The sequence below is a fragment of the Lontra canadensis genome, unplaced genomic scaffold, assembly GCF_010015895.1.
Source record: "Lontra canadensis isolate GAN:19392208 unplaced genomic scaffold, GSC_riverotter_1.0 scaffold38, whole genome shotgun sequence".
Lineage (NCBI taxonomy): Eukaryota > Metazoa > Chordata > Mammalia > Carnivora > Mustelidae > Lontra > Lontra canadensis.
Window position 1 is genome coordinate 13843630 of NW_022631032.1, and position 142195 is coordinate 13985824.

Genomic DNA, 142195 nt, shown 5'->3' on the forward strand with positions numbered 1-142195 from the left:
TGTTTTTACTACAATTTTGAAGAATAAGAAAATCTTCATTTTAAAAACACTCAGACCAAATGTTGGCAGATCCTAAGCCCTCTGGGAGGTAGGTTCAGAGATGCTGGTTTCACACTAGGAAGCAGATGTGGAAAGGCCAGAATCTGGTGACAGGGCAGGGTGGGCCAGAGAACAGGGTCACGGTGCCTCTCTGCTGCCCCAGAGACCCCGAGATGTCATTGGACAACACCTGAAGGTGGCACGGAGGGCATACGGAGGACTGGTGGCCTCTCAGAAGAGAATCCAGAACGGAAGAGAAGAAAAATAGACTGATTGAGGGGGTGAGGCCTCTCACAGTTCTAAGAAAGAGCCCTGCAATCTTGGTGACGCAGGGCCAGGAGGTTAAACCCGGAATAATCATAATGAAAACAATCTGTTTGCACCATTTGAAGCTTCCAGAAATTTTCAGGAGCAAGTCCATGGTGGAGAACCCAAGTGGAAGTGCTGCTGATTGGAACTGAGCAGGCAGTAGTGAGATGAAAGGCTGGGGGACCGGGTCTCTCAGCTCCCAAGGAGGAGGGCACCGGCCACCCTAGGGATGACAGGGTGGGGGCCCGCAGGCTTCAGGAACCACAGCTGGCTTTAATTTCCGGCAAAAATAGTCCTTCTCTGGAATTGGGTTTTTTCTCCCTGCTCCAACACTGGGAGGCAATTTCAGGGCTCGCTCCCAGGAAATCTGTCTCAAATGCGGTGGGACAGTTGACCACAGGCTAGGGCTTACCACCCCTGTGGGAACTGATAATAGAGCAAAATGTGGCAAAGGCCCGAGCAGAGGACCGACGATCCCCACAGACTCTATCCTCAGCTTCTCCTGCAGTTCTCCGAGGGAGACTGACTTGGCCACCAGGACGAACGCATGGTACCCCGGAGCACGGAGGCACCCGTCAGGGTGCTCTGAGCCCCTTTCTCCCCTTTTGCTTCACCACAGTCACTCTGGGGAGTTTAGTTCCTGTGCTATGATTGACCGCTTTCACCATGTGCAGATTTAGGAGCTGATGGAGGCCTGAGAGATCATGTGCTCCAACTCCTGATTTCACAGACGGGGAGTATGAGGCTCAACAGGGTGACTTTTCCAAGGTGAGCCACCCAGGCATCCTGACCATCCGCTCAGGGCTTTCTGACGGCAGAAGGGGACTTGTCTAGAGCCTCTCAGTCTTATCAACCAACCTGGGGAGCAGCTGGGGCATGCGTGAGCACGGTCTGTGCACACCTGCAAGTGTGTCCACCCTAGCACCGCCGAGAGGTCGCGTGTGCTTGTCTGTGTGTGTTTGTAGGATGCGGACTACTGTCTGGGCACTGCATCAAGGGTTGCCATCAGGGTAAGGGCTGGGGGTAGGGGTGTGTCCGTAAACCCTGAGAGTCAGTCCGGTGGGGACTGAGGGAAGACCTGGGAGGTTTTTGGCTGCGGCGCTGCTGTGTTGAGCTTAGGCCAGTTGGAGAAGGCATCCCAGGACAGGAGGCCCGCGCAGGACACTCAGAATGTCAGCTAGGGAAGAGACCCCACAGAAAGACCAGGGCTGGGGGACTGGGAACACAGGAGGTGTGTTTGGGAAAGGCCACATGGTGCGTGTTGACTCGGGGGGCAGGTTTATTTGGGGAATTAATAGTCAGTTGCCAGACATTTACTGAGCACCGGCTGGGTACGGGAGTTGGGCGGGGAGCTAGAGACAGAGTAGAGCTCGCTTGAGTTGGGAGGTGACCAAGAGCTTCTTCCGTTCCTCTCCCAGTGAGCTTACAGAGGCCTGCTTGGTGCCTCACACTGCGGCTTCGAGGAGGATCCAGTCCATGCACTCGAGAATGCCACACTGGGAAGACTTCTGTAGGGGGTGGGGGAACACAAAACGCAGTACAGAGGGCTTTGGGGGTGCTGCCTGGGAGGGGCTCCTGTCTCGTTCGCAGTTCCCTGCCTAATCCTGATTCCTACACACCCACCCCTAGGAGTCCTGCGGCCGAGATTCTGGTGCGCCCCCCACCCCGGGGATTCTCTGAGCTCCCAGAGTATGCATGTGTGTAACCCCTCCGCCCTGGGGCGGATTCTCAGAGACCTCCAGGGAGAACCACTGGCCACCATACAAGCCCAAGTCCTGGTGTGACAGGGGAATGCAGAGCTCAGTCTATCTGGGGGAGAGATTCCCAGGACACTATACTTCGCAATCAGGGACCCAAAGAAAGTCTTCAGGCTTGGCCTGACTCCTCATCCTGGGGGTCCTGCTTTGCCCTTGGGAGCTTGGCAGCTTCTGTGCTCTCCATTGAGAGCTTGCCTCAGTGTCTCTCCCCCCGGGTGACTGGACACCCCCACATTCGGGAAGCACCTTACGGCCTCCTGCGACCTCAGGCCTCTTCTGGCAGAGCCAACTGTGGCTTCCAAGTGCAGAGGAGGTCACCGAGGCTTGGAGAGGGTGAGTGTGGCACCGGAGAGTGGGCTCCCTCCCTCCCTCCCTACAGAGCCCTGCCCTGTACCTCTCCTCCCAGCCCCCAAGCCCTTCCAGCCACTAGGCCACTTCCCTCGGGACATAGGCCACAGTGCCCTGCTCCTACGCAACCAGAGTGGTTTCCAAAACCAACTGTGAAGTCTCCTGAAAGGTGCCGCAGGGCCACCAGCTTCAAGGGTGACTGTGGAGCCCTGCCCAGGAAGCCCTGAGCCGGCACTGCCCTGGCTGGGCCCTGTGCTAACCCTGGCCTCAGGGCCCTTCCTCTCCTCATTAAGGAAGGATGCTGGGGAGGAGGACGGAGCCTCCGGGGAAGCCAAAGTCCTTCTGGGAACCATCCTAAGGGAAGTGGACGCTCCCGTGTGGTCCTGCCCAGCACGGGACCACACCCGCCCCTGGCTTCAGCAGAGCTTTCGTGCTGGAAAGAATGGGTCTCAGTGCCTGGTCCTTGCAGGAGGCAGGCAGAGGTCAGCACATTCCAGGGCTCCACCTTTCCGCCTCCGAAAGCTCCCTGCAGACAGAAGGCCTGGGCCTCCTCCCAGGCAGTGCTGGAAACCTGAAGTGCACAGGGTGTGTGGGGACCAGGAACCTCTACTCTTCCAGCAGGGCTGAGGGGGGACTGACCTCGAAACCTTACTTCCTAAGAGTGCTTCTGGCCCCCAGACCGCTGCCCACTCCCAGTGCCTGCATCCCAGCCATTGATCCAACTAAGGGCTGTTTCTTTGCTGGTGGACCAGACCTACCAGTTAGAGTTGTCCTTTCTCTCCAGACTTCCTAAGTCCCCTACCTGGTGTCCCCCGGAGGCACACAGGCCTTCTCTGTCCCTCGAGCTCTGCCCTACTCTCTCCTCTGCCAGGAATGCTCTCCCCTCATGTCTTCCCCTTACTGACTCCTGCTCACCCCTTATCCCCATCTTTCCCCTCACATCCCTGGGATGCCTCCATGGACCCCAGGATGGCTAGTCCCTTTATCCCATGTCCTGGACTTTTCCTCCAGAATGCTCCTCACAGTCACAACTAATGACCTGAAATTGAACTCTTGACCTCCCCTCTCCAGCCACAGGAGGACTAACATGGGGCCTGTCACTTGTCCTGCCAGACTAGACACAGCTGGAGCTGCCCAGCTGTGTTGATTGGGCAGACTGAATGTCCTTGCAGTATTGGGGTTGTCAGAAGGTACTGTCATGTGAGCCTGTGCACACCTGGGGTGGGGGGAGGCATGCATGGCCCAGAGAAGGTTCTTGAGGCCAGGGCTGGGCAGGAAGCATTTGGGGATCATACTGAGAGGGCAGGCCAGGATGGGATGGCAAGGGTGGCCCTGGGCATGAAGATGAAAGGGGCGACTCATCTTATCACAGGCTTACAGAGGAAGAAGGGACATGTGGGGGACAGCCAAAGGCAGATTCCCTCAAACCTTCATGCAATGTCACCAGCCCCCCCCCCACTAGAACTTTTTCCTCATGGGGAGGCAGCAGTAGATTTGGGGGCCATGGGCTCAAATCTGCTCCCCGCCCTCTCTGTCCCTCCCCACTGTCCACATCTGTGAAGTGGGAATGGTCAGACCTAACTGACAGGCTTCTTGGGAAGGCGGCTGAGGGAAAGGTGAATCAAATGTCATTTTGCTTTTTCCTTCTTTGCAGAATCACAGGCCAAAGGTGAGGGTTAGAGGAAGGGAGTCCTCCCGGCTTGTGGGAAGCAGTCCCGCTCCTGTGACTCACAGCTCTGGGAAAAAAGCAGAAGCGGATTCCTGAGCCTTTGCAGAGGCGGGGAGAGTTTTTCTTGCCCTTTCTAGCCCCATTGTTCAACAAACATGTACTAAGCTTTTACCAGGGACCGGGCACTGTGCAGGTACCTTGTAAATGCAGATGGAATGACACAGCTCCGCCTTCAGAGGACTCCCTCTCTAGGGCTCAGGGAGGCCTGACCCTTGAATGGGGGCAGACTTGGGAACCAGAGTGCATTTTCTAGAACACCTAATGAACTGTTAGTGTAGGAGAGCCAGAGCCTGGTTGTCAACTATACTCAGTCCTTGGGGACCCATCGAATCCCTGGCTTTCAGTCCTTCTCTGTGTGTCTCAGCCCAGATGCTCTGGCACTCCAGACCCAGAAGGCCAGCTACAATCAATCCTTTCCACTTGGGGCCTACTTGACAGCTCAGACACTTGTCCAAACCTGAGCTCTGGAAGCTCTTTCCAACTTCGTTCCACACTGATCTCAGAGGATGGCAACTCGAACCTTCTAGTCCCCAGGCTAAAATCTTGATCACCCTCTCTTTTCCCCACCTCCCACCCCCCAATCTGTCAGCCAGCCCTGTGGGCTCTACCTTAAAGTAGAGCAAAAACTCATTGATAGTGACAGAAAGCAGGCTGGGACACAATGAACTTTGTGGAGGTGATGGTTCAATGGGTACGTATGTTTGTAGAAACACACCAAATTGTATACTTTATATACAGGTTAATGTATGCCAGGTATAGTTTAGAAAAGCTGTTTTTTTGTTTATTTTTTTTAAAAACAGATGTTTCCAGTGACCTCGGCAAGTAGTCCTAGACAAGTCCCTTCTCTCGTAGCCTTGGCTTCCCCACCTGCAAAAGGAGGGTCTCTAAGGGACCTTCCAGCTGGACCATCTAACCACCCATGGTGTAATCAGCCCCCTCATCTCCCTCTAAGGGAAATGCCTTCACACATCTTGAAGGGAAAGAGTAAGGCTGTGTAGCTCAGGTTTGTCCCAAGACTCTCTGATCCCAGCTCAGATCACTGGTGCTCCCTGTAGAGCTGGCTCAGACCAAATGAGCATCGCTGGGGAATGATGGATGCCAGGAAATAGGGCCAAGTCATGAGGAGAATAAGGAAATGAGTAAATCCATGACTCCACAACTGCCTGGGCTCTCTTCAGGCCCAGAAAACCTCCAGAAGAAGCACAGACATTTTGCCAATATCTGCACTTGATGGATGGGGGAGACTGAGGCCCAGAGAAAAGTCATTTTTCAAGTATACTGAGCTGGAAACTGGCAGAGTCATTACAGAAACGCAGATTGCTGTTAACTGGACTTATTGTGGTGATTGTTTTACAGTATCTGCAAAGATCAAATCATTAGGTTGCACTTCTGAAACGAACATAATGATATATGTCAACTATGTCTCAAAAAAGAAATGCAGGTTGTTGGACTCCCAATCCAGGGCTCAGTCCAGCCCCTCTCCTGGAGATCAGAAGACATGAAGTCCATCCATGGGTCCCTGGGCCTCTATAAGCTGGCTCCACCTGTGGCCTGGGGCTCTGCATCCGGGGCCTCATGGAAGGCTGTGTCCGTTTGTGAGCACCACCCCCCAACAGGGGGAAGGATTGCACAGTGTCGTGTGCCCCAAAGTGCTTCCATTCAGAGATCCATCTGTACCTGCTTCCTTTGGGGGGCAGGAGAGCAAGGCCTGAGAGCCCTAATCTGAAGTAGGTCTCAGGACGTGGGGGTCTGGAAGGTGTGGAGATAGCCATCTGGAACTGAGCACCTGTTACTCGCTCGCACCTCACATCCATCGTCAGAGGTGGGTCTCAAACAGCCCTGTGAGGCTGGGATTGTTAACCCTGTTTTGTTCTGTTTTCTAAATGAGAAGACTGATTCAGACAGCGAAGCAGCTTTCTTTGGCCTCAGAGCTGCTTCTCGGGAACACCAGGGCTGGACTGCAGGTGGCCCCATTCCACAGACTTTCCAGAAAGGAGGAGAAACAGCAGCAATGGCTGCAGAGTCTGGCACTTGCCGCACCAGGCCCACCTTGTCCAAGCCACTGTCTGGACTATTTCAGAAGACTCATCACTGGTGTCTCTGCTTCCTCTTTGTTCTCTTGCAGTCAGTTCTCAGCACAGCAGCTAGAGTGATCCTATTGGAAGGTAGGGCAGGTGACACTCTGCCCCACCTCTGCTCAGAGCCCTCTGGTGGTCCCATCTCTGAGAAAAAAGGCCAAGTCAAGGCAGTGGTCTGTGAACCCAACATCAGCTGGTCACTATTCTTATCCGATTTCATCTCCTGTGCTCTCCTTGCCTCCCCAGCCACACAGCCTCTTTGCTGTTCTTGCAGTGCATCAGACACACTCCTGCCCCAGGACCTTTGCACTTGTTCTCTGCCTGGAATACTCTTCTCCAGATATCCACATTGCTTAATTCCTTCATTCCCTTGAGTCTTTGTTTAAACATCACTCTCTCCGTACAGCTCTCCCTGACCACCCAATTTAATACTGCCACTTGTCCCAGCCCCAGTGTTCCCGATAATCCCACCCTACATCTTTTCTTTTTCCACGGTATTTCGCACTTTCCAATGTATAACACAATTTATTTATTGTTCTTACTGTTTGTCTCCTTTGGAAGACTATAAGCTCCCTAAGGCCAGGGATCAGTGTCTGTTTTGTAAACTGATGAATACCATGCATCAGAGCAGCACGTGGAATGGTGCCTGGGGTAAAGTGGGCCCTTCAAAAACACATGAATTTTTTTGGCGGTCACTACCCTGGAAAGAGTATGGGATTCTGAATTACCTTTATCTGGGTTCAGAGCACTCCTCTAACACTGAGTAGCTGCTTACTTTTATTTCCCGAAGCTCCATTTTCTCATCTACAAAATATGATTTATTTTGAGATGTCATGCACATGCGTTGCCCAGCAGAGTGTCTGGGCCACAGTGGCCATATGAGAGCCGCTGGCAGGGAGAAGTGACTTTATTTAACAAATAAATGTTATGAGATGAAGCTCAGGCAAATTAAATAGGACAAGATTGAGCTCCCACAAACTTGACTGGGGCGTGAGGCTCTTCTCAGAGGAAGTATTTTCTTTCTCCTTGGAGGGAAGTGTTCCAGTCCCAATCGGTGAGTTCGAGAGCACACTGCAGAGGAGTGAGGGGACCAGGTCTCAGCGCTGCTCACTCTCTTCCTGGCAGGGGCACTCAGAGCCACTGGCTTTGCCTCTCAGGTGCCTCAATTATAAAATAAGACAAGAATGCTTTCTGTGCTGACTCTGGGGTGAATTAAAGGTATTAAAGGGGAAAGAACATGGGAACATGCTTTGTGGTCAATGCCTTTATGAGTGGGATGCACAGCTGCTCACACGGGATATGATGCTGGCTGCTTCCAGAAGGTGTTAGGGCCTGAATTGTGCCCTCCCAAATTCTACGTTGCTGTCCTGACCCTCAGTATACCATAGAATGTAACCATACTTGGAGATCGGGGCCTTTAAAGAGGTAATTAAACTAAAATGAAGTCATTAGGGTGGGCTGTAATCCTATGTGGCTGGTGCCTTATAAGAAGGGGCATTTTGGACATGGACGCACACAGACAGAGAATGGCGTGGAGACACAGGGAGAAGACCATCATCTATAAGCCATGGAGAGAGGCCTCCAAAGAAACCAACCCTGCTGACACCTTGATCTTGGACTTCCAGCCTCCAGAGCTCTGAGACAATACATGTGTGTTGTTTAAGCTTCCTACCCTGTTTACTTTGTTACATCAGCCGTGGGACACCGAAAGAGTAGGTCTGGGTGGGATTCATTGAATGTTAACAAGCCCAGAGAACCATGTTGCTCTGCTCCCCTCCCACTCCCACACATGCTGGCCCCAAACATCAGTCTCGGGAGTGCCCCGTGGTCCACCCCTTGCCTCCCTCAGTCCCAGAGATGCCCAGTTGGGTCTTTCTGCCTGAAGAACCTGGGAGCTCAAGAGGGGTCCTGATGGTATCATGGGGACCATCTCTGGGCAAAGACCCTCAGGAAAATACTCTGTCAAGGCTCCATGATGAGGGGGTTTCTGCAAGGGCGTTGGCCCCATTGATTGAGATGGAAAATGCAGCTTCTTCTCTCCTTTTTTCTGTTGGCAGAGGAGAGAAATGTCTGTATTCTCTGGAAAGGGCTGGGCATACATCCAGGGCCTTGTGCCCAAACCCCCTCCACATGCACTGAAAGTCCTGTCTGGGCATGCCAGGCTGTCGGGCTTGGGAGATCTGTTTGTGTCAAGTGGTTGCCTCAAGCTGTGGTGTCTCAGATCCTCCCAGGGAGAGCGCAGGGCTCGGCGAAGCTGCCATCAGATAGCCTTCCCTGCTCTCCTCCCCTCTCCTGAACGAGGCTTATTAAGTCATGAGGTGCCATGGGGTCCACTTGCCTTCCCCAGAACCACCTATTCCTGTCCCCTTTTCAGGCCACGTGTCCCCTTTATATATTTTTTAAATTATTTTTAAATTTTATTTAAATGCAAGTTAGTTAATATATAGTGTAGTATTGGTTTCAGGAGTAGAATTGAGTGATTCATCACTTAACCTACAACCCTCAGTGCTCAGGTGTCCCCTTGAAACTGCTTTGATCAACAGTACAGGCTACAGGTCAAGGAAGTGAGACCCACATAATCAGTGTAGTGAATACTGACCCTCTTGGAAGAGTTTCCAAGTCAGATGCTGGGTACAAATCCTGTTAAACCTTGGTAGAAAGTAGAGTAACAGGAAACAAACAAACAAAACACGTGTTTTCTCGGCCAAACAAGGCTACCCACATCCAGCTCCCCTTAAATCTAGGCCTGCCTGGTGTAACTCTGAGTGTCGGTCTGTTGTCCTGTGAATGTCACACTGCAGCACGCGGTGGGAGGCCATTTCTTCATTTGCCTGGCTCCTGACTTAGGAAAATGGCAGCTCCCAGGCCCCACCCTGGCAGACGCACCCTGTGGCCCGAGGGGAGAAAGCTTGGAATTCCAACCCCGCAGCCTTGCTCCCAGGTGCCCCTGAATTGAAGACTAAAGTTCAGCTGCCCTGGTCCATTGGTGGGGGGAGTGTCAAGCCCCAAAGGAACACATTGTCCTGTAGCGGCACCCGCCCCAGCCGTTGGTGTTTCCGATCCACAGGGAATCCTGTTTGACATAGGACAGCGTTTGGAATCAGACTGCAGCTCTGGGTGTGACTCTTCAGTCTTGACCAAGTATTTTCAGCGAAGGGTTTTGGACTTTTGCTCCATCCGCCATGCTTCTCCATAAGGATGGGTCTTTTCTTTCTTTCTTTCTTTCTTTCTTTCTTTCTTTCTTTCTTTCTTTCAAGATTGTATTTATTTATTTAACAGACAGAGATGACAAGTAGGCAGAGAGGCAGGCAGAGAGAGAGAGGAAGGGAAACAAGCTCCCTGCTGAGCAGAGAGCCTGATGCGGGGCTCAATCCCAGAACCCTGGGACCATGACCTGAGCCCAAAGGCAGAGGCTTTAACCCACTGAGCCACCCAGGCGCCCCAAAGATGGATGTTCTCTAACAGAAGCTGGACAACATGCAGATGTCAAGTTCTATGTCCTCTAATCTCTTTATGCAAAGGATCAAACCCAAATGGGCTTTTTTTGGACAGTTCCAAGAGTGGATTAGCAGCCTGTGACCTCTCAGAGTGACCTGAGACCCCGCTCCCCCACCTTCTATCCTGCTGTCAGCAGAGGAGCCTCCTGGGAAGGGAGATGCCGGAGGAGCTGGCCCAGGTCCCAGCTGTCTGAGGAGTCTCTGCAGCCCCTCAGCAGCCTGAGCTGGGAGGTCCGAGGAGGAGGAAACCACATCTCATGGGGCCTGCTTACATTTGCAGTTCAGAACATGATGCCTGATTTCAGGGGAACCCACTGCCAGGGAATTTCCTTCTCATTGTTGCCTCCACATTGAGGTGAAGGCAAAGAACCAATCAGGAACGTATTTTTGAAAGATGTTTAGGGAGTTTCCTGGATGTCGCCACACATTAGCGCGCTCTATACCTCCTACTTTTGCAGCCTGATCCAGTTGGAGTTCAGAATGGTGCCTCAGGAATCATAAAATCCCGACTAATTTTTTTTTTAAGTTCAATTATGCCTACTAGATGATTTCTTTTTTTTTTTTTTAGGTTATAATTATTTATTTGACAGGGAGAGACAGCAAGAGAGGGAACGCAAGCAGGGGGAGTGGGAGAGCTCGGAGAAGAAGGCTCCCTGCCAACCAGGGAGCCTGATGGGGGACTCCATCCCAGGACCCTGGGATCATGACCTGAGCCGAAGGCAAACGCTTAAGGATGGAGCCACCCAGGTGCCCCACCTACTAGATGATTCATATAAAGTCAGAAAATGAGACCTATATTTAGTAAAGATTTCAGAAAAAAAAAAAAAACAACACCCCACGCTGGACAACCTATGCCTGGTAGGGGTGCCTACTCCACCCTCAGGGGTGCCTGTGTTGACTGACCATGGCCAGCTGCCCCGACTACAGCTGACTGTCCCCCACCCACAGGCAGCTGCTCACCATTGACAAAGAAAGGTCCAGTTTGGCAAATGCTTTACTTTCAGAGCAGTTCACACTGGCTGGATTCCGATGGCCCCTGAAGGTCCTCTCCCAGGGAGCTGTGAGTTGGACACACAGAGCAAGAAGCAGGAGGAGATTCTGAGGAGAGAGAGAGATGGAGAAAGACAGAGAGAAAGCTAGACCCACAGAGATGTGGGCAAGTCAAATTGAGACAATGGCAGATCCACCAGGGCAGGGGAACATCCAGGTGGGGGGGGTTCACCTTGGTGGAATGATTCTCCTGTGCTATATCGCGGGGCTCCTGACAGCTTGGGTTTGCATCCCGGTCCTGCACGTACCAGCTGTAGGACTCCAGACAAGTCACAGCTCTCTCTATGTCCCACACCTTCCTCCTCAAATGGCAGTGATGAGACCCTATTCTACAGGGTTGTTGTGAGTGGCACATGATGATGGCTGCTGGGCCTCTAGGTCATGCTGTGACCCAGCTGGGACGAGTGCTCGATAGAGGCTCACGATCAGCATTATTGCGGCTGCCTTAGTACTCATCCCAAACCACGAATCCAGATGTCAGGGTACTGCAGGAGTCCTGCCTGAGTAGCTCTCCGTCTGTCCTTTGTCTTCCTTTCCAACACCCAGCCAGCACTCCAGCTAACTTGAGCGTGTCTGCGTTTCTTGCAGCTTGAAAGAGTTTCTCTAACTCGGACATAAGAAGAACTGTATTGATTTGCCAGAGCGCTGGTGGCCGGGATGCCCAGTCCCTCCAGCCCTCCATGGTATACACGAGGGAAAACCTGCCGAGTGGTGGCTTGGCCTTTCAAGGACGAGGTCTTGAGTGTCCTTTGGATCAGGGCAAGCACAGTAAAATGCAGTTACAGGGAACAGCCTGGCTCATGGAGGGAGAGGAGGTAGAGGCCATTTCAAGCCTGGCGCGGAGGGAGGGAGCAGTTGTCCCGGCCCCTGCAGGGGAAGAAGGGCACCACTCCAGGGGCTTGCTGTCCCTCAACTTCGAGGCCAGGCCCCTGGCTCTATGTGTGTGTGTGTGTGTGTGTGTGTGTGTGTGTGTGAGAGAGAGAGAGAGAGAGAGATAGAGATTCTATACGTGGTGGGTGTGTAAGGAAACAGTCCTCCGCCCTCAGCAGCCTGGCTGGGCCTAGTGCAAGATGGGGCGGGGCAGGTGGCCTGGCCACCTGGCTGACAGGGCTGTAGTGACAGCCTTTACGAGGCCTGCTGAGTCCCAGGAACCCGAGCCATTCCAGAGCTGCTGACAGAAGACAAGGAATGAGGAAGTCCCAAAGGCTTCTCTGAGTTTTCATTTCAAGAGGCACAGAGTGACCTTTGTCCCCACCATTTGGGCTTGTGTCTCCCTCAGAGAAGGGAAAGATCAAGCTTCACTTTCTTCCAGTTGTTTCAGTTTCAGACCCCCTTGATTAAACACGGAGAAAAGTGGGGGTAGTTATGGCATGACCTGTGCCCAGCCTAAGCGCCTTCATGAGGATCCCGGCCAAGGCTACCGTCATGCAGGGAGACTCCGGCCCAGGAGCCACAATACGCCTGCCCAGCAGACCTGAAGAGAGAGGCTGTGACTCCCAGAGCACTTCCACAGTGGCTGTCTGGGACTCCTCATTCGGACGGCTGAGAACACAGCTCCCGAGAAGAGGGGTGGTTGTGTGTAGTAGCACAGGGATTGGTGCCGGACCTGGGGTCAGAACTAGCTGCCAGGCCTGGGATTGGTGACACACAGCTGGCTGACTGTCCAACATCGGGTAAAGCTGGGAGCAACTCTCCTAACCCACGTCCTAGGAGCCTATGCCAGACAGCATGGCTCCCAACACCTCTGTCCAAGCCACAAAGCCACAAGGGGTACCTGCCTGGTCTTCACTATCCCTTCCTGTTCCATTCAGGTACCAGGCAGGTCCTGACTACTCCCACTCAGGCCACACTCACGCCAGACCCTGGGGTCCCCCCAAGACTTCTCCGCAGCCTGAGTCTCCCACTCTGGCAGAAGGTCCTTCCCATGGGTCTGGCCATGAACAGGCCCAGGTTTCTTTCCGGGTTACCAACCCTCAGCTCCTCATGTCCCCTCCAGTTGGGTTGTGTCTGCCCTCCCAAGTCCTGGGGCTCTGCTGGATAGTCACTGTGGGCTCTCTATTCTCCAGAGCGCCCCCCAAAGCAACAACTCACATGCACACACATGGCCAGACACTGGGCATCTTAGGAACACCTTACCCCATCAGCACACTGCTTGCTTCCCAGTAGCCGGCCCCCCTCCCCCTCTCATGACCCCTGTAACCTGGGGTCATGGCTGAGGCTTACTCCCCCGGTCCCCTTGTTCTGCATTTTTGCATTGCTCTCCTTGAATCCTTGTTCTGCATTTCAAATAAAATAATGATAATCTTTTCCCCATTCACAGAACAACCCACCAGTGAGAGCTATCTCCCTTTTAAGTCTTCCTCGCCTTAAGATTTTGACATCTGTGACCTCAAAGAAACAATAATACATTCGATATAAAGCATCTGGTTTTGGTTTGTCATCCTGGATCTTCACCTTGAATTTGGCTATTGCTTATTTTTATCTCCCTGAAATGCTTCATGTCTCTGAGATGAAATGCTAGTATAAGGACACTTGCTTATAGAATGGTTTAAGTGGACTTGTTCTCTGGGAGGCCACTCAAGGCCCACCCGACCCATGGGCACCCCCAAACTGCATTAGCCTATGTGGTCTGGAGAGACCTGATCAGGCTGGATGCTTGAAACCACTTGGACTTGGCCCCTCATGGCCCTTAACCACCTCGTGCAGGGGGGCTAGATTTATCAAGTAAAAATATCGAGCGCCCATTAAATATGAATTTTCAATAAACAACAAATAATTTTTTTAGTAAAAGTATATTATTCCACACAATATTTGTTTTTCATCAGAAATTCACACGGAATTTTCTCTGGAGCTCCTAACCTGGGGCTTCTATCCACTGGCGTGTGCTGTCCACATCAGAGGCTCTGCAAGGAACCTATAACTAGTCATAAAGAACGAGGTTTGTCAAAGATCTGTTCATGAGGGCAGACTTGGTCATCTCCTGGCATAATGCCCCTCTCTCAGGTCCTACAAAGGGCACGAAGCCTTGGGCCCCTCTTACTGATGCCCAGCTCCCCAGCTCTCCCAGAGGTCAGGTCAGTGCTGTAGCTCAGGTAAGTTACTAGCTGCATAGAGCTCTGAGCTTGTACTGCCATGGGCTCTAGATTTTCTTTCTTTTCTTTTCCCATTCTAAAGACTGAATGTTTGTGTCCCCCCAATTCATATGTGGTAACCTAATCCTCCAGCATGATGGTGTTTGGAGGTGAGTCCTTTGGGAGGAGATTAAGTCCTGAGGGGGCAGCCTTCAAGAATGGGATCAGTGTCCTTATGAAAGGGATCCCAGAGAGTCCCTTTGTCTCTTCCTCTTTGTGAGGACACAGTGAGAAGACAGCAGTCTGAACCAGGAAGTGGGTTCTCACCAGGCAGAATCTGCCAGTGTCTTGACCTGGGGCGTCCAGCCTTCAGAACTGTGAGAGATAAATTTCTACTGTTTCTAAGCCAGGCTATTCTGTTACAGCAGCCTGAATGAACCAAGATACTCAGGAATACACATTTTTTTTTTTTTTTAAGTTGAGGTGTAGTTGACATAGAATATTAGATTAGTTTCAGGTGTATGATGTAGTGTTTTGACATCTATAAATACATTATTTAAGTCTAGTTAACCATCTGTCACCAAAGTTACTGTAATATTATTGACCATATTCCCTATGCTATACGTTACATGGGGATGACTTATTTATTTCATAACTGGAAGTTTGTACCTCTTAATCCCCTTCACCTATGGCAACCACCAGTTGGTTCTCTGTTACCTATGAGTCGGTTTTTGTTGTTTTGTTTGTTTTGGTTTTTAGATTACACATATGTGTGAAATCATATGGTATTTGTCTTTCTCTGTCTGACTTATTTCACTTGCCATAATGCCCTGTAGGTCCACTTATGAACATGCTGTCAGAAAGGAAGAAGAAAAACTGGAGGAGGATGTGTATTTCCACATCGCACTTGGGTGAGGATGACGCAGCGAACTTCTTCACGAGTGATTCCCACGAGAGAGCAGAGCTGGACTCCTGCTATGACATTATCCACGTTAATGACACCATCATATGCATTTGTAAACTAAATAATAAGATTTCTTTATTCCTAGACTTCGATAACCTTCCTAGGCCCTATTAATAATACTTGTGGATTGGAGATATGCCAACAAAAATCAGTGTTTGTTGCAAAATGGTCGATACTTGAAAACAGATTAATCTTGTTCATTTATCCTGTGAAGTGTCACATGTTAGACTGATTTATCCCGTCACATGCCTGTGAAGTACTTTGGGGTGAACTTTTCTCTCAACTACGATGTCCAGAACGTGTTCTGCTTCACTTCCCTACATGGCGTTTTGGGGATGTGTTGACACCTCTGTTGGCCCAGTGAGTGCGGGGAGGAGTCACGGATTGGGCTCCTGCCCACTCCCCTGCTTAAGCGCATCAGCAGCCGCATCTCCCGCCGCAGCAGCCTTGGCTGAAGGAACTGGCAGGTAAACCTGCTTGAACCTCATATTTCTTCTTGTCGTGGTTGCCCTACAGATGCCAGGTCACGAGCTGGATCTGATGTTGAAAGAACAAGCAGGAAAGAGGGGAGGTGCACTGCTTTCGATTTGTGCAGGCAAAGGGCCAAGATGCGGGGAGGGTGGCAGGCAGACCCCAGCCTCGGTGGACTTGGGGAGCAGACTTCCGGCTCTTTCTGCTCTCAGGAGTTCTGCTGCAAGAAGTCATTTTGGCCTCAGAGCCCAGAGAGGAAACCTGGGGCTGTGACTTTGGGTCACGTGGCCCAGCCAGGTAGCACTGTCCAAGCCCAAGTCAGCATGAGCTGGAGCAACATGTAAGGTTTCCCCTCTGGCCAGGGGCCCGAGTGACACTGCCCAAAGAAAGGAGCTTAGTTCATGGGGGTGCTTGAAATGACCTTGGGTGCACAAATTTTAGCATTTTTGTGAATGGTTAGGAATTATTACCATCTAAGCCAGAAAAATGTGAAATTCGATAATGATTTATATACCATAATATGCCATAGACTCCCTCCCTTAACTTAGGCCACATTATCACATTATTTGGCCACTTTAGGTAAGATCGCTTTGTCTGCCCAGCGAAACTGACTTCCCTAAGGGAGAGGGCCTATGCCTGAATTTGTGTGGGTCTGGCACTGAGAGCCCTACCAACAAGGTGAGCCATGCATGAAAAAGAAGCCCAGCTGCAAGCAGATCTTCCTAACTCTTGGCTAGGGACAAGACAGGTTTGCTTGTATTTGGTGACCAAATCAGTTCTTTAAAAAAAATCTTTCATGTGCCTTTTATTGAACCCCTGGCCCCATCCCTGGCTCTTCTTTATTCTTTAGTCCTCCTTCAAGGCCCCAAATCTGAGGCCTGGGGATTAGGGGGTTTACCTGATGAGGAATCTACAAGGGGCGGGATGCCCTGGAAATAATCGAGGACGCCCTATCCTTGTGAATTCTTGGATCTTTAGTCTCCTGGATCTTTAGTCTCTGATGGGGGACGATCAGAAGGTCTTTGGGGTCTCCTTCTGGGGTGGGGCCAGTGGTGGGGAGGGCCAGGTTGGCCAAGTGGTCAGGGAGCCTGTGGCCAGGGACTTTTCATTTGTGAGCTGCTGAGGGACCAATCCATTGTTCCCCAGGCAGCCAGCTGCAGGATGGAAAAGGATTTGTTCTATGCCCCATCTGAGAACTTTAAAGAGGGAAGGATTAAAAGAAATAGGACAAATTCCGTTTAGATTGGAGTAGCCAGGATCATGTCAGAGCTTTAGGAATGGACAGATTATCCTGGAAGGAAGGCATTCATTCATCCAACAAATATTTATGGAGCACATTTTGAGTGCCAGGCAATGACCCAGGCACGGCTCCACTGGCTTTATTAAAATATGGCTGTTTTAAATCAAATCTGGTTCTTGGTAAGGAAGTGAGTACTACTCTATTGCAGTATTTGCCAAAGAAAATATCAAATACTTCTAGGCTTTGTCCAGGGTAACTCAACCCCCGCCCCAGCAGCTTCGTACGTTCTTGAGTCTGTACACCTCAGCCCTCTGAGCATGAGCACCCTTCTTCCTGGACAGATACGATCGGCCCTTACGGCCGAAGCAAGCAGGGCAGACATTTGGCAGGGGCTCAAGGTAAAGCCTGTTTATTTAGTCCCTCCTGCAGACAGAGGGCAGAGAGGAAGGAGCCGGGCCGGCTCTGAGGCTTGGCCCTTGGGGAGCCACACTGGCCTGTGTTGAGGCTCTGCCCGTACTCCGACATCAGCAAGTGCGCTGTGCTCATTCCATTTCCTTTCCAGGGCTGGCATCTGCCCCAGGCGGAAAGCCCTTCTGTAGTTGCCGGTCGGGGCTCTTGGGGTGCTAGAGGAACCACAGTATTCTGAATGTGATTGATAATATTTTTCAACCTTTGCAGAGGGATGTGTCTCTTTAAAACTCACTTGGATGGGGCCTAGAGAAAATGCAACAGTCCGGAAGGAGTATCTGCATCTAACCTGGAAGCAGGCAGAGCACCCCCCTGATGGCCATCTTTACCACGGACCCAGGGCTTGCACACCGTTAACGGCCATGGATTCCTACTTTATGCTCTCCAGCCACCGCGGAGGGAACCAAAGGTGAGTCCAGGCACAGAAATAAACTGATGTCAAGGGACTCCCCATTGTCAGCTGAGCCAAAGCAGAAGGACGAAGCCATTCCTTCAGCTTGGATGGGGGTGACCCATGTATGTAGGTATTGAGGGCTTCCAGAGCAGGCAATTTCCTCTGAAACAGTGATCCTCAAGCATGGTTGCTGGACCCACAGCAGAACACCTGGGAACTTGTTAGAAATGCCAGTTCTCAGGCCTCACCCCAGACCCACTACATCAAAGCTCCAAGAGCAGGTCCCAGTGATCTGTGTTTCTGAAACACAGTCGAGAATCACTGCTCCTCACGAACCGCTTCCATTCATCTTCTCCGCGTCTGCACAGGCCAGGCAAGTCTTGTCATACGTAATGTACAGGTGAGAACACCAGATCCCACTGTTTGTTGAGCTGCCCAAGGGTCTGGAGTCCCCAGTGCCCTGGTGCTGTCCACTGGCCTTGCTCTTCAACTTCCACTAAAGCCCCTCGGTGGTGGGGAAGACAGAGCAGCAGAGGTGAATGGAACCCAAAACGTGCTGTTGTAGACACCAGATGCGCCAGGCTTCCATATGACCTCTGACACTGTCTCTCAGGGACAGGTGGAAGAAGAGGGGTTTTGCAAGGTAACCTGAGGTCAGGGAAGGGACGGGTGGTCTGTCTGCACAGTAAGAGCACTTGGGCTAGCTAAGGGTGTGACTCTCATGTGACTAGCAGAGGATGAACTTCGGCGCATGAGCTACATTGAATGTTTTAGGTCTTCAGACACACCGAAGAGGAGAGAAGCAAGTTGCAGCTGACGTGGAGGGTCCTCTGACAGTCTCCCACCCCCTCCTATCACTGTGAGTCTAAATGCCTCCTCCCCTCCACTACAGTGAAGCTTTTGTATGAGGAGAGAATGGCCAAGACACACATCCTACAGCAGAGTCTTTGGAAGTTTACAAGGGCAGGAGAATATGAAGCCTTGCTAATTTCTGAAGGGAAGAGGGAGCTTTAGGGAGATAGAAGCAGTTCTGAAAGATAGAATGGAGAGGGGAGTGATTGAGGGTGGCATGAGGTGGTCACCTAATGCCTATGGTGGGGACATCTTCACGGTCTGGGCTCTGAGACTCCCTACTCTGGAAACTTTAGCCTGGCTGCGGAGAGTGAATTATCTTAGTCTCGATGAACAGCACCGTGACCTTCATCCTTCCTACTTTGCTGCTACTGCAACTGTTGGGAGTGAACAAGACACCTAGCCAGACTCAGAGATCTCTGCCTCGGAGCTGTTGGTGGGAAACAGATGAGCAGGAGGGTGAGGAGCTTTGGACAAAAGATGGATGCCGGGACGCCTGGGTGGCTCAGTTGGTTAAGCGGCTGCCTTCGGCTCAGGTCATGATCCCAGTGTCCTGGGATCGAGTCCCACATCAGGCTCTTTGCTCGGCAGGGAACCTGCTTCTCCCTCTGCCTCTGCCTGCCTCTCTGTCTGCCTGTGCTCACTCGCTCTCTCTCCCTCTGTCCCTGACAAATAAATAAATAAAATCTTTAAAAAAAAAGAAGAAGAAGAAGAAGAAGAGGGATGCCCTCAGCTGAGTTCCAGGCATCCGTGGGCTGTCCAATTGAGAGGTCAGGGGCCACTGAATGTGTGGTTTGGAGGTCAGAGAGGATCTAGGTTGGAGAACATTGGTGTGAGCAACTCACAGCAGCAGATGGCAGCTGAGGTCATAGGGGGAGAGGATCAGAGCCCCAGAGCGCTGGCATTGGAGAGCCAGAAGTGGAGTGTGTTGGCTCAGCAGGGAGAAAGCCCCCTCGAGAGAGTGGGCAAGGCTGCTGAGAACCTGCCAAGAGCAGAACACAGCCCCTGGTGAACTTGTCAAGGGTGATCCCACTGTGGTGGTGAAATCTCCAAGCCAGCTCATCGTGGTTGAGCTGTGAATGGTAAGCGAGAAAAATAGAGAAGATCTCAGGAAGCCTGACCGTAAAGGAGAACAAAAAAACAGGGCAGTGGCAAGAGGAAGCCAAGGGGTTGGTCATTCTCAGTTAAGAAGAGGGACAACCCTTCCAAGGAAGTCTCTAGACTGTGGGCTGGAAGGAAGTGGAAATAGATGAGGACAGAGAGATGGGAGGATTGAAGGCATTAAAGCGCTGGGCATCTCTGTGAAAGGCAAGGCCAGCTATAGTTGGTTTGGCCAGAGTACAACACGGGTGTCCAGAGGTGGAGAAGCTCCTGGTGGAGACAACCCCCAGGTGTGAGCACAGGTGACTGAAGTGGCTGAGAGGGAGAGTCCTCCAAAAGAGAGGAGGTCAGGCACTGAGGACGTGGGGATGGAAGGGCGGTCACGTGGTGTGAGAAGAAGCCAAGGAAAAGCTCTTGCACAGTGAAGAGAAGGGCCTGCAGGGGCAGGGGGAGAGGGGACAGAAATGAGAAAGGGGTTCAGGGGGGCTGGGCTGGGTATGTAAGCCTTATGGTGGGCAGGGTCCAAGAAACAGAAGTGGCCTTAGGGACCCAGAGGAAGTCTCCTGCTACCCTCACGGCCCTGGGTGTTGGAGAATGAGCACCTCCACTCAGAAGCACACAAGTCGGCCCTTGTGGGAAACCAGTTCCACCAAAAGGCAGGAGAAGGGAACAGGGGGGCGGAGGCTGAGAAAGTAAGGGATAGTGACCGTGGACCCAAGGCTCAAGGCAGGCTGAGAGGAGCTGGAAGGGCAGGGCAGCGGGAGCAGTTAGGTCTGGGAGCGATCACAGAGGGGCACCTTCTCAAATCTAGCTGTGGTTGGTGATGTTCTCTTGTTGCCTTAATGCTTTCCTCTCTTTCTGCCTGGATAGAGCCTACTCCCCCTAATGCAGCTCCTACCTTCTCTGCAAGACTTTCCTGATCCTCCTTGGCCTCTGAGTTCTTACCACATTCATTGTTTTCTCATCTCATCTCAATTCAAATAAACTTGAATTTTTATTTTATAGTTACCCATCTATAGACTCATAATTAGTGAGTTTTTTCTGACGCCACAGCCATCAAACATTTATCACCGATAACTCTTTTTTTTTTTTTTTAAAGATTTATTTATTTATTTTTCTTAGAGAGGGAGAACTCGCATGGGGTAGTGTGCGGCCATAGAGAGACAATCTCAAGCAGACTCCCTGCTTGAGTCTCCCAGCAGGGCTCCAACTAACGACCCTGAGATCATGACCTGAGCTGAAATCAACAGTCAGATGCCCAACCAACTGAGCCACCCAGGTGCCCCAATAATTTTGTTTATGTGGATGTTACTATGTCAAGATATCATGCATCTTATAAAAGCATAAATATAGAAATTGAAAATCATGAGATAGAAATAGCTATGAATAATTGTGATGTATTCTGTCCACTGCCCTTGGGATGGGCCGAGGCCCCCACCAGTGTGCACACACTCCTTTTGAGATCACAGATCTGTATTAGGAGCTGGAGGGATATGCCGGTATCTTCTATTTCCTCCGTGTGTCCTTTGCAAATAAGAATCATGTCATCAAAACCACAATGAGATACCACCTCACACCAGTCAGAATGGCTAAAATTAACAAGTCAGGAAATGACAGATGCTGGCGAGGATGCGGAGAAAGGGGAACCCTCCTACACTGTTGGTGGGAATGCAAGTTGGTGCAACCACTCTGGAAGACAGCATGGAGGTTCCTCAAAATGTTGAAAATAGAACTACCCTATGACCCAGCAATTGCACTGCTGGGTATTTACCCTAAAGATACAAACGTAGTGATCCGAAGGGGCACGTGCACCCGAATGTTTATAGCAGCAATGTCTACAATAGCCAAACTATGGAAAGAACCTAGATGTCCATCAACAGACGAATGGATAAGGAAGATGTGGTATATATACACAATGGAATACTATGCAGCCATCAAAAGAAATGAAATCTTGCCATTTGCGACGACGTGGATGGAACTAGAGGGTATCATGCTTAGCGAAATAAGTCAATCGGAGAAAGACAATTATCATATGATCTCCCTGATATGAGGGAGAGGAGATGCAGCATGGGGGGTTAAGGGGGTAGGAGAAGAGTAAATGAAGCAAGATGGGATTGGGAGGGAGATAAACCATAAGTGACTCTTAATCTCACAAAACAAACTGAGGGTTGCTGGGGGGAGGGGTGTTGGGAGAGGGGGGGTGGGGTTATGGACATTGGGGAGGGTATGTGCTATGGTGAGTGCTGTGAAGTGTGTAAACCTGGCGATTCACAGACCTATACCCCTGGGGGGGGGAAATTATATGTTTATAAAAAATAAAATTTAAAAAAAGAATGAAAAAAAAAGAAAAAAAAAAGAATCATGTCACGTGCATAGCAGGTGCTTAGTAAATATTTGTGAAAGGGACAGAGAAACAAGTCATCCGGGAATGTTTTGGAATAGAGGTGGGTTACATCACGGCCAGTGGCTTAGACTATGGAATGAGATGGATTGCAGTTCACGTTCCAGCTCCGCTTCTCACTAGCCCCATTGCCAAAGGTAGGTTCTTGGGCTCCCTGAATCTCAGTTTTCTTCCCAGGGAAAGGGGCACAAGGACCAGAGCTCCCGTACAGGCTGATGTGAGGATAGAGCGCACAGCCCATGGTCTCGGTTCATGATGAGGGAGCCACCACTGAGCAGCAGTGTTTTCTGGCTGTCTGATGCTAGTGCTCAAAGCAGCTGAGCTCTCCTTTGAGTCTGTACGGATGTGGATTTTGACAAAAGTCAGTGTCCGGGACATTAACACTGGGAGCACTTTGAAGCCACCCACATACCCTCTCATTGTGCAGGCACGGTGAGGAGCAGTGGCCTCTCCCTCCCCTAAGACCATGAGGTCAGAGCTGGGCTGGACCAGGAGCATCTCCCCTGACACCCATCTAGGCAAGGGAATGATGGAGATTTGGTTCCAGTTCTGAAAATGGTGCTTGTGGAAAACTGTTATTGGGCCAAATGATTCTTCTTTTGTTTTTTATAAAGCTTATTTACTTCATTATAAAGTGATATTTATCATCAAAATCAGAAAGATGTAGAAAAAACAAGATTAAAAAAAAAGTCTCACATTCCCACCATGGAAGGATTATCGTTATTAACATTTTGTTATAAATTTTTTTAGTCTTGCCTGGTGTTGTCCGAACCTTGGTTTCCTGGATTTATCTAATATGCTGGCGACAGGAAATCCCAGCTCCGCAGAACTTAAACTGTAAAGAGAATCTATTGGCTCCCAGGACTGCAAAGTCCGGCTTTAGAGGCCTGGTGGCAGAGCATGAAGGGTTTGGTTACAGGCTTTGGTGACCTCCGTCCCACATTCCCACTGCTTCTCCCTAGAATGCCCCAGACCCCGACACTGGAAGTCAGGCCTCCTCCCTGGTCATGGGTCTCTCTTGGGAGAGAGCACGCTGTCCTGACTGAGGGACTGTCCAGCAGAGGGCCTGGGGGTGAGGCCTGGCCCCCCATGCTCCCACCCTAGTGGAAGTCAGCCCACCAGGCCTCACAACTTGAGAGTGGGAATGGGTAGTGCCCCAAAGGAACGTCAGGTGCTTCCACCTGAAGTGGGACCAGTTCTAAAAGGGGCCAATAGCAGATGTCTGCTCCTTGGCCATCATCCTGCTACTGTAACCAGAGGGAGGCTCTTGGGCCCAGAGTCCTTGTAAGGATTAGTCCCTGTTAGACACCCTCCTCAGCTTCCTCTCCCGCTGGCTTCCCAGGGGAGCACTGAACATTCTCTTCCTGAATCCCCAGCAATGTGCTCCCTCCCTGTGACCCATGACCAGGGAGGAGGCCTGACTTCCAGTGACCTCATCAGGTGACTCAGTGCACAGCGAACATGGCCCAGGGTGTGTTAGGAACCCCAGGCCCAGGTGAAGGGCCCCACAGAGCTTTACAGGTCCTGAAGTGCTGGGAAAACACTCGATGCTGTGGGAGAGAGCCAGGCAAGGGGCAGGACACAGGGCAAGGATAGACAGCAGAGGAGGTCATTATCAGAGCCATCACTGCCGGCCAGCACCCTCACCCCCAGCAGTGTTCAGCTGGGCAATAAAGTACATGATAAGCACGGACATCCCCACCAGTCCCTCCCAACTGAGAGGCGGGGAGGCACAGGTTTTTGGTTTTGTTTTGTTTTGTTTTTTTCCAGTATTAAGGAGGTAGGCTCTTATGACAGTTGTCCCTGCTCTGTCTCCTGCGGGTGGCATCCTGCTATCTGTGCTTGTGTTTGTACTTGGTCTCTGCCCCGAAGACTCACAATCCACTGATATAGGGTCAGTCCAAACAGTGCAGGGAGGGTGTGTGCCTGGCAAGGCGGGACGCCCATTGCCTTTCCTCCAGTGACAGAAACAGGCCTTGGGAGACAGGGAGAGCATGCTAAGGTACTTAAGGGAAGGAATAGGGAGCTGAAGCCTTTCCTGTAAGCAGGCAGGCTGCAGACACATAAAGGGAAAGGTGAAAAGGGGGTGGCCAAGAAGCAAGATATAGGGAAGAGGAAAAGATCCCTTTAGGAAGCAAGGGTGGGTCAGGTGGGAGCAGGAGCCCAGACCTGGATTCAGAACCAGGGAGCGGGCTCATGGGGGACACAGGTGGCGTGGAGGGGTGATTCAAGTACTACCATCCAGGTGGGACATGAAGAACATGGAAAGGCTCAGCACCCTTCCTTCAGGAGTGCTTCCATAGGTGAACCCTGTGTGGACAAGGTGAGGGAGAGGTGAGGAAGGGAGGGGCACCTCCAACCTGGAAATACCAAGAAGACTTTAAGGAGGTCTCCATGTTGGTACGTGTGCGCACGCTAAGGCCATGACAGGGCTCAGGACTTGGGCTCCTGGGGTGGAGGAGTAGAAGCCAGGATTGGGACTGGGACTCCCAGACTCTCCCATGTGAATGTGGAGGGGAAGACAGGGAGGGCAGAGGACAGCAGGGCCTGCAAGGACTTCTACTCCTGTAGTGGCCTCCTGGATCCAGCATTAGGGGAGGGATGGGGCTCCAGACAATTTACTTAAGGGGCTGGATTAAGTGTCTCCCAGGCTCTACTGAACAGCAGTCTTTGGGGAAATGTCATTATGGAGAGAGCAGGACCTCCTAAGGAGAAAAGCAGGAAACAGCTGAGCAGGGACCCACGAGGGAAGCTCTGCTGAGTTTGGAGAAAACAACAGTAATCACGGTGATCGTTAGTGAGGGTGTGGGAGTCCAGTTCACTCTTCATGCAGCATTAAGTAGCAAGTGCCACCCGGAGAGGTTAAGTGACTTGCCATAGGTCACACAGCTAATAAGTTGACAGAACATGGAGAGAACAAGAGGATAACCCCCCTTTGGATCATGAAGTCCAATACCTTGATTCACAGGTGAGGGATCCAGTACTCCCCAGGAAGGTGCCCATGCAAGGCCTCTGACCTACAGTCCTGGGGCCTGAGTTCTTTCTCCAGAACTTGGGGTAGGGAACAGGATTTTGGATCAAGGTAGCCACACTCCATGGCATCCTTGATCAGCCATGAGTCAACACTCTGAGCTCCAGGGCTTGGCCTGGGCTGTTGGGGATAAGGAAGACCTGGGGGTCCCTAGTGCTGAGGTGGACTCTCCAGCTGGAAGAGCCACGCCATTCCCTCTGGGGCTCTGGTCTTCCTCTACCAAGGCTAAGAAGGGTATTACTAGGGAGGAAGGAGGGACCTAAGGGGTGGGAATGCAGCATGGGGACTGATTTTGAATATCACAGAGAAAAATATCTAAATGTGTTTAAATTATACTGCTTGCAATCAGCCCTAAGACAACCTTTTTTTTTTTTTTTGCAAAAAATTATTGAAGTCATTATTTGTAAAAGACAAAACTTAGAGACACCCCGAACATTCAGTGCTAGAGCAGGGTTTAAATAACTCCTCATTGCATTCAGGGAGATGGTGATGAGCCCTTGTCAACAAGGAACAATGCTTGCGATCAAAGAGTAGGAGCCAAATGGTATACTGTGGGTTTGATAAGTGAAAACACAATCACTGGGAAGAAGTAGGGAAAAAACCAGAAATTCATCAAAGCTTCAATACTGGTATGGAATGATGGGTGGATGAAACAAATATTCTCCCTCTCCCAGTAGAGTTAAGGCACTGTTAAATTGTTTTTGAAAGAGTATAATATAAAGATCAACAGAGTTTAAAAACGCGCAGCACAGCAGACACAAGGCCCTGGTTTTCCTTTTACTCAGGAACATTCAGATAACAGGAATCCACTGGGTCCTGGGTTGCACAGGGCCAAGGATGATGTAGGTGCCCACGGACTGAGTTTTGTGTGAGCCCAGCAGGAGCTGGAGGCAGAGGTGAAGGCTGAGCTCCCCACCCACCCCCCAACCCCGTGGCTGGTTATCACCAGCCCGCATGGGATAACAGCCTGTGATAAGCATCCCTCCCAACGACCTGAAGTGCAGTGGGCAGGGTGCAGAGGCCGGGGCCAGGCTGGGGCTCCTGACCCACAGGGAACGGACATGGGAGGGATGCAGGGTGAGGCCTATTTAGGTTTCTCCTTTTCCTGCCCCCGCTGTGCTTCCTGCCAAAGCAGAGAGTAACTTCCACAGAGTGAGACTCAGAAAGAAGAGCACAGCCGGGCCTTGAAAAGTCTTCCCTTGAAGCACATGGAAATCTCATTACAGCCCGTCCCAGCCTGTGCCAAGCGCTGCCGTACCCCAGGTGATATGCAGAGAAGCTGGGGTCCCAGGAGGCGGGACCCCCCTGGTGCTGTAGCACCCTTCCCTCTTGTTGCAGCATTTTCTCCGGGAAAGGGAGGACAGAGTTGGCCTCAGGTCCTGTGAAGGAGGTGTGGGGCTGTCGGAGTGCAGGGTGGGCCCTATGTCACCATGGAAGAGAGAAGGGCATGCAGCACGTGCTTCAGGAGTGAGATGAGCATGGCAGAGAGGAACAGAGCAGAGTGGGGTCTTGGAGCTGGATCTAGGAGGGCCACAGAGACCCCAGGCTGTGCTCAGACCTTATTTAAGGTAAGCACTCCAGGCCAGAGGTGCTGGCACCCAAGGTTCAGAGGGGGGCAAGGATGGGCGAGGCACCAACATGGGCTTCAGACCCCTAATGGGAGGGAGGTTCTGACTTGGCCCACCTGCACGCTCTGACTCAGTCTCTGTAAGCAAGAACCTCCAGCCGCTCGGACTTTGCACTGGCCTGTCAGTGTCTAGATCTTGGCTCTGCCACTTACTAGCTACATGTCCTCAAGCAAGTTATTTTACCTCTCTGTGCCTCAGATTCTCTTTATTAGTGTCACAAAGTGACACTAATAAAAGTAACCCCCTCATTGGGTTGTTTTGAGGATCAAATGAATCAACATTGTGTTGGTGCCTGGTACGGACATTCAACACTGTGTGTGTTAAATAAAAATATAACTAGTGACCAAGGTGGCCCACAGGGGAGCAGACTGCCCCACGAGGGGCAGTGACAAAGTGGCAGAGCACTTGGCTGCAGGTGTGCCCTCCACCTGTCACAGGTGACGTGCAGGCACTGAGGGACCTCCCTCTCCAGGAGCGGGCCGCCCAGAGTTAATTCATGATCACTCCTGAGGATTCAGACTGCCTGGACACCCTCATCAGCAGCTGCAGGAGGAGAGGGCATGGCCTGTGGACTGGTAAACACACCTTGGGAACTATGCCAGTCACTAGGGAGGACAAGGTGGACAGCAAGAAGCCTGGGGGTGAGGGCTGGGCAGAAGGGATGGCTCCAGGCAGTAGGCATTTGACGGAGATGGCTTGGAAGCCTCAGGACAATGAGGCTTTCCCCAGTCACTGGGGCATTTTGGAATTCAGTGAAGCTCAATTCCATTTAATAAACATTTTTTAAGCAACAGGGTGTGCTAGGCCCGATGAGAGATGGAAGGCAAAATAGCACAGAAGCTCCCAAGGAGCTCACAGCCGAATTAGAGAAAGAGACATTGGGCACACTTATTGCCAACAGCACTGCCAAACACCACAGCAACAGCGCCAGCAGAAACCTCACTCACACTTTAAGACATCCCCGGGAGATTAAGATCTCCATCTTAAAGAGAAGGCGCTGGGCAGCCAGGAGGTTAAGCAGGCCATTGAAGGTGGTCAACACCGACCCCTGACTGTAAGGTCTGTGCCCTTAGCCACCACATGTTGTCTCTATTGTCACCTCTGATAATAAAGGTAGAGACACGTTGTAGGTGTTAGGGAAGCACCCTGAGCCTTAGTTTATTCACCTGCAAAATGGGTTAGTGACATCTGGTTTCCTGAGAGACAAGGGATTGTGTATGTAACAGGTCTGCACCACTGCAAGGCAGGTTTCTACTCCTGCCACGGAGGCCCAGAGCAGGTAGCAATAAGAGCTGCTCTTGGAGGGTAGAAGCCAAGCACTATGAGGCAGTAGTGCAGGCAGGGGGAACAGAATGAGCAAAAGCCCAGAGGTGAGAACGTGCAACTGGTCCAGCATGAGAACTGAGAAAGCAGGAGATTCAGACAGAGCAGAGAGCCCAAAGCTCTTCCCTGTCTTTCTTCCCTCTGCAATCCCGGAAAAGCTGCTGCTAGCTCCTTTCTAGTTCCTCTGCAACACACATAACTGACCTCTGTGCACACTACCCAACGGAAACACTCTTGTCATGGTCTTCAGTGCCGGCCTGTTGCCAGCCCAGTGGTCATTCTTGGATCTTATCTTCCTTCCTCCACAACCTGGATGGGTTCCTACCTTCTCTTTGAAACACCACTTCTCAGCTGGCTTACTTCCCTGAAGGCTGGGGTCTCCCCTCTGTCTCCATTGCTGGCTCCATCTCTTGTGCCACCCCTGAATGTTGCTGTGGTCAGTTGTGGACCTACTTCTCATCAACATGTTCTCATCTGTTCCCGAGGCTTACCCACTGCCTCCATGTGGAATGTCCAAGACCCGATCTCTAGCCCAGCACCCATCCTGAGCACTGGACCCATATACCTTCCTGCTGGGCATCTAGACCTGCATGTACTCCAGGCAGTTTGAACTCAAAATGAGCCCAGACTGGCTCCCTGCATCCCCAATATCTGTTGGTCTCCTGGGTTCTCTCTATCAGGGGTTTGCATCACTAATGCAAGTCAGATCCTGGGAGTCATCCCTAACATTCCCTCCCTAACACAGGGGTGCCATCTCCTGTCAATGTCTCTTGCTTCTTTCTCTCCCCCACATGGTCCCCTTGCTGCAGAACACACCTTCATCGCAGTTCCTGGGGTTCTACAGACCGTCCTATTGCACTCCTATCCAGCTACCAGAAAAGTCTCTGTGAAATGCAAATCTGCTCAGGGCACCCCCTGTCCAGAAGTCTTCAGTGGCTCCCATTGTGTTGGGGATAAGGCCCACACTTCATAGCATGCCACTCAGTGTTCCAGCCTCTGCACCACACAGTCCCACTGTCCTTGGGTCTCCAACCAGACTGAAACCATGGAGCAGATAGATTTATCTTCCTTCACCCCCATCATCCCAATCCACTTAGTCCCTAGGCCTCAACTTGAGGCTCCCTTCCTCCGGGGAGCCTTCCTGCTGCCCCAAAATGAGTTAGGACCCCTCTTCTATGCCTCCATAGCAGCTGTGCATGACAGAGAGCTATGTTCTTTCTACAACACACTAATGCTTTCTCTTCTTGCTCCCCACCTGACACCATGGAGTCTCTGAAGTCAGAGACTATCCTTGTGCTTTATTTTTCTAGGGTGCTAAGAAATATTTGCTGAAATCAAAGGCTTTGGGGAGGATCTTGGAAACAGACCCTGGGGGTGCTTTTAGGAAACGGGTTACTCTTTAAGGTACAGGCACTGAAAGTTGAATACACACTACCCTTTCTCCCCTTTTCCCTAACAGAACTCCAGTTTTGTTCAGGAGACTGCAATAACGTAAACTATATTTCCTAGTCTCCTTTGCAGAGGGTAGCCATATGGCCTAGTCTTGGCCAACAAGATTTAAGGAAAAGTAGCTTAGCATGCAGGGGAGAGATTTGTTTCCCTGATGTGAGCACAACCCCTTCTTGTTTCCTGTTTTCCACTTCCTTCTTGGAATTAAGAGAAGAGGCTGGAGGCGGAGCAACTATCTTGTGACAATGACCTAGCCACTCTAAGGAATCCTTCCCAGCCTAGTTCATGACTCCTGGACTACCTACTAGCAGGCTTCTTCCTATGAGACAGATAAATCTCATTGGAGCCCCTTTGGTTAGGTCTCCATTACATTTAGCTAACGCCACCTTGTAAGAGCAGATAAAAGCAGATAACCATTGGTGAGCATTTCTGAATAAGCCTTTTCTTTAGAAATGATGCTGGTCCTGACAGCAGGCAGATAGCAAGGTTAACGGAGTAGGATAAAATGAGGGTTGGAGAAGCAGGCTCTCCCCAGGTTTCTATCAGAGGACCATGACAAGGCTACACTCAGGGTTTAAGAAATAAGCTCCAGCCTTCGCAGCCCCAGTGTGCCTGTGACCAGGGCCTTCTCCACTCTGAATGAAATGAAATGCTCTCTTCAAGCTCTTCTCATTAAGAAATGAGGCTGCTGGAATAGATAACTTTTCAAAGGGCATAGTGCTCCAAGTCTGGGCTTGGGAGTCAGGCAGAGCTGGGTTGGGGTTCTAGCTCCATCACTTACAAGCTGTGTGTCTTCCAGTCTTTTTTTTTTTTTTTTTTTTTTTTTTTTTTAGCTGACCTCTCTGGTATCATCATCCATAAAATCCAAATTGTAACTGTACCTGTAACTGTTGGACTAATGCTGGCATTCTGTGGAATCATGCCTTAGGTACCCAACAGAATGCCTGGCACAGTACACCATCAGTTCTGTAGCGTGCATGGGATGCTCCCTCCGCCAGCCGTCCTTGTGTTCCAAGTTCTCTAAAAGGGTAGACTGGTGACTTGGAGTTTCCTGGCCTGTTCGGGGTCTGAGGATGCTGCAGGGCTCTGGAAAGCCTCTCTAGATGCCCTTTACTCTGTGGGTGAGTGAAGTGGCCAGAGGCTGCCCACTGTCCAATGGCTTTTCTTCCAGCACTACATGCTGTTGTGTCCAGGGTTCTTGGACCGCAGGTGGAGAGGGGAAGCCCACAGACAGAGGACAGCCCAGACCAGGCCCAGAAAGGCATTGTCCTGTGGGTCTTTGTCTTATCCAAAGTTTCCTGAGTATTGAAGCTGGGCTTGTGCTTTTCCTGGCAGTAGAGTGGGCTTGTGGAGGACTACAGGAATTAGGGAGCTGGAAAATACCTCCAGAATTGGATTCCTTACTGCAGCTGCTTTTGGCATAACTTTTCTTCTCCTTCTCTTAAAAAGCCTCATCTTCTTTCTCTTTTCTGCAGTAGAAATCCTAGTGGAAAAAATCTGGGGGGGGGGGGGGGGGAATAAAGCCGCTGTTCTATTCCAGCCCCAGGGAAGGAGGTCAGTAGGGTGCGTCTCTTATGTCCACGGGGGACCCTCTCTCCTGGCCTCATATTTCAGGCCAGACCCAGCCATGCTGACACTTGACAGCGCCTGCAGTTTACCTTGGCTCAGGTCCAGAGAGTTCGGGCCCTGCCCGGGGCGGCCCCCTCTCCAGCGCAAAGAGCAGTTTAAATATAAATCAGTCCCCGACACAAACAGCTTCAGCGAGTCTCGGAGCCATCACCGGAACTGTGAGCCCAGGTTTTCAGCGAGTGCAAACAAGCAGAGACCCGCTCGGTAAATCTCCCTGAGCGCGTCGGGAGGGGCGCCGCGGCACCCCTCTCCTTGAAAATCCGGCTCCCCGTCAAGCCCCGTAGCTCCCGTTGGCCCCTCCGGCGCCTCTCGGTTCTCCTCCTGCCTCTCCTGCCCCCGAAGCCCTGCCAACCTCTCCTCGGGTCAGCTCTAGTCGCCAGCCGGTCGGTCCCCGCTGAGCCCCCCCGCCCCGCCCCTCCAGTCCTCCGGGCGCCCCCACCCTCGTGCAGGCTCCTGCCCCCCCCCCCCCCCCCCCCCGCTACCTCCCCTCCTCGGGGCCCAACGCCCCCAGCCGCCCAGCAGGCGGGACCTTCTCAGTGGCGGTCAAGCCTCGCAGGTCCCAGCCAGGCTCCGGGAGCACAGACGACCCCGGGCGTGGAGTGAGGTTACGCGCGGTGGGCCGCCGCGTCACACCTGTCTGAGGGGGCGGCCCCGGCGGGGGCGGGGCGGGGGCTCGCAGCGCCTTCGACAGCTACTGAGGAGAGGGAGGAGGGAGAGCGCGTTTCATCATCGGCGACGGCGGCGGCCACTTATAAAACTTCTGGGCGCGCACTCGCTCGCGCAGTCTCCGCGCTGCGAGCCTCCTCCGGCGGCCGCGGCCACTCTCACCAGCCACCCGCGCTGCAGCCCCAACCCGAAGCGCCCGGACCCTGCCCGCCCCGCCGCCCGCCCGGGCCCTGCAGCCGCCGTCCCGCCCCGCCGGGGCCGCCACCATGGGGTTCTGGCCCGAGCCCGGCGCGCGCCAGGGCAGCGACGCCTCTTCGGGCAGAACCGGCCGCTGTTCCCGCTCGGTCTTCAGCAACATTAAGGTGAGCGCAGAACTCGCGGCCGTCGGCGCCCGAGCCGCGGCGGGCTCACCTCCGGCGGGCGCCGACATCGGTGCTGCGGAGCTGGAGGGGGACGCCGAAGCGCCGGGGCTTCCTCTCAGCCCTCCGTGCCGGGGCCAGGGACGCATCCCCGGGGCCCGCGGCGGGTGAAGGGGGCCCGCACCGAAGAGCTCGCGCAGGGCGGCTGTGTGCGTGTGTGCGTGTCTCCGTGTGTGTGCGCGCGCTCCCACACCCTCATCGGGGCAAGAAGCGGGACAATGACAGTACCTGCCTGTTGGTTGGACTCTTAGTTGGCAACTGTCCTGCTCTTCGACTGAAACAGAACTCGCGGGGTACTTTTTCGGTCTCCGGCGGGCAATGAACTTCGGGAAGGGGTGGCTTGGAGGTGCCGGGAAAATGACAGGCTGTGTGGTTCCTCGGAGCTGGAGCTCAGAGCCTAACTCATCCTGGGGTGGGTGGAGGAAGGGATGTTCTCCTTCCCTAAAAGCAGCAGTGTCCCCGGCACTGCTACCTCTCTGCGCCGCTGCCTGCAAAGTTCAGAATTCCCCCCGGGGGCTTGGCAACCAACGCTGCGTGCTTCCTGGTCTGGAAATGGCCCCAGGGAGGCAGCAGGCCCTCGCAGTACGTTTAGTAACACGGAGCAGGTGCCTCTATCTTGGCAAGGTATTGGGAATGGGTGAAGATGGGGTGTAGGTGGCCGAATGGCGAGGACTCTTTCTCCCGCAGGGGGTTGGGGAATGCTTGCACTTCCTCCCACGCTCCAGGGGGACCTGGAATAATTGAATCCACACTCAGGCTCTTTGGCTGGTTCTGCCTGGGCAGAAACAACCGCGAAACGCACCTCCTGGGAGGGTAGAGGGGCTGTGGTGAGGACTGCAGAGCCCACATGAAGACTTCCCCACCCCCTACCCCCGCCCCGGGGGTGGGGAGGGAGAGGAATGGTCCTGAGAGGTTCTTTCCAGCAATCATACAGTCAGGTGGGGCTAGGTAAAGCCTCCAGTGGTGCAATTAAAGGCAGAATGGGGAGAGGTGTCCCTGTGGACTGATTATTTGAGTGTTCAACAGAAAGGGATCTGGAGGTCACAGTGAATCCCACCTATATACTTACTCATATTGTTAGCAGTGGAGCTGGGATCCCCACTCCTGCTTCTGCCCTGTCTCCACACCACAATAAATAAAGGCTGAGTTGATTCCATGGTTGGGTGTCAATAAGACACAGAAATTTTGAAATCATTTCAGATAACCCTCAAATTGCCTCACCTTTGGCCAGACCTGGATGAGAACACTGTGTGCCGTTTGGTCCCACCATTCAAAAGAGACTTGGAGAAGTTTCAGCAGAGAACTGTAGAAAATTTGGTGTTTATAAATTAGGGATTGGGAGGAAAGGGTGGGAGCAACAGCTGGGTGGTCCGAAAAGAAAGAGGCCCAGGAGAGAGTCAGGGTGGGAGCACCTCTCCCTATTTCACCAACAAGGGGAAGTGGGGTAGCTTGCCCCAGAACAGTTTTCTGACAGTGAAGGTCACCCGCAATGAGACTGATCCATTTAGACCTGCCCTGAGCCCCCAAAATAAGCTTATGGCAGCAGTGCCTTTGAAGATCTGTAAAAATGAGATAATTTTTCATATGTTGATGATTTAACCACATGTGCCTGAGGCCTGGACCCAGGCCAATGGGCCTCTGAAAGGTTCATACCAGTTAAGAGTTTTTCTTAATTCCAAAAATCAGATCCTCTTAATTTTTATCTCCATGGATCCATAGTAACTCTGAAACCAAAGTTTAGAGAGACTTCAATTAGCTACTCTTAGTCAACCTGAAATCAGGTACAGTTTGGATATCTCAAGGCAAATCTGGGGCCTGGAATTCCATTAGTTAAACTCATATAAGCCTATTCTTCCAGAGGGCAGTAATAATTGTCTAGGGAATTGCAATTTCCTGGGAGATTCCCTCCTCCCAATGAGAGGTTGGGCGACTGCCCTGCATGCTCTCTCACTGGTGGATGGACTGTGTGTGTCTTGTGAACATGTGTGACATGGGGGCTAACAGGGGACACCCAACCTAAGGACCCATCATTTCCTGGGTTCCTCAATGCTGAGGCAGACTAAATGATTGGCTTTGTGACATTCCTGCAAAACCCTACAGACCATATGGTTTAGGGGGAAGGGGATGAGGCCAGGAGACATAGGTCCAAGATGTAGATCCAACCTCTTACTAACACATGGTGGGGGGGGGGCATTTCTCACCTTTCCTGGGCAGCAGAGTCCTTATGTTAAAACAACAACCACAAACAAAAAACAGGTGCTGAGAATGATCCCTACCTCATGGGGGCTCCTTAAGGATTATGTGGGATGAGGCATAGGAAATGGGTCCTGTAAACCATGCAGGACTCTCTAGGATTGGCATCAATAAGATGTCAGTTCTTGCCTCAGCAAACAGGATGCACGTTTAAACACCATTTAGGATCTGTTGTTCCACCAATTATGCCTCACATGGGGCATAGTTAATAGTTAAGAGAAACCACAGTTAATGTCCAAAATAGATGTAATTGTAGCTAACCCTAATGGAGCTATCTGGATGTACCAAGAACTTTGGATGTTTTCCACCCATGATTAATCCCCATTACAACTCTACCTAGTGGATACTATTACTGTCCCCATTAATGATGAGGAAACCAAGGCTTAGTGAGGTGTGGACACACAGCCAGAAAGGAGTGGAGTGTTGAGGAACTAGATATGTGAGACCCCAGGGTTAGAGTCTAACCGCCATACACCCTGCCCTCAGCACCACACAACGCTGCTCAGTTTTGGTTGAGCACGTGGGGAAGCTGGAGGTACGCTTGTTCTAAGGGGTCAGTGCTTTCTTCAGGCCCTGCTGACACACACGAATCCCAGCTGTGAGCAGGGGTCGCGGTTCATAGCTACAGGATGGATGTCTCCAGTCAGAAATGGGCTCGTCATACCTTTTCACTCTTCACAACTCTCCCCTAAAGGGCCTGGTGGCTCTCACTTAGGGGGTGAGGTTTTTGTACTCTCTCCTGTAGGAGTAAATACAATTGTATTTATTCTGGAGACAGTCCTTATTGCCTCTGGCTACAGGATTCTTAAGAAGTAGAACTCCTCCCTAGTCATTGTCAGAGCAGTTCAACCTCCAGAACTCTAAATTAAAAACAGGTTCATTCAGCGATGATGGGGGTAGGGGTGAGGAGGAAGGAGAGAGCTTTTGTGGCTACCGGGTCCTGGCAGCCTCAAAGAGATCTGTTTCTTCTTAAAATGAACTTTGAGGGGCCCAGCGGAGGTTATCTTACAAAAGGAGTAGACCATTGGTAATTGCTGCCCAAATTTCAGGAACTCCCACACCTCAGGCCCTGGCATAGGGAAATAGTGTATATCCAGTCAGGGAGGGAGAATCCAGTGGGGATGGAGGGCGGGGGATGCACAGTGGGACGAAAGGGATAGACAGATCTCACAGCATGGCCTGAGTGGCCCAGTGACCACTGACTTGGGAGGGAGGCACCCAAATGAGGGAGAGGTACTTTATCCTGGCCTGTGTCTGTAACTTCCTAAGGCCTCTGACCCCCAAATGTGGGGAGACAGCTTAGTCTTAACTTCCTGGGCTTAACCTCTTGGTTTCCAGAGGAAAGTGCTATATGCCACCAACCTGACTGTTTATGCCTGGGGAAAACACTCTCAAGAGAATCCCTGGGCCAAAGAATTCCTTAACTGACCTCATGGATTAAGAGGTGCCCACTCCTCCTGCCCTGGGGCTGGTGGGTATTTCTCTGATGTTGAGGACACCATTTATTTATCTCCTGGGAGGGCCTAGCTTGCCCTGCTTATATGTGGGGGTATGGGGAGGGGAGAACAATGGGAACTGGTTGGGTGGGGGTCACAGGTCACTCCGACCATTTTCTCCTGGGATGATACTCAGGACCCCACTCCTGGTAATGAATTGGGACCTATACTGCCACAGAACAAAGGGGAGAGTGATTTATGTTTCACAATATGGATCGCTTATCTTATCTCTTTCTGATCATTCTCTTTTGTCTGTGACTTTTTTTCCCCATTCTAGGAGACGAAGATATGATGTTGGGATGTTGGGTTGGGAGCATGGCTTTCCCTCACCTTCTTTTGTTCTGTTTGTGGAATGCAGAGGAACGTAGGTGGTCCCCAATGCAGACATCATCCCTCCTTGTTCTCCCTCTTCCCACCCCTGCTTGGTTTTATCCCGTCAGTGGGTTTAGCCTCCTCCAGCCCTTGTTTCACCCCACTTTCTGCCTGTGGAGGCACTGGCCTGCAGAGAGCTCCAGTTATGTGCCAAAGCCGGAGAGCTGGGCATGGTGAAGCTAAGAAGAAGCTTGGGACACTCCTGGGCATTGGCCCCCATTTTATATCATAAGTTCATGACCGTGTACTTGGGCATTGCACTCTCAGTATCTGTTAACAAGGACATAAAAAAATAGGTATGTGAATTTACACTTGTCTATACCACAGGACCAGCACAGATGGGTCGTCACCGTGGTACTTGGGGGCTCCTTTTGAGGGACCATGGGAAAAAGTTGAGTCCTTAGTACAGACAAAGCTTGATTTATTTGAGTTTTTTTTAAAAAAAAAAACCTTTTTATTTTGAAACAATCATCTATTCCTAGGAAAAATAGTGCAGAGAGGTGCTGTGTACCCTTCACCCAGTTTCTCCCAGTGGCTCTGTCTTAATTCTGCATTATAATACCAAAAGCAGGGAATGGACATTGATACAACGTGTGTGTGTAGTTCCATGCCATTTTGTCACACGTAGAGATTCGTGGAACCATCACCCTACTGCCTCAAGACACAGAACTAGTTCTGTCACCACCAAGATCTCTGTTGTGCTGCTCCCCTGTCATCTTGCCTACACCCTTCTGCCTGACTACCATCACAACCCCAAATCTGTTCTCCATCACGACCATTTGTCATTCTGAGAATGTTACATAAATGAGCCATGCAATATGTAACCATTTGAGACTGGCTATTCTCTTTCAACATAATACCCTTGAGATCCATCCAGGATGTTGCTTATATCAATAGCTTGTTCCATTTTATTGCTGAGTCATACTGCATGGTATGGATGTCCTGTGATTTGTCTAACCATTCACCTATGGAGGGACATTTCGGTTGTTTCCAGTTTGGGGCTATTACAAGTAAAGCTGCTACAGATAATCATGTACAGGTTTTTGGATAGATAAAAACTTTCATTTCTCTGGAATAAATGCCCAAGAGTGCATTTGCTGGGTTGGATGGTAGTTGCATGGTTTTTTTTTTTGTTTTTGTTTTTTTTAAGAAACTGCCAAACTTTTTCCGAAGTGGCCATACAGTTTTACATTTGCACTGGCAGTTTAGGAGAGGTCCAGTTTCTCTACATCTCTGACAGCATTTGGTGTTGTCACTACTTTTTACTTTAGCTCATTCAAATGGGTTTGTAGAACATCTCAGCCTGGTCTTCATTTGCATTTCCCTAATAGTTAGTGATGTTGAACATCTTTTCATGTGCTTATTTGCCATGTGTATGTGCTCTTCACTGAAATGTCTGTTTGTAGAGTTTGTCCTTTGTCTAATCAGAATTTTTACTGTTGCTTTGAGAGTTCCTTATATATATTAGATACAAGTCCTTTGTTGGGAATGTGGTCTGCAAATATTTTCTCCCAGTCTGTAGCTTATTTTTTTATTCTCTTAACAGGGTCTTTCACAGAAAAAAAAAAAAAGTGTTTGGATTCTGATGAAATCTCATTTATCGATTTTTAATTTTCTGGGTCCTGCTTTTGGTATATGTCTAAGAACTCTTCACCAAATCTAGTTTCTGATAGTTTTCTCCTATGTCTTCTCCTAAAAGTTTTATAATCTTGTATTTAAATCTATGATCCATTTTAAGTTCATTTTTGTATAGGTGTGAGTTTCACTCTTTTTTTTTTTTTTTTTTTTTTTTTGTATCTGTAGTTAACCAATTTCCCCCCTCACCGTTTGTGGAGAAGACTGTCCTTTCTCTACTGAATTGCCTTGGCTCCTTTGTCAAAAGCCTGTTGGCCATGCTTGTTTTTCTGTTCTGCTTCACTGATGTATATGTATATCTCTCTGCCAGGACCACACTGTCTTGATTACTGTAACCACTCAGCAATTCTCGCTGTCAGGTAGAAGGTTGACTTTAGTCTGCGGTGGTATGTATGTGTTTATCTTATCGTTACCACATTACATACATAACCCATTCAGCTTCCCTTCGACGTTGCCTTTTAAGAAGATACAAAGGCAAATTTGAACCTCACTTTTAGTAACTGGATGGGATCTTATGTATTTCTGTGCTCCAGCTTTTCTTCTGGGCTTAGCTGAATAGTTGTCTTTTCCTTTGAGCTTGATTTGTTAATCTTCGATCCTAAACCTTTTTTATTCTCAACAACAGCCCTACAAGGGCAATTTCAGCATCTCTATTTCACACTTGAGGAAATGGAGGCTCATTCAAGGCCACCTGTCCAGTGAATAGCAAGCAGGAAATCCCTCTCAGGGTCAGCTCACTGCCCAGCCCTCTCTTTCCTGTGGCCACAGAATGCCTCTCGGTTCTGGATTCTCTCATCTGTGAACGTTTGGGCCTGAGTTCAGTGATCTCTGAGCTCCTTGTAAGTTCTCAGATTCTCATCTCATGCTAAGTTGCTGATGGAGATGAGACTGGGAGCCGGGCCCAATGGGTCTGAGCTTTGCTGGGAGACCTGCTGTGAAACCTGGCAGAAGTGGAGGGTGCAGACTGGCAGGTTGTCTTTGATCAATGCTCAGCTCTCTCAGTTTGGAGGACCTTGATTCCCTGGGTGTGTCCTCCTATTTGGGATGGATTACATTGGATCAGGGTGCAGAATGAAACCAAGGTAGGGAGTGTCAGGCTGCACCGTGGGGTTGAAGGATGGGTAGATACTCCAGGGAGTAGCCCTCTCCCAGAGCCAGTCCTCCCAGCCTCTTTGCCCTGTTGAATGAGATGCTCAGGAGGCTCAGGGGAAATGCTGGAGGCTCTGGCATGGCTGGGGGCGAGGAGAACCAGCCTGGGACACTAACCCTAAATGAATTGGGGACAGTCAGTCTGGTCACCATTGGTGCTAGCTCCCCACAGGGCTGCCCCCCTGCCCCCCAGAAAGTAGGCACACTAACCCTTTGGTAGAAATTTAGTGTGCACCTAAGTCCTGTAGAAATCTGGGAGTTCTGGTAACGAGTTTCATTTTGTTTCATCAAACATCAGTAATACCTCTTTATGTTCCGAAGAATGTTTCACTCTAACACCCCTGGGAGATGCTGGCCTAGAGCACAGAAGGCCTCAGTTGAAATGCAGATGTCATTAGGGAGGGCGGCAGTAAGCCAGGGTTTGTCCAGCTGTCCCACCGAGATGCCCTGAATTCTAGGAGAGAGTGAACAGGTTTCCACATGGGGTAGACAAGAGGAGGAGTGGATGAACCAAGAGTATTCCATTTCTGGGATATTTTATGTTTTATCTTAAAATCAAGTGAATTTTATGTTTTCTTCCATAGTATAGCTATATGTTTCCAAATATGTTGTATTTCCCCCAAAATCCTGCATTGATGCTCTAGGAAGCTATGCTATGTCTAGCTCGTGTCTCCCAAATGTGTCTCCCAGGTAGAACATACCAAGTTTGGGAAACACGATGCAGGGAGACCTCAAGTCAGAACTAGTTTATCCAGTTAGTTCACTCAGCCAGCTTGTTAAGTGAAGAGGGAACCATACCTAGATAGTTTAAGTGGGACAGCTGTGGGGTGTGGATGTCAGCCGTTTCCTGGGCTGATCCCTGTGGGAACCCCAGGAGATGAGCCAGCTAGAGATTGTACTGAGGTCTCTATGGGCTTGGAGGAAAAGGATAGTAGTAGAAGGGAAGGGCAGGGAGAGGACAGTAGGCTTTCTGAGTCACCCTTACCCTGCATATGGGCTGCCAATAAATTTGCAGGATGGGATTTTTTGGGAAAGATTTTATTTATTTATTTGAGAGAGCGTACATGCAAGAGAGAAAGAGAGAACATGAGCAAGGGGAAGAGACAGAGGGAGAGGGAGAAGCAGGTTGCCCACTGAGCAGGGAGCCTGATGTGGAATTCGATCCCAGGACCTGAGCCAAAGGCAACCCACTGAGCCACCCAGGTGCCCAGGATAGGATTAGACTGCCCGCTTTCTCAGTCCCTTTCACATCCTTCCTGCCTTGTGCCTCAGGGATCCTTTGAAATCTTCCTGCTTTGTCTTTGATTCTCAGTGCATTTGAGGGAAGTGTCAGGAGCTGAGCATTGGCGCAGGCGCTTGGGGCTCACTCCCTCAGGAGCCTCTCCTGAGCGGCCCCCTTGTGAGGCTCCATACCAGCTATTACTGTTTGCGCTTGGCTGCCTAAGTGGCTCCCAAGCTTCCAAGAAGCAAGAGTCGTAAATTCCCTTCCTCTCAACATGACCACCAGCCTCGTTTTGCCCAGGACTGAGGCAGTTTCTGGGACACAGGACTTTCAGTTTTAAAATTGGAAGAGTTCTGGACAGGTTGGGACAAGTTGGTCCCCCTACTGCCTCCCTCGCTGTGACATTGTACAAGAATGGACTTCCACCTTGACTGTGGGGCAGAGGGGCTACTGATGGAGGGTCAGGGATGGTGCTCGGTGATGGAAATAAACCTCCAGGATCTATGGTAGGAAGAGATTGTAGTCTTCCAGAGAGAAGACGAGCAGGAACCAGGACACTGTTGGTGGGACTCATGGAGCAGCAGCCCCGTTATTCCTTCTTATTTGTATGCAGATATCCCCTGCCCAGTCCTGTCTTCCTTGCTCATCATGATATATAGCATTTTTAACATCTCATACAAGTGATGATAAAACTGACCTGTGGAAAGGTAGTGCTTCTTGGCTTATTGAATTTCAAAATTGAACATGATAAGAAAGACCATCTGCTTAAAGGCACAGGAATCCTCCTGACAATGTCCTTACCTCTGCTGGCATACCCCTAGTAATGGGGAACTCATCCCCTCACAAGGCAAGTCCAGGAACCAGTAACACCACAGACTTTGAGTTTTTCCTATAATGAGCTGAAATCGTCCCCTTCCGTGCATGTCCCCAGAGGAAAGTGAGCAGAACCCTCTCTGCCTGGTTGCTCTCCTACATATTTCCAGTAAAAAGCAGTCTCCCTTCTCCCCTGTTTCTCTAACTGAGGAGTTGCTTGGCAGGGTTGAAATGGAAAGCCAGGTGGTCTGGGCTACCTTCCTCTGAAAGCTGAACCAGCTCTGAATTTGGGCATTGTTAAAGGCTATGTGTGGTCCCCAAATCTTTTTGTCCCTGACCACAAAGGTTTTCTTGTGGGTCCTAGTCACTGCGAGGAGTTTGGTTTACCATTCATGAAGGAGCCTCCAGCTTTGTGGAGGCTGGTGGGCCCTGAGTTTTCTGGAACCAGCAGAGACCTTCCCATGATGGGGACCTCTGCCCCCACAGACTCTGCAAATTTGTTATGCCTTCATGAGTTGCGAGACCCGCCCCAACCCATTCGTCACACTCTTCCTCCTTACCCCCATCTTCCTCTGTTCTTACCTCTCGCTCTCACTCCCCCCGACTCTGTAGACCTTCATGGAGTGTCTGTGCCAAGCCTGGAAGAGCCCTGGCTAAATCATTGTCTATCCTCTGGCCTCCAACGAGATGACATCTCTCAGGAGGAAGTAGAAAAGAGGCTCACAGGGGACTCCGTCCTGACTTTATCACCAGAGTGCCCAGCAGGGACGCTCACAGAGGGATCTGGCCTAATGCCAGCAGGAACATACCTGTGGGATGTACTCCAGGAATACACCCCACACAACCCTCCCATCCCAAAATGGCAGGGCCAAATAATTATAGAACCAGCCTTGTCTTTTGGGTCATCTCCACCCCGGATCTTGTTACTGATTTGGAAAGTGAGCCTACAGGGCCTTGTGGTTGTCCATTTCATTTCACATTGCCGCTGATGTCAGGAGGCTGCCCTCCTAGGCTCACTGCAGCCTGGGGCTCCTTCTTCTTCATACTCAGTATCCCAGGAAAGCACAGTCCTACTGAATCAACATGTAAATTTAACATGTAGGCACGTAAAACTCACAAGGAGTGGGGACAAGCCTGTTTTGGTTGCCTGAAAATTACAAATATTCAGAATTCACTCCTTCGGCAACACATTTTTATTAGTAACAATTATGATAATGATCTTCTGAGCTATCATCACAAAGATGGATACATTTCATTAGGGCACATATGTATGGGAAAATATATGGGGGCATATGGATATTTAACTGTGAATGCAAATGCATTTGGGGGAACCTATTATGTGCCAATTAGTGAAATAATAAGCAGACCTTTCAGAAATGCTATCTGACTAAATCCTACCTCCCATGCTCCAAGATGCATACTATCACATTTTATAGTGGATGAAACTGTTAGGCAGCTCATGGGAATTGCCACATTCCACAGTGACAAAACTGGTATTTGGGGACTCTGTCTTATGACTTTCCTTTACGACTGCTTCCTGCATCCCACCACAAATCCCAACCAGCTGGGGCACCTGGCTGTGTCGGTCAGTTAAGCGCCTGTCTTCAGCTCAGGTCATGATCCTGGGGTCCTGGGATGGAGCCCCATGGGGCTCCCTGCTCAGCAGGGAGCCTGCTTCTCCCTCTGCCCCTCCCTCGCCGCACTCCCTTGCTCATGGGTGCTCTTGCTCTCTCTCAAATAAATAAATAAATAAATCCCAGCCAGCTGAGTCAGAGCTTTACTACCTCAGTCCTTCATACCACCATACACAAGCAGGGCTACTTATTTATATGTATTATTTTATTTTCCTAAGCCAACTTTGACAATAGTGGCCCTGAAAGTCTTCGTCCCTCAGCTTTCCTCTCTTTCCCCTCCCCTGTGCTCATCAGGCTAGACAGATACTGCAGCTGCACAGCACACAGGTGTTTGGACCAGGGACCCAGCCAGAAGAAGGTGGCTGAGAAGCCCTTCCTAAAGAATAAATGGAAACCCAGTCAGCGGAACAACGTTTTGTTGTTCACAGCAGAACAATGTGTGACGTGAGTCACACGTGTTCAGAGGCTTATAATGAGGGAATGACTTGTATATCTAGCAACTGGAGAGTCAGATGCACCAAGGGACATCCATCTATGGAGTATTTACAATTTTTTTAAAGTTTTCTTGAGAATAGTTTAAACTTGGGGGGAAGGGTTCATTCTATGATCTGAAGCAGAGGCTGCAGGATAGGCAACCTAGGCCGAGATGATCCAAATTTTTAAGTCGCAGGAAGAGTTGAAGAGGGTACACCTAAACAGATAGTTCTCTGTGTGAGAAGCCCACAGTGATTTTGTTTTCCTTCTTTGTGACTGTCTGTGTTTTCCATTTTTCTATGGTAAACGTCCTGTACTTATAATTAGAAAAAAGCCCTAAAGCTTGTGGTGACACCCACACCCCCCTTTGGTGGATACAGCGAGACATTTGTTGTGGGATATGAAATGCCATATAAGACGAGAGGTGTCTGGTCTCCCGGTACCTAAGGATGGAGCAAAGGTGAAGCCAGGATGGCCGGCAGGGGTGTGGGCTCCTCTAGAAGGACTGTTCCTGCAGTTCCCACCACTGTTCCCACTGCATTATTACATTTGTTTTTGTGTTTGGGTCTTATGGCTCCTCAGAGTTGGAGATAAAGTCAGAAAGCAATACTTTAGTTCTCTTTTTTAAGACTTTTTTTTTTTTATTTGAGAGAGAGAGAGCAAGAGTGAGGTGAAGGGCAAAGGGAGAGGGAAAAGCAGACTCCCTGTTGAGCAAGGGAGCCTGGGCTGGATCCCAGGACCCTGGGATCATGACCTTAGCAGAAGGCAGCTTAACTGAATGAGCCAGCCAGGTGCCACAACAATACTTTAATTCTGAAAGAAAGGCAAAACTATGGAACATTTTCTTCTTGGGGAAGATTTGAGAGGCATTTCTCTACTTCCGTCTGTGCTCTCCTGGTGCCCACTCCAAGGGGCTGGCTCAGAGTTTGGGAATCCAGCCCTAAAGTTGGCCAAACATTTTAGGGAAGTGAGTGTATCTGATGGGCTCCATGCCATGAAGGAAGAGTGGGCCTGAGGGAGAGGCAGAGAGGATAGAGGCTGGGACAAGAACTGCCAAGTACTGCCTGGGATCTTGTCCTGAGCCTGGACTTTTACACCTGGGATGATGCGGGGACATCCTGGGTGGGTTTTCTCCCCATCGGTTGGTAAGCCGTGATTAACGCCCCCTGTTGTATGATAGCACTTTACAAGTGTTGTATTCAGCAGGGCTTTCAAAACTCTGAGGCCAGGAATGGTGTCAGGAAGGCTGCCTGAGAGGCATTCATTTTGTTCATTCATTCATGCAACATGTTATCATTGATCAACTACCATCAACCATCGAGGATACAACGATGAACAAACTAAGCCCTCTCAAGAGATATATAAGCAGTGGGCAGATGCACAAATAAACCTAGTTACAAAGTCTATCAAATAAGAGAGAAAAGAACTGGGTTCTATGAAGGAGAAGAGGCTAGTGACAGAACTGGATTCTGCTTAATCCATTTGGGGCCATGGGCTCTGAATTCTAAAGTCACCTTCATGCTTCTGATGTATAACCTCTGCTTGGGGAGCACAGCTGTATATCAGATAAGGTAACTATCTTTCAAGGCTCTGGTTAGTTAGGGTAAGGTGGATCATAAAGAACTATAGTGAATTATAACTATGCCTCCCATCAACATGACAGGTTCACATTACATGGGACTTTACTATAAATGCTTCATAAAATAGAACACCACCAAATATTAAAAAATGGAGCCAAGTTTGCAAGAAAGTGAAATTTTCAAGGTTCAAGAAATGAAGAATGAGTTGAACACCAAAACAGTGAGTGTATCAACTGACCCTGCAGCGGGGATAGAGGGAAAAGTGTGTGTGGTATGACTAGACCAGTAAAGAAACCTTAAAAAAACTCCTTTTTTAAAAAAGATTTTATTTATTTATTTGACAGAGAGAGATACTACAAGCAGGTGGAGAGACAGGCAGAGAGAGAAGAGGAAGCAGGCTCCCCGCTGAGCAGAGAGCCCTGGGACCATGACCCGAGCCAAAGGCAGAGGCTTTAACCCAGTGAGCCACCCAGACACCCCCGTAAAGAAACTCCTAATGGAGAGTAGGTGTTAGTAATCACACAGGCGGCAAAGATGACATGGGGAGTTGGTCCTCAGACTGATGCATAAAGCTGGGCCCCTGGTAAGAAGGGAACTAATAAAACTCTGCCCATTTCCCTAGGGACTGCAAAGAGGCTTATCTCTAACAGGACCTCTGGGTGAAATAATTTCTCTAAGAAATCATAACCCCAAGTCTATGCCACATAGAATTGAAAACAGAATTTATACTATGCACATGGTATGGGAATCTCTAAGCAAATAAAGTAGCATAAAAATTGTTTTGGGGCTGATGATAACTCTTTGCCATCTGGCAGGCACAAGAGTGAAACCATTCTGGAAGTATGTTTCTGTAATCCAGACCAACCAGAATCTCTAAGAGAAGACAATGCCCTTCGAAGAAGGGCTTACAACAAAAATTTACACAAGGAAATGGTCCACCATAAGCAACAGGCAGCAGACATATCAATGAGAAAAATTAGCACCTCAAGATTTTGAGATATTGGAACATTCTGAAAGAGACCATAAAACCATATTAAAATGTTGAAAGGGGTATAAGAAGAAATAGAAAATATCAGGAAAGAATAAACACTATGAAAAAGGAATGGGCAGTGTTGAGAAACACATGGGAATTCTAGAAATGAAAAACGCAGATATAAAAAGTAAAAATTCAGTGAATGGTTAAATAACAGATTAGATAATTTCCCAATTTCAAACCCTCAACTTAATCACATCTGCACTTAATGATATTTCCTAAGTGGAAGAGAGGATTGAAGAAGTCACCCTGAATAAGCCACAGAGGAATAAAGAAGTGGAAACTGTGAAAGACAGGTTAAGAGATATGAAAACATTAAGGATGACGTCCAATAAAAGTCTGAAACAAGTACCAAAGAAGAGAGTAAAATGAGTAGGTGATAGACAATATTGAAGAGATGACGGAGAATTTTCAGAATTGAGAAAATATATCGTACTGCAATATAAAAAAGCACAGTAAATTCTAGCAGGAATTTACAGTAAGAGCACACTTCTACGTAGTATACTGAAATTGGAGAACAATAAAGACAGTAAAATTTTATGAGCTTTAGGGTGAAATTGCAGTTTACTTATGAGAACCAGTAATTAGACTGACACCAGTCTTCTCAAAGTAAATAATAGACACTAGAAAATAATGGAATAATTTTGAGAATGCTAAGAGAAAATTACCACCAAATTCAAATTTTATAACTAAAAAATAATTCAAGAAGACAAATTAGAGATTTTTCAAACAAAAACAATTTACTAATCATCAGTCCTCACTAAAATAAGGAAGGGTGAAATTCATAAAGCAAAAAATAAAACAGAAGAAAGGACAGGAAGCAAAAAGTGGTAGTAATTAATTATAGGTAGACAAAATAATAAAGATTTATGGAAGGCAGAAAAGATGAAAGAAGGATAATACACACCATTCATATGAAAAATTAGAAGGGAAATTTGCAGTTAAATCTTGAGTCCTTGGCTTATTTGGGAGGAGAGTGGAAAATTTATTTAACTTTAGTCTTTGTTAAGTCAGTTATGTCTGTTAAAATGTATGGGTAATCATGAACAGAAAAGACACGGAATGTATACCTTCCAAAGCAGAAAAGAGTAAAAAGTTGAAACCTAATCAAACCAATAGAAGGCTGGAAAAGAGAATGAAAGGCCAAAAATAAAAATAAATAAAAATAAAACAAAAAAAGAATCATGGAAATAGGAGCACAATTAAACAAAGTAGTATAAATCTAGATATGTCAGAAATTACAACACATGAAAACAGACCACTCTTACCATTTCAGAGCTAGAGAATCTCAGGCCAGACTGATACAGAAACAGAGGAAGAGACAGAGAGGGAGTGGAAGGTGGGAGGGAGGGAGAGAGAGAGAATCTAGTTATGTGCTTTGACAGAGAGAGGGAGAGGAAGGAAGAGGGAGAAAGGGAGGGAGGGAGGGAGAGAGAATCTAGTTACATGGTCTTTCAAAGAAAAAGTTGCAAATCAAAGGACAAAAGAAAATACATCAGTAGAATGTCAACTAAAGAAGAGGTTTTTTTTTTCAGGCAAGAAGAATGGTAGAATGTGACATGCTTGCAATGTCTAAAACTGATTAGAGACGAATATCTAGACCACACAGGATCTCCTAACAAGAGAAAGAGAAGAACCACAATAGAAAAATGTGCAAGGATTTGGGCAGATGGCCTGGAGTGCCAGCTGGGCTCTGTCTGCCCTCTGTACTTTTCTCTGAATGTCACTGCCAATATCACGGCTGAGTCATGCTCAGCATCAGCATACCTACTGCCCTTCATTTCGTTCCACCTTGAAAGAATCCCAGGGCAGGACTCTGATTGGCTCTGCTGGGTCGTGCTCCCCTACCTGAGGCAAGGCAGGGTCCTCTGACAGGGGCCTCCTCTTGGAACCCTGTGGCTGAATATTGGCGCTTTTCTAGAACAAGGAGGAGGGCAGTGCTGGTCTCAGAAGGAGGGCTGAACAGACCAGAAAGTTGAGACTTCCTATAGAGAGGAAGAGAACACACCTCTAGGAGACACTGCTGAGGGAAAAGGGGTAGCCTGAATGAAGGAAGGCATCGCTACTGGGGAAGAAGGGAAGGGTCCCAGACAAATCAGCGTTTGTATTATTTTTTTGCTCCTGTTGGAACAAATCACCATCAAACTTAGTGACTTAAAGCAACACAAATTTACTATCTCACAGTTCTGGAGGACAAAGACCTACAATCAAGGTGTTGGTAGGTCTCTGGTCTTTCTGGAGGTTTCGATGGAGAATCCGTTTCCTTGCCTTTCCTAGCTTCTGGAGACCACCTACTTCTTTGACTTGTGGTTCCTTCCCCCTAAGAGTCAGTAGATGAGCCTCTTGAAGTCTCTTTCCCTCTCATCTTTGTTTCTGACTCTGACTTTCCTGCTTCCCTCTTATAAGATCCTGTGATTACCTTGGGTCCACCCAGATAATCCAGAATATTCTCCTATTCTGAAAAACGTAATCACTTCTGCTAAGTCCTTTTTGCCATGTAAAGCAACGTATTTGCTGGGGTCTGAGACACTGGGGAGGTCATTGTTTTGTCTGTCTCAGGGTCTGATCAAACCAGAGTCAATAGAAGATACGCATGCATGTATGTATATGTATATGTATTTCAAGGAATTGATTTATACAATTGTGGGGGCTGGATAATCGAGTCAAAAATTCATAGGGCCGACAGTCATGAAAAGATGAGCACAGGCATTGAGCCAAAGCTCCTATTCAGGGGAATCTATCTTTTTCATTCCCTCCTTCCCTCCCTGTGTCCCTCTCTCCCTCCCTCCTTCCCTCCCTCCCTCCCTCTCTCCCTCCCTTCCTCCTTCCTTCCCTCCCTCCCTCTTTCCCTCTCTCTTTCCTTCCTTTCTTCCCTCCCTCTCTTTCTCCCTCCCTCCCTCCCTTCCTCCCTCCCTTCTTCATTCCTTCCCTCCCTCCCTCATTCCTTCCCTCCCTTTCTCCTTTCCTCCCTCCCTCCCTCCCTCCCTCCCTCCCTTTCTCTCCCTCCCACACGTGCTTGTAAGGCCTTCTGATTACTTGATCAGGTCTGCCCCGATTATTTAGGATAATCTCCTTTACTTAATGTCAACTCGTTACATATTGTAGTGACGTCTGCAGATTTCCTCACAGCAACACCCACATTTCTTTGACTGAATACTGGGGACTGTAGCCTAGCCAAACTGACACATCAAAAACATTGTCACAGGGTCAAAGGGCAGTGACATTCAGAACCTGCATGTGACAGAATGTGGCAGCAGCAGGCAGAAGGCTCCAGAAGAGGTGAGCACCACTGGGCAGTAAACAAACCCCCAGAAAAGGTTTGCAGGGGCCAGAGGGGCTTTGCTGAAGTCACTGAGGGGAGGAAGGCGCGTTTTGGGGTGAGCTGCTGCAAGGAAGCCTAGAATGGGGCATTCCATCCACTTCTTCCCATGACTGGCATTCTCCTTCCGTCCTCTGCACAGATCAGATGCCCAGCATATCGCCCATGCCTAGATGCCCCTTCCTTATGTTGCTTATCAGTATTTGTCCCGTGATGTGCTGTGGTGGTCACAGGCCCCTGGGCTGCAGACATGAGTGGATAGCGGTGCTGGAAAGGTGGGTGAGCTCATGTCTGCTGCTCCTAGGGCTGCAGCTGGTAGGCGTCAAGTATTTGCTTAGCTAATCTTTTTCCGTCTAAGGATGCTTATTGATGATTTCATTCATGAGTCTTAAACCTGCAGGTAGAAATCCCAGCCAAAACAAACCAGGTGTGGATGATGAGACCACATTGCCTTGCACTTGCCTTCAACACCTCTAGGTAAGGCAGCGTGGGATAGTCAAAGGAATTGGGAGGTGGACGGAAGTACACAGCCAGGGCCAGTGTGCTGGCCTCCACCAGCAGTGCAGCCGGACCCACGTGAAGGGACCGCATGTCCACATGGCCAGGTGGCCAAGGGAATGCTGAGAAATCATGAGATTGCCTCAGTTTCACCACCCCCCTCCCTAGATTTGCACACAGATATTGGGCCTCGTCTCCAGGAAAGAAATGTCTGGAAAGAAAGATTTGGGTTAAAGCTCAGGTGGACCTACTCAGGTCTGAGGCGGTGGTTCCCTAAGTGTGGTCCCTGCACCAGCAACATCAGCATCCCATGGGACCTTGTTCTAAATGCAGATTCCTGGGCCCTATCCTAGAGCTTCTGAATCTAAAACTGGAGGTGGAGCCCAGCAGGCTGTTTCAACAAGGCTTCTGTGTAATTCTGATGCATCCTGAAATTCTAGAACCTCTACTCTGAGGCAAGGCACATATCAGGACACTGATTCCCATGCAGAGGTCACTGGGTTGTCTGTGATATCCTTGTCCCCAAAATTTCCGCTAAAGCAGATGATGGGAAGTAGTCAATTAAACTGAAATGGTTTCCAAGGAGTGTCTCTAATGTGGAGCCATAGTGGATGGGAGGAACTTGGGGAGCTTCCTGCTGCGTGTACCCAGGGTCAAAGTCAAGGGCTATGCACGTCAGACCCTGAGACCTGCCCCTGGGCCAGGCGAGAGGCGGTTGGGAGGGTGCAGAGCACAGAGGCTTCTCAGCCTGCAGGAGCATGGCCGGCCGCATGCTGGAATTCAGAGACTCTCCAGAGGTGCTCTGGGCCCACAGACTTGCCGTGTGCTAGGCTGAGTTCTGTTTCAATCTTTTTTACCCCAGGTCGTTTGGAGATGGCGAATGTTCTTAGGTCAGGGGTGTTCGAATTAATGATATTTATAGGTTAAAATCAAATACTATAGGTAAACAGAGAATTTGAGAAATTGGCTTGCTTTCCCCCCTGCTCCCACTCCTTCCCACATTTCCTGTGTTTAGATGGGGTATGTCACAGTGCACAGGAGACCTTGACATGAGTGAGCCCTCCAAGCAGCGGGGGAGATCACTGCGGCCTTGTCTCCTTGTCAGTTCCTGGGGTCCTGGGCAGGGGATGTGGGAGGGAGTGCCAGAGGGTGTGGGTAGAGGGAAGGATGTTCTGGTTGCTTTTATCTAAACACAGCTTTCCGATGGGAAAGAGGCTAGCATGCCTTCTTGACTTCCTGCCTTGACCTCTCATGTTAACAGTTTCCTTCCCTCTCAAACACCAGCCTAAGACCTGAGGAAGGTTTCCAAGGGAGGCTTTGGGCATTTTCTGCAGTGCGGACTAAAGCCCTCTCTACTCTCTGCCCGAAGACTTGTTCCCACCCAGTTCCTTCTGCCTTTCCTTCTGCAGGCCCACCAGTGTTTCTCCCTCTTCGCCCTCCTTGCCAAGCTGAGGAGTGGAACTGGGAGGAAGGCAGACAGAGGGGAGGAGAGAAGAGCACCTTAGGAGATACATAGGAAAGTCAAAGAGGCAAGATCACAGAAGGAGTAGCCCTCTGTCTGCAAAAGTCCAGAAATACGTTGAAGGAATGGAGAAAGTAGACCCAGACTAGATGGCCCGGGCCTTGTGCTGTTGGGGATGGCTGCAGAGAACCACCTGCATCCTGGTGCCAACTTTGGTGATCGAGCTGCCCGCCCCTGGAGACTAGACAAAATACTCAACTTGGACCGAATCACATACGTTGTTAGCAACCATCCTGCTCCAGATCCTTCATCTTTCAAGTTAGACTTCTTGTCCCAGACAGCCATGCAGCCTCCTGGCTCTCCTGCAAATCTAGCAAGTGAAGTTCTGTTTGGGGGTATTCCTCGGGGCTCCATTTCAGGCAAACTCTCCATCTCAAAGATGGTAACTTACAGCTCTGTGGATTCTAACAAGGCATAGAGCTCTTCTGGCCTTGGGGAAAAGGAGCAAAAGGTAAAAGAGATAATTGGACAAGACATCTTCCCATGCTGTAGTCTTACTCAAGGAGTATAGTGTCAACATTGCATAAAGCCCAAGGGGGGATTTATTTCAAAACCCTACATGTAGCTACTAAGTTTCCATTTTATTTTGGAGGTTAGTCCTTGAATTCCATATGGTCCAAAGGATCTTTTCCTTTCTCCTTGGGTGTGAGGTTGAATAGTTGTCACCACTCACCCTGATTCCATTTTCTTTTGAGTTCCTTCCTTCCCTTTCCTTGGCTGCTCACCAGCCCCCACCTCCACTTCATCATCTAGTCACAGCCTCCCCTGGAGCTCATCTCTCATGCTGACATACACCGGTCCACGGCCACCCCCAGACGGGAGGCTTCTTCTAACTCTTCCAAGACCTTGCATGGGCCTACCTGCCTCTCATCTTCCTTCTCTCTCCTCTCTTCCTCCTGTTGTTACTGGTTAACCTTTCTAGAACTGGTTGACAAGTGTTATCACTGCCCACAAGTATTCAGTGATGGCCCAAGAGAGAGAAAATTCTGTGGCTCTCCTTGGGCACCGATCCTCTTTCCTGACTTGGTCTTCTCCTCTCACCTAACCAGAACTTTCTCAGGCTAACCAGATTATTTCCTGACCCCTAATCCTGTCATACTTGCATTTTTCCACTCCTCATCTTGTCTTCTGGGCAAGGATGACCTCTTTGTTCCTCTCTACATTCTGACATTCTCCCCATCCTCAAAACCCAGCTCTGACCTCATTTTCTCCAGGGACCTCTCCCTCGTGGTCTCACATTCAGAGTGCCTCTGGCACCATTACATGTATGGCCACTCCAGCACCTTCCATATCCCCTTACAAGCAGATACTACTATTGTGTACATATCCCTCATCTTCTTAACAAATGGGAGCCCCAGGAAGGGTCTGGCCCTGCTTGGCCCTTGGTTTCCTATGGAATATGTTTGGCCCATGATGGTATTCAATATATATCTGCTTATCACATTATTTTTTATGTTCCGTCTGGGCAAAACGAGCAAATAATGCACCCCCCCAAATAGACACACACACACACACATACACACGCACATACTCACAGCCCCCAATCAGATCTATCAGAGCTGGCAGTCCAAAGGAATCATAAACTGTGTCTGCACCTTTGCCAGAGGGAGGCGCTGTTTCAGTCATCATAGGGAGAGCCCACATGCAGTGAAGGTAAGTCTTGACTTGTGTGTGTTTTGAACTAAGTGAGGTCTTTAGGAGTTGACCACCCCCAATATATCCATGACTGCCCTGAAATCACAAGGGTGATGGCATTAAAGTGATGTGCAAACAGAGCTTAACAGGGCAATCAGAGCTAGGCCGACAAGGGGTCAAGGGAGGGCAGGGTGCATGAGAGAGTTCTAGGCAGAGAACAGCGTGAACAGGAGGCAGAACCCACACGCAGAGAGGTGTGTTTAAGGAATAGACACAAGTGCCTCCCAGAGCCAGCTGTGCAAAGGAAGGAGGCCTCCTACAGGTGTGCATGCTGGCAGGCACAGGTTTGCAGTGAGTCTAGAAAAGGAAAAGTCTGGAAGAGCAAGTCAATCTGGAGCTGTATGCTCTATAGATCTAGAAAAAAATGGTGAGTAGAATCTGTTCTCTGGCCTGTGGCAGAATGCTTGCAGATGGACTGATCCTGGTGAGGATTTGTCATCAGCCAGGAAGACAGGGCATTCTGTGCAACAGCTCTGAAAGGTAGAAGGGAAAAGAGTTTCAGCTGGAGGAGAGAAGGAGCACACCACACCCCCATTTTGCATGGGCTTCCTATAACTATTGGCTCACATGCAACAGATTTCTCTGTATTTGGGGAACATTCTCAGGGACCTCCAGCTGTGGATAGAAGGAAGAGGAACCTGAGAATGAGTAAAGAGACACCCAGTGTTGGGGAGAGGAGCCTAAAGGCAAGACAGATCAAGGATGGGAACAAGGGTGAGGCAGGAAATGGGTGCCCAGCACAGGAGACCTTGGCTATTACTGTGTTTGCCCACAGTGGACAATAAGTGACTAATAGAGGAATTAAGGAAATAGGTGGGTGAATTTGGAGGGACTTAACAATTGAAAAATAAAGCAACCTGCTTCCTCAGTCACCTGGAAAGTCAGTGAGAACACCCTCCCGGAGCTGGAGGAGAGGTGGTGGCCCAGCGGAGGTGAAACAGGTTTCTGCGAGGGTCAGCTGAGGACAGCTGGACCAGAGGGACATGGTTATGTCACTGAATGAGGAGATGAAGACCAACGGGGTCACAGATTCTAGTGACTGGCAGAAGTCCTTAGTATTCCTTGGCTTGCAGACACATCAGTCATTCTCTGCCTCCATTGTCTTGTGTATCTCGGTATCCAAATTTCTTCTCATAAGGACATCAGTCATTGGCTGGGGGCCTGCCCTATTCCAGTATGACCTCACCTTAACTTGCTTACATCTGCAGTGAGCCCACTTCAAAATAATGTTACTTTCACGGGTACCAGGAGTCAGGGCTTTGACCCTAACCTAATCCAAGGATAGAGTTAAACCTGTCATCCCCGGCAAAGAGGCTGGGCCCAGCATACATGGTAGAGAGTGTCCCTAGTACTTTGCTGTGAGTTTCAGAGGCAGAGGGAGTTGGGTGTAGAGACACATGAGATCAGTCATGAGGATCATAAGAAAGAGTGTTGGGGGACAGCACAGTACGTGGTATAACCCTTTGGGTCTATATCTTTGATATTTTGACTCTAATGGGTCAGTGGGGGGAACAGAGACTACCAGGAAGAACACCCCTCTTGTGATCTACAGGAGGTCGGGTGGCAGATTCTGGAATCATGATCATAGCTTAGCACTGAGGGAAGACATTTTATTCCCTTGAAGTATCAGAGGGGGTAGAGAAATTCGAGTGTGGGACAAAGCCCTTTCCTCCTGCCATCCTTCCATCTGCCACCAGGAGAACAGAGGGAGGGAATAACTACAGAAATGTGGTTTTCCTACGTGGGAGCAATCACTTCACTCTGTTGCAGGTTGGGTTTTCCTTTGAATGTCTTGGCTGCCAAGGGCCTGCTTCACCTGGGGCCAAGGTTTTAGGGGGCTGCCTCTCTTCCAGAGTGATGGGATCTTGGAAGGGTGTGGGCCTCTGGGAGAACAGCCCGGGGCTGTGAATCCTGGGTCCCTCAGCATGCAGGGGAATGCCAGGATGATCGGATCAGGGTGTGACACGTTCCCATGTGGGAAAGCATTGTCTCTGCCACTGACAGGCCTGTTGCAGGAGAGTCCCCACCTTTGTGCGTGCACGTGATGGGCGTAGCGGGCTGAGCGCGCCCATCTGGTGCATGTGTGTGCCTGCGTGCCCCACTGTGTCTGTGCCAGAGCCTCTGGGGGCACCCTGTCTCCAGAGCGGCAGGACAGAGGGTGCTGAACCACCAGAGCGGCGCCCAGTGCAGTGTCTGGGTCTGCACCCATGGGCAGCCACACACACAAGTCTGTGCCTTGGCCTCTCAGGCTGGGCAGCCGCTCAGCCTCCTCTCAAGCTATGTTTGACTCTCTTACAGGCTCTAGATGCTTTGTTTTCAGTCCTCCCTGTGGCTTTGATGGGCTGAGCGCGCTATGGTTTACCGGGAGAGGCTAGGGATGGTTTACTCAGTGGAGAGTAGGTGGGCATGGGCCATCCCTGGCGGGGGCTTCCCTGGGCAAGGGCTCCTTCCTTATCCTGCCAGGGTACCCACCTGTTTCTACTGAACCTTCTCAGGCTCCTCACCCAGTGGGCCAGGCCACACCCAGATGCTCACTCACTTGCTCCCTTCCTCACCCTGCAGGGGTGAGGCTCCAGTCTCTCCTCTGCTGCTGCACCTGGCGGGGCCAAGAGTCAAAAAGGAGTCTGAGCTTTCATTTCTACAAATGGAGATGCTTGGGAGCTCTGATAGGGAGCTGGTCTAGGGTGAAACTCTGAGGAGAGTGAAAAAAGTTACAAGGGCTTGCTAAGCAACTTACCAGGCTCCAGAACTTTTTGGAATACAGTAGGAAGGAAAAAACAACCCACTGTACAAGGAATTTACAGTACCTTTTAATCACTTCACATCCACTTGCTTATGGCTTACAGGGACCTCAGGAACCAGTGGTGCCACTTGCCAAAATGTAATCCTTCCCATTGATTTATTGGTTATGAAGCATGGGCCAAGCCATAGCCTCCTCTCATCAAGTAGCAGCCCTGCTTCTGCAACTGTTTCCTTCCTCTGCCCTCCTGCCCGGTGACAGGTACACTTGAGGCACCAGAATTGCCTCAGGGCCCCAAATAGGGCAGGTGGTTGTAATTGCAGCCAGGGTCACTGCCCCAATGAACAATGGGGAGAGTGTAACAGGAGGGACATTCTCCTCCACCAGAAAGATCAGGGAGGGGACGGGAGTAAAGAGCCCCCGGGGAGGGTGAATGACCTCCACCCTCAAAGGCTCTGAGGCAACACCTCATCTCACAGGGGTTATAAATTTTCCGCTCAGTTTCTACTTTCTACCCAGGCTGAACAGAGGTAGCTCGGTACCTGAGAAGAGGCCCAGGTGGTGGGTAACGTGGCAAGAGCAGAAGGTGCCTGGGGGCTGGGACAGGGAGGGCCCTGGAGGCTGGGGCACTTTGCTTGTTTTTAATCTGAGCTGGTCGGACTCTGTCGGAGGGTTTTTGACAGGGTCAGGACAGGCTCTGATCTCCATGTTGAGAAGATCATGCTGACATAGTATGTGATCCATAGTATTTCCATGAAGTACAGAACAGGCAGCCTGACCTGTGCTGCTGGAAGTCAGGAGAGCTGTTCTCCGGGAGGTGGGGCGTGGCAGAGAAGGGCACGAGGGGCTTCTGGGAAGCAAGGCCCTTTCTGCTTTTTGATCTGGGTACTGGTCCCTTACGTGGCCTGTTTGTAAAATTTTGTTAGGCTGCCCTCTGTGACTTATGCCTTTTTTGTGTGAATGTTAAACTTCAGGTTTCTGAAAAGATGACTACTGGCCCAAGAGCAGATTGCAAGAAGGAGGGAGTAGGCTGAGGAAAAGGGTAGGAACCTGTCACAGTGGCCGGGTGGGATCTGATAGTGACTGGAGTAGAGGGCGGCAGTGGGGCTGGAGAGCTTGGTGTGGATTTGAGTCTTGGTTTGGAGGGTGACATCCCAGGGCAAGAACTGAAATGAGAAGTGGAGACGATCCAGGGGAAGATAATGGTTCGGGTCACGAATCTCAGATACTGGCCTAGCGTCAAAGCTGCAATGTGTGGAATGCGGTTCACTGCATGGTCCGGGCTAGAGGAGGGGGTCTGCCCTCCAGCTGCGCCAGGGGGCATCAGTGGGCCTCCAGGGTGGCCCTGCAGGGGGTGAGTGGGGTGCCCAGTGCCAGCCTATATAGGGAGACGGGCAAAGGGGCTGAGGACAGAGCCCAGACACCACCCTCATTATCTGGGAAGCCAGAAAAGGGCTTTCTAAGAAGAGACAGTCAGACAGAGCAAGAGCACTGAGATGGCAGGTGACATCACAAAGGTGAGGGGAACAAATGTGTCGAACACTGCAGAACTTAGGTAAGCCACCTCTGGAGGCCATTGGATTGGCAATTACATAGCCAGCAATCTTTTTCTTTTTTTTTTAAGATTTATTTATTTATTAGAGAGAGAGCACGCACACACGTGTTGGGGAGGGGCAGAGGAAGACAATCCCAGTCAGACTCCCTACTGAACAGAGAGCCTGATGCCACTCGGGGCTTCGTCTCACAACCCTGAGGCCATGACCTGAGCTGAAACCAGTAGTTCAACGCCTAACCGACTGAGACACCCAGGTGCCCCGATAACCAATCGTGATAAAAACAATTTTAGGGATGCCTTCTTCCCCCAAATTCTCTCATAAGATTGGGCAGCTCGGTGGAGCAGGATGACAGCCTGATTTGGCGTCAGCTGGCTGCTACCATTTACCAGGTGTGTGACATGAGACAATTGTGTAAGCTTCACTGAAGCTCCGTTTCCTCATCCATAAATGAAAGGAATCCTGCTTGCCTCTCAGGGTAGTATGGGGATGAACAGAACGCAGCAAATATTGACTGGACATTTATTATGTGTTAGATAGCCAGATGCAGAAGATACGGGGTGACCAAGACTGACACATGGGGAAAGACAAAATAAGTAAACAGACAAGGTGATGTGAAGAAAATATCCCTTGGTGCTTCCCCAGAGCCGCAAGCCAGCCTTCCTCCCGACCAGCTTCCTGGGGATCAGCTTCAATGTCCTAAACTCTTTGGATACCATGTCTCCAGTCCCCCCTTTCTCTCTTTCTGAAAAACTAGCTCCCCCTCCTTCAGGGAAGTGAGGGGAAAATAGTAACAACCTGTCTTTTTACTACAAAGTATAGGAAGAATATAAAATAGGTTGAAGTCTCCATATTAATACAGTTTGAATGTTCTTTTCCTGTCATACGTGAATTCAAAGTAATTTCCCTAACGGTGCCTTGTTTCACTCTAACAAATTACTCTTGTTCCAGATTCCGGAAAACACAAATGACACTTGTACTCCACGAAGGAAAGCTTTTCTGACTTAAAAAATAAGTAAATAATTTTGGGAATTTCTGCAGAAGAATTTGGACACGTATTCACATAAATGTCAATGATAGGTTTGTTTCAAAGTTTTGTTTTTTCTGAGAACCCTTGAGCACCATGTTCCTAGCTAATCTGATAAGTTCATTTAGTCTCATGTGCTCATGTTTCATCTCTACCAGAATTTTCTTTTTAATCCATGATTTCTAAAGCCCAGACTTCAGGTTCCCATCATCCTAGGCCATCTCTCACTCTCTGTTCTTCATTTTATCTTCTCTCACAAATGATACCAAATCAGCCCAGCCATCTGCCTTTTCCCTCCCTGGAGCCAAGTGTCAGACAGGAGAAAACCTAAGCAAAACAACCACGGCCCAAAGTATTTGAGAATCACCGGGGTTAGGAGCTAGAGAGCTCTTGTACCTCCCTTTTCTGTGCCCGGCGTCCCCTCAGACAAGGACACCCCAATGGAAGCTGTATGTTTTTACAGATGGTTCTGGTCTATATACCTGCAAGGACCCCCAGGACTCTGGCTTATCAAAGGCCTTTTCTAGCTCATAATAATATTAAATACAAAAAAAACCACAAAATAATAACAAAAACTAAAGGAATTATGCAGGTTGGGACTTTCAGTGTCCATCCTAATTTCATTCTTACATAGAGGACTTCAGGTGAGATTTTTATCTAAGCTGAGTAGACTAAACTAAAAAAATGACCGAAAGATCTCACCTAATTCAATTCGGTGGGGACCCAGCTCCAAGAGGTGCCTTGGCCAGGACCCCCTGGGCAAAATGAAAGTGGGAGAGAGCCCACTTGGGTGTGATGCTCCTCCGTGCCAGCTGTGAGTTCCTGTGGCATCCTGGCCTCCACTGAGCCTCCATCCTCCCTGAAGCAGCTCTCACAGGCCTCGGAGAGGGGACTTTCTCAGTAATAGGAGGAGAACCCTGCTATACAGTAAGGCCACCTTGTGGACAGTAGAAGCTGCCAAGGGGGCGATGGAGAGACCCATCAGGGGCCTGGCTTGACCGGCCTCCCCTTGGTTCCCAGTTGCAACTCTCCAGCCTGGCTACTTCCCTCTTAAGGAACAAGGAAGCAGTAGTGGAAATCATGTTTTTCTTTTTAGATTATCCTGATTTTTAGACTTCCAAGGGCTCCCAGGACCCTGTCATATCAAAGGCATTTTTCTAGTTCATAATAACACTAAAGATACCTTTTATTATCGCCGCTATGAATACCATCAACTTTGACCCAAGACTGGCTATTTTGAATCTCTGAACTTTATCTTGTTCAGACAGTCTTCCTGCATGGGAAAATATTTGATTTCCTGAATCACTTCTTGAAAGAGACATTTCCCTTTGGGGCCATGGGGCCATGGTTTGGATCCAAAGTCACACCCTGCAAAAGGTACAGGAGGGGTAAAGAGGCCAACTGGTGAAGGATTTTCACATCTGAGTCCTTGCTTGGCTCCCTTCTTTTTCTTTTGGCGGACAAGGAAAAGGATACCTGTTTCCCATCCAGCTCTGAGGAGCCTCTCAGGTGGGCCTCAAAGGAGCCCTCCCAGAGACCTGCCTCCCCTTTGATAGTCCTACTTGTCTCTGAGGTCACTGGGCAACAGCTAGGAGTTACCCTTTCTGAGTTGCCTTCTTCATCCCCATTTGTACTATGGCCTCTTTTGCCCAGAGTCTCACCTCCTAGGTCTTACCCATGTGGTGAACTGCCAGCCGGGACTGACAATGGGCCATGAGGGTAGAGACACTGAAAGACACAAATACCAGTGGAGCTGGGCAGACACCCAGAGCCAGCACCACTCTCTGGCCATGTGCCTTCTGTTGGAGGCACTCCAACCACTCTGGAAGACTGTGGTCAAGTAAATGAGGTAGCAGAATGCATGAATGTAACAGGGAGGTGTGGGGGAGAGTTGTAGAGAAAGACATGGGTACACATTTTGCTTTGACTTTTTAGTCCACTGACAAGTATATACTGCTTTTTTTCCCCATTGGAAAAGTGGGTACAGAATTATCAATTTGTTTGCTAGATTAGCATCAAGAAAGACATTGAGTTTATGATTCAAGATGGCAGATTGGGCACATGTTTGTCTTCCCTCAATTCCATCATTCTCGTTATAATGAGAATAAAGAATGAAAGAATGGTGAAAGCCAGTAACAGAAAAAAGAGGGAAAAGGGAAAGAGATTATGAGTAGATGAACAGTTGCAATCATTTCAGCAATATGGAGATGGTTGGGAATGTCAATGGACCAAGGAAGGACCATTTCCAGGTGCATGCATAGGGCCTACAGTGTGGGGAGCCCTTGGACTGGGCACAGCCCTAGAGAGCAACAGACTTAGAACGAGAAGGTGTTGCAGATACAGAAAATGAGAAGTGGGGCTGAACCCCAAGGGGGCAATATAGAGCATCCTTTGACCCCTGGAAAGCACAAACAATGTTCTCCATGAGCTGAGGAACCATCAGCTAGGATGGGTGTGTGCTGAGCAGGGAAGCCCGGCTCCTTCAGACTCCCAGCTGGCTTGGCACAGAGTGAAATGATCCAATATTAACACACAAATGCAGAGAATGATTACAAGTTGGGAGGAGGAGGGGGAAGGATGGGAGACGCAAGAGCGAGGGAGTTGAATCCTCTCCTCTAATGGCAGGCAGTCTACAGTGGCAAATCAGGAAACTGCAGAACAAGCGTGTTATTTTGATATGCATGGGTGTAATGCATAGAAAAGCTGACCCCAGAGGTGGCTGTCCCCAACCTGCAGCATGGGTGGTGGGCTAGAGCTGAGTGCAGGCCAGGGCCTCGGTGTTCTAAGCCCTTCAGTGTTACTTGATTTTTTTTTTTTTTAAACATATGTGTGTGATACATTGATTCAGAATAAAGGGGAAAGATGAAAAAGAGAAAAGAGATGGAAGTGGAGTTGTGATTACATAGGAGGGATTCCAGTTGACTGTGAAAAAGGGTTTCCGAAGGCCAGGTGTCGCTCAGACCCCCTCGGGTTGTCAGCATGGCTGTGCAGATCTGGGGCTTCCCACCAGATGTGTGAGCCTGTCTGGGGTACATTCAGCTCCAGCCTAGGGACAAGGACAACAGAAGGGACACTGCAGCCAGATTTTGACTCCCGGAGGCTGGAGGGATGAAAGCAAGCAGTGCTGTGGGGTCTGCTTCCTCCCTCCCTCAGAGAGCTGGAGAGGAGCCTTCAGCGCACCCCTGACCTCTCCCCAAATTGCTGGGGAAAGTGAGAATAAGGTCTTATTGTGTTCTTCTTTTCTCTTTCTTCTCTCTCTCTCCCTCCTTCCCCTCTTTCCCTCTCTCCCTCCCTCCTTCCCTCCTTCCTTCTGTCTGAAGAATAGCTCTGTTGGGATTGCTGGCAGCAACCACTGGTAGAATGAAGCAGTTGTTCCAACTGGGCAGTCACAGCCCATGTCTTGGTCAGTCCCCCATCCCCCCCGAAGGGTTTTCTTCCCACTCCTAGGCTCCCTCATATACCAAATTACCTCAGAGACATCACATCCTAGTGGACCTCAGGCTCGGTGAATTTTTTGGAGTTTTGCCTTCCCCAGGATATGTGTGAACAAAATCAGAAGTGGTTCACAGCAGAGTCAGTGATCAAACAGGTAGCAACCTCATGGGGTTTGCATTTCAGAACTTCTGCCCAGGGTCTCTGTAATCATGAGTGGATGCCTCAGATTGTCGTCCTAACGCTTAGGTTGAAAAAGAGGGTGATGAACAGGTAGAGTCAAGGACACCCCATCTTGGCTGCACTTTGACCGTTTCTCATGCATCCTGAGCTGCGAAGCTTTCCCTTCTTGTCCTTATAGTGTACTTATGGTTCACTCTTTATGGCTTTATTCCTTACATCCAGAAGCTTGACCAAGACCCCAGTCTGAACCTCCACTTGCCATCACAGCTGCTCATCAGCCTTTTGTAGCTCTTGGACACAGGTAGCAAAAAGATTTCTCTTCATTAGAAGAAAGATCTGCATGACCACCCCAGTCTCCTCTCCGGGCATCCTCTTCACGTTTGTTAGTGCTGTGGGAGGAATGGAGCTGTGGGTGTGAAGATTTGGGAACATTCCCTCATGTTAGCCTTCTCCTTGAGCTTCCTTCTACAAGATGTGTCTAAAGACGTGCACAGTTTTACACACATGGAAACCTAGCTGTTTATACTGGCACCCACACAGAGTTTGCCCTGTACATGGGTTCTCCCCCTTCAAAGTGGGCTCCTTGAATAAATACATGTATTCCAATGACACTGCCAATGCTCATAATATTAAAAAATGAAATGGGATGCCTGGATGACTCAGCTGGTTAAGCGTCCAACTCTTGATTTCAGCTCAGGTCATGACCTCAGTGTCCTCACATTGAGGCTCACATCGGGCTCTTGACTGGGTGTGGAACCTGCTTAAGATTCTCTCTCTCTCTCTCTCTCTCTCTCTGTGCCCCTCCCTGCCCCTCTAAAAAAAAAGAAAAAACAAAATTGTGAAATTCCCTTCAAAGCCTCAGAACATTATTTTGAATGCTTTCATGGTTGCAAGTCTATTTAAAAATTAATTTTTCCTTAAATCAACTCTATTGAAATATACTGTACATCTAATAAGAGCTCAGATTTTAAATGATTGATGAGATTTGACGATGTAAATACCTGCATAAATACAGCTACAATCAAAACATAAACTATTTCTACCACCCTAGAAAGCTCCTTCATTGTTGAACTTTTTAGTTTGAGTTTAGAAACACCCAACAATGATTTAGCGTTGAGCCCAGTAAACGAATGGGGCAGCAGAGAGGACACATGCTTCTTTGTGCCTGGTGACCTTTATAGCCTGAGGACTGACCTAAGGCAGCACTGAAGGAGGGGTTCATACATGACTGAGGACAGACCATTGCAACGAACCTGCATGGCTTCCTTCAAGCTTCCTGAATGGCTACTCTGACGGACGAGTTTCTGGAGCAAGGACTCCATGAGTTAGCACATTTAAAGACACATTCAGGGCGCCTGGGTGGCTCAGTGGGTTAAGCCACTGCCTTCGGCTCAGGTCATGATCTCAGGGTCCTGGGATCGAGTCCCGCATCGGGCTCTCTGCTTAGCAGGGAGCCTGCTTCCCCCTCTCTCTCTCTCTGCCTGCCTCTCCATCTACTTGTGATCTCTGTCTGTCAAATAAATAAATAAAATCTTAAAAAAAAAAAAAGACACATTCATTCACTTGACAACTGAGCCCCAGCTGCGGACCAGGCACTGTTCCAGGCAATGGGGAAGTAGCACGCTAAAAACCATTCATCATCTTTCTTCCCTGCAGTCTCTGTCTGGTGGGGGGACATGCCAGTAAGTGAGAATGATATAATTTTAGGAAGCCGGAAGTGCCACGAGAAAGAAAAAAAGTAGAGTGAGGGTATAGGAAATCATGGTGCGCTATTTTATGAAAGATGATAGGGCCGTGTAACACATCTTTATTTTATTTTCGTTTTGTGAAGAATTCACAGGGCTGATTCTACCAGTAAGCTGCTTTCTAAAAGTGACATGGGATCTCCCTCAAAGTATATTTTGCAAGGTGCTAATATCTGTTAAGTATACTTTTTAGAAGTGTATGTTGGGTGAGGGGGTCTCCATGGTTGGAGAAGTATGGAGAAATTTGGATAAAGCAGTTAAGCAGTTCTTGACTTTCTCAAAGTCTTTAATATGCTAATATGAATTGTAAATATTCATGAGGCAGGATGATCGTAAGCAAAATTCTCCAAACTTTTTTCTCCTGGGAATACTCTCAACTTCAAGCATCTCGAGTGAGGGGTGTTCTGCGTGGCACCTTGTGGGAAATTCGGCTCTAGACTTCTCTGGCAGCAACAGAGAGGCTCAGTTACTTGGCAAGTGAGGGGAGTGGAAGAAGTCTCCAGTTACTGAGTATCCCTCCTCTGTGCAACACGCCTCCCACCAGTGCGTCCCCAGAGACTTAAAACCCATGTTCTATTTCTCCTGTAAGTGTTGACAGTTTGTTGCTCCATCTCATGTTGGCCATGGAATGAGTTCTTGGTAAGGTCAAGCAACCTGGATGATGGCCCCAGGGTCCAGTCCGTGTCAGCTCAGTAAGTGGGGCCAGATGGCTTTGACCTTGAGTGGCCCTGGCCAGAATGCTCTGCAAGGACCATCAATCCACTTCTTCTCCTTGCTGGCATCTTCTCCCTTGTGGCCATATATCTTCTCATTCCTCTCCATCTGCTGAAGCCACTGGAATGAAGGGCCCACGTGTACACCAGCCTTTCTGCCAAGACACCCAGAACGCACCCAGACCCGACAGGGCTGCAGTGGCCAGAAGCTGGTGATGGACCTGTGAGGGGCATAGGACGTGGAAAGGTGCTGACTGACTCTAAGTGGGTCTCCCACCTCATATCAGGGGGTATAAAATGGGGGATTTCTGCATTTTTCTGGAAAGATCCAAGGCACACCTTTCAGAAAAGACCTGAGACAGATTTTTTTCTCCCATTGTCCTCACCTTCTTCTCATGACACTGCTGGGGAATTTGGTAGAGGTTAGTCCCTCCTGTTAATTCATTACTAATTTGGTTAGAGGGAGACTGGTCTTTTCTGAGCTTCATGCTCAGAAACTCAGGTGTTCAAAAACTGAACTCGCTGCCCTCCCTCTCCGCATACACCCCTCCACCTGGGGCCCCTGTCTCAGGAATGGCCTTGCCCCATTCCTGGCCCTGAGGCTGGAGACTCTGCCCCTTTTCTTCCACCTTGAATCGGTGAGAGACTTGTCCATTCAACCTCTGCAGCTCTCTCCCTACATCCCCACGGCCATCCTTTGGTCCGACCTCGTACTCTTTCCCAGGCCATTATGACAGCCCTCACTCCTGCCAGATGCTCCTTCTAAGGCCAACCATGAACCAAGCCAGCAAGAGGCCTCTGCAGCAATGGTGTACTGGGATTTTTAGAACTGACTTTGAACTAGACTCATGACTGAGCCCCATGCTGGGCAAAACAAGCCAAGAAGACGTAATTATCCAGACCAAGAAGGGGAAGATAATTCTGTCCAGATAGCGAGCAAAGACACAGACAATGAATGTGTGCTGTGGGGAACTTGAGTCGTATGACCTTGATGAAGTTTGAAGGGCAAGGTGTGTGACAGCCGGTGTTGCAAGCATCTAGTGCTGCATTACACAGCGACCCAAAACTTAGTGCTTCCAACAATGACAGCATTCAGTTTGTTCACACATCTGTCGTCTACATAAGCTTGGTGGGATAGCTCATTTCTGCTCCACTTGGCATGAAGGCTGGGGCTGGAATCCTCTGGAGACTCTTTCAGTAACATGTCTGGCAGCAGATGCTGGTTGCAGACCGAAACTTTAGCTGGAGTTGGCGGGAACAGCGACATGTGACCGCTCCACAAGCAGGGGAGACCGGGCTTCCTTACGATGTGATGTCTGGCTTCTAACGGTCCCAAGAGAGACGGAGCCAGATGGATCCTCTATCAAGACTTAGCTTCAGAGGTCACACAGCATCACTGCTGCTTCATTCTCTTCATTAGAAGCAGGCAACTAAGACCAGCCCTGATTGAAAGCGAGGGAACAGAGACCCCACCTCTTGATGAAGGAATGTCATTGTCACACTGGAAGAGATGCGTGTAGGACAGGAAATACAGGTGTAGCCAGTCTTCATGAAACACAGCCACAGCAAGGCATGGAGCCGGAGACAGACAAGGTCTAGGATCTGTAACATCTTCAATACTGTACCAAAGGCACGGGTTTTTATCTTATAGGGAATGGGGGCAGGGGGCAGTGAGCAATGTTACTTGAGGGACAGCCTGCTTGCATTTGAGTTTGAGAAAGCTGTCTCTGGGGTGGTGGGATGCAGGGTTTTAAGGGGGCAGACAGGATGCCAATGAGAGATGGCTGCAGTAATCCAGGGAGAGAGGTGGTTTGGGGGTGAGGCAGGACCTGCTCGCATAGCACAGGGCCAGTAGGAGAGGCGCCGGGGAGAAATCAGGGGGCTTCCCCCAATTTTGATTCAGGAGGCCTGGGGTTGGGCCTGACTTCTAGATTTCAAAGACACCACCACCTCCCACCAGGTGGTTATGGATCAAAACTGAGTTAAGAGCCACCAATTTAGCCCAATTACCTCACAGGGAAATCTGGGGCCCAAGAGGGCGGGAACTGGCTAAGGGAGCTCGGTGGAGGGACAGGCAGCCCTAGACTGGTCCACTCCAGGCATCTCCAGTGCCTGGCCTCTAAGCCCAGAGGGCCGACTGTGTGCAGGATGCTGGGCAGGCACGTGGGATCCCCCTCTCTGGACTTCAGTTTCCCCGTTTGTAAAACACAGGGGACTAGTTTTCAAAAACACCTTTATTATAAAATCTCAAGAATGCCAGTACATGAGGGGAAGCAGAGCAAAGTCTCCCTAGGGAGGCAGGGAGGGAGTGCTCCCTCCCCCTGCAGATGGGCAGGCTTCCTTCTGTCCCTGGTGAGGAGCTAGGTGGCCGTGGGCTCAGGCAAGAGGCAGTCGGGAGAGGCATGTGGTTTTGTGGGTGTAACGGCCTCCTTGGGTTTGGAAACCGTGAGTCCGATGCATGGGCAGGCAGCCAGTGCCGGGCCCTGTCAGAAGCCCCAGGCTGGCCTCACAAAGGCTCTGCCCTGGCAGGTAGGAGAGGGAAAGTCAGCTCTGATCCCACAGCCTGGAGAGAGGCCCCTGCACATGGGGTGGGCTCAGCTGTGCAAGGAAACGGAAATGAAGGTGGAGCCCCAATAGCTGTGCTAAGATGCCAGGCCTTCAATTAAGAGAAGAACTTTGGCAGGCCATGAAACGTAAGGGCACCCCACCCTTCCCTGAAGGAAAAGTACAGTCTCCAGAAAGGGGCACCTCACAGGGGAGCTCAGGGATGTGGGGCTCCTGGCTCTGAGCTTGCTTTGGCCCAGCACACCAGCCGAGAACCCAGGAAATCCCAGAGCTCAGCCTGGAGCCAACTCCAGATGCTACAAACTGCTGTCCACCCTCACAGCTGTGTATCTGTCCCATCAACCCAAAACTCACATTCACATTCACTCAGACCCACAGGGACAGGCTTATGGGGCGGGGTGGGATGCAGGGACAATGTCCTGGGGCCTTCCCGGGACCCCTATCATCCATGCAAGAGAAGCAAGCACAACCAGAGACACCCCAGATGAGAAGTGGACTGGGGGGGTGTAGCCATTCAAACCAGGTGGTTTGTGCCATCACGGTGAATTAGAGGTGAGCCTCAGAGAATGGGTGCTGATGCTGGAGAGGGGAATGGAGGACAGGTCAAGAGGAGTGAAGCAATGTGACCCAGGGCTTGTTGTGCCCCTGGGAGTGAGCTGCACTGGCTGGAGAGTCACCTCCAGGCCTCCCAGGACACTGGAGGGAGGGCAAAGCAGTGCCCGCTGGGCTCAGTGGTGCAGTGAGGGCACTCCCCAGTGCTAAGTGCCCTGGATGTGGGGCTGGTGAGTCAGGCCCCTGCCTTGGGGGTGCTTCTCCAGCACCGTGGTCCTGCAGGGCCGTTTATGCTGACCGGATGTGAATGGCAGGAATGAAGGGAATAGTGGACGGCACTGAGCCAGTCCTTGGAGTGGGGTATAAATCATGGATGTAACCATGATACTGTTTCACCCTCAAGACCATCCCATGGTGGGAGTGTTCCCACGTAACAGTTGAGGAAACAGGCCAGACTGCTAGCCTCCCTGCTCCGAGGTCCCACAGTGAAAGGCCAAGGTCGTGGCCGGGGCTGGGTATCTGGAGGCCTCAGTAGCCCGTGTCTCCTCCCACAGGTGTTCGTGCTCTGCCACGGCCTCCTGCAGCTCTGCCAGCTCCTCTACAGCGCCTACTTCAAGAGCTGCCTCACCACCATTGAGAAGCGCTTTGGGCTCTCCAGTTCCTCCTCGGGGCTCATTTCCAGCTTGAATGAGGTAAGCAGGAGGTTCTGGTCCCTCAGACCCCACTTGTGCACACCCATCCCAATCCAGAGTTCAACTGGGGGCTCTGGGAGGGGCAGGGGAACGGGGAGCTGGGAGGTACACATGGGGACTAGGGACTGCTAGATGGGGCCGGTGTGGTGGCAGCTGCATTTCCTGAGGTTTCCCTGCACTGGGCACTGAGCAAAGAGCCTCTGGCAGCGCCGGACTCTGGGGCGCAGTCACTGAAGCCCTGTGAGCAAGTGCTCTCCTCGCCCCACCCGGCAGATGCGGGCACTGGGGCTGAGTGTGTGCCGTGGCTTGCCCCGGCTGTGTTGGGCCGTCTGCCTCCCAACTCTGCGTCTATCTCATTGAGTTCTGTGACCAGGCACAAGGTTACGTGGCCTCTGCTCATCCATGGTCCACGGGTAGATGAGTCTTAGGCGTGCGGGTGGAGGAGCAGCCCCGGGCCCCGTAGCTCCTGTCTTAGGAGGATCACAGGAGCCAGAGCCCCACAGTGGCCTTGACTTCCATACAAGGTCAGCTCTCTGTGACGTCCAGGCAATGGGGATTTCACACTGTCCCTCAGTGACCGCATATCAGAGTTAGAGGAAGATGGGGTGGCCCCAGAGATCAGTAGTGGGAGGTCAGAGGGCAGGGTCAGCTGGGAGTCACTGGAAACCAGGGAGGAAGAGGCAGAGGAGAGCCCCCTCTGTTGTGGTTGCAACGCTGGTCATTCCACGTGAAGCGATGGGTCTCCCTGGCCTGGCTTCTCTCTTCTCTTTCCACAAGGCCCACTCTTTTGGGGTGGAGGCATGGCCTCTACCTCCCAGAGCAGAATTCCATCTTCCCTTAGTGAAAATTCAGGTTGATGTAGTAATTTAAAGCCTGGCCTCCACCAGGCCAGCTTCTAAGACAGAGCCATAAAAAAAAGGTGGGGGGTGCTTCTAGCTGGCCCCTTTCTATTTCCCCATCCCCAATCCTGCTCCCAGCTGGAAACGCTCCTTTGCCCTTTACTCCTTCACTCTCAGTGGCCTACACAGCAGTGCCCTCAAGAGCCCCTGCCCTGGGCCAGATCCCCCTCGAGGTCCTAGGAGTGGGGGCATCTCTGCCTAGCCGTGGTTCTAGATGAGGAAGCTTACAGCTAAAGCCTGATTGCCCCATCGAGGCTGGCCACAGCCACACATACAGGGCAGCCAGCGTCCGAGCCCAGGTCTGGCTGATGGCCCCCATGCTAAGGCCCCCCTCTGAACCCCAACCCACTGCTTCTACCAGTCCTCCTCACTCCCTTGTCCACAGCCCTGCTCTGCCCCAAATCCTCTCCTGCAAACACATGGCCAGAATCTCTGTACACACTCCCCAACTTGGGTTGTCTCTGCACCTGGGACGTGCAGGTACTTGCCCAGCTGCAGCCCTGTGGCCCATCAGTCACTCCTGCTGGCCTCAAGCCCTCTCCTCTGAGCTCCCTCCCAGAGCCACTGCTTCCTGTCTATGTTTGTGTGTTTTAGTGTGTGTGTATGTGTGTGTGTGTACACGTGTGTCTCTGTCTGTGCATCTGTGTCTCGGCTTCCTGGTGATGCCTCCACATAGGCTGTGCTCCTGCCACTCGGCCAGCTCCCGCACAACGTGGATCACAGCACAGGGACCTGGCACCCCTCCACGGACTGCCCCTCCTTGGGCTGGCCTATGACTTTAATAATGCCCCTGGCACACATCATCCTCACTCATGGAGGGGAGACAGAATCTCTGACATTTGGGTCACTGCAGTCCTATCCCTAGCAGGTGTCACTAATCAACCACAGTCGTCTTTCCAGCTGAGTCCAGATTCTGACTCTTCTCAACACAGTGTTCTAAGCACACTGCTACTCAGTGTCATATTAGAATCAAGCTGCTGCCCAGTCTCAGAGCTTTCCAGGCTGATGGGTGAGTGAAGGGGAGAGGAGGGCTGGGTACAAAGGGCCAGCAGCAGGATGAGGAGCTTGGCTGATGGGAGAAGACACAAGCATCTTGCCCAGTGAAGCGGCCGCTTCTCCTGCCCACTGCTAAAGGCCAGGCCAGAGCAGACAAAATCAGAGGGAGCCCTCGAGGCCCCATCCTTAATGCCTCCCACCAGTTTGCCTGGGGCCCCCTGGATTGGGGACACTGATGGGCATGGATGTGTTACAGTGGAGCTTGGGTTGTAGAGGGGCTGAGAGGCTGAGGCATGGACTATAGAGGCCCTCCTCTCCTCAGCTAGAACAGCTTCACGTATATCTATAAAATGATATATTATATTGTGTCATATCATATTATATTACATTGTACCATATAGCATAATATATGTTTGTTATGTTATGTTTATGTTATGTTATGTTATGCTATGTTATGTTATATTACGTTAAAACTGTTTTTGCAAAGGGACTCCACTGCTGAAGAAAAGTTTGGAGACCAAGGACTTAAGCCAGCATCAGCCGTAACAGCTGTGGAGGTCCTACTTCCCGCTGAGAAACGAGCACATGCCCTGGGAGTGCTGGAAGGGCCAGTCCAGATGGGTAGGGCCTGGGTGCCCCAGGTCTTCCTCCCCCTTTGGGGCACTCTGCCATCCCTCACCCAGACCTTTTAAAGTCCGCTTCAGTTAGCTTAGCTGGTATAGTCCGACACAATCATGTCTTTAAAAAATGATAGAGAAATAAGAACATGGGGAGATAAAATCTAAGAAGCTTAAGAATAATGCTTTGCTTCCAGGAATGCGTTTCAGAATCTCCTAGAATGATATCTGGCCAGAGGCTGGAGCAACCCCCTGGATCAGGCTGGGTTACTCCCCTCCCCACACACACCTTCATTCCCCCTTTCTGTGTGTTTTATAAACAATCTTACTCTTGGTGACAAAGGAGGGGTCTTCTGGGCAACTGTGTCCTCTTGAAAAAGCCTATCATTTGTTCATTCATTCACTTATTCAACAAATATTTCAAAAGCCCCAGCTATATGTCAAACACTGCTCTAGGCACGGGGAGGCAGGAATGAACAGACAAACTCTCTGCTCATATATCCTTCTAGTGATAAATGTAACATTTGTTTATAGAAATAAATAAAACTTGGTAGATCAGACTACAACAAGTGCCATGAAGAAAAATAAAGTCATGGAGGGCCGTGGCGGCTATATTTGAAATAACTATTTAAATTATAAAAATATTTAAATAGAACTTAAATTATAAGTGGTATTTAATTATTATAAAGATAAGTTATACTTACCTCCTTTTTATTGAGATATAATTGACATTCAATATGGTATTAGTTTCAGGTATGCAACATAACGATTGGACCTTTGTATATATTGCAAGACGATCTCCACAATGAGTCTAGTTAACATCCAGGACCTCACGTAGTTACAACATTTTTTTCTTCTGATGAGAATTTTTAAGATCTACTCTCTCGGCCACTTTCAAATAAAGAGGACAGAGTTATTAACTGTCGTCACCATGCTTGACATCACATCCCAGTACTTACTTCTTTTATAGTTGGGATTTTGTACCTTTTGAGGACCTTCACCCATTTCATCCACCGCCACCCCTTCATTTTTCAGAGAAGCCCTTCATGAAAAGTTTCCATCTGAGCATAGGTCTAAAGTAGGTTAGATGTCCAGGAGCCCTGTGGACAAGTAAGAGAAAGGGGCAGCAAGTACAAAGGCCCTGAGGAGGGTGCATGTGTGCAGCTAGGAGAGCAGCTGGAGGCAGAGAGCAGCTGGGGCGGAGTGAAGGGGAGGGATGGAGGAGAGCAGATCAGAGCCTTCATGGGGGAGGGGAACTGGCTCTGTAGGGCTGTGGAGGCTCTGGGGCAGATTTTGCCTTTACTGTTTGGGGTTTGAACAGAGGGAAAGTGGCCTGAGGTGTCAGCAGGACCACTCTGGCTGCTGGGTGGAGAACAGGCTACAGGGAGGCAAGAGTGGAGGCAGGGGGCCCAGGGAGGAGGCCGCTGTGAGAAGTTCAGGGAGGAGACGGCAACGGCTCAGACCAGGAGGTAGTGAGAGAGGTGGAGAGAAGCAGCTTCCAGGTGGTCATTGAAGGTCCATTCAGTGGGCTAGCTGACGGCAGCATGTGGCTGATGAAAGAGCCGTCAGCGATGATGCTCAGGTGTTTTGTTGAGCCATTGGTAGGATGCAGGTGCCGTTTACGGAGATGAAGAGGACTGGGGTGGGAGCCCAGGTTTTCAGGTAGGTGAGGAGGCATGAGGTTTGGGTGTGCTAAGCCTGTGAGAATTAGGAGCACACACAGAACATGGAAAGCCATGGGACCAGATGAGCTCACCAAGACAAGAGCGGAGGTTCAGGGCCTGAGTTGGGAGAGCTGAGAGCTCAGGGAGGCAAGGAGAGACCAGCCAAGGAAAGGGAGAAGGAACAACCAGGGGAAGAAAACTAGAAGTGGTGTCCAGGAAACTCAGTGAAGGAAATGTTTCAGGAAGGAATGGTTCCCTGAATCACATGGTGCTGAGAGGTCAAGTAAGAAAACTGAGATGTGGCCAGTTGATGATCTTGGTAAGAGCCACATACCAAGACTCTGGCTCCTATTTCCTGAGACAGGTGCACCTGCTTTTCCAGCCAGAAGGAGACCGTGGTGTGAATGGGGCAGGGCTGTGGGTACTGACATTCAGGGCTCCTCCAGTCCAGAGGAGCTTACGTTCTGGGCCAGAGGATCATCTCTTTGGACAGAGTTGTAGTCAGAAGATCTGCCCACACTCGGTTTTATCATTTAAGACTTTGCTCCTTAAGCCGAGCCTTCACTTCCCTTCCCTGGCTCAGGTGGGGCTCAGAGACCACACATTCCAGGGAGCACCAAGAACGTGGAGTTACTGATGTTTAGAGCTGGGAAGGAGCTTGGGGTGTCTTAGTCCTCCTCCCTCACTGACAGGAGTGGAAGTAAGCCCAAGGAGGGCCAGGGCCAGGTCAGTAGCAGAGTTGTGGGGCAGAAACCTGCTTCTCTAAGTGGCAGTAGACCAGTCCAGTTAACACTGGCTGCTTTAAACTCGGGCAGTCCCTAACCTCATAGCCAGGGCAAGTTACCCACTATTCTGAGTCCCACTGTTGTCACAAAAAGAGAGTTGTTGCTTGAGGAAATGAGATAGTACACGTTGCTTGGTGGTTTTTCTGATTACTCAGCCAGTGTCCCTAGGGCATTTAGTCAGTGTGTACTATTCCTAGGAGCCAGCTGGAACTGGAAGCTTCCTGGGACTTTGCCCCAAGAGGTTTGGGCCTAAGATGGTTGAAATTTAGGCTATGAAGTTTTCATGGTCCCTAGGTACTTTCCTTTGTCTAGTCCAAGAGGCTGAGGCTGGGAAGGGATTCTGACAATAGGGGAGAGCTGAATCAGCATATCCTGGGCCCACTGTGGGGCTCTCTGAGTGAGGCTGACACAAGGTGGCCTCTTACATCCCTATTTTTCCTGGGCCAGGTACAATCAAGTCTTCCCTGTGTGTGAGTAGGCACGAAGGCTCAGGCCTCACTCGGCCCCTCTGCTCTCTCTGCAGATCAGCAACGCCATCCTCATCATCTTCGTCAGCTACTTTGGCAGCCGGGTGCACCGTCCACGGCTGATCGGCATTGGGGGTCTCCTCCTAGCTTTGGGTGCTTTCGTCCTCACCCTCCCACACTTCCTCTCAGAGCCCTACCAGTACACCATGGCCAGCGTTGGTGAGTGGGCCCCAACCCCTGCTTCAAGGGAATGAGGAAGGAGTGGGCATCTCGCCAAAGTTGGTGGGGATGCTTCTGGGGAAGTGGGTACCACTCTAGGGCCATGCTGTCCTCTCCCACCAGAAAGAGTCCTTGGCTTTTATTGTTTTACTTCTCCCCAAAGCACACCTGAAAGTGAAAACATACAGAATTATGCAGAGCTTTGGAGCAGTCCTGACTTGCTGAGGTCACAGCGTACAGCAGGTGGCTTGCCTCCCCCGTGATTCCTCATACTTCCCTCTGCTTCCTGCAAGGAATGGTCTGGTGCACGCAAGTGGGGATGCTTTCGAGCAGTGCCTGTAATGGGCTTGGCAAAGGGTCAAAGCTTTGCCCACGATGAGATCTGTGGATTTTCTGCATGTTCAATCATGTGTTTAGTACTTCCTGAAATTTGTATGTTCGTCCGTCATTCTTTATGTTACAATACACTTAAACTGTGATCTCATTTGATTCTCCTGGACACCTGCGAAAGGGAGAGAAAAGGTCTAAGATGAGAACTTGGCACTCAAAGTTGTTCAGTAACTTCCCCAAGGGCACCAGTCAGTTAGGGAGAGACAGACTCAGGTCTCCCGATTCTTAGACAAGTAGCCCCTTCTGTAACACAGTCTCTGATTCTTAGTGATATGCCCTGTGGTAGGGAGACATGTATGAGGATTTTACCTAGGTAATAAACAAGGAATTAAGTAACATGAAATTGCCTGGTGAGGGTTCCCTTTTCTTTGAAAAAATATTTTATTTTTTAATATGAAAAAATCAAAATATAGCCAAGTAAAGAAAATAATACAACAAACACTTAAACATACTGATCATTAAGATTTATCAGTTTTCCTTCAGATGCCTCTTTTCTTCTTTCCACTTTTTTCTTTTAACAGCTTTATTGAGACGTAATTCACACACCATACAGCTCACCCATTTAAGGTATACAGCCCAGGGTTTTGGTATATTATGGTTTTGGGGTGTGTGTGTGTGTGTGTGTTTCTGTGTTTTCAAGTAGGCTTCACACCATAGGGCTTGAAGTCATGACCCTGAGATCAAGACCTAAACTGAGATTAAGAGTCAGAGGCTTAACCAACTAAGTCACCCAGGAGCCCCTCTCATGTTATTTTTTAATTGTGGTAAAGTATATATAGTATATATAAAGCATAAATGTTGGGACACCTGGGTGGCTCAGTCAGTTAAGCATCTGCCTTTGGTTCAGGTCATGATCCTAGAGTCTTGGGAATAAGCCCATGTTGGGCTCACTGCTCAGTGAGGAGTTCACTTCTGCCTCTACTCTTTCTCCCGACTCATGCTCTCTCTCTCTGTCTGAAATAAATAAAATCTTAAAAAGAAAACATAAAAATTGCCATCTTAACTAGGAAGTATACATTCAGAGGCATTAATTATATTCACAATACTTTGCAACTATCACCGCTATTTCCAATTTTTTTTCATCAATTCCAAACAGATACTGTACCCATTAAGTAGTAACTCTCCACTCCTCTCTCTCCCCAGCATCTGGTTATTTCTAATTTGCTTTCTGTGAGTTTGCCCATTCTAGATATTTCATGTAAGTGGAATCATACAATATATGTCCTTTTGTATCTAGCTTATTCCATTTTGCAAATATTTTCTCCCAGGTCTTAGCTTATCTTTTACATTCTTTTAAAACTGTCATTTGCAAAGCAAAAGTTTTTCATTTTGATGAAATACAACTTATAATTCTTTTTTCTTTAATAGATCATGCTTTTGGTACACATTTAAGAACTCTTTGATTAGTTCCAGGTCAGGAAGATTTTCTCCTATACATGTTTTTTTTTTTTTTCCTTAAGTTTTATAGCTTCCCACTTACATTTAGATCTATGATTAATTTGAGTTAATTTTCTATAAGATTCTTTTTCTTCTTATTGCATATGGATGTTAAATTGTTTTAGCATCATTCACCAAAAAGATTATCTTTTGGGGTACCTGGGTGGCTCAGTCAGTTAAGCTGCCTTTAGCTTAGGTCATGATCCCAGGGTCCTGGGATCAAGCCCTGCATTGAGCTCCCTACTCAGTCAGGAGCCTGCTTCTCCCTTGCCTGGTGTCCCCTCTGCTTGTGCTCTCTCTCTCAAATAAATAAATCAAATCTAAAAAAAAAAAAAAAAAGACTACCTTTTCTCCACTTAAAATTTTTACATCGTTATTAAAAATCAATTGATTATACTCGTGTGGGTCTTTTTCTAGACTTTCTGTTCTTTTCCATTAGTCTCTGTGTCTGTTCTTTCCCACTCTCACACTGTCATGATTACTGTAACTTCGTAGTTGAGACTTAAAATTGGGTACTATGGTTCCTCTAACTTTCTTCTTTTTCAAAATTGTTTTATCTATTCTTATTCATTTGCCTCCCCATAAAAACTTTATCATCAGCTTGTCTCTACCTTAAAAAATGCTTCTGGAATTTTTATTTAGAATTGCATTAAATTCATAGATCAGTTTGGAGATACTGGACATGTTTATGGAGTCTGCCAGTCCATGAACACAGTATGCCTCACCCTTGCCCTTACATTTTAACACTGATCTATGACTTCACAATCCCTAAAGCTGATGAATGTCTTTATTCTCCAACAGAACAAAGTAAGGGTGCTGAGATGTTTTACTACTCACTGTCCTCTTCCATCTTCCATGTTTTGTTGACCCATACTTCCGTTCTGCCTGTCTTTTTTTTTTTAAGATTTTATTTATTTATTTGACAGAGAGAGATCACAAGTAGGTAGATAGGCAGGCAGAGAGAGAGAGGAGAAAGCAGGCTCCCTGCCAAGCAGAGAGCCCGATGTGGGACTCGATCCCAGGACCCTGAGATCATGACCTGAGCCGAAGGCAGAGGCTCAACCCACTTAGCCATCCAGGAGCCCCCGTTCTGCCTGTCTTTAACCTCCCCCTAGTACCCATTATTATTATAGTCACTGTGAATTATAAATAAGTCAGCACTTACATGTATTTACCTACAAGTGTACTGGTTTATTTGCTCACAATTGCTTCTGGCATTTCACCTACCCTTGTTGATTTAATTTCCTTTCTCCTGAAATATATTCATTAGCATTACTTGCAGGTGGGCCCATGAATGAGAAAATCTCTAAGTCTGTCTGAAAATGTCAGTTTTATCCTTGTCCTTGCATTATGGTTTGGCTGCAAGCAGGGTTTTAAATTCATAGTTATTTCCTCTCAGTGATTTGAAGGTAACATGCCTCTGTCTTCTGGCTCCTCTTATTGGTATTAGGAGTTCTCCATCAGTCTCAACATCATCCTTTCTGGGAATCCCATTTTTTCTCTCCAGTTGACTTTGATTGTCTCTCTTCTTTGTGGTCTTGCATGTCTACCATATGGTGTCTCAGTATAGGTTAATTTTTACTTACCTGTTTAGAAGTTCAATGTGCTATTATTTCTTTTGAAAATTAAGGTTTTCCTTTGGTTCTGAAAAACTCTCAGCCAAAAATGTTCCTGATATTGCATAACCCTATTTTCTCCATTCTTTCCTCTAAAAATCCATGTACTGTATTAGATATAAAAATATAGAAAATATATGTAAACGTATATAATATATAGCATATTATATATAATACATTAATGCATATGTTACAAAATGTGTTATACATAACATGTTTTGATGTCTGGTCTCCTGGTCTCTTGTTTTTCATAGTTTTGAGTGCTTAATTCATCTAAGTTGCCTCCTGGGTGATTTCCTCATGTACGTCTTCCTGCTCACTTAGTCTCCCTCCAGCTCTCTTAATCTGATTCAGCTCATGCTCTACGTTGTACATTTTAATGGCTCTATATATTTTGTTAATTTCTAAAGTTATGTTCGTTTTTCAAATATCTCTGCCCTATTTTATGATTTTTTATATTGTCTTATGATTCCTATTTTTCCTCTGGTCTCTTCAATTATTTTAAACGTATTTATTTTATATAGTCTTTTTCAGTTGGCTCCCCTTAGCTAAAGTTTTGGGAATGCGAATCCTCCCGTGTTTTGTGTTTGCTTGCTCTTGTTCATGGTGGATTATTTTCCATATGTTTTATAATGTTTGGCTGTGGGATCATTTGCAGTGGGATTTTTTTCCCGTGTAGAAATTTTGTGTGGTCTGTGTTGGGGAAATAGCCTTACAAAGTGGTTTTGCATTTGCATTCACTCAGCACCCCAGGAACAATGCTGCTTTGGAGCTAATTTTATGATAGTTTATTGGCTTGGGATAAACTTGTACATGTTTTGAAGGATGTAAGAAGTGGCAGTGCTTTTGTGATGGGCAGCAATGGTAGGCCCAGTCCACAAATGCTCATCCTTGGCCCACTGTATTGGAGCTAAAGATGTCTGAGGATAAATGAGCCACCAAAGGATGTGTTAAGGGAATAACTGATTCTGATTCTTCTTTACCTATTTACTTAAATGTCAGGCTTGGATTTTTTGTATGTTTTTTTTTTTGTTTTTTTTTTTTGGTCATATCTAGAGGTCAGGTTCAAGAGTTGAATCACTTAGAATGATAAAAAGGATTCCCTTTTTTTTTCCCAGACTTTATTTATTTATTTGAGAGAGAAAGAATATGCACATGAGCTGGGGGGTGGGCAGAGGGAGAAAGAGAAGCAGACTCCCTATTGAGCGAGGAGCCCCGCATGGGACTTGATCCCATGTGACCCCAAGATCCCGACCTGAGCCAAAGGCAGATGCTCAACCAACTAAACCACCCAGGTGCCCCAAAGGGATTCCTTTATGCGTTGTGAGACTTCTGTTATGGAGGCTGGAATGGAAAAAGAATGGAGCCAGAGTAGCGGTGTCTAATGATGAAATGTCTGTTGGGTTCTGATCATGGGAATCTATTCCCTACTACCATGTAAATCACCAGTGAACTCATCTTTTCTCATGAATGTCTTGTGACCTTGTATCTATTTGGACTATGTAGAGACTGAATCCTTCAAGTGGGTCCAGGAGGAAGATAGACCCAAATCTAGGTGTCCTGCCATGCTCTTTTCCCTCCTCAGTCTAGACAAGGGATTTGAGGCCAGCTCTGAAGGAGAGTCGGACATTGCTGGCTACCATCCCAGACAGCCCCGTGCCAAGCTCACTGTAGACCCCTTCCTCAGCAGCATGAGGACTGGGTTAATGAAACCAGCAAGGAGCCTGGGGCACTGGGGCCAAGCTGAGGGAAAGGCATCCTGCCAGGCATCACACACTGTGGGTTGGTGGATTGGCTGCCCATAGCGTGAGCCACATACCAACAGCATTTGCTCCGCACAGAGCAGCCACCACAGAGGGTGGTCAGAGATGGGCGGGCCTCTAAAAGCAATCACTCTGCTCCTTTTTTGGGATAGTCCATTGGCCAGAGTTCAGCCCACCATGATCCTCCCTTCTGGGAGGGAAACACTCTGCCATTCCCTCCTTGACCTCAGTTCTCTTAACCAAACTCCACAGAGAGGGAACTAAAGGGGACGGCGACAGGGACCACAGCTGGCCTCTCAGCCTGCAGGGAGGAACCACAGACCAGGAAAATTAACTTTTTTTAGTGTTGTTGCTCATTTCATCTGTGTAAATTCTATTTGGACAATCAGGCACAGCAGTCTCCTTTACTCTGGCCAGGGTCAGAGCCACAGCTGGAAGTGCTTAGGGCTGAGCCACCTTCAGGGCATCTTCCTGGGGTCAGGAGGTGGGATGAGGAGGACTTCGGCCCAGGAGCCACATCAGTGGCATCTATCTGGGCCTGTGCGCTGGGTACCAGTGCAGCATGGGCATGTGCTATGCTAACATGTGCGAATGAAAATAGCCAGAAATCTCACTTCATGGGAAAAGTTTGAAAAGCAACTCCTATTTCAAATGTATTCCTACGGGAACTTTAGGTTTGAATTATGCAAGGCAATCAGGAACAAATGCATTTTATTAAATGTACCACCCTGAGTGGTGTTCTGGAGTCAGGCAGTCCTTGGGAATGGAGACTCCCTGCCTTGGGCCACCTCCTCCGCAGCCGAGACTCAGTTCCTCCCCATATGAAACAGACACTTGCCCACAGGGCTATAAGAGGTGGGAGGATGCTTGCTCAGAATTTAGCCTGTTAAATGTTGGTGTTTATAACCTATGGTAGTAGAATGATGAACCTGGGTGGCTCAGTCGGTTAAGTGTCTGACTTCGGTTCAGGTCATAACGTTGGAGTCCTGGGATGGAGCCTGTTCATTCCTCTGCCCCTCCCCCAGCTCATGTTTGATCACTCTCTCTCTCTCTCTCTGTCTCTCAAAAAAATAAGTTAAATCTTTGAACAAAAATGATTGGCAGCAATGGGGACAAGATATGTGTTATGCTGGGTAAACTGGGGTCCCAAATGAAGAAGCATCCTGCTTCCAGTAGCAAGCTGAGTCTCACAGCTCATGGCTGATGGGCCGGGCATCCTGTGCCATCTGAAGGCAGCTTCTCCCTCGTCCTCACTGTAGGTCTTCTGCTCTGGCCTGGAGCAGGGATCTTCCCTCAACATAGTCCCAGCTGCACCCTCCCTATGTGAGTCCTCAGTGAGTCTCTAAGTTGAAGCTTGGGCTGCTATTCTGTTCTATTCCCAGACCCTCAGTTGGAGCAGCCTGGTATGATGGGTGGAGCACGGACTTCAACATTCAAACGTAGCTCAGCCATTTACTTGCCAAGATTCCTTAAGCAAGCTCCTACTTTACCTTTCCGAACCTCAGTTTCCTTATCTGTAAAATGGTACCCATAAAACCTTCACTTTCAAGGTGTTCTGAGGGCAAAATTAACACAAAATAGTACAGGTAAAGTGCCCATGTTGGCTGTCCAGCAAATTTTTCTTTGCCTGCCCTTATTGTGACATTTGAAATCTATTACGCATAAGTAATGACCCCCAGGCCTATTATGTCTTGATTGCTGATTTCCTCCCCTGGAGAAAAGCTACTCCAGAAATGAACATGGGAAATGAAGAGTAACTATGTATTTTAGGAAGAAAAATAAAGAGGGACTGAACATTGTGGGAATCACGGAGACCTTTAACAACTAATTGCTAATTTTAAAAAAGGCCAGGCAGACATTTATGAATGTTTAGATTTTCTAAATGTCAGAGGGGTCCGGAAATGTGCCCTGGCGCCTTTAGAAAAAAAAGACTAGTTACCCAGCCAAGCCTCCAAGACCACTTCTGGAAGGCGCAGAGAGGTTTTGGTGGATGGGAAACAGGCCAAGGTGACACCAATTCCCTTAGGAAATAAAAGAAGGGTCTTCGGAAACCAGTGTCTGGAAGGACTAGGTGTAACCTGTGAAAGGTCCCAAGGAACATCCAGAGGGAAGTCAACTACTACACAGACAATGGATACACACAGGCAGGGAGCTTCCTGTACGATAAGAGGTGGGGGTTGGATTGCATTTTTGAAGCAGGCAAGAGAAGAAAGGGAAGAGTCACTCTCCAGTCCTTTATTCATAAACGTGCCAGCTCATCCCTGCTCATTCATCCCACGGGTGTCCCTGGGAAGGAGGGTGGTGAGGAGGCATAAGGAGAGGAAGCGTCAGGCTCCTGAGTGACGGTTTCTTCCTCGGTGGACAGCACACAGGGCCTAGAATCAGCTCCCCAACCCCCAGAGCAGAGCCCGCCCCGCTGAAAGGTGGGAGCCACTCAGGGTCCTCCCGCTGAGGGAACTGCTCTTGGCAAACAAGCTCAGGGCTGTTCGGTGGTGAACGCCCAGCTGGAGTGAGATGGCTATGCTCAGAAGGTGTCTGGGGTTGGCGTGGGTGTTGGGAGTGTGAGTGTGTCTGTGGGGTAATTGTGTATAGGTGTGTGTGTGAGGGAAGGTGTATTGGTGTGGACGGGAAGTGGTTGTACGTGGAGGTGGGAAGGGTGGAGGTGTGCAAGGGAAGAAATGTGGGGGAGGCGTGTGGAGGGCTGAGATTGGGGTGGATGTGAGAAGGAAAAGTGTGTATGGCGAGAGTTGGTGAGGGTTTGGATGTGGGGGTATATATGGGGGCAGAGGGGAAAGTGTATATGTTGGGAGGTTGAGTAGGTGGGCAGTTGGGGTGGAAGTTGTTCAACCTGGCTAGCTGGATCTATTTAACCTGAAAAGGAAGAGAAAATAACAAGGGGGGGGGGTCACAAAACACATGGGGGTGATTAAATCAACTGAGAAAAAATAGCCCTAAACAAATGAGCAAAACCTAATGAAATTTGATGTGCAACATTTTTTAATGCATACTGTAGGAAAGAATAGAAACCTATGGGGAGAAATGATAGAAAACACTAGGCTGTTGTGTTGAACATTAGGGGAAGGCCGGTGAATGAACTGGGGCTTCTCAGGTGAACTGGTCATTTCCATGGCAATAGGACTGTGGTCTCTCTAAAGGCCCCAGCAGCTGATCTGAGAGTAGTTGACTGTCAGGCTCTGTTAGCATCTGTTTTGCGGGATCCCTTGGCCAGCCTGGAAACGAGAACCTCTTGTTCTCCCAAGTCTCCAGATGAGGTCTGAGTAGGGACCTGAGTGTGGCTCCCCCTCCCAGCCAGGCCCCCAAGGCTGGTTTAGTCATTTCCCCTGTTCAGGAGTGAGGCCGGGGTGTCAGGCCTGCTTGGCTCCGGGTGGGGGGGTGGGCAGCCCTAGGCAGCAAGCTGCACCCTGCAAGTTGTATCCTGCACCCCGCTGCCCTGGGGAGAGTCTCTCCTCCAGTGCCCCCCCCCCCCCGGCTGATTGTATGCCTTGGGTGTGGTGGGAGGTTGCAGGGGGTTAGTTCCCTTGGGAGAGTCAGCACACAGGGTGGAAAAGAAAATATGGTTACTATTCCAGTGGCTTTGGGCGCCCCAGGAAAACCATTAGGGAGTGAGGACTAGCCCTACAGAAACAGAGTGTGGGCCCTCTCCCGCTGGGGATTAGGATTTGAAGAAATCCTTGATCTCTCATTCAGGAGGCCTGGGGCTCCCTGAGGATCCCTGGAGGACACAGGAAGGAATGTTTCTGCCCTTCTTGCCACACCTGGTAGAGCAGAACCATTGGCTGTGCCCAGACACCTCCTGTGGCCCAAAGGTTTGAAATGGGAACCACCAGACATATCTGGGTAGTGTTTTACCCACCAGGAGGCAGGAAACCAGCAAGAGACAAGGACAAAAGCACTCTTCAAGATTCACAGCTTGAATTGGCCACCGTCAGAAAGGATGTGAGGCTCAGATCTAAAGGGGGAAAAACAGCAAAGAGAAGCCAGAACCACCATGATGGTTCTCCTTTGGGAGGTGATGAGGTCATGAGGGTTGTGCCCTCATGAATGGCATCAGAGCCCTCATAAGAGGTCAGAGAGCTCCCTCACTCTCTTTCTGCCTTGTGAGGACACAATAAGAAGGCTCTCAGCAGAACCTATCTGTGCCAGCTCCCTGATCTCAGACTTCTAGTTTCCAGAACTGTGAGAAATAATTTTCTCTTGTTTCTAAGCCACCCCAGTCTAGGATACTTGGGTATAGCAGCCCAGACTGATTCTATTAGCTTCATTCTCCTTGACTGGAGCCCTCCTTATAGCCTCAAGCCTAATTTTAAGTTTTCAGGTTTTTGACTGTCTTTTTTCCCTCCTTTTTAAAAATTAACTATAATGTATTATTTGTTTCAGGGGTACAGGTCAGTGAGTCCTCAGTCTTAGGTAATACCCAGTGCTTGTTACATACCCTCCCCAGTGTCCATCCCCCAGTTACCCCATCCCACCACCCATGTCCCCTTCAGCAGCCCTCAGTTTATTTCCTGTGATTAAGAGTATTTTATGGTCTGTCTTATTAACTCTTCTTCCCAGTTTGTGTCATTTGTGTCATTCACAAATTTGTCAGCTGCTCCTGCTTTCACCCAAGCCTGTGACAACAGTGTCGAGTGGTGTGCAGTCAGGGTCATCTCCCGGGTCACACCGGCCCTTGATGCCAGCCCTGGGCACGCTTTAAACCGGTTCTCCCCAGAGGACTCTGCAGCCACGTGTCCGCATCTTGTCTACCAGGCTATCATGACAGGCTTTGTCAAAAGGCTTCCTCCAGTCAAGTAACACCATGTTACAACTTCCTGCTGGCCTGCAAGCCCCACTAACAAAGGAAATGAGGTTGGTTTGGCATGAGTGGCTCTTTGTGAACTCATGCTGGCTCAGCTAAGCACTTTTTTTTTTTTTCCAAAGAGCTCCTCATCAGCCTGTTGAATCAATCTGTGGAGAGTAAGTCCTGCTTCACTCCCAGTTGGGGGTGCATATTAAGTTCGCATCTCTTCCAACATTAAAATTAAATGGCTTTCAGCTACCATCCTTCTCACTCAGGTAGAGCTTCCATCCCTACTATCCACTAAGAAATAGTTTTGACGATGAACCAGGCCAGGTGATTCCTTTTTCCTTGACCTGGTGGTGATTCCTTGGGGTGCACGGCCAAGGGTGTGGGTGCGGAAAGCCCCTCACCGGCAGGGTAACGTCCAGCCTTGTTTTTATCATGTGCAGTGGACTGGCCCTCTCATGTCTGGCTCATTGGTCACAGGCCTCCTTATACAAGTAGGCATTTTCCCTGGGGTCCCCACTAGTGGTGGGGTTTCAGTGTGTGATGGAGTGACCAGCCTCAACCTCAGAACTAGTCTTGCAAACTCAGTCGGAGAATAGAACCCAGGAAAGCTCTCCTTCCACTCCCTGAGCTCACTCTTTTCTTTCAAAAATATGAACACTTTCTTTCAAAAATATGAACCCTCCTTTATTACAATCCATCCTCTGCTGGTGATCAGCACTGATCTTACTTGTCTCTAGTTTCTAGACCCAGCCCCCAGGTTCTTAGAAACCTGGGCTTTATCGTCTGTCTCCATGGTTCCACTATCCCCTCTCTTCATTTAAATTTCTCAAAGTTTCTGGTCTCTGGATGAAAATTTATATTATCTGATCACTATGCCCCAGATTATAATATACCCATGATTTTTAATCCTAATAAGAATATTGCAAGGTAGGTATTATGATCTCTGTTTTGGAGATGAAGACATTGAGGCTCTGAGAGGCCCCCAACCAGTGAGTGTAGAATGAGATTTGAACTCGATTTGTCTGGTTTCAAACTGTGAATCTCTTTCACTACCTTATGATGTGTCTCAGGCTGTCAAACCTAACTCTGTTGGTTTCTGCTGGTGCAGGAGGAGGAGATGAGTTTCCTAGTGTTCCAGAATGAAACTTGGAATGCATGCCCAGAGAAATTATTTTGTAAGTGGAGACTTGGTCTAGTTGGAAGAGACCACATATTATTATTGAGGCATTAGGGAATAACAAGGCTTTGTGAACTGCCCTGGGAACCCAATTATTTCTGATGTGTGAACAACCCACTTTGCAAACCACTTTGAGACCTCAAATCATGTCTGAGTTTGGGACAGTCTGTTCTAGGCCTGCTAGTGGGTGTTGCCAGAGTTTTCGGGAAGAACTGTTGAGTAGCTGAATTTAGGAAATAGGTCCTTCAGAGTGGAACATTCTGAATGAGGTTCCAGGGGTTTGCTGATAGCCTAAGGGCTTGGCACCTTGAACATGTTTCCAGAAGACTCTCCAGAAGAACCCCCTGGTCTTTTCCTGTTATTCTCTTATGGATTGCTTCTGAGGCTTGGATTTTGCCTCACTTGACCCTACTCATCTGCAAACCATGCCCCCTTCTGAATAGGGAGGTATGTGTGGCTTTCAAGGAACATGACTTGAAGGAGAACTCACTGCTGCCCTTCTGTTCCCTAGAAGAACTCTCTTTCCTCTACCAGAATGATGAGCATAACTAGTCAAAGGAAAGCCCATTTGCCATGGACTTCCTATGTTGCTTGTTCCTTCTAGGGTCCTCTCTCAGACCCAGTTTCAGATCTCTGTGCAGAGACCTCCTATACCCTTGGCAGCCCCCCAGCTGGCCTCAGCCTGGCTGCCCCTTGAATGTAAGTCCTTGAACAATGGAATGGCTAGACTTTGGTCTGCCCAAATTTGCCCTGTCTCTGTAGATCCCACTCTGGGGAAATAGACCTTCCTGCCACAGAGTCTCTTATCTTTCCAAACCCACTGAGGGGTCCAGAAATTAGAACTGAAACTGATTTTAAATTGTGGAATGAGTCAGAGGGTTGACTCACGTGCAGCTGGGGTGGTGCTGGGGTAGCTGGAGGAGGAGAGAGGTCCCAGCCTGTTTCTAGTTAGCATTTCACAGCCCTGTGAAAACTGGCACAGCCAGACTTCTGGTGTCTTGTGGGAAAAGAATGTGCTCTGATGAACTTGAGCCTTCCAGAAGTCAACCTCAGGGAAGATGAGAAACAGACTGACATCCCTCTGATGAACAGACTCCCCTCCCTCCCATTCTCAGGGCTCTCCAAGATGGAGAAAAGGGACCTTGGGTGGGCAGGCAACCTTTGGAGTCTGTGGTGGCTGGAATAGGCAGGCATTTCTCTGACCTCACCACAGGATTTGACATGGTGGGAAGTTCAGAACTAGCAACATCAGAAGAGGAGGGTGATATGCTTCCATAAGTCAATGGAGAGTATCTAGGTACAGGGCCTTTGCTGGAATGCTTGAAAAATGGGGGGAAGTGGCTCTGTTCCCTTCACATGGGCCTGAGCTCCTAAAGGAAGCTGAGAAATCCACTCCAGGGAGGAGAGGGGTGGAGTGGACCAAAGAAAGTTGAGTCCCCCCACCCATCACCAGTTTTGCCAAGGTCTTCCAACACAAGGTCTTTTCCTCCCCTTTCTTCTAACCCTTGGGCTCACCAATCCCTGTCCCCTAGATTTTTAAGAGAAGAGCCTAAGAGTCTAAATTCTAGACAACTCCACTCTCACCAGAGGAAGCCGGCCGTAGCCCCCCACTGCCAGAGTCCTAGGCATGAGTTCTTGGGAAGCCCACACTGTGCCTATCTCTGGTATAAACACCTGTGCTCACATCAAGGCAGGGAGCGGCAGGTCCTAGCCACCACTGCCCTCTGCTCTTCCTGGCTCTGGGGCTCCCTGCCCCCAGGACAGCCAGCTGCGGCTTCCCTGTGGGCAGCGCTCCTGGGGAACGAAGCCTGCTCTTCTGCAGGTGAATTTTGCATGAGTCACGGCCTGGGCCAGGGTGGACTTGACCCCATTCAGGGCTGGCATAAGGAAAAGACAGTTGATTAGGAGATATTGAATCAATTCAGAATGTGGAAGAGCCAAAGAGGAACTCCACACACTTGGGAGTTGGGGCCAATGGCCTATATTTTAAAGTACACGTTTTAATAAAAGCAGTTCCTGACACGGAGTGTGACATTCTAAAAGATAATGACAGCGCATGACCCCCGGAGGGTTTTGCCTCCTGGACGTTTCATCAGATGGAATTTCCTGAGGATTTCTGTGGTGCTGGCGTACGCTGCAGTGTGCCATGCAAAGGCTGAATAAGCCAGTCGACATTTTTATGATCTTCAGTGACCATACATGTCCCACAGAAAATAATGTTGCCCTTCAAGCTGGCAACAGTGTTCTCATAAGTGTGCATATAGTAAATAGTAAGAATCAGAGAGATCAAGGACTAGAACTCTTAAAAGAAAACACTTATTTTCCAGGCCTTCATTTGTTGCATGCTCCCGCAGCCAGCCTGGCCTTGTGTGTCTCACACGCACGCCTCTGGGCTGTGTATCTGGTCTGCACGTCCGCAGAGCCGGCCAGCCGTCACTGTCCTGCGTGCAATGCACGGCCTCACCTATTTTACCACCAAAATAGCTCTTTTTGGGGTCAATTCCACTCCCTACACATGGGCCTTGCAAACGGGTCTAATGCCTCCAATGTGTTCGTTGCACCACTCCCATCAGGATCTTGACCCTTCTGTGATACAGTCACAGACTCTTGACCCTTCTTGACACAGTCCGTGCCCTTTCCCAGCACCCACAAGCCGTCCAGGAGCTGCTGTGACTCACTCTGCTTCTACTTGAGGGCAGCTCATACCGAGCTGCATTTTGTGCCATGGAGCGTGTCACCCACATCTCTGAGCCCCTCTGCGTTGCTGTTCCCCAGTCCTCCTGAGGCTGATCTTCATCTACTCCCATTGCTTCTTCTTAGCTCAGGGCCACTTTCTCCAGGAATCTTTTCCTACACCCTCTCCCAGCGACACTGGGTTTGCGCTTCTCCCACCTACTCCCTGTCTTCTGCCGACTCAGTGTGGAGCAGGCTACATCATTATTGCGGTAATATATATGTATATATAACATAACATTTGCCATTCTAACTCTTTTGAAGTGTAGAGTTCAATGGCATTAACACATTCACGCTATTGTACAACCACTTGTACACTATTGTACAACTATCAACACCATCCATCTCCAGAACTTTTCATCTTTCCCAACTGAAACTGTACCACTAACTCTCCATTCCCCCGCCCGCCCAGCCCCTGATAACCACCATTCTACTTTCCGTCTCTATGAATTTGCCTATTTGCATTTCTTTGTATGAGTAGAATCTGCGATGTTTGTACTTTTGTGTCTGGCTTATTTCAGTTAGCATAGTGTCTTCAGGGTTCTTCCATTTTGTACGGAGCGTGTCAGAATTCCCTTCCTTTTTAAGGCTCAGTAGTATTCTATTATATGTATCTATCACATTTTGTTTATCCATTCATTTGTTGATGGACATTGGATTGTTTCCACCTTTTTGGCTCTTGTGAATAACCCTGCTATGAACACTGGTGTACAAGTATCTGTTAAGTCCTGCTTTAAATTCTTCTGGGTATATACCCAGAGGTATAAATGCTGAATCATATGGTAGTTGTATTTAAAGTTTTGGGGGAACTGCTGTACTGTTTTCCATAGTGGCCACAACATTTTGCATTCCTTCCAGCAATGTACAAGGGCTCTAACTTTTCCCCCATCTTATATGAACAACCCTTGATGTTTCCTGTTTGTTGTTGTTGTTGTTGATAATGACCATCCTGATGGGCGTGAGAGGGTATCTCATTGTGGTTTGGATTGGACCAGGCGACACTGTGGTTGCTTCTTCAGTGAGCTGTGTAGCGAGTGGGCCGAGACATTTATAAAGGCAGCACCTGTGCCTGTCTCGGTCACCTCCTTGTCCCCCACCCCAGCAGAGTGCCTGCCCACGGTCACTATTCCCAAATGACTGACCAACTGAGGATAGATGAAATTTGGCTCAGGAATTTTTCCAGGACTCAGCATTCAAATTTTCCCCCAGTCTGGATGACCCTGACAAGAAGACATCTTGCCCTTCCTTGCTGTTCCTGGGACAGGCCTCCTGTTCAGTGGGAGAGCCCCGTAGGCCCCAACAGTTTTCAAATGTGTCCTATGAAACAAACACCAGTGTAGAAGGGGTAAGTGTTGGGCCAGGCCAGACAGAGCATGCATGCCGGGGGACAGAGAGAATCCCCTCATCCTGGGGGATGAGGAGGGCAGGCCTGCCCACCTCACCATCCAGGGCAACCTGGGGCAGAGTGGAGCAAGAGGGGCAGATCCAGTCTGCAGCCTTCGAATTTCTTTTCTGTGGGGCTTTGAAGCCCAATAGATCAGGGCTTATACCCTCTCTGGGAGCATCCCAAATGAGAATTAAAGGGGATTTTGTTAGTGTGAAAAGAAAAATAGAGCAAGATCAGGGATGTCAGTGGTGTCCATTGGCTTGGACAAGGTAAGAGAAAAAGGGATTTTATGCAAGGGAGCCCTCGAGAGCTCGCGAGGCCTTGGAGAGGTGACAGTGCTGATTGGCTAGTGTGGGCCAAGTTAAAAACAGCCACATGGAATTGACAATACAGCCAGGCCCGGTGCCCACAGCCACAAACCGTATGGTGCTCGCTGCATGATGGGAATCTCTGGGAGCCTCACAGAAGGGTCTCAAGGTGCAGCTTGGCTCCTGTGGGTGTAGCCTCAGCTCCCTGTTTGTAATAGGAGGGCTTGAACTAGACAGTCTCAAGTCCTTTCCACCTCCCCAAGTTGTAGGATCCTTGGTTGCTGCCCACTTTCCGTAAGGACATTAAATGCCTTTGTGTGACACAATGCCAGGCTTATCCAAGAGTCAGGCTCCAAGGGTCTTGACACAGGAGGGATGCATCCCAGGTGGGGCTGACACTATCTTCTGTGAGACAGAATGGCCTTTGTCCCGGTAAAGAGAGCCACACCCTGGGAACCCCAAGCCTGAGGCTGAGCGCAGGGTGCTTCAGGCCAGCAAGCCTGGGTTTTGATCCTGGATCCCCCTTTTTCAACTGAGTGACCCTTTCCTCCGGGAATGATGGTTTCGGCCTCCATGCTCAGCTCCCCACCTGTACCCATAGAGGACAGCCATGGGTGGAATGGATAGCCATGGGTGGAAGATTCCTCTCCCACCCAGGAAGGGCTGCTCCCAGAACAGGAAGGCCACACTCTGACTTCTGTGTCTACAGTCACTTCCCAAAGGCCTGAGAGGAAAGGCAGGTTTGGAAGCCTGCTGGTGGAACCAGAAGACCAAGTGGTGACTAGCACGCCCTCTCATTGCAGGGAACAGCAGCCACTTCCAAGCCGAGCTCTGTCAGAAGCACTGGAAGGACCAGACCCCCAGCAAGTGCCATAGCACCACCCAGGACTACCGGAAGGAGACCAGCAGCATGTGGGGTCTCATGGTGGTGGCCCAGCTGCTGGCAGGCATTGGGACGGTGCCCATTCAGCCGTTTGGAATCTCCTATGTGGACGATTTCTCTGAGCCCAACAACTCACCCCTGTACATCTGTGAGTCACAGGCTTGGGGAAGTCTCAGGGAGGGGGCCCATTCTCGAAGTGGCACTTGGTAAGGTCCTAAGGGGCTGAATCGAGGTCAGACCCTCGTTGCCCCACAACACAGCAGAGGAGTGCTGAGGTTTTGGGGGGGTGGTGCAGACAGATCTGGTTGCAAGGCCAGCTCTGTTACCTACCAACTTTGTGATCCTGGGCAGGTGGCTGGCCCCCAGGGCCCCAGGGTCCTCACCTGCAAAACAGGGCTAATAGTATCTGTGCCCTGGGCAGCCATGGCATTAAATATGCAATGTATGTAACCCCATAGCCCCACACCGGGCACCGGGGAGCTCCTTTACCAGCTCCTGGAACTGCTGCTGTCCAATCCTCTAGGCACAGGCTGGGGTACTTGCGTCTTCCCAAACCATCCACTTAGGGACCAGAGGGCCTCAAGGAAGGACAAACAAGGCAGATAACAAATGATCATCTATTGCTGCCATCCTTCCCTTAGAACAAACCTCGCTGAGCGTTCTCGAGGCCCACGCCCCATACCAGACAGAGCACACGCACTGGCTCAGTAGCCCCACAGCTGCTGCCAGGGCCCCCAGCATTGTACTTGCGGGGAGTTTTGGCCACCAGCATGCCCAGCAGGAATCGCTAAATGCTGGGGAGGCTTTCCCTCCTGGCGAGTGGGTCTCTCTAGCAGCTGGCTGCAAGAGAAGCAGCTTTGGTTCTGCACATCTCAGGATCTTGAGTGATCCTGGTCTTGTCTATGGGAAATGCCCTGGGTGTGGACTTGTGAGGGCCAGAGGACAGACGGGGTGACAGCTCAGGAATCCCTCAGCTAGGGGGCGAATCTGGGGCTGACCCACTCCCTCAAGCTCCCTCAGCCTCCTTTTCCTAATCTCCCCTCCAGCCATCTTATTTGCCATCTCTGTATTCGGACCGGCTTTTGGGTACCTGCTGGGCTCCGTCATGCTACAGATCTTCGTGGACTATGGCAGAGTGGACACAGGTGAGTGTGGGCAAGGATGCCCAGTCTACTGCTGGTTCCATGAAACAACCTCCCCAGGCCCCAGCCAGGCAGGGCAGAAAATGAAGCTTTAAATCCACATGCTTGGGCCTCATCCTGCCCTCACTCAGTCACCCCTGCCGAGCCTCAGACAGCTGGGACTGGGCCTCGTGCTGCCTCTTGCACAGGTCCCTGTCTGTCCTTGGGAAGTCTGGAGCAGGAACCTTGAGACTTGGGGCAGGGCCTCAGCGGTTGCCACCATAGCTGCCTATCTTGATGGTGGTATTAAAAATAGTTTTATAGTCCTTGGATTCTAAGATGGTGTTTGATTATTTAAAAAAAAAAAGATTTAATAAGAGCTCTTTTGAGGATAAAAAAGAGGCACTACATAAAATACAGACATGGAATACGATTCGCGTCATGTGGGACTCCATGGGCACTGGCAGTAAATGGGCTGTGTCTAATCCTTCTTCTGCCTCTTACCAGCTGAGTGATCATGAGCAAGTTTCTATATCTTTCTGTGTCTCAGTTTCCTCATCTGCAAAATGGGCCTAATGGTAGTACAATAGAGTTTTTGTCAGGATTAGAATATGCCTGATCTAAATGAAGAGGTTTACAGGAATGAGCTCTTATACTTCACAAAATGGTATGGACAAAATCACCGTGTATCTTAGAATGAGGAGGACATAGGCTCTATAGGCCAGGTAACCCCTCACGGAGGCAGCTCCCCAGGGAATCCTGCAAGAACTCATGGCCTTTGTAAGCTCTGATGCTAGCCTGCCTCTCAGAGGCAGGGAGAGCCAGCCTCACAGAGGGGCAGGTGAAGTGCTTTGGAAGCTCCAAGGCAGGAGACAGGGCTCCTGCCTGAGGTGCTTAGGGAGGGCGTCCCAGGCCGCTGACAGCTGCATTGAGCCCCATCGGGGCGGGGGATGGGGAAGGATTTCTGCCTTCCAGATGGAGAAGAATGCTTGGACAAGGCCAAGAGAGGGAACCTGCATGGAGTGTGGGGGTGATAGAGAAAGCTCCCTCCCACCAGCCGGAAGATGTGGCTAGAAGGCAGGTCTGAGCCAGACTTGCAGGAATGATACTCCCACCAGTTCCTGGCACGCAGATCGGAGCTTTCCCATCACACAAAGAATTTGGACAGGCGTTAGAGCCACCGTGCTGCCGGAGTCCAAAACTGCTGCTCCTGGGGGCCATCAGACCACGATGTCTTCCTTGAGGTGTCCCCTGCCTTTACTTCACATGACAGGGAAAAGCCGGGGCGAGCTTTCTGCCTCAGGGTCAAGCCATCTTTGCCCTTTCACTGGCACTTTCACTGGCACTTGATTCCTGCCTCTTAGTTGCCCAAAGAGACTCGAAGCTGAGCTCCCAGTACCAGGGAGAATGCCCAGTGATGCCTGGCATTGTTTGGCTGAGGGCCATTCTGCTACCATCTCCCTCCCTCCACGCCTACATAGTTTCTTTACAGAGAGACACAATGGCAGACTTGCAGCTGCAGATGGGAGACGTTGCTGGAAGTATCTCCTTTGGAGTCTCAGCAACCCAATCTGATGACGGTTGTTCCCTCGGGCTCCAAAGGACTATGGGGCTTCCTTTCTTAGGGATCGATAAAATTGGGAGGCAGTAGCATTCAGTGGTTAAGAGTGCAGGTTTGGACACCAGGGAGACATGGGTTTAAAATTAACCAAAGAGATCATACTTACCAACCTTGACCTTGGACCAGGGCAAAGCTAACATCTCTGATCCTCAGGTTTCTGATTGGTTGGAGGTGGGTGGATGGAGCCGCCTTCACTATTATTCCTACCAAGGGTTGGGAATAAAATAAAGTGAGTTCAAGTTTCTGATTCCTTCAGCCTGGGGATTCTCTGATTCTGGCTGTCATGCTCTGTAGACCAGCTGGCCTGGAGAGGGAATGTTGTCTTGAATCAGACTCTAGCTCATGGCTTACCTCTTCTGCATCATGGGAAGAAAGTCCTCCTGATCAGAGGCCCTCTTTCCAGCAAAATGAAATCCCACATTCATCCAGAAAACACTTGTTCCCTTTGCTGTCTTTCCAGCTGCCATTAACCTGAGCCCCGGAGACCCCCGGTGGATTGGAGCCTGGTGGCTGGGCCTGCTCATCTCCTCAGGCTCCTTGGTTCTCACCTCTTTCCCCTTTTTTTTCTTTCCTCGAACAATGCTCAGGGAAGCAGAGGTAAGGTTCTGAGAGCCCATGACTCTGCCTATTAGAGTTCAAGAAAGGGAGGTGTGGGAAAAAATGAACTGAGAAGCTTCTGCAAGTGAAGCAAAGTTCTGGGTGAAATCTAGAGAAGTTATAAGGTAAAGGACTCCTCAGAGTCTTGGAGAAGTAAGAGTGCTGGTGAATTTCCAAGAGATGGTCTCTCACCAGCCTCCCCTTACCGCATCAGCATCTCAGGCATCTGGAGGGTTCCAGGGAACGCAGTTTGGGAAACAACAAGTTCACAGTTAAGAGTCAGGAAAAGCTGAATATATGACCTGGCACAGTTGGCCCATCATGTGTGAGCCCACAGGACTGACTCGGAAGGAGACCCTTGGAGCTGAAGAGTGTGAGGGTGGGCTGAGAGCAAGCCAACTGCGGGCAGCGGGACCTTCGGTGTGTCTACCGGCCCTGTCTGCTGGGAAGGAAGTCAGAAAAGGATGAGAACGGAAAATAGAGACTAAAAGTCTCAGTGGGGCCTTGATGTTAGGCAAAGGGTATGATCCCATAAGGTTCGGGGGTGCTGCAGTGACTGGGTGACCATGCGACACCATGGCAGCTGGGTTGAGGTTGGGGAGTCAGGAAGGAGGGAAGGCTGGCCATCTGAAGAGGCCCGAGTAAACATGTGGGATGGGGCTGAGCACCAGGGCGGGGGTTGCCGGGCAGCCAAGGCAAGGGCAGGGCGATGTTCTTGGAGAGAGTGCCGAGGACTCAGCAGTGGGCAGATTGGAGGAGAAGGGGGCCGAAGTTAGCACCAAGGTTTTGAGCCAGAGCCAGAGCTCAACATTTGGCAGTGAGGTGTGTGAGATCTAGGCGGAGCAGCGGGAAGAGGGGCAGGGGTGGGAGGGCCTCTGCTTGGCTTGGGGAAGAATTTCAGAGGTTGTCAGTGCATCGTGGTGGTTTGGGGTTCAGGCACACCTGCGTCTGGGTCCAGATGCTAAGTGATCTTGGGCAAGTTCCCTTGTTTCTAAGTTTCCTCTAACGTACTGGAGATAGAGCACCTGTCTCAGCGGAGGCTGTGAGGATAGCTGGTATGGGTGGATGGCTGGGCGCGGCGCCCAGCGTGGAGTAAGCACTCAGTGCGCAGGGACTCCCATGCCTGGTGGTGGGTTCCCCCAGGGAACTCTAATGGCGTCAGAGCTCGGGAGCCTTGCACACCGTGGGTAGGGGTTCACAGCTGCTGCTGATGAGTTCACAAAAAATAGGCAAGCTCACTGAGGTGGTATGGGTAGAAAGTGTGGGCCAGGGTCCAGGATGGAGCCTTGAGCAGGACTCAGCTTTGGGCCCAGAAGGAAGCAGAGACTCTATAGAGGAGACAGTAAGAAAGAGCTGGAAACAGAGGTCCTTCTAGACCAGTGTATCCCAGAAGCCTACGGCCCCTGGAATCTGAGGATGGGGAAGAGGTGTAGCCATGACAGACAGACAAGGGGTGAGATCTGATTGGACACCTTTTGGCATCAGGCAAGGGAAAGTTAGACATGAATAACATGCCCAGATGAGTCTCTGGAGGCTTTGGCACGGACGTGTCCCGGCCGGCAGCCATAGCACAGGGCCCATGGACATGCAGGTGGCATTTGCTTGGAGAGAGCATTCTCTTCGCACCCTCCCACACACCTGGGGATGCTCAGTGCTGCTTGTCTCTGAGCCAGCGAGACCAGACCAGAAGGGGCAAGGGCACAGGGAAGGGTCACTACAGGGAACCTGGGCCTTAACATTCTCCGCCTCACTGCCCACAGAGGTCTCCTGCCATAGTGGATGAAGCAAGGAAGATGGACGATGCCAAGCCAAGAAGTTCCCTGATGGATTTCATTAAACGTAACCAATGGACCCCACCAAGCCCTGGGGCGGGGTGGGGGACTGCTGGCTTGAGCTGAGGGTCAGGGGGTGCCCCAGCTCATGTGATGTGGTGTGTGGTAAGTGGCAGTAGGCGCAGGTGGTCCCATCTCTCAGGAGGGGTTCTGCCAGGAGTCCTGGTGTCTGCTTCTGTGCAGGTTCCAAGAGACTCAGATGTAAGCAGAGTCGGCCCCACCTCCCGGCCCCGGCCCCCGTGTTCTCTCCCCTCCTTTCACACAGAGGTGGCTGTCATGTAGGGAGGAGTTTCCTGGCATTAGCTCCATTTCTAGCCAGGCTTTGCCTGGTATCTTCTAGGCACACCCTCACTTTCCTTAGCCCGTGAGCATGTCGAGTGGGAGTTGGGCAGCTGCGTGCCCCCGGCCACTGAACATCTCGGTGCCTTAGATCTGCCCTGAGGAAGACAGGAGGGCTGCCTAGAGGAGGAGGAAGGGCAGTGACTAGTCCCAAGGTAGCCCTGTGATGACTGCCATGAGGGCCCAGCCCTGACAGTGTCTGTTTGCAGGCTTCCCCCGTATCTTCCTGAGGCTGCTGATGAACCCACTCTTCATGCTGGTGGTCCTGGCCCAGTGCACCTTCTCCTCGGTCATCGCAGGCCTCTCCACATTCCTCAACAAGTTCCTAGAGAAGCAGTATGGTGCCTCCGCGGCCTATGCCAACTTCCTCATTGGTGAGTCCTGGAGGGTGGGGCTGCTACAGGAACTGGGGGACCCTGCCTGGGCCCTGCCTTTGGGAGCAGCTGGACCCTCCTCCACTCATCCAGGGAGGGGCGAGGTCAGACCGGACACAGACAAGAGCCAGAGGAAAGAATTTTAAGGACATTTTTCCTGGTTAGTGTTCTAGAATGTTCTTGGCAGATCTCTGGGGCCCCCATCATTCCAGGCAGGGATGGGTGGAGGCTAGGGTCTACCTTCCGCCCCGTCAGAGGGACTGGAAGTCTGAGAGCCTCCCAAAGGCCCTGACATCATCAGGGGCAACAGAGGAAAGAGAAAAGCTAGAATTTGAGGTTAGGCAAAATGCCTTGCGTTTTTTTTTTTTTCCTTCTTCACCAAGGAAGTGAATATGTTCACCTGGGTAAGGAATATGCAGCCCAGTGATTCTCCACCCTGGCTGCACTTTGGGATCCCCTGGACAACTTTAAAAAAATACAGATGGCCAGGCTCCATGCTCAGTCCCTGAAAGCAGAGCCTCTGGGGTGGGGCCCAGCACTGGTGTTTTGTGCAGCTGAGGTTGAGAAGTACTGATGTGGTCCTACTAAGCACCAAAGTGAACTACTGAGCCCAGTCTACAGGTGAGCCTGGCCATGTGGATGTGGCAAGGTGGTCAAGCCCTTGGCCGTGACCTCATCCCTTTAGCCTTCAGTTCCCAGCTAGCACATTAGACAGGGCACCACCGTGTGACCCATGTGGTCACAGTGAGAATGCAATGAGGGGCCAGGTAATGAAAGGTGCTTAATAAATGAACCGTCAACCCACCTCCCTCTGGCTGCAAGGACTCACTTGTTTCTTTATTCTTTGCATAAGCAGGGCAATGTGCTAGATGTGCCTGGCAAATAGTAAGCGCTCATTTAATGTCAGCTAGTACCATTGCAATTGAATGTATCAAATGTTCCTTCAAGGAGCCATGCCCCTTGTCCATAGTTCAGCCAGTGTCGTGGTCCTGCCCCCACTCCCAGTCCTGTGCACCCAGACAGCTTCTCTTTTTCTGTAGGTGCTGTGAACCTTCCTGCTGCAGCGCTGGGAATGCTGTTTGGAGGAATCCTCATGAAACGTTTTGTTTTCTCTCTGCAAACCATTCCCCGAGTGGCTGCCACCATCATCACCATCTCCATGGTCCTCTGCGCCCCACTCTTCTTCATGGGATGCTCCACCCCCACTGTAGAGGGTGTCTATCCCCCCAGGTAATGGGAATGAGAGGTGAGAAGATCCCCTTTGCTGAGGCCAGAGCCTGGATCTGGCTGCCATTGTCTTCCTTCCTGCTTCCTCCACTCTCTGCTCTCCTTTTCACTCTTTGATCTAACCGTTTATGTGGCAACGTAGAAAATGAGGTCTTGAATCATATGCTCAGTTATAGGAAGAAATGAGAGGGTTCTAGTGGGCCACCAGCCATTGGGATCAGGGCTCTGTTTTTTTAAGGAGCACCAAAAACTAATTAGTTTGGTTTCAGGGTGAATCTGTAGGGCCACAAGCCTCAGGAACCAGGAAATAAGCTATGTTTAGCATCCGCTCTGTGCCGGCTACAATTACAAAGTCTTCTTGAGCTGCTGAAGAAAGATGAGAGAAGGGGACTTGAAAAGATCTGGGAAAGAACAATGAAAGCAATGGCAGAAACCAAAGATTAGGGCAGGTGAGGAAGAGGGCAGGTAAAGTATACCTGTCAGATGGCATAAAGCAACCTGGCTCCAAGTTTGAAGTCTGGCTTCATGTTCAGCAAGAGCTTTAGGGGCCCGTGAGGGGAGGGTGCTGAGCAAGGAGCGTGTACTTTCTCCTGGGTGCCCCTTCCAACCACCTCTTCTTTTAGGTCTTGCCTAATGAGATTGCAACACTTGGAGAAACTACCTTTCAGCGCTCGTGTTTTCTCTTTTTCTTTGAGATACCCTCTTTTGTCTTTGGTGGGTGAAGGAGAGGAGGGGTATGAGGGAAGGGAGGATTGCTCGGGGCAAACCCCCACCCGGTTTGTATTGTTCTGCAAGCTGACTATGGATTGAGAGAAGCTGAGAAGACTTTGAGCCTTCAGGTGGTTCTCACTAGGAGCCTTTTTATTTTTTCAAAGATTTATTTATTTAGGGGCGCCTGGGTGGCTCAGCCAGTGAAGCCTCTGCCTTCAGCTCAGGCCATGATCCCAGGGTCCTGGGATCGAGCCCCGCATTGGTCTCCCTGCTCAGTGGGAAGCCTGCTTCTCCCTTCACCCCTCCCCCTGCTTCTGCTCTCTCTCTCAAATAAATAAATGAAGTCTTTTTTAAAGATGAAAAAAAATTTTTTTAAAGATTTCATTTATTTATTTGAGGGAGAGCACGCAGGGGGAAGGGGGAAGGAGATGAAGAAGGAATCTCTTTGCTGAGCGCAGAGCCCAACTGAGGGCTGGATCCCAAGACCCTGAGATCATGACCTGAGTCAGATGCCTAACTGACTGAGCCACCTAGGCACGCCCCCAACCCTGTGGGGAGTTTTTAGCACAGGGCTTTGTCCTCAGACTGGGGTGAGTTCTACCACAGTGCTTTGTAGCTGGTGAAAGTTACTTTTCTAATCTTCAGTGTTCTCATCACGAAAGGAATATGATTAATTGTCGAATTGCCATGATGGCAGCATGAAAACTCTTGGGCACCGTGCCTGGCACATAAGAGATACCCCATTAATGTTAACCATCAGCAGTGTAATTCTTTCAGCAGGGCCCTGATCTGTGATTTGTCAGCCTATCCCAACCCCCCCACCCCGAGAACAATCATGAATGTCAGATGAGGAAGAATGGTGGGAATGGTGAGATCAGCCGGTGAAAGCCCCTGGATTACAGTGCAGGGGGAATGCAGGGACCAGGGGCCCCAGTCTTCCCTCACCCCAAGCCCGGGTGGAGGAGGCGTGAAGGGAAGTATTGCCTGTGACTTTGATGTAGCATCTGCCATCTCTTTCACTGGAGTCCTGGTTGGTTGGTTGGTTGGTTGGTTGTCTTAATGCCCCTCTGCAGTGTGGGGTTTGCTGACCACGTCCTCCTGGCAGCAGTCGGTGATGCCGTGAGCACTGACCAAGCCGTCAAGTCACCATTGGCTCCAATAGGCATAATCCAGATCCCAGGGTGGCGCTGGCCCGAGATAAACAGAGACACCCAGGCACACTAACCAGGCGGGGAACTCACACTGGGCTGGCGTGGGGAGGTTTTTCTTTTGGTCTTGCTTTGTTTGATTCCCCATTTCCTGTTTTGCTGGCAGGACATCAAGTTCTATACATCTGCAGTTTCCCTCCTGCTACAGGCACTGCTCGTGCCCAGATTCCGTCTTCCACCCAGTGTGCGGAGACAACGGAGTTGAGTACCTCTCACCGTGCCACGCCGGCTGCACTGGCATCAACATCAGCTCCGTGACCTCCAAGCATCTGGTAAGGGCAGGAGAGGCCCCACGGGGGTCTCTGTGCTCAGCGCAGGCCCTCGCAGACTGCTCCTTGGCACCAGGATGGGCAGAATGCCACCCAAGCCACACTCGTTCCCAGCCTCGTGGCCTCTGCGCCACACCCGCCCTCTCTCCACCTCCCCTTCCCTAAGGTCATGACCAGATGCCTACAGCCCAAAGTCAATTAAAGATTGGCCAATGTTCAAAAAAATTCACATTCCTGAGGCCCAACAATGCTCAGAGCAGAAATGAGCCAAAGCACTCCTTCAGCTGACGCCTTTGAGTCTCATCCTGACAGATCCTGCATCCTGGCTGTGTGGGAAGCCACAAGAACAGGCCCAGAGGAATTGAGAGCAGGGGGTCTTCTATGATCAGAACCTGGAAGCGCGATCTAGGGCATTTGGTCGAACCTCTCAGCCCTGACGTGTATATAGCCTTACAACTGGTCTGAGGTCATGCAGCTACTTGGGGGCAGATGTGAGACTAGAACCCAGGACCCTGCCTCAGTCTGGGGCACATCTGTTCAAGGTCATGGAACTCCTGGCCACCAGACTTGACTTGTGCAGCCCACTTTCACTGGGTCCACAAGGTGAGGTTCTACCAGCCCTCCAAGGGCTAAGGCTCCTGGCTTCTAGGGTCAGCCAGAAGCAAATCAAGCCGAGACACATATTCAGTTATTCAACAAATACTTAGTGACCAGCCAGCACAGCCACAGGTGTGAGGTCTCAGTGGTGAACCCATCAGACAAGGTCCCCACTCTCATTGAGTTTTCATTCTAGCAAATAAATGTACAAGGTAATCTTAGAATGTAACCCATGCTGCAGAGAGACTAAATGACTAGCCTCTCTAGTTGCTGGAGGCCTCCCTTAGGAGGTGACACATTAGAACTGAACAACCTGAAGAAGAAAACCCTAGGAAGGCCTGGAAGTGAAGCCTTCCAGGTAAAGGAATGGCAAGTGCAGGGCGCAAGGACATGAGAGAGCCGGGCACAGGAGAAAGCTGAGAAGACCAGGGTTGGCGCTGAGAGCCATGCCACACCCAGGCCAAGGCTGGGCAGGCTGGGCCTAGGAGCTAGATGTGCCTTTTCCTGAGAGCAGTGAGAAGTCTGTGCAGTTCTGCTAGAAATGCCCTAAGGAGAAGAACGTGCCTCATTCCCTTAAGCCCGTGTGGAGGCCATGGACAAGGCTGGCCGCCACTTTAGCATCCTCCTCCAAGAGGACTGGGCAGGACTGTTCTCACAGCCACTTTCATGGGCAGAGGGAGGACAAAGAGGGCAAACAAGATGGTCTCTCCATTGTCTTCTAGTCAGAGGAGTCTGTGGTGGCTTCTGTGGTTTTCTTATTTTTATTTATTTACGTCTGACTCATCTACTTCCAGAAGTTATCTTGACAGGTTTCCAAAAACAGCACAAATCCATTCTCAAGAAAAGACAGTAGATTATAAACAGAAAAAACATATGTTAAAAAAACGCAGACTGAGAGAAATAACAACTGTATTGTATATGACTTATTTCTGAGCTTCCCAGCAGCCAAAATAAAGAGGGTGCATAGTTTCTGCCGTCTGCCGGAAGGAAGCCTACTAGCTGGTTAATTCCAGTCCTAGCCTTGTAACTGCTGGGACATTGAAGCGGTCACAGGCTAGTCCAACAGATGCTGTGAGAAGAAAGGCAAACACCACCTGACATGGGCAGTGGCCCCCAAAGCCAGTTGTATAAGAGTGCTGAACCCTATGAACCATATGAACAGACCAGAGCCAGGGACTCTTTCCCTAGCGTTCTTCATGGCCAGGAACTCCTCTCAGGCAGGAAACTCTGGCAAAGGCCTGACTGATGGAGAGCTTAGTGGATTGTGCTGGGTTCCCACTGATGTCTCCTATTTGTACGTTCTTGCTTTCCCTGTAAGAAGCACACAGACAGCAAAAACAAGCACCCATAAAACCATAGTGGCTGGGCACAGGGCAGCAGGAGAGAGCCCTCCCCTCCCCACCCCAGTCCCCTGCTGGGTAGGCCCTGCCTGGCCATGGGATCCTGCCTGTCCTTGGAAGGGTGGAACTGGGGAGGGGCCCCGCCCATGCTCCATGACCTGTTTCCGTGAAGACGGTTTTGATGGCCCAAACAGCGGTCAGAGGTGGCATCCGTGGGGCACCTCAGAAACCTCACCAGGTCTGCTCTCCGGCCTCCACATGCATCATCGCCCAACTCCCCAGACCCAGGGGACTCTCTGCCGGCCTTTGAAGTGTGTGGCTATGCAATGATGACTGCAGATCTCCCCCTCCCTCTCCTTTCCAAGACGTATCTGAACTGCAGCTGTGTGACCGGGGCGTCTGCTTCAGCCAAGACGGGATCGTGCCCCATCCCCTGTGCCCACTTCCTGCTCCCAGTCATCTTCCTCATCTCCTTCGTGGCCCTCATAGCCTGCATCTCTCACAACCCACTCTACATGATGGTTCTGCGGTGAGTGCGCCTCTCCTTCCCCCGCGCTGCCTGCCCTGCCTGCCGGATTCTGTCTCTCCTCCTTTCCTGACACCAACAGAGACCCCATCCCCAGGAGGGCAGAGCCACAAAGGGCTGGGCCTCGAGGAAGCCAGGCTGCCTGGCTCCATACTGTGGACATACCTGAAGATTCACTTATGTTTAAATCCTGAAAGAACTAAGAGGAAGGAAGAGAATTCAGGTAGATGCACAAAATCAAGATGAAACAACAACAACAACAAAATGTGGAAAGTTCCAGAGACAGAATGAGGGCTTTGAGAAAGGATGAAAATAAGAAAAGCCCAGTGTGCTAGGAGCCAGGACCAAGTTCTCAGGTCAGAAGGGAGAGGCTGGCCAAGGTGGGAGGGGAGAGCAGAGGTGTCCCATTACGGTGGCGGTGGAATGCCTCTGAGCTTTTGAGAGGGAATTGACCCTTCCTTCACCTCACCCTCTGCCAAAGAGAAAACAACAATTCAACCAAGTTCACCTAACCCACCCTTGCCTGCCTTTTTTCTGTCCTCACCCTCCTTGAGAGCAGAGAGGGAAAAACACAGGACCTGGATGTCTAGTGCTAGGGTCAAAGACCCAGCTCAGCCGTGCACTGGTTGGAAGTCCTGGGATGTTGCTGACCTCACTGAGTCTCAGTTTCCTCATTTATGAAAAGAGGTTCGTGATATTGACCACAAGGGACTGGTGTCAGGATTATCTGATAAATATAAGGTACTCTATGTATTGGTTAATTATCACTGTTAACCAAATTCTAAGAATTATTAACAGCTAGCTAGGTGCCAATGGCCTATTTTTCCCAAAAGGCTAGGAGGTGAAGAACAGAAGCAGCCATCTGTCAGGGCCTGGGATTTTACCCTGTTGACAAGTTAGCTTGCAAACTACCAAGCTCCTCTTCTTGTTACTATTTCAAGAATGCAGGCAGGAGATAGGAGACTCGTGGTTCCAAGACAAAGGTCTATTACTCACAGGTACATGCAAAGGGCAGGAACCTCGCATCATTCATCCTTGTGCCCCACATCCCACGGGGTGACCTGGAGGACCCAGGTGTATGCTTCCCACACAGTGAGCTCCTGTCATGGTAAGGAACACTGAGCTTGGGAAAGCCACCACCTACGTAGACCAAGCCTGCTCTTGGTCTAGCATAAGGTTTTACCCCATGCCTCTAGGTGGCTTACTGCAACCACAAGCCTGAGAAGTGGCCCAGGAAAATAGTAGTCAGAATTTTGTGTTCTTAGCACATTCCACGGGAACGGGTGGGGCTGCTCAGAGCCCCAGCATGTTGCCCTTCCCGACACCATCAGCACCCTCTTTCTGTCCCTCCCCACCCTGTGCATTCCAAGCGCCAGTGCTTTCATCCAAGACCTTGAGTGGGGTTACTTCTTACACCTGGGCCAGATGGGCCATGATGGACCCTGTAACCCCAAGAAATATCATGGGTGGCTATGACGAGGAGAGGTAACAGGATAAGGACATCTCACAGGGAAATTCCTGAGCAGCAGGTAAGGGGCAGTCCCTGTCAGTCAGCCTCCCAGAGGGCTCCATCAAGCCCCAGGGCTAGGGAAGCTGTGGAGGAAGAGCATCCTTTCAACCACAGGTTGGGCTTTCCTAGAAAACCTCTCTCTTCTAAGTCTGATCAGGGGCTGGAGCGAAATGGAAGAGGCCCCAGGATCCCAAAATGGTTTAAAGATAGATCCCACTGGGAAAGATGAGAGAATGGATGCTATTTAGTGTGAAGAAGGTGAGGCTTAAAGAGGACCTTGTAGGTAACCCAAGTGTTATTTGTACCCTGGCCCCTAATCAGGTGTGGAAATACAAGCTGGGAGAAATTTGGAAGGAGACAGCGGGCCAAATGCCAGAGTTAGTTCACAGCCGATGAGGGCAAGCACCGTAAGGGGCTCAAGCCGTTCATCAGAAGCCAAACTGGGGTACCCAAGCCACGTTCAGTCCAGAATCTAGGGGAGTCTGCTCAGGGACAATGACCAGGACTATTATGAACTCGGGCCACTGGAGGAAACTGTGGGCATAAAGGGAGTATCTACTAGATGGAGATTTGAGGCACCTTTCACAGGTGGGGGCTCCCAAATGGGTGCCTCAAGCCCATGAGTATTTGTTTCACTCAGCCATCCTTCAGAGGACCTGGAAGAGGGCCTTTTTCCATGTTGCTAGCAGGAGTGTGGGGCCGGAACAAAATGTGTGCAGAGACCTGGATATTACTTCTGAGTTCCCTTCCTTGATGTCTCTTCCGCCCCAAAAGCCCTTCCCCCATGGCACCCACCCCCCAGGAGTGTGGGTGTTCAGAGCACGAGAAGCCTGGTGCCTCTGCAGGCCACCTCCTGGCTCCCCACCTTGTGGATGGGGTTTCCCTCTCTGCCCCCCGCCCAGCTGGGATGGCAGGGCCTGGCAATAGCACCGCCAGATAGCTTCCCTGTCTCTCTTTGAATCTCCTTCCTCAGCTGAACACTTGTCCTCTCTTGAGGGAAGAAGGGTAGGGACAAGACCAGGTCTTTCGTTTGCAGGACCCAGTGCAAATTGAAAATGAGAGGCTCCTGGTTCCAAAATTATTAAGAATTTCAATACAGCCACAGCAGAACATTAAATCCAGCCTGGGGCCTTTCTGAGGACAGGGCCCTGGGAGGCAGCACAGGCCACACGCCCACAAAGCTGGCCCTAGGTAAAGGATTTTTTCAGTTGCACACAGAAGCCTAGGGCCCAGGAGCCTTAATTACACTTTCATCAGGGCTGTCTTTATTGCTATTCACACTTCACAGGAGTTGTTCAGACCTGCTGCTGTGAACACACCCTTTCCCATCCTTCTCTCCATTCCCAGCCTCTTCTGCCCTCTGCCTCTTGAAGGGGGCAGGGGCAACCCTAAAAACCACAAGACCAGAGGCTCTCAAATTTGATTGTGCAACAGAATCTCCTGAAGGGCTTCCTAAAGCACAGATGGCTGGGCACCACCCCAGGGGACATGATTCTTAGGTCTAAGGTAGGGCCCGAGAATCTGCATTCCTAATGAGTTCCCAGGGGGCTCATGCTACTGGCACAGCAACCACGCTTTGAGAACCACCAATTCCGACAACAGGAGCACTCGGCCGGGGTGAACCCAGCCAGCCAGGTGGCTGTCTGGCCATTTGAGGGGAGGTTCTGGCTGGCTCTGTGGCAGGCTGCCCCTGACTGAGCCAAGGCACATCCCGGAGTCCTCTGGCTCCTGACTCTCCCTATTTTCCTTTTCAGTGTGGTGAACCAGGACGAAAAGTCATTTGCCATCGGGGTACAGTTCTTGCTGATGCGCCTGCTGGGTAAGTGTCTGAGATGCCCCCTTCCTTCCTGAGGAGGGGCTCCAGGGCATGGGAGGGCAGGGCTGCCAGGGGCAGGCGTGGGGGAAACCCTGTCTCATCTCTGCTGTAAGGAGAGGCAGTGCATCATCAACACGTCAGCAAAGGCCAAGACCCTATATGGGCGGTTTCCCTGTTACTTGAGGTTAGGAAAGATTCCATCTATGGCATTAATTCCAAGCAAAACTATGTAAGAAAAATGAAAAGTGGACACAGCTGAGGATACCTAATAAAGAATTGAACGCAGGTATTTTTTTTCATCTTTTTCCAAGAACTGGCTGTAGGAACAAACCTCTGCATTCCTGTCCCAGCCAGAACAGCAGTTGAGCCCGGCCCTGGCTTCCCTCCCACTTTACAGAACTCACTCCTCCTGCCTCTATTCAGCAAGTGTTTCCCAGTGTGGGGCCCTCTGCCGGCAAACCCAGCCTACACTCAAGCAGCCCAGAGACCACGGTGAAACAGAGCCCTGCCTGGGGGAGCTGGGAACACCTGGCCCTCTCCCTGGTGGCGTGGCTGGGGGGGTGGCTCATGTGTGCCCCTCGCCCACCCTCTCTCAGAGGCTCAGGCTGGACCATGCCTTCGCAGCCCATCCAGGCCATGGCATGCAGACCCTTGCAGGGCCTGGTAAGCCAAGTAAAGGGACTACATGGAACAGAGTATTGATTCAGGATCCGGCGGGTGCACACAGCAGCAGGGAGCATGGCAGCCGCCTGGGAAGGACTTCAGTCACTGTTAGAGGGTCCTGGCTGGCCTCCAGTGCTGAAATCCCTCCCTGCAGAGCCAGCCATGCCTTATCTGGGAGCCAGGCTGCACTTGGCCCTCCAGCAGCTTCCCTGATGGTTCTGGGCTGTGTTGGTGATGTCCCTCCTGGGGCCTGCTGAGCCAGAACCTTTGCAGGGCCATCTCCCACGGAGGTTGGGTGGGGCATACAGATGATGATTAAACTAGTCTTTTCCACGGGATTTCTCAGCCTCTGGTTCCTGGCTGCCCTCATGCCAGCACCACCACTTCAGAACCTGTTGCTCGGGCCTGTATTACCAGCATGGAGGACACAGGGCAGAGGGCTCTGCCATGTCCTGGTGGCTGAGGTATGGCCATCATCACGGCTCCTTCTTACCAAACAGCACTCATGTGTAACTCGCTCTGAGACCTGTGCTGGGAAGGAAGCCCCGCGTTGCACCCAGCGCAGCCAGTGGCCCGGATGGGCCCTGAAAAGCTTCTCCCAGCCACCTGGGAAACAACCACTGTCCCACCACTCATGGCACCTGCCACCTTTTTTTGTCCCTTGAGCTCAGACAACTCGATACGGGATCACAGTTAGAAAATCCAGGCTGGAGGCCTTCCATTCATCACCCAAGAACGCAATCACACTCTGGGGTAGAAGGCAGGATTTCCCATGGATAAAACCCAGCAAGTTTAAAATTACCCACCAGGACTTGGCCAGTAATGTTTCTGGAACTTCGTTTACTACGTAGGAATTTTTTATTACTATTACTTTATTACTATTATTTTATTATATTATATTATTACTATTAGTTTACTACTATTATTTACTATGTTGGTGGACAATCCCCATGGCCAGTTTCCATGCCCTGCTTAGCCGGAGACTCTGAAGTGAGCAGGGTCTGAGTAGAGAAGCTGGTTCTCAAACGTTCCCACTTATGGGTGGAGCCACAGGCAGATCTCCTCTTTCATTCCTCCTGAAGCAGCTTCTCTCAGGATCCTCCACAGGGTTGGCCAGCCTGTTCTGAGCACAGTGTTTCAGGGTGTGGATCCTGGACAAATTCCTCCCTAGTCCAGTGACTGCCTAGATCTGTAGCTAACAATACAGGGGTCATTCTGAATACTTAACAGCAGGAAGGCCTCTAGAGCCTCTGCTAGATCGGGTTTCACCATTCAACTGTGGGGAAGTTCAAGGGGCTGGGGGAGAGACTCTGAGCAGCCAGGGTGTCCGGGGTCTTCCGGGGGCATTGTCTAAGGCAGCAGGCAGCCTGGTGTCCTGGAAGAGCATGGGCTTCGAGGAAACAAGGGTTCGAAGTCCAGCCCCGACCCTCTTGGTTCTGAGAGTGTGAGCTAGCCATGCCCACCTTCCTCCTCCTTAGAACGAGGGCACCCACCCACCTCCAGGCCCTGTCAGGACATGAGGAGTCATTGCCCTCCAGAGACCCCTGCCACACTGTGGAAGTCAACATCTCTCCACTTGAGGGCCAATCCAGTGTGAGAACTGTGTTGTCGGTCTGAGTTGGCAGCTAGGTGACCTCTGTGACTCACTGCCCTGAAAGGATGGCTCAGGTCTCTTTTCTCTCCTAAGCCTCTAGGGAAAGAGAAATTCAGGCTTCCCAGAAAGCTGTTTGACTGTGCAAAGGCACTGCAGTTCCCAGGGGTGGGGCGGAGCCACTCTCATTCATGGGAACCATGCAGGGGTACTGGGGGCAAGGACCTGCCCCCACCCTGCCAGGCACCTCCACCTGCAGCTCTATGTAACCTGGGCTTTCTGAACTCTCTTCCCGTGGACACCAGCCTGGCTGCCCTCTCCAGCCCTCTACGGCCTCACCATCGACCACTCGTGCATCCGGTGGAGCTCGCAGTGCTCAGGGAGGCGTGGGGCCTGTGCGTACTATGACAACGATGCTCTCCGAGACAGGTGAGGGCCCTGCATGCCCCCATTGCCCGGGTGGTAATGGATCCTTCCCTGGGCTGCTGCCCTTCCAGATGGCCCTGACCCTGGGACATGGGCCACGGAGCCACCGCACCCCCTCACTGGTTCATCTCCTCCTGCCCCCCAGGTACCTGGGCCTGCAGGTGGGCTACAAGGCACTGGGTGTGCTGCTGCTCTTGTTCATCAGCTGGCGGGTGAAGAAGAACAAGGAGTACAATGTGCAGGAGAAGGCTGCGGGCCTCATCTGACCCTTGACCCTTGGCCCAGCCACTGCCTGCTCCAGAAAGTGGACCCTGCCCCTCCACAACTGTCTGTATTTACTAATGTTAACATATTGTTTCCGGTTTTTTTAAATAAGAGAAAACCCTAGTCACCATTTGCCCTCTCTGCCTCCCCTCCACCCCTCTCCCCTGGCAGGATTCCTCGGGTCCATTGTGTACCTGGGCTGGATGGGCACTGGACTGGAGGGCCAGGCCTTCTCAGCTCCTTGGGAGGCAGCCCTGTGCCCAGGATCTCCTCGGTGCTGGATCTCCCAGCAAGGATGCAGCCCCTGCCCCCCACCCCAGTGTTGTGGGGAAGGCTTTCCTAAGTGGAGAGAGCAAAGCATTATCTCCCCAGAGCGAAAGGGAGAGGGCTAGGTTATGGTTAACAGCCAGAGGCAGGCTAGGGGAGGGAGGGGCTTGGCTGTAACCCCCTTTGTGTCTTGGTTCAGCATCAGCACAGAACCCAGGAGGGACTGGCCTCCTTCCCCTCAGATCTTTGCTTCTTTCCCCAAAAGGCCATTTTGGAAGCTGCCATGTTGGGGAGTATGGCCAGCCGATTCCCTCTCAGGTGCCACATATTCGGGTACCAGAGCAGAGACCAAGATACCCCGAAGGTGGGTCATCCACATGCTGTTCCTCTTAACTAGCTCCTTCTGTGCTAAGAAAGCCATACCACAGTGAAGACCCAAGGAGGGCTGTGAAGTGGTCAGTAGCCCAGCCTCCCCCACCCTGTCTGTGAGGACGAGACTGCTCAACTCAGAGTGACAGGAAGACCCTTCCCAAGTTTCCCTGGGAGCGGATGAGGTGGCCGCTCATGGGCTTCCCTGCTGGACCTCACCCTGTGTGCTGAAGAGTACAGACAGGCAGTCCGAGATGTCAGCAGAGCAGGCAGTGAAGCTTGGGGCGGGGGTGTATGTCAAGGGCTACTGAGCTGGATGGTGAGTCCGTGAAACAGAAGCCAGGGTGGTCGGCTTCTCTGGCTCCAGACACACCTGTGTTCGTCAACGTGTTCTCAGCCTCTCCTCACTGCCCCTCCAGGGCCCGGGGTCGAGCAACCTCACTGCTGTGTGGTGATGGTTCAGAATCAGATGTCCACAACGGAGGCCTTTCATCAACAAGTATTATATTTATTGCAGACCAGCTTTGTGCAAGGCAGAGCCAAACATGGCTTTCCGCTGGGCCTTCCTAGGAGCTCCCCTTCCCTCCCTCCATCCACACGGGGTCTTCTCCCGAGTGTGCTTGGTGGGCAGCAGCAGGGGAGACCCAGCACAAACCCAGAGACTGTCAATAGGATCTTGACCATCTGTGTCCCACCAGAGGGCCCTAGCACCTGGCCCTTTGCCAGACAGAGACCTGGCTCACCGCATCCTCTGGAGCAGCTGGAACTGGTTATTGCCATCCATGGCCCTCTTGAGTGCCACTCTTCTTGGAAGAACCCTCCAGAACCCTACCAGAAGCCATCTCTGGAAAAGACTCCTGTGGTGGTAAGCCAAACTTGGATGCCAGTGGCCAAACTGCTGTGAGACTGAAGTCTTTGTGAAAGTCACACTGCTACACGTGGCCTTATTTCCAAAGATCGCACTCAGGAAGGGAGGCTCCATGCAACCTCCGGGGACAGTGACAGCATTTTAAGATGGTTCTGCTTGGAAAATGGTTCCCTGCTAGTCGTCCTGGTCCTCCTCTCTGTGATATAACCAAATTCTGGAGGCACTGCCTTCAGCCGAGCTCATGAACAATGAATGCCAACCTGCAGATTCTGGAAGATTGGTTGCCCTCCCAAGGCTTTATTCTATTATGATGTTGCTATTAATATATTATAATTTTGCTACTGATATAACTTGGTTGTGAATTTGTAATGTCATCTGTATCCATCAGAAAGCCAATAGAACCTGCACTTTCTGGCCGGAGGAGGTGCCCTTGCCACAACCACAGGGGCGCCTGGCCATGGGGATCGGAGGTAGCATGACTCCCCACCCATCAGCCCGGTTCAGAGCCAGCAGCAGGTGCTTGCTGGTCCTTCGGTGAAGTTCTGCAGACTACCATCAAAGGCCCACGGTGCCTTGGGTTCATATCTGCAGGTGGAGTGGAGCACCAATAGCTCAGTCCATGAGACAGATCAGCATTCATATCCTAATCGTCACTGGTCCCTTGGTCACAGCCATCCTACCCCTCCCCACGGCAAAGCTTTTCCCCTGACGGCCAGCAGAGACTATAATGGAGCCACCTTCATTTCACTTCTAGAGCAAACACTTCTAAGGCTGAGCAAACTTCCTGGAGGGCTGGACACTCACAGAGGATGTGGTTAAAACCCAGTTTCCCAACCCCTCCAGCCAGCCCCTGGGTCTATGGGAGTGGCTCCTGTCCCAGGCCCCTCCTGTGAGGCCAATGTGGGGAGTCCCTACACCTGGGTGGTGGGTCTTGAGTGCAGCAGAACCTTGGTGACCCCCACCTGTGCTTGGGCCGCTGAGAATTCAGACTCTGTAGGCCCCTGACAGGGGAGGGGTGCCTGTTAATCGGATTCCCTGGGCCGCTGCAACCAGGAGCCAGTGGGCATGAAGAACAGAGCTCACTGTGCTGTGTTAAGTGCGTACCACGTACTGAGAGTGGGAGTCTTACTCTCCCAGCTTGAGTGTGCACAGACAATGATACAATTATTCTCTGAATCAGTTAGGTTTGGTTTCTAGCTGTCATCCAGCCAGCTGGCTGGAAGGTCAGCATCGACCCTCCTCAATGGTCTGGTCCCCAAAGACATCCACAGTCCCTTGGGTCATGCCAGTATGGGTCCTTGGTCCCTTCCCAGGCTGAGGTTCCCGACCTGCCCTGCTTCCCCCCTAGCCTGGAAACCATGCAGAGGCTAGATGCAGGCCTAGGCCCTCCCCCTGCCCAGCCCCAGGAAGCCCACCTCTTGGCTCCACTCCCTCTGCCAGCATAATCCAGCACCTCAAGGGCTGAACAAAAAAAGCCAGGGAAGAAAGGGTCTGTAGGAACTTTTTACCTCATCCTTCCTGGAATTTCTTAGCATAGGAGGGGGGAAATGCAGTGAAAATCAAATACCATATCTTCACGATTTATCCTTGGGTCTCAGGCCCTCTGGGGGTGATCCTCATCATAGCCCCATGAGGGAGGCCACACTGGTCTGAAGGCCCCATTCAAAGATAAGGAACCTGAAATTGGGGAAATCATTGTGGCCTACTTTACCCAAATGACACCTAGCTGGGTCTGGACTTAAATCACGCTGCCAGCTCTTTCTCCTCCAGACTCAGAGGCAGCCCCAGCCTCCCTACTGAGAGATTCTGAAATAGGGGGAGGCCCCTCTATTCCCACTGAAATTCACTGGCCCATGGAAGGAGGTGGGGGGATCTGTTGAGGGCTATGAAAGGGGGAAGGGAAGCGGGGAGGACCAGGTAGAACGTCCTTCACCCCCACCTTCCATTCAAGTAGCAAGAACATTACCGTGCTCATCCCACAGGGCCGGTTTCGCCCCATAGCACCATGAGTTAAAGGAGAGTCACAGAGAAAATGGACAAAGAGGAAAAGGCTTTCAAGACAAAAAGGCCCTAGAGAGAGCTACACACAGACAGACCTTCAAGGGAACACCCCCACCTGGTGACAGGTTAGCAGATTCTCGCTTAGGAAACAAAGCCACATTGTGATCTTCTCCAAGCCCTCGCAGAGGTGGAGATATACAGCTAAGCTGGGGGCTGAATCCGGCTGTCTTGGATTGTTACTAAAATATCATATTACAGATTCCCGAAGTGATGAGACTGGCAGGGGCTGTGTGTGTGTGTGTGTGTGTGTGAGAGAGAGAGAGACAGACAGACAGACAGACATAGAGAAAGAGAGACAGACAGACAGAGAAACTCTGCAAATCCAAAGGAGAAATCCTCTTTTCCAACCATAGGGACTACATACCTGGGGAAAAGGTCCATCTCCTGCCAATAGCACCCGATTCATTATAACCTTTCCTCAGAGATTAAATACGTAAACAGGCCCCAGGCAAGCCTTTGGCAAATTGCGAGAGAAAGTTTTTCTCCCATGACACACCCTGCCATTCATCCCCACACAACACAGGGGTCAACCCAGCTTGCTAAGGCCCCTGCAACCCCCCACCCCACCCGAGGCGCTGCCACATCTTGAAGTCAGTAACAGTGACTAAAATGCACAGGGATTTTGCTGCCCAGCCACTCATCCAGCCAGCTCCTCTAACTGGAATTCAGTCAGGATAGGCAGGGCCAGCCATGGTCACCGTCCCTGTCTGTCACAGGACATAACAGGAGCCCTTCTTTTGCTCACCCAAAGTCTCCTGTGGGTCCAGCTGGCTCTCCAGGGCAGTGGCTCCGCAATGCCATCTGCCTGGATGCCGGGGTCCCTCCATGTCACACCGTGCCACCAGCACTGACCAGGCAGGCCCAGAAAGTCCTCAGAGGTCCCGCACTGGTAAGTCAAGTCTGGCCCCAAGGTGACACGCTCCACCTCTGTCCCCAGCATGTTGGCTGTCACAGGAGTGGGGAAAGATAATTCCGTGAGCTCAAGAGAAACAGAAAGCAGGTATGGACAGTGCTAGAAACCTCTACCACCAGGGGTGAACCTGGGGGACATGGTGCTCTTGCACCTTTAAGCCAGCTTCGTCAGGCTGTTGGGAAGGGGGAGGTGTTTTCCAAAGGAGGCAGCTTCCATGCTGCCTCTGAAAGGGGATGATGGGATGATTTCTAGGCAAGGCCCAGCCCACAGGCAGTTTGCAGAGAGGTGGGGAGGTGGGGAAGGAAGCAGAGGAAGGGGAGCTGAGGCGGCAGCTGAGAGAGAGGCAGGTCCCAGGAAGGTTCTCTTGAGATGGGAGAGATTTCCTGGGGAGGCTGAGAAGCCAAAGAGAAGTACAGCCGTTTGAGCAACCCTGGGAAGGAGGAGGGTGAGCTGACGCGCCCTGGAGGAACCTCAGCCTGAACTTCCACCCGCCCTGGAAGGCCACTATGGCTAATCCTATCCTCGGAATGGAAAAAATGAGGCCCCCTTCTAGCTGTCACTTGTGCCTCCATTTGTTCACTTAGTACCTAATGCAGATGAGAACCAGAGATGACAAACACATGGTCCCTAGCCTTCAGAGGCTTATTAGGAGCCAGAATAAGACTGTAACAGAGGGCAGAGTTCAAGTCTATGAGCTCATTTGGTTGAGAGATCAGAGAAGTGGGTTGATCCAGGTCTTGAAGGATGGACTGGATCTCAAGAGACTATAAGGTGCAAAGACCTTCCAGGCAACGGGAAGGAAGCAGGAAAACCTGGGCAAGCTCTGAGAAACCATGGACCACGGGACCCACGAAGGAGATCAGACATAAGACCTGGAGAGGCAGCTGGATCCAGGCTTAGAGGCTCTTGGAGGGTCTTGGAGGCTGGCTTATGGCAGGCTGTGAGTGGTGGGGCCAGCCAAGTCCTGGCTCCTCAGTCAGGGCCTGGGAGAAGAGCCTCAGAGCCCCAGCCAACCAATCCCAGGAAGGTGCTCCTAGCTCAGGGTCTCCTTCTGGAGTCTATACTGGAAAGGGGCGCCTGAGTGGGCCATGCAATACCCTCAGGGGGCTGCCATACCGTACTCCCAGCACACACCAGCTCTGCCCCCACATACTCAGGGAGCCCCTACCTCATGCACTTGAAGGAGCCACCCATTTGCAGCCTCACCCTTGGCCAATGCTTCAAAGCTGCCCCAGCCGAGGGTGGGGTGAAATCTGCTCTGTGTCCATCCTTTCCCTCCCACCTCCTCTCTCTGACCATCTGGGCCCTGGAGCCCCAGGCTTGGAGCTGGGATTTGAGAGGTTTCATCTCCGGGCCAAATGCAACTAATTTAAGTCCCCCATTGTTGCCAACCCCTTTCTCTTTACTCTGCTGTCCATCAGTGTGAGAAACAGGAGGTATCCCCTTTTACAGACATCCAATCCTTAGAAGTGACCTCAGAGGTCCCAGATAGGGACTAACATTTGTTTAAACCTTGGTCCTCATTACACCTCACTACCCCTAGTTTACAGAAGAGGAACAGAGATGGCTGGATGTGACAGAAGCTCTCCTTTGTGTCCACACTGGGAAAGGACCCAGGCCAATTTCACACTGTTTCTGTCTGGCTCCTTGACCCAAGGAGCCTCTCCGGACACACTGAGATTTCAGAAGGACTCTTGAACCTCAGGGCTCCGACAGCTCAGACGCCGTCCCAAGTGCGGTAGACAGGCGAGCACCCTGAATCATCACTGCAGCCCTGGAGTAAGCCACCATTCTGCCGTTTCACAGATGAGGAGCCTGAGCCTGAGGAGCGACGCGCAGCGGTCTCGGTTGCATTTCTCTCCTTTGCCGTGAGGGGACGCGCGCTGGGCAGGCGGGCGCTGGGGTCCGCGGAGAGCTGGGTCCCGCCGGGCCCTGCGAGCCCGCAGAGAAGCGGTCGACCACCAGAGGGCGCGCCCGTCCCTGGGCCCGGGCCCTACCAGGAGCCCGGTGGAGGCACCACGCCTGGCGGACGCAGGGGACGCGCGGCCGGGACGGCTCCGCGCGGCGATCCGGCACTCCGCCCGGCTTCTGGCCGCGCAGCTGCCCCTGCCCGGGCACCCTTGGTCCTCACGCCCACCCCAGTCCCGCACCGCCTACTCTGGCGCCCCGGAGCGGACCGGGATCTGGGCACCAGCTCACAGCTCATGGCCTTAAGGAGATGTCCCTCTCTCCCGCTCGGCGACAAAGCACCATTTAGTCTGTTCATCTGTATTTTCAGCACGAATGTGTAGTGAACACATTAAAGAAGACGGAAAGCAAAGGGAAAGATGCCGGGAAGCACCAAAGGGCGCAGGCGGCTTCCTGACGCTCTCTGACCTGTTGTGAGCAGAGCGGCCACCCAGCCTGCAATGTGGAGTCCTCACAGCCTCTCCACAGCGTCGCCCTCTGGGGACCATCATTCCGCGGCTGCAGGGGGCTCAGGTCCCCCTAAACCCTGTTTGCTCCGGTCCCCAGAGCACATTCGAGGGCCTGGCCCTGAAATGGGAGCGGGCATCAGAGAGAAAGCTGTGTCTGTGTCCTGGCCATCGCCACCTGGGAAGTAATCCAATTGCCCATCCTGTGGAATCAGACATCCAGCAAGAACTGGGCACCAGCCTGTGGTGTGAATAAGACAAACAGAACCCCTTCCCCCCGTGGAATTTACAATTCAGGAAGCAAGAGAGACAAAACCAAGAAGGCACGGAAATTGCATGGCAATTGCTAATAATCTGTTACAGGTGCAGCAGTGCCGTGAAGAAATACAGACAAATGGATACCTCCATTGGAATGCAGGGGGAAGAGCAGGTCCATGGGGCTCCCACAAAGCTCAGAGAGGCCAGTTGCCTGGCGGGGAGGGGGGGGTGTGGTAGGGGGCAAGAGTAGAGGCCGTGAACTCCAGCTGAACCTTGAAGGCTAGGGCTAGTTTGTTGAGCAAGGCCTCAGAACGGGGCTATTCTGGGCAGAGTGGGCTGCAGGAGTGAAGGTTCACAGGTAAGAAAGCTGGGGTATGTTTGCCTGGAAAGCAGAGGCAGGGAGTGCACATTACAAGTTGCCGGAGCATAATGGGTGGTCATTGTACCGCGCACACCTCCTTTAGCAACTGGATGCTGTCTGTGGGTAATGGGAAGGCATTGACAGCTTGTTAACGGAGGCAAGATGCAACCAGGTTTCTGGGTTATTTAATAAAAGGCTGCTGGGGCTGCAGGTGTACTTGGAAAGGGGAGACTGGCTGGCAAGGTGGATTCTATGGAAGGAGGCCTCCTTCTTGTCATTATGGCTGCTGGGGGAACCGGCGCTGGAAAGATCAGAGCTGGGATGCTCTCGTGGGTCCAGAGTTGAGGGAAGGGCCTGTGAGCAGCAGAGCAACCTAGGCCCCACAGGCTCGCAGTAGCCCTGCTGTGTGCTGACCCCAGGGCTGGAGCTGATGCCGGGGCCAGAATGCGCCTTGTTAGAAAGCAGATGTTGGGAACCGACGGTGTCTGGGTTCTGATAGGCCCACAGGACATTCCCGTTTTCAGGTTTGCTGCGAACGTGGGGAGTGTTTGAATTTTGGATTTTCTCTTGAAAAAACCCCTGGGCGCCAGCACTCCTGCCAGATGACAAGGGGTTGGAGCTAAGTACAGAGCACTCCTTTAGATGGTCCCTGTACTCCTAGGGTGGCTGTGGGGCCCACATCACCGGCTGTGGGTATTTCAATTTCCACGCATACACACGCCCTGGAAGAGTCCAGGGGAGCCACTGAAAATCCAGGAGCCTGTTGGAAAAGGCCTGAAGGGAGGTTCTTGAGAAATAAGGAACCGGCGGAGGATTGCCGGCTGGGGGCGCTAGAGAGCGGCGCCCGAACTGATCTCCCCGTCTCTCTGGCGGGACCTCTTCTCCCTGACTCTCCCACCGCACTTCATGGCACCCCAGCCTTCTGGCTGATCGGACCCAAGGTTTGGAGACAGAAGAAAATAAAGGGGGAAAGCTTAGGCACTGTGGAGGCACGAGGAGAGGGGTCTGTGGTTGCAGCCATGTCCTGCTTCTGGAATCATGGTGGGCCCATGGTTTGGGGAGAATTCATTGAGCTTTCTGTACTTCGTGTCTTCCAGTTTGCAGAATGAAGTGCCTACAGGTCACGCATGTATCTCAGTCGGGCACCGCCGTAGCCCCACCATCAACCCCGGTGGGGGATGGGGGTGGTGGGAGGACACAGAGTCGTCCTTAAAGTCAAGCTCACACTTCAGATTTTATTTTCCCAAGGTTGCTTGAATTGGTGGTTCTGAGTACATTTTAGATTTACACGCATGGTTTTATTGTAAAATAACATTTAACCATCTTTTTAAGTAAATGGTCTTTGTATTAAAATGCCCTCAAGGGGCGCCTGGGTGGCTCAGTGGGTTAAGCCGCTGCCTTCGGCTCAGGTCATGATCTCGGAGTCCTGGGATCGAGCCCCGCATCGGGCTCTCTGCTCAGCAAGGAGCCTGCTTCCTCCTCTCTCTCTGCCTGCCTCTCTGCCTGCTTGTGATCTCTCTATCAAATAAATAAATAAAATCTTAAAAAAAAAATAAATAAAATGCCCTCAAATGGAAAGCCTTTTCCATTATAAAACTTTTACCAATTTACTTTTATATTTGTGATTTTTTTTTTAACGAGGGCCGGTAGTACCATGTTGCAAGTTACCACCTGCCCTGTGATTTATTTGAGACAGAGATGGCTTTGAGCCAAAAGTCTGATTTTTTTAACTTAGTAAAATAAATGATTTTTTTTTATTCCCCACTTGCTCAGTCTGCACTGTCTGATAGGGCAAAAAAATTATGTGAGAAGAAATAGGATTATCAGTTTTAACATTCATTATAAATTGTAATAACATTTTAATCTTTATTGTTTGAAATTCATCTGGAACTTAAAATGTTATAATAAATAGCTTTCTACCCCCCCAAATATCTGCATATATTTGTTCTCTCTTGTCAGAGCACAATATTTACTTGTTAAATGGACGCTTAATTATTAATAGTTTAATTTTATACCCACAAGCTACCTATTTCAAGAGCAAAGTTGTTTTTTATATAAAGTCCGTTCTCTACCCATGAATTTTTAAAACTTATTTAATATGCTTACACACATCTTGGAGTTTTAAAATCACACTCTTTCCCTTGGCTTTCTATAGGATTGCAAAAATGGGCCCCCTGGGGCTATAAGTACACTTGGGGGACAGGCAGGAAGAATGAAATGTTCATCAAGCCTTTGGTTGTTAAGATAATGAGTCAGGAATCCACAGATCTCCGTACTGTTTATTTGAATACCCTTGGAATATTATTCAGCATCTCTGGGTAGATAACCTCATATGGCTGTGATTCATATGTGCTGAGTGAGAATCCCTAGAGACGCACCTTCCTGTCACCTCCCACTTCACCATGCTGGTGGGGAACATCTTTCCCACTTAAACAATGGAACAACCCAACCCAGTGCCAGAAGGGCCTCTCAACCCACATGACTTAGTCAAGCAGGGAGATCTTCAGGGGTGGAAAGCAAAAGGTGACTTCCAGAGAGGGGGTTACACACCCTGACACATACACAGTAAGCCCCTCCTTTTCATTCTGGCTCCTATATTGTGGGTCTTATCATTGAAATGTGAATGATGCCCCCATACAAATGTCCTGTGCACAGTGAAGAAAAGGAAAGAGACAATGTGGTCGGAACTAACTCCTGTTGAAACAAGTTGGAGCCAGAAGCCTGAGAGCCCTAGACTGGCCATTTGTGGATCAGCACAGCACCTTCTGCCTTCCTGTCCTTACCAAGGATCCCAAACGGCAAAAACTCAAGCCAGCCAGCACAGGTGTCTTCTCTGACTGAGGCTTTACCCTCTCTGCAGAGAGGCCTCACAAAGGGAGGCCTGAGGAAAGCCTGACCCTTTGCCTTGGCCTGGGACAGCGATGGAAACCTCCCAGGTGGGGGATTCACAATTCAGATCTGAGTACGGTAGCGCATTCCCAGCTTTGAGATGGAAACCTGTTTGAGGGAAGAGAAACTTTTTCCTAGCTTTCTTAATCTTACCACCTATGGTAAGCTGAATGTTGGCCCCCAAGGATATGTCCATATCCCAGTCCCCTGGAAGGTGTGAATGTTACTTTATATGGCAAAGACTTTCCAAGTGTCATTTAAGGATCTTAAAATGGGGAGATTATCCTGGATAATCTTGGGAGACCCTAAATACCATCACAAGTCCATATAAGAGAGAGGCAGAAGGTCACACACAGAAGAGAAGGCAATGGGAAGAAGCAAGGAACCACTCTCCCCTAGAATCTTCAGAGATAGCATAGCCCTACCAAGGTCTTCATGTCAAACCCAGTGATCCTACTTTCAGACTTCTGGCCTCTAGAACTGTAAGAATAATTTTCTGTTCTCTGTTCGTCAGAACAAAGCCTGCCCAAAGTGGTGGTCATTTGTTACAGCAGCCGTAGGAAGCTAGTATAAGACCTCTCAGCTACAACCTTAAATTCAACTTGGGACCAAGTTTCTAAAATTTTGGTCCTCAACCCAACTGGCTGGCGAGCTGGCATTTCCTTTCTATATGTGATTAAATGATTATACAGCAAAATCAGCCCCTCCTAGCTGTGAGCTGGCAGGGAAGTGTATCCTCGACATCCCACGAGATAAAGCTCCATGCCAGGGAGGCCAGGCGTCCTGTCCATCTGGCCCTGATTCCATAATTGCCCTAAAAGAGACTCTATATGGGGTGCCTGGGTGGCTCGGTCGGTTAAGCGTCTGCCTTTGGCTCAGTTCATGATCCCCAGGTCCTGGGATCGAGCCCTGCCTCTGGCTCCCTGCTCAGTGCGAAGCCTGCTTCTCCCTTGGCTTGTGCTCTCATTCTTTCTGACTAATAAATAAAATCTCTAAAAAGGGACTCTATGTTTTATTTTAAAATACATATGCTACAAATTCTTGCCTAAATATTTTTAAGGAAGAAATCTTACCTTTAATTTTGTATTCCCCAGGGGGCTCTCCTTAGTTTATAAACTCTCAGATTAATTATAAACAAGGTTGGAGGGGACATAGTCAAGAATTACTTGTCAAGTGGTTGTGAGCACATCAATTTCCTACCACCAATATAGTTTGCAACTCGAGGAAAACATTCATAATTTTTTACAAGCATCTTGATAACTACTTTTCTCTACTGAACATACGAAAAAATAACACTTTTCCCTACCAAATACACAGAATAAGAATTGCAGTTTCGAAGGCCTTGAGAGGAGAGGTTACATTCCAAAGAAAATTAATGGTAATTCTAGAGGTAGACGGCTGAAGATTACAGTGCGCTCCTGCAAATAAACTACTTAAGGTAATGATGACAAGATTAGAATAAGCAAGTGATTTTTAAAAATTTTTCTTTTTTAAAGATTTTTTTAAATTTTTTTAAATTTTGACAGATCACAAGTAGGCAGAGAAGCAGGCAGAGAGAGAGAGACAGAGAGGAGGAAGCAGGCTCCCCACTGAGCAGAGAGCCCAATGTGGGGCTTGATCCCAGGACCCTGGGATCATGACCTGAGCCGAAGGCAGAGGCTTTACCCACTGAGCCACCCAGGCACCCCTAAAAATTTTTCTTTTCTATACGAAAGAAAACCAGTATGAGTTTTGTAAAAAGAATGCACACTTACTATAAATTATTCAAGCACCACATGGGGGTTAAAAAAATTCAAATGCCACTGTTCATAAATAATTAGCATTTACATTAGGAGGATCTTTTCATGTGGGTGTTCCAGAAAGGCTAAATAGATATACTGAAAGGTTCTGATAAATATGTGATTACTTTATATATGCTACTTGCAATATTATTATATTTAACTTCATTTGTATTTAAAACTGGAAGAAGAAATCAAAAGGAATCTAAAAGATTATATCTAACTCTAATTATTATGTTCATAATATCTAATAGATAAAATTATCATATAATTATATATAACATACAATAATTATATACATATTAGCTATATTAGATACTAGAGTTTTTTACTAGGTATGGTTTTAGATATTAGATATATTTTTCTTAGTTATATTAGATATGAGATATTTTTTAAAGATCTTTTTATAATCACAAAAAGAGATTTAGGGGAAAAACACATTGAAACTTCAGTAATTGTTTTTACATTCCGTACTTCGATTTAGGCATCATCCTTTGACTCCCTGCAATGAAAAATGAGGACGTCAGATCCAGAGTCTTCCTTTCCCCTCCCCCACATCTTCACTTATTGTGACATTAATATTCTTACATAAATAGCGCTTATATTTTAGTTCATAACTATAATTTGTAAAATGTTTTCTATTAATATTACTTCATAGTTAAATGTTTCCAAATCTCACCACAGCTTCTCTACTCCTGAAATCTTCCTTTTGACTTACAGAAATTTAACTTCAATTAAAATCTTTATCACCTCTCAGCTAGTGATATTTCTCAAATGTTTTTATTTTCAAAAATACTTTTATTCAACAATACTTCCCCTTAAATTTTTTACTCTAAATTGTAACTTATGTTTTCTTGAAAATTTAAAATTTTTCCCGAGGCTTAGAGAAAGTAAAAGATTTTACCCAATGTAACACAGCTAGTGTGCTAAGTCAGAATGCAAATGAAGGCCCAATTTCAAATCTCACCCTGTTGTCATCTATCCATTATTCACTGCTCCCGTTTGGTTATACATTTGCTCATTATCCATCATTACTCACCTGTGTAGCCCTGTATCCATTTATCCATTTATCCATTATTTCACTCACACATACATGATACAAACTTACATACATATATACATAGCCATTCATCTATCCAGACATTCCACCGACTTCATCTGTCAATCAACACATCATCCTCCCATTCACCTATCTATCCATTTATCCATACTAATTTACTCCAATATCCATCCATCCACCTATACATGGATACATAAATAGATACATCCATTGGTCCAGACATTGTTCTATCTCTCTACTCACCCACGGAGCCACCCTTTCCCAAATCAGTCCATTCCATCTCCCATGGATCCTTTTATCCTTTCTATTAATTCATCTGCTCATCCAACCAGTGTATCTATATCCATATCCATAGAATAGGGAGTTGTCTCCTTCTAAGATTCTCTTTTGCTCTTGTTCCATTTCCCAGCCTTCAAGAGAAGACCACAGCATTCCACCAGCACAATAAGGAGGCCTGTGGGTCCCTAACTCTTTCTCACACGTACGAAAATCCCTGCAACAGAGACTGTGGGTCTTATGGTACCCTATTAAATATGGAGCCCTTCAGTAATCACCCCAATAACTGAAACTTCTAATGTTCATACAGTAACGATTCCTCTCTTTATTGAAGAGTCCTCAGCGAAGATTACAACCTCAGACCATGAGGCAGAATTTTTGTCCATATTTGGAATCCTTTAGATCTCCTCTATCATTGTGCTGACATTTTTATCGCTGTCTCAACCTTCCATCGGTCCACCCACTGCACAGCTCCCTCGCCATCCACGTGCAGTCACTGAACGCGACTTGCCAATTTCTACCTAGTTTAACCTCACTTTCCCCACCCCCAGTGTCGGTGCAGCAGCCTGGATGCACCATTTGGTGGACCTCAGTAAGAACTGAACATGAGAGAATCTCAGTGCCTCAGATGAGTGATTCACAGTTAGAATGATTAGATTGAGGCTATTCGTGACAAAGACAAGTCAAAACAAATCAAGAGAAAAGAGTATAGAAATAAAAACAAATTCTAAAGGCTCTCTTGCAGAGTGTTTTGAAAAGCAGAGATAAAGAAACTGTAACCAAACTTCGAGTAGAAAAAGAAAAAGGAGCAGGAGGAAGAAGAGGGCATTAATGACGGTGACAAGGAGTTCCAGGAGGAGGAGGAGGGAGAAAGAGAGAGAAATAGTAGTGTCCTACAATCTAGAGAACTAGCCTTAGCTTCTGGTTGCTTCCAAAACAATTAGCAACAAAGAAATGACAGAGATGAGACAGAGAAACAACATAAGGACCGTGACTGGTTGCTGGGGAGAGTAAAGCTAGGGTGAACTCGTGTGAAAAGTTGACAGCAGTCTCAGGTGGGGGTGGCAGGTACAGAGATGGGGAGAGCAGACTGTGGACGGGGGACTCTCCTTTCTGCTCACTCCTCTCTCCCGTATTTCCCAGGGAAAGTGACTGGTGGCCTCTGCCACTGGAAGAAAGAGATCAGTGGGAATAGCTTGGCTGCCTGGGAATGTCAGAGTAATATCAGAGCCACGCCCAAGGTGAGATTCTGACAAACACACACACAGGCTGACTAGATGGCTGGGCATTTACTCTTCTGTCCCAATGTCCCCAAAATCCTCATGGATGGCAGATGACCATTTCAAGGTCAGTGGATGATCTCCTTGTGAATGGTGACTGACGGGTCAAAAGAGCTTGTCTTCTTTCAGTGCTGCTTTTTTCCAATAATTTAAAGAGGAATCCTGACTAGAGAACTTTCTCTGTGAAAAGAAAGCAAAAGGGATGCTAAGTAGTGACTCTGGAGTACCTGAGGCTCTCCATCCTAGGGCTCATCCTCACTCTCCTTCATACTCACTGGAGGGACAAAAGCAGACCTCAATCGTACTCCCCTCACCCCCATTATCTGACTGGGCAGCTGATAACCACAAGAGAAACCTGAGTTCACAAGTCAGATTCAGTGGAGACCTGAGGAGTAAAACCACTAAAAAGATACACAACAAACAACACAATGCAGACCACAGACAGATCAACAGCCCAAGATAAGTATACAAAATATAACAAAGATATTCAGAGACATGAGAGAATATTGCTAAAATTAAGAAGGAAGAAGGGGTGCCTGGGAGGCACAGCTGGTAAAATGTCCAACTCTCAGTTTCGGCTCAGGTCGTGATCTCAGGGATGGAGCCCCTCATCAGACTCTATGCCCAGTGAGGAGCCTGCTTCTCCCTCTGCCTCTGCTCCTCCCTATGGCTCATTCTCTCTCATAAATAAGTAAATAAACAAACAAACCTTAAAAAAAAAAGAAAAGAAGGAACGAGAAGAGCAAGAAGCAATCAAAGAAGACAAACGTGTGCCTCTTCTGACAGAAGAATAGGAAATTCATTCAGGACAGCAAGACAAACAGGCACAGTTTTTAAAACATACTTAAAGATAATGGAGAGAGAGCAAGGTCGTAAAGAAGTAGCAGGGGAGCTTGGAGATCTCAGAGAAGATGGGAATTCAGGAAAGTATGCTCAGCATTTAGACTGCTTCTGCCCTGGGAGCTTTTACTGATTCTGGACAAGTCAGCAATATTTGTAATAAGCAAACACTTGAAACAACCAAAATGTCCCTCTCCAATAGAGGGATAACTTCTGATACATTCACACAGTGCAATAGTGCACGGCAGTAAAATGAGTCAGCTTCGATGTTCAACACCCTGGGCACACAGTGGAGCAGGAGGAGAGTTGGTGTGGGTATAAAAAGACCTTGTGAGGGACCCTTGTGGCAACGGAGATGGATCGGTGACAACACCCTAGCTGTGTCATTGTACTACGGATTTGCAAGATGTTACTACTGGAGGAATCTGGATAAATGATACTCAGGATCTGTCTTTTTTCTTACAACTACTTGTGAATCTAGAACGACCTCAAAATAAAAAGTTTAATTTTAAAAATGTATATATAATAGCAAAGGGCTAAGACTAGCCAAGACTTTCTCAAAGAAATAACAAATACAGGGGAAGAAGGAGAAGCAGGTGACCTGAGGACAATCTTTGGAAAACAGTTTGTCTTAAAATCAAACATACTTGGTTCTATACCTCAATGCATCTACTTGATACATATCTTGGAAAAACTTCTCCCAGGTGCATCAGGAAGGACATAAAGAATGTTCACAGTAGCATTTGCAGTAGCACAAAGAAAACTCTGGGCATTTTCTGATGTTCATTTCCTGGTTTCCCTAATGTATGAGGGCAACAGGAGATGGTATCACTGTGAATCTAAAATTATTTTAAATAAAAAAATTTTATCTGGACACATTTTACTGGAAATGGTACAAAAACTGGAGCATACACTCTAATGTTCACGAAATAGCAGTGAAGACAAAAGAACCTCTGCTATATGCGTCAAAAGACTCATCTTAGGAACATAATGTTAAGAAAAATGCAAGTCATAAGAGAGACTATATAGTTTGATGCCTTACATGAAGTTCAAAAGACGCAAACAAAACAAAGTATTGTTGAAGGACATATCCAAATGCGATAATGCCCAAAGAAAAGCCAGAGTTGTGCATTTCTGCCTTGAGGAGGGAGGAAGGGAAAAGGACGCAGGGGAGGGAAATAGCTAGAGACCTCAGAAGTATTGTAGCATTTCATTTCTCCAGCTGGGTGGAATGCCCAATGGGCATTCACAATGATAGGTTTTCTTTATAACTTACATATACATTGTACATATGCAATAAAAAACTTTAACTAACTTAAAAAATAAAGGAATACAAAGATACTATGTGGAAGTAACTCATTCTGGTAGGATTGCCAAACTGAGTGCCAGAGTGGCCACGTTCCACAATGTTTTACCACTGGAAGAAAGCCTGTCTCCTCTAGGGCAGGTTAAGGACAAAACCCCAAATAAGGGGAGACAAATGATGATAAAAGATGGAGAAGGAGGGGGACATGGGGCAGAGCAGACTCGGACTTTCAAGCACAATGACCACATTCTGTGAATAACACCAGTATCAGCTCTAGCTACAAGAGCCTACCTGTCTCCTGTGCTTAAAGTGGGTGGAGCTGGGTTTTTGTTGTTTGAACTGGAAGAATCCTGAGAGTCCCAGAGGCATCCTGGCCCATAGTCAGCCCAGCTGGGTCTCACTTTGAGGCTTCTAGGTGTGCAGAGGGGCGTGGGTCGCATCTATCCCTCGCCTCCTGGCATACCACCAGGACCAGGTGATCAGAGAGGGTATAGAACTTGCCCAGGCTTACCTAAACGATGGCCCTTTTCCTGTCACATTTCAATGGCTTTGTCTTGACACTGACAATGTCCTCGGCACAGGATGTGAAGGTGCAGGAAGACAGCCCCAGATGGCAGCTTGCCTGTAACTCCTCTGGAATTTCAGTGGAGAGACTGCTCAGGGGGAGGAAGGGGGGGCAGCATGGGAGCCTCCTCTCCTTCTAGAGCTTCCTTCAGCCCCAAGCTGGATGCAGTCACCAGAGAGGGCAAGAACCCCCGGAGCAGGAGAGTGAGAGTTTCGAGGGTCCGAGCCTGATGCCAGGCACAGTGGGGGTAGATATCCCAGAGTGCTGGCCTCCAGTTCCTGGGGCTCCCAAGCAAGGGTGGCTCTGAGAAATAGAACAGTTGTTTTGATCTGCATTTTAGACATTCACTCAAACATTCAACAACTATTTACTAAGTTCTCAGGTCCTTGAGATCGTGCAGTGGACCTTCAACAGCTGCTGTCATGGAACTCACCTTCTGGTTTTCAAACAAGCAGTGAGAGAGGGACTTAAGATAAACAAACCAGGGGGATAGGGAGATACCCCAGTCAAGCCACGGACGGCAGAAAGAGGATAACCACTGTCCTTTGGTAATCTCTGGGGGTTGAGTTTGCTTCTCACTCTTCTCTCTCTGTGTGCATGTACATGCACATGCACACACACACACACACACACACACACGCACAGCTTGTTCCCAAATAAATAAATGTTCTTCGAACCGCTATAAAGAAGGAGACCGTGTGACACTAGGATAGTAAGAGGTAGTTTTGTGAAACCTCCATCAATGGGAATGCCTTACTGTTGGGCTGTCCTGGGAGTGCTCATAACACTTGAGCTTCTTGCTCGCACCCACTCACAACTTGTCCCATGTGCCTCAGTGGGCCAGCCGAATGCAGAGGGGAAGAGTGGGAAGCAACCCTGCCGTCCTCTGGGAGCTAATTGTTCAGACACAACTAATTGCCAGGGCAAGCAGTGGCCTTGTCAGCCTGGTGGCCCCAGAGTCAGGAACCCCAGAGCACTGTCCAGAGATGGCCACGCTGATATTCAGGTATCCAAGGGAGCAGATTTAGGACAAAATTATCTGTGGAGGCGGTTGGCTTGAGATTGGTGCACCTTTTCCGGTCCTCCTCTCTTGCTGGCGAGGTCTAACGGGACACCCATGACCTCACAGAGGCGTCCAGAGGAGGGACCTGGATCTAGAGAAGGGAGGGAGGGTTAGAGGAGCCATGGGGTCACAGTCAATTCAGTCTATCCCCCACATGATCCACCACACCCTTGGTCTCCCCCATCCTCCCTTCCTTTCGGTCTTCTGGGTGGGGGAGCGTGCATAGGCGTCACGGGAGGTGGAGGAAGGGACCGGCATCTAGGTTTTAAAAGACCAGAAACAAATGTCCCCTGACAATTTCGTGTCATTTCTCTGGATTCAAAGGAGGGGTCGAGGGGAGTAGGCAAGACAGACGTAGACGGGCAGCGAGAGACGGCCCGGTCCGGGGGTCTCTCGGAAGCCCCGCCAGGCGCTTCTCTCCCGCCGAGTGCGGGTTCCGGGTGGGCGGGCGGACGCCCCCTGCCCCGCAGCGGCGCGGGCCCCGCATGACATCAGAGGCTGGGGAGCGCGCAGAGCGCAGGCGCCGGCGAAGAGGGAGACGGGAGGGGGGCCGCGGCGCGCGGCTCGGGAGAGCGCTCCTCCGCCCCGCGCGCCGTCCCTGCGCCCCGCTCCGCCCGCGCCTCGCTGTCCGTGCCGCGCCTCGGGCGTCCAGAGCGCGCCCCTCGCACCGCAGCCAGCGCCGCCCGCAGCAGCCCAGCCGCAGCCTTCTCCTCCGCCGCCGCCGCCGGACACGCAGCCGCAGGCCGGGGGCCGGGACGCAGCTGGGGAGTCAGGGACGCGCGCAGCCAGCCCTTCCCCCTCCGGCTCCCGCACCGCCGGCCGCCTCCCCTCGCCCTCCTCCTCCCTCCCTGCTCCTTCGCTTCTCCTCCTCCTGCACGGCCCGGCTGCCAGCACCATGTCCGCAGGGGGAGATTTTGGGAACCCACTGAGAAAATTCAAGTTGGTGTTCCTGGGGGAGCAGAGCGGTAAGTACCCCGCTTATTCTCTTGGCTTGGCGCCGAGTCGACCCCCGCCGGCACATCCTCCGCCCCGCTGGGGCCCCGGCCCCGGCCGGGAAAGGCCCCACCAAGCCCCGGTGGAGGGGAGGGACGGGGATGTGGGGGTCGGGACCGGCTCGGGCGGGGCCGGGCCGGGGGGGGGGTGCCGGGGGAAGGATGGAGGGGGCGCTGGGCCCGAGGTGGGGGTGAGGGTGGGAGGTGGGGTGCGGGGCTAGAGCCGCTGCGGGGCTGGAGCGGCAGGGAGGCCGGAGGGCGGCGCCTCGCTGAGCCGCGCCGGCCGGGGCGTGAAGGAGCTGGGCTCGCCCGCTCGCTCGCAATGCGGCACCGGCTGCGGGCGACCGCGCAGGTGGCCAGGAGCCGGCGGGGGCCGGGGGAGGACGGGCTCCCCTCTTCGGAGAATGAGGCGGGGCCGGCGTCTAGCCGGAGGGCTCCCTGCGGACCCTGCCCGGACCCATGTTGAAAGACAGGCACGTCCAGGCCCTGGAGCAGAGGGCCGTGGGGGAAGGCCGGCACCTGTCTCCTGTGGAAAGAGCGGGCGCAGGCTGGAGGGGAACAGGGTGCCTACCTCCCCTGGCCTACGTCGGATTGGGCACGGAAGGTTCTAGACGCTGCCCGGTGCCAGCGTGTGCGAGCGTCTCTCGGGCTCAGGGTCTGGGCGAGGATGGCGAGGGTTCCCTGGTGCGAGGCAGATTTGGGGGATGGTACAGGGGTGCCTCGCACCAAGAGGCGGCGAAGCCTGGAGCTGGGCAGAGAAAGGACCAGGCGACACGCCCTGCCTGGCTTCCCAGCACCCCTCCTGAGAGCGCTGATGGCAGAGGAGTCTTCCCACCCCCACCACCCAGCTCACCGCCCGTCTTGGGGGAGGGGAGGTCAGCGTGGCAGCCGGCCGGGGGCGGGGGGAGGGGGAGACAGACGTCTTCCTTGCCGCCCAGCAGCCTCCCTGGGGGAAGCATCTCTGAAACCCGGGATGGCCCCAAGGCGGGAGGACCAGATTGAAGAGCGTGGACCCCTCTGACACCTGTAGGAAGGAGTGGGTCTCAGAGCATCTCTCCAGGGGCCTCTCACCTGGGGCTGCAGAGAGACCTCCTGGGCCTTGCCAGCTCACCTCAGGAAGAAGGTGGCTACTGGGGATGGGATTCCCAGCTCTAGCTCTGCAGACTGGTCCAGTTCACCTGATTTGGTGCCTATCTGTACTAGGGGCCAATGACACAAGCAACCTTAGGAGGACCTGATGGGCTCAGGGAACAGTGCTCACCTGGTGTGGGTACAAGTGGGTTGTGAAGTTCACATGGCAGTCTCCTGTGTTGCTGCTCATTCCCTGGGATGGATGGATCAGAGAAGGATGTCAGAAGGTCAGGTCCTAACAGGGGGATGGATCCTGGGACCAGGCTGGGTATTTCAGAACAAGATCAATTCAGCCAGCCAGCCCTGTGTCCTGGACTCTGAGCTTCTGATTTTTATAGAGTCCAGCTTCAGAGCTCACTATTTCCCATGCCTGAAAGGATTTCAGGAGTCTTTGCATCTCAGTGCTAATCTTACCTGGCCTGGAGCCCTGGGCTAGAAGCCTAATCAGGCAGCCTGGGAGTTGAATTCCTATCTGTGTTTCCTTGAGCAGATTTCCAGGCCTTTCTGAGTTTCTGTCTCTGTGCAATGGTTGTTTGAGGTTCTTGTACTCCTTTATGTTTCCCCAGTGCCTCTCAAAGGGCCTTGGCCCTAGGGTCTCAGGAAACATTTGTTTATTCTAAGTCTGAACATGCTTCAGTAAAGCACCAGGGCTTTGATGAGGAGAATATCTCTTGTGAGTTTGAGTGAAAACTCTGGACTCCCTCATAATCTCTGATAGGCTGAGGCCCCTGAGGAGCCAGGCCAACCCTCTCTGTTCCTAAATCACAGAAATGAGAGCTTAAGGCCTCAGAGATGGAGCTCCCACCTTGCATGTGTAGATTAGAGGTCTGAGGCACAGGGATGGGGAGGATTTGTGGAGAGTCCCACTGTGAGTTGCCAGCACTTCTGGGGCTGGAACCCCATCTCCTGTTCCCAATCATTAATATGTCATTGGGAATTAAGATGACCTTGAATCAGGGATACGAAGAATGGGGAAGTCTTCCTGAATCGAGGTCACTCTCTGGCCAGACTTGTGGCTGTGACCTGGTGGGAATGCTGGGCTATTTGGGTTGGGGGCAGGGTTTGTGGGCCCTTGGAACACAAGTCATTAGAGACAAATGCTCTGCCATCAGTGTGATTGGTTATTGGACCTGGTCCCTTCTGACTGGGAGCCCTAGGGCCCTGAGAAGCCTCCTCCTACTTGAGTGTGGAGTGGGTTGTATACCTTGTAGTCTTTTGGGGCCCCCGAGTTAGGTGGGGGACATATGCCTGAACCTGGGGGGGATTGGGGAACTGCCTTTGTAGACACTGCTTCTGTTTTGTCTGCACTTAAGTTTTGTGTGTGTTGGTCCTTTATGTCACTGCAGCCTGTGTATTGCAGGGAGCTTCTGAAGTCTGACCCTCCCTCTACCCTGGCTCTCCCTATGTGACCTTGAAGGTCCGTCACCTTCTGTACCTGGGACACATGGGCCAGCTGAGCTTGACCGAGCCTTCTAGAGCCACATGGGTCTGGATATAAGTGCTGACTTCCCTGGATAGAAGCCAGGGGAAGGGCCTGGAGGGATGTGGCCTTCTGATGTTTCTTGTGCCTGGTATAGTGGTGGCACCTCCCTAGGCTAGTAGGTAAAGATAGCTGGACTCCAAAAAGGTGTCCCTGAGCTGAAGCCCAGTGATACAGAGGACACCCTGAAATAGATAATCCCAGGAGGGCATGAAGCCTTCAGAAATACCAGGGCCTGGTTTGAGTGGGAAGCCTTTAAGGAACCACTCTAGAGAGAAAACCTCTAGCCTGTGAGAAGGCCCCCCTCCTGGCAGCAGAATGACTGCTGTCTCCTAGACCGTGGGATACAGTCTGGCTGGCTGGCAATGTCAGGCTAGCAGGGGTGGGATTGTGGAGAGGGCTGTGGACCCAGAATGAGGGGACTCCTTCCAGTAGGAAGGCTGTGCAGTCCTGCTGGTGTTCAGATGGCTGTCCCTGGGTCTGCTGGCCATGCTCTTGTGCTGATGGCAGTAGTAGGGCATGGTGATACCCATGGTGACACTTGATAACATCCAGACCAGATGGGCCGGTGTATGAGGAAGGAGAGGAGGCCTGGGGGACACATGTCTTCCTCCGAAGTTCTGATGGTGTTCTGTGGGGGGTTAGGCTTCCCTCAGTGCATGTGAATGTGTCGTGGGGACTAAGGATGTGGACAGACCTGCGGGTGTTGCGGCCCCTTCTGACCTCCCTTCCCTGAGACTCCTCCAGCCAAAGCAGAAAGATTGAGGGACCACCACAAGTTCGGTCTGGTTTTCCAGGCTGAGGCCACATGACTGCGTCTCCCTCTGACATGTGTCCTCCTTGTCCTGTCCCTGACAGTTGTGCTGCTGGAGGGGCCATCACAGGGAGCACAATGTGAATGGCGTCTCCAGAGTCGTGCAACACAGTGACTCTGCACATGGCTGCCTTTGGCCACGCAGTCATTTGTTCACTCATCCCTCTCTCCCTCCCCACCTCCTTCTCTCCCTTGCTCCTTCCATCATCCATTTATTCATTTAGTCAGGTCTTTGAGTATATCCCTGCCTCCCAGGACTTATGGTCCACTGGGGAGCGCAGACATCTGTGGCTGTAATTACAGTAAAGGTCTCGGCATGATCTGACAGGAAGAACAGCTGCCATGGAGGAGCCTGGCGGGGCGTCCCACCCACCTTTGTGGGCAGGTGTCAGAGATGGCCTCCAAGGCTTCAGAGGAGATGCTTCTGTAGGCAGCCAGCTGCTACTCCTTCGGTGGGCTGAGTGCAGGGAGTAGGTCTTACAAGAGGCCCACCCTCTCCAGGGGGCTCAGTCTGTCTTCTCCCTGCTGTGGAGAAAAAAGGGGTGGGGTGGGGAGCAGGAGGACGAGGGTGTCTGGCTTGTTAGTGCTGAGTGGGGGCTTTCCCGCATAGTCATCTCAGTCCTCTGCAGGTTAAGGAGTGGTCAGTCGTCTTCTCCCCCACCTCCCGCCCAGAGGATTCCCCCTGCCCCACCCAAGGCATGGCCCAGCCTGTCCATTACCATCCGCCACACACCATTCCTAATCACACAGGGAGCCCTTTGCTGGCCTGGGCGTTGTACCTGAGGCCCATCTCAGAAGTCTGCTCCCCGCCACCTCCCAGACCCGCTCGCTCTGCTGTGGCCAGCCCACCTGGGCACACACCGTGGCATAACTTTGGTTTCTTTCTGAGCATTTTAAAAAAACTATTACATCCTGCCCCATGACCTCTCTGTTGTCTCAGTCTCTCTGGATTTTCAAATGTTTATTAGCTTTCTTTCAGATACAAAACCTCTAACTGAATTTTAAGCCCCTTAAAGGTGAACTTAAACATCTAAGAGGACCAGGTCTTAGCTCCTTTCCCCTCTTCCCATCTGCAGAGGGTTTGTGCTCATTAAATATCTGCATTTAAAAATGATGAGATTATCCTCACTATGTGATAGGTAGTGATAGTCCATTAAAAGTGAGGGGAGTCAAGGCAGCTTTGAAACAGGATTCTTCATCCTGACACCTGCTGCTTTCTCAAGCCTAGAGATCTTTACTGGCAACACTTAATGAATCTTTCACTGGGGATTGGAGCATTTAGCCTTGGTTGTGCCCAATCCACAGTTCATCTCACAAAAGCTGAACTTCTCAGGGTATCCCCATCCCCACCACCTTCTCTAAAGAAATATGAGAAGGCAGCCAGACCGCCAAGGTGGGAAGGAAGGGACATGCCCAAACCAGAGGTTGCCAGAGTTCACTTGGAGATCTGGGGTAAATCACCAGGTGGTTCTGTGCTTCAGCTTTTTGGTCTTGTTTTCTCTCCTCCCAATTTTTTTCCTCCCCTCTTCAGTGGCTGGAATGATGGGGAGAAACTTGGGTGTTGTGTATGGACCCAGAATGTTGGCTATGTTTCTTTAAAGAGGTGTACATGAGATGAGAGAGAGTCAGATGAGACCCCAAGGTGAGAATTAACCTGTATTGGGCATAAGACAAGCATGGTGCCCTCGATGCTGAGAGTCAGAGACAAGAGAACTAACCAGAAGAGAAAAATGAGAGTGTTGGCATGTGTTCTGGTTCTGCAAATGTAATAGTACCATCCTGTGCCTGATCTGATTATCCTGATCATTTTTAGCCCCCAAATTAAAATACAGCAAAATAACCTTATCATCCTTTTGTTACTTATAACATCCCTGAAGTCAGTCCATGAATATTTACCCTTATGGGTGTTACCCTGACCTTGCAGACTCACATGGGGCAGACCTGGGAGTGGTAATTTCTGTGTCCATCCAGGCTGCACAGTCTCTCCATCCCCCACCCTTTGTGTCTTCCGCTGTTGCTGAATGAATGAACCATTGAACGTGCAAGGCTATTTGGTCTCCATGTAAATCACTTAGAGAAATTGTTGGGCAGAACCATTGATCAAGGTGAGAGAAGTGGGGTGAACAGCAAAATCCATAGACATCCAGAGTGGACTGCTTGAAAAACTGTGCTGGGCATTTTCTCAATTGTCTGTCTGTCCTCCTTTTCCATTTATCAGCACAGCATAGAGAAGATGGGGGAGATTGTCAGGGAGAAGTACCAGACACACCCTGAGATGGGCAGCTTTGGTTAGAGCCAAAAAGACAGGCACCAGGCAGAGTCTCTGCTTCATGGGACAGGGAAGGAGAGGATAAAGATTCATAGTGTCTATGGACTCCTAGGAGAAGTTCCTTACTCTATCTTAGGGCTTGAAGCTTCCAATTTTCCTATTTATTTCCATAACTATTAGCCTAAACTAAGTGGAATCTTTCTAAAAAGTAAATGTTCACTGCTGTGAATACTTTGTCATTTTAGTGAAGTGGTTTATTTTTAGTAAAAAAGCATATTTATCCTGGGCTCTTGGTAACAAGACCAGTGGGAGCCCAGGTGACTTGACCACGTGTCCTGGGCAGGCCCAAGGGACAGGCCAGGCTACAGGAGAAAACAGATGATACCCTGCACCTGAGGGCAGAAGAGAGCTTAAAAGCCACGGTTACTTCCAGGAAATGCACTGGAGGACTGGCAGTCTGATGCCCCGGCAGGTGCTGTGGGTAGTGAGCCAGGGAGAGAGGAAGACTTGAGTTGTGTGCACTCTGTGCTAGAGACCACAGATTTCTTCCAGGGCCTGGGTGGACAATTGGTGAAGGGGCATGATGGCTTACTAGGATTTCCCCAGAGAAGGGGGCTTCCAGTATTAGGTTAACTGGCTCACCCAGGGTCCCCCGTGGCTGCAGATGAGGTGAGGGCAAGTCACAGAGGTTGGCCATGAACTGGGACTTGATTCTGAGGGAAGTGGGGAGCTGGTGGAGGGTCCTCAGCTGGGAAGTGCCACAGTCACATCTACACCTAGGAAGGATTCTTCATTCTTACAACTTAGAGAGGATGATGGATGGGAAGGGGTCCAGAACAAGTCTGCCTTTCCTGGTAAATGGAGCTGACTCTGCGGGGTTTCTGTGCTCTTCCTCCTGCTAGCAGTTAGGAATACCCGCTATACCCTAGGCTCCACACGGGGCACTTTCTCCCTAGTATCTTGTGATAGATGTGAAGTTTTCCCTGATTTGCAGGTCAGGAGACAGAGGCTGAGAGAGAGCTGGTCATGGCCCCAGACTCACTGCTCGTGTGGCAGCATCGAAGTTGAACCCAAGTCACTATGAGAAACACATAGTGATGTGTTGGACCTCATGCCTCAAAGGCAGGTTCAGACCCTGTTGTGAGGAGGCGAGGACAGAACACCACCGAGCCCTTAGAGACTTGAAGTCTGCTGTAAGTGTGTCCTGGGGAATTACATGCCAAGATCTTTGCTGAGGATTGGCCAGTGGATCACAGTGAGTGGGAAGAGGCCTCTGATTCCCCTTGGCTGGAGAGAGACACTGGGGCAGGGAGGAGGACAGGGGGATTGCTCTAAGAAGTAAGCAGGATCTCGGTGTGGGAGTCTGCTGGAGCTGGATTGCATATCAGACCCTCCATTCTTACACAGAATGAACTGCTGATTTGGGGTGGTTTGAAAGGAGTTAGTTGTAGAGAGTGTGGGGTGGCTAAGGCCTTCCCAGGTCAGCCCTGCATTGCTGTATGGAGGAAGATGCCATCCCCGTTCTAGCAGAGAATTCCTATGCAGGGAAGAACCAACCATACCAAGCGGCTGGTTCCCCCCTGGTCTGGGGTCACCCCTCTCCTGGCCTCATTCTCCCCTAGGCCTGGAGATAACAGGGCCCTGGAGACTCTGATCCTGTTCGGGGGTCAGCCACCAGCAGCCTCTGTAATTGGATAAGCCCCAGCCATTCTCTGGCTTTCTTGATATATCCTCAGAGGATACTGGGCTGGGTGACCACTCAGGCCCATGGAGCTCTAACTCGGGTCCTGGAATTCAGCGCCAGCATAGGGTATGATGCCAAGCCAATAACACTCCCAGCTGGGAGACAGCACTGCTGGCTAGAAAGGTGAGAGGGACTGCAGAGAGGAAGGCATGTAATCACGGCCGCTGCTAACTGTCTCCCCCAGAACTTCCCTGGCCAGGCCCCAGTGCAGTGTCCTCTCCAGCCTGCTACCTCCTCTCCTGGGAGGCCTTCCTGGCCCTCCTCCCTGGTGTGCCCCCAGGGTGCTGTGGCTCATCCCCTCTGATGGTGTGTTTGACTCAGGTTGCCAGGCAACAGGGATGGGGCTGTCCTGCCCTTCCCGCTGGCATGCGGTTATTCCTAACCGTACAGAGAGGACCTTTCATTGAGATAGCAGAAAAGGGGACAGCTCCCAGGTACTCCTACTCCAGGACACCTCTTTCTGCAGCCAGTGGGTGGGTGGCAAGCAGGGAGGGCTGGGAAATGGCTAGCGCCAAGTGGGGTATATGCAGTGTCCCTACCAGGCCAGCCCCAGCGCCTGCTCCAGCCCCATCACGTACATACTCCCTACTCCTGTTCCCTGTACTTCCGCCCCGGCTCTGCTCCTCACTCTCTGGGTGGGGCTGGGATGTAATAGGACCACCGAGCTCATTTTCCTCACCAGACAGCAGGGGTTGCAAGAAGATCAAATACATCAACGCATGGCTCATGGTAAATACTCAAGTCATAGGTAATTTTGTTAATGAAACAGTGACCACAGTCCCCCCTTTTGTAGATGAATGAGGGAGAAAGAAGTAGGGGTGGAGGTTTTGAGAATCACTGATGGGTCATTTTTGTGTAGTGAGCTGCAGAGCCCGCACTCTTGTGATCTAATGAGTGGAGCTGCATACCCATTTTGTAGATGAAGAAAGTGTGTCTCTGAGAGGGGACAGCTTTTTCACAGATTGAAGGGCTCAGACTGGTTACTGCTGATTTGGGAAGAGCTCCCAGGCCTCAGACTCCCTAGTTGGCATTTTCCACAGCCCATCCCCGCAGGAAGTGGAACAGATTCACCCAGCCTTACTCTGCTGGGCCCCCATAGCTGCTTACAGGAAGCCCCATATTCATGGCCTTATGAATACCCCAAAGAAAAGGAGTGCCGCCTGGGTAGATGACAGGGGCCGAGGCTTTGCCATGTTGTGATTACAACAGTAGTTGGTGAGGTCAGCAGGTAATAAATCTCAGCCCGTGGTAACATGACTATTAAGCACATAGACAAGGCTATGGGCGTGGTCTGCTGGGGGGGGCGGTCTGCTGGGGGAAGTCAGGGAAGTCTTCCCAGAGGAGGTTTTGCACAGTGAGCAGGAATTCAGAGGAACACAAGGGAGGTATCTTGAGCAGAGGGCCTGACTATACCAAGGCTAGGGGACTGGGAGAGGATTGGAGCTTCTGGGAGAATTGGGCATAGTTCAGGGTGGCTGGACTCTAGCACAGGTGTAGGGGGTGAGGTAAGGAGCATGGTTGGAAAAAGCATTGAGCCTGGGGAAGTGAGGAGGGTCAGGCCCCAGGGAATCTTGCTTCCACAAACAGGGTTTGGGTCTTCCCTGCAGGTAGTGGGGACTACTGGGGGTTTTTGACCAAGGAGGGACATGCTCATGGATTAGAAGACAAAGGTGGAGTATGGCCTCATTGGAAGCAAGAGATGCAGGCAGCCTGAATCAGGCCACGCAGGGAACAGTTAGAGGCTAGAATCTAGAGGAGGGTTTGTGGGCCTGAGGTTCCTTCCAGCTCTGAGATTTAGGCCTCTGGGCACATAAATTTTCCTGGTTCTTTCTAGGGTGAGAACTCCAGGGTAATGAAGGCGTGTACGGGCGGGGCTCTTGTGCTTCTCTATATGGCTACACTGCACTTGGATACGCCAGAACCAGCCACCTTGAGTCCTCTGTCCTTCCTGCCTCCACGATGCCCTGGGTCCCCTCACTTCTTCTCTCCTGCCAAAGGGGTGCTCCGGGGCTGCTGGCATTCCTTCCAGAATCTTCCCCTCAACTACCTGCTCAAGACAGGACGTACCACCTGGTGTGATGTTAGTTCTTAGGTGTCTGCGCCCCCAGCCTCCTGGTCATTGGGTTTGTGAGCTCCCCAGGCCCTTTATGCCACTTCTGGTTACTTCTTCCCTTGCTGGGCTCCTCTTCCAATGGATGCTTGACCCACTGTCTTTGCTTTCTCCCATGAATTCCCTTGCTCTTCTTTGCTGAATTCTAGCTCCCCAACAAGCTTAGGGGTCCCTGAGAACTTGAGGGGGGCAGCTTTGTATAAGGGAGAGCCCCACTCCCTGACCTGGAGACAAAAACCCAATCTCAAGCTGTCTGGCTGCCCAAAAGTGGAGGGCCAGAGCCAGGGAGCCAGAGTAGAGGCAGGGGAGTGGCCCAGAGAGGGTGGCCTGTTCAGGCCAGTTGGTGCAGTCCCCTGCACATAGGCCGCTCATGGTCTATCCTCAAGGACTAGAACCTCACCCCGCTCCCTGTCCCTACTGTCTTCTGCCCAGGCAGTACCCGTGTAAGTTCCTAAGCACCGCCTGGGTATTTGTTTGTTAGTGTGGCTGGTGAGTGAAGAATGTCCTCATTATCAGTAATCAAGCACATTGCAGTCACTGCCCATGGCCCCTGGGAGCCATGCCAGAGTTCTTGTCTGTGCGGTCAGGATGGGTAAGGAGACCTGTTCCCCTGCTTGGTGCTCAGCAGAGGTGTCTCCTCCACCTGGAGTTGTTGGCCTGGAGATAAATGGGCCCAGAAGCTGGCCACATGCAGCTCAGTGCAGCTCTGACCATTTGAACCCCCTGTGCTCTCTCCTCATTGTTGCAGCCCCAGGGACAGAGGTGGGACCTGGAGACCCATCCCCGCCGGTTCAGGACTGGAGAGCTCTGACTGTGCCCTTTGAGTGAGAAACAGGTCCCTCTGAGGATGGTGTGCTAATTCAGAGAGACATGGAGAGAATGTTCTGTTCTGACCCTGTTGATGAGCGGGGAGTAAACACTGCGCAGACCCAAGAGCATAAAGCGAAGCATTTCGAACAAGTGTTTCTTGTTGGTTTCCGCATCCGGTGAAGGGAGCGGGCTAGGGGGAAAGAATGGAGAAGGGAGAGCCGTGGAAACATTGAGATGGGGGGAGGGGGTTGGCACTCCCCCAGACACGGACAGACTTAGGTGTGCGGTCACAGGGCTCCTGGAGCAGCACCGAGGCAATGGGAGAACCAGGGTGGTTTGCTCTAGGTGACGGCGCCTTCCAGCCCAGGTGCTGGATGGCACAGAATGAAAGGCTGGAGGTTCCCACGGAGGCACTGATGTGTACTGGCACTGGAGTGCAGGGACCTGTGTTTGGGTCGAGGACGAGGTAAGCAGCGGGGACTGCAGCTGTGGAGGGCTGCTGACCTCCAGCATGGCAGAGCAGGGGTGGAGAGAGGGGCTCTCACCTTGTCGGGGACAATGAGAGAGGATGCTCAGCAGTCCTGCCCCAGTGCTGTGCTTTGACGAGCAGTGTCAGCCTTGTCCCTCCCTCTCTGAGGCGGGTTGGCTCTGCCCCACTGGGACCCTGCGGTGGCTGTGAGGAGGGTCAAGTCTTGGGAGCAGGAGGTCTTTGTTTAGTTCTGCTCTTCCCTGCGTAAAGCACCTCTGAGAAGGGCTTCTTTTTAGGAAGGAAAAAAGGCCCCCCTCCCCCCAAATTAGCTGAATTTTTAGAATATTAACAGATCCTACCTGTAGCACCAGGAGCCAGAAGTTCTCTGATTCTGATTCATTAGGTCCCTCCTTTCCTCTCCCACACCCAGCCAGTGTGCCGCAGGCTGCTGCCCAGATCAGAGTCTGAAATGCAGGCCTGAAGAAGTGCCAGGCCGACCACCCACCTTGGTTCTCTCCCAACTACATCAGAAGAGGGCAGAATTCCCCAGGCGGGGCCAGAACCCAGCTCCCTTCTGCCTCCATCGTACCACAGAAGGGCTACTCTAAACCAGGGTTCTAGTCTGGACGGTGTCAGCACGTCTGTCCACCTTGGCTTGGGAGGGCTGGATGTGGTGTGTGAGAACCAGGCAGAGCAGCACGCAAATGCCCAGTGCAGTAGGCACATCAGGGGTCCAGCCTTCCTCTCCCTGCCCCAAGCCTCTCTCCAGGGCTGGTAGCTTCTGTCCTGAGGCAGGGAGGCCCGTGAGGTTCTGTTGTAGATGACCAGCCTGTCACCACTGTAGGAGAGGAAGCAGAGGCTGAGTGAAGGGTAGAGATGGTATCTCTTAGGAACGTGTGAATGTGAGAAGTGTGTCACATGCCTCCTCAGGTGACCTCGAGTGAGTCATGACCTGGCATAGCCCCTCCCCTCGAGCGCACGTGGAAACTGAGACTTGCTTCTACCCAGTATGGTATGGTAGAGCTGGTGGATGTCCCTCCCATGGTTGTTCCTGAGGAAGAGTCCTCTTGCTGGCCTCGAAGAAGCAAGCTGTCTCGTGTGAGAGGGCCTGGAAGGGGTTTTGTGGCGTGGAACAGTGAGTGGGCCTCTAGCAGTTAAGAGTAGCCTCTGGCCAGCAGCCCCAACAAAATAGGGGCCTAAGCCCTCCAGCCACAAGGAACTGAATTCTGTCAGCAGTCACAGGAGCTTGGAAGAGCTTGGACGCCAAGTACCAGAAAAAAGTGCTGCTACCACGCTGATACCACGATTGCAGCCTTGTAAGACCCTGAGCAGAGGACCCACATAAGCCGTGTCCAGACTTGTGGCCACAAAAACTGTGAGATAATCGGTGGTTGTTGTTTTAAGCCACTAAGGTTGTGGTATTACACAATAACCAATAACTAATACAATGGGGTGACGTTTTTCCAGGAAGGAGACATCTTAGAGATGCCCTTGTTTTGCAGACAAGGATTTGGAGCATCCAGGGTGGGGCCAGGACCTGCTCCAGGTTAAGCCGCTGGCTCAGGCTACCCAAAGGGAGTGAGGGAGGCCCCTGGGACTGGGGCCCTGGTTCTTGCTCTACTGTTGCTTTCTTCACGTGTCCTTGAACAAACCCTCCTGCTCCCTGAACCTCCATTTTCCCCACCACATGCTGGATCATGTCACATGTCAGGGCTGGGTCAGACTTTCTCTACCTACCCTCTTGCCCTGACGTGGTACTTTGCAGCCACTCTGATCTGTAAGCCTTCTGGGACCAGGCTTTTTCATCTTCATGCAGTTTACTCCCTGCTGCTCCTTGGCACTTTCTTTGTTGCATGTTTCCACTGGGACTTCAGGAGGCAGGATCTCCTTGTCCTGAGCACACTTCCATAAGCCTTACAGGCTCAGAGAAACCTTTGAAGAAGAGATCTGGCTGTGAACCAGGAGAGAAAATGTCTGACCATGGCCCTGGTGCTATGTGATTCTGAGCAAGTGGCCCCTCTTTTCTAACCTCACATCTCCTCAGCTCAATGAGGGACTTGGGCAAGATTAACTCTAGAGTCCTTGATGGCTCATGGCACTTCTGGTGCAGCTTTTGAGAGGGCTTATTAGGGAACCAGAGCTTGTGGGATAGGAACTGGATGAGCCTGGCTACCAACTCCTTGTCCTGGGACCCAGACATCCAAGTCCAGAGGGCACACCTCAGGATTAACTCCGCTCCCTCCCTCTGCCTGGCCCTCAGGTCACCCCAGGGCCCAGTCAGCAGTTGTCCCTGGTTCACAGGGGCTGGAGACATAGTGTTCTTCTCTCCCTATTGGGTGGCCCTGTGTCCAGTCCCAGGCCCAGGGCCCTGGAGATCTAGAGCACCTTCTCTACCTCAGTCACAATGATGCCGATCTCTCAACTTCACGAGGAAGGCCAACCCTACTCCCCAAGTGAACCCCGAGCAGGTGACCTTGAGTTCCTCACGAGAGCTTCTTTCTGTTGACTGAAGGGCGAGTTCTGTATATCCATTCTTCCCTTTCCAGCTGGCTCTAGAGGTGCAGGGGCTGGGATTCTGCCTGTTGCCTCCTTATTAAAGCAGCAAGGTGAGCCACTGTGTGAGGCTGTATGAGAGTGTACACAGGAGAGGAGGAGAAGCTGGGGCCAAGAAGAGTGCCAGGAATAGCTCTCTGTGCTCATGGACACCCATGGATGTCAGCCCAGGGTCCTCTGAGGGGCTGGGCATCTGGGAAGGTGCCCTGCTCACATTAGCCTGCAATCTAGACAACACCCTCACCTCCTGAGTGAGCTTGCTCTCTTGGCCAGACCATAGCAGTGCTCCCATGGATGGGTAGGTGTGGGTCCACCGTCACAGGGCCGCTCTGACTGCACCTCAGCTGACAGCCTTGGAAGCATAAGCCATGCCTCTCAGCACTGCCTGCTCATTCTCACTGCCCCCCTCTTCTCTCTCTGTTAGTGAGGCTTTTACTGTCAATGACACCAGCAGTTTGCTTCGAGAAGAAGGGATAAACATGAGCACAAATACGGCTTTGCCAAACTCCGTGCTGTGGATGGGCCAAGAGTTCCTATCAGTTCAATAAACGACCAGATTGGTTTAACACCGGCCTTGTCAAAAGATCGTCTGGTGGTGGGAATTTAGCTTGTGCTCCCTCCTTCTCTCAAACAAACATACATATCCTCACTATGAATCAGTTTTTCATAGCATGAGTGCAGCTACTCAGGCATGAGGACACGACTAGCCTATGTAGGGTCTGAATGGAGTTGGACTGAGCCTCAGGTAATTCTGCCCACCCTGGGCTGGCTCTCCAGGGAAGCCGTGGCAGAGGGTAACTGTGTGCTGTGGGTGGGGGCTCCTGATCTGAACAGGGAGTGGAGGGTGGCTAGTACTCAAAGCTAGCAGGTGCTGGTGCTGCTGTTGGGACCTGGAAGGGAGACTGCACCTTTTTTGAAGCTGACAGGAGTGTCTGAGATGACTCAGTGAGGCAGAGAAGGTACAGACAGTATGTGCACTAGTTGTGGTTGAGACCATCTCTATAGTCCACAAAAGCTGTGTGGTCAGGTCTCAAGTGGTTGTCAGGAAGGTCCCACAGATGCTGTCTCAGTTTCACAGCTAAGACACCAAGAGGATCAGGGAGTTCCAATGCACACTAAGGCTTCTGGTGCCTGCTGGATTGAGCATGGCTGTGTGTGTTGTGTGTGTGTGTGTGTGTGTGCGCACACGTGCGCGGGTGCGTATTTGCATGCATCTCCATGCACATGCACACATGGTGATTTCACACAGGCTCTCCCCACT

The 142195-nt window shown here is 50.4% G+C and overlaps 2 protein-coding genes and 1 long non-coding RNA gene across 3 annotated transcripts in view; 2 read left to right on the top strand and 1 right to left on the bottom strand.

The window, feature by feature from the left end:
- Positions 1-1697: 1697 nt before the first annotated feature.
- LOC116874733 lies at positions 1698-32336 on the bottom strand. Its single transcript, XR_004384054.1, has 3 exons — positions 32143-32336; positions 10718-10855; positions 1698-1856 (listed from the first exon to the last, which is right to left on the bottom strand). It is a non-coding gene; the product is annotated as an uncharacterized LOC116874733 (long non-coding RNA).
- On the top strand, positions 31534-108581 carry SLCO2A1 (solute carrier organic anion transporter family member 2A1). The gene is made up of 14 exons (XM_032869667.1): positions 31534-31857; positions 67674-67811; positions 73296-73458; positions 89883-90110; positions 91009-91107; positions 93165-93301; positions 95062-95140; positions 95682-95846; positions 96887-97076; positions 99099-99264; positions 101564-101727; positions 104989-105053; positions 107610-107733; positions 107876-108581. The coding sequence occupies exons 1-14, from the start codon at positions 31762-31764 to the stop codon at positions 107994-107996; spliced, it is 1935 nt and encodes a 644-aa protein (XP_032725558.1). The 5' UTR covers positions 31534-31761; the 3' UTR covers positions 107997-108581.
- An 18567-nt stretch (positions 108582-127148) lies between these two features.
- The window catches only part of RAB6B (RAB6B, member RAS oncogene family), a 56216-nt gene continuing 41169 nt past the window's right edge, over positions 127149-142195 (top strand). Inside the window, exon 1 of the mRNA XM_032869669.1 lies at positions 127149-127527. Coding sequence (XP_032725560.1) covers positions 127458-127527 — 70 coding nt within the window. The 5' untranslated portion in view covers positions 127149-127457. The remainder of the gene's footprint in view (positions 127528-142195) is intronic.

Coding starts and splice junctions, on each gene's coding strand:
- SLCO2A1 (XM_032869667.1), top strand. CDS start 31,762: ATGGGGTTCTGGCCCGAGCCCGGCGCGCGCCAGGGCAGCGACGCCTCT. Junction 73,459..89,882: donor GTACACCATGGCCAGCGTTG/GTGAGTGGGCCC, acceptor CTCTCATTGCAG/GGAACAGCAGCCACTTCCAA. Junction 101,728..104,988: donor CTCTACATGATGGTTCTGCG/GTGAGTGCGCCT, acceptor TTTCCTTTTCAG/TGTGGTGAACCAGGACGAAA.